The following is a 122,500-nucleotide window of genomic DNA, read 5'->3' as shown; positions in this document are numbered from 1 at the left end:
TAGACTAATATGTCTGTCTGGCAGATTCTGTGGATTTATGGCTCGGAGAAGTTCTCATAATGGTCCAGGACGGATGGAGAAGAAAATGAAAAGGAAACAACTCCGATCAGAGAAGACGTCCCCTGTGATTCCCTTAAAGGGAACCAATCAGCCCGTTTGAGCTGATATGGTTCCCTTGAGCATTGTATAAAGCACCCGGAGCGGCCCCGGCACGTACCGGCCATGGCCGCAGCAGGTGCTTTATAACAGAGAAAATGACTTTTATTCCCCGGCTCGTGACTAGATACGAGCGGGGAAGTAGTCATGGTGGGCGGCTCCCCGCTCGTATCTAGTCACTGCGCTCTGCCTGTCAGTGCACTCAGAGGGGATGATTGACAGGCAGAGAGATCCGTTACTGGCCTCTCTGCCTGTCAATCATTCCGCAGAGCACGCTCACAGGCAGAGCGCAGTGACTAGATACGAGCAGGGAGCCGCCCACCATGACTACTTCCCCGCTCGTACAGGACACTTTGGCTTTGATACAGAGGGGTGTGGCTTATTGTGGGTGGGGTTTGTGTGGTGGGGTGTGGAGTGTTATACTGGGGGGCCTGATAATAGGGTCTATAATATATTGTGAGTCTGATACTGCGAGCCAAATTCTGGGGTTTGAATTATGCAGGTCTAGTGTGGAGTAAAATGGTCTTCCCTGCTGTACTCAGAACCCCCTCCCCTCTATATTGTCCTTTTTTCAAAGTGCAGCCTTCTGTAGGTACAGTATGGTACATTGTAGATGTTTAAACCTATTGGGGGTGGCAAGAATGCACGCTAAATATGCTACTGGTACATGCATGCTGTGTTAAAGGGGTTTTCTGGCAAAAAAGACTGATGAGCCTTGCACAGAAAGCTCATCAGTCTCTGAATGGTAGGGTGCAAACACCCAGCACCCACTTATCAGTTGTTTAGCTTCAGCACTTCACAGTGAATGGGGCTGAAAGCAGTTTATCTCTGTTCAGTGTGCAGAGGTGGCAACCTATAACTGCAGCTCAGCTCCCATTTAAGAACCAACCACCCCTCTGCTCTAGTTTAAAGGTGGCGTAGGTTTTACTGTTAAATGCAGTGCATGCAGAGACCGCACCCCCTTTACTTTATTGTCAATGAGCTGTAAACAATGGGAGGAAAGTGCCGGCATATCAGGAGAAGAGGGCAAAAATAAATGTACAGTGGTGCCTTGGATTACGAGCATAATTCGTTCCGGGACCGTGCTTGTAATCCAAATCCACTGGCAAAGCAAACTGTGAGATCTTCTTGTAAAACGCTCTTAATCCAAGTTATACCTAAACTAAGGTACCAATGTATTTGCAAAAAAATATTTATCTTGACGATCCTTAGATGTTTACCATTGTAAGCTGAGTCTCACCCAGCATGTGAAGGATCTGATAGGGGGGAAGAGCTCCCTCTGTCACCACCAGCACACAGCTGCTACTGTTGGGAAGGAAGGTATACATGTTGCTGGCAGTTAACCCTTCTCATGCTGTGCGTTCACTTCCAACCTACTCTTTTCCCCATAAAAATAAAAGACATTTTAAATACTTTAGAAAAGCCATCCTACACAGTTTACCTATATAAGGTGACATGGGAATGCCCCTTTAACTGGCGATACCGAGACACAGATTTAATCACTTTGAGCGTCTGTTCACACGTACAGACTCGCTGCGTAAAACTCGCACAGAACTCGCATCAAACTCGCATGAAAGTAGCTGCGTTTTTTGTGGTGTTGAACTTGCCTGTGAAAATCATGTGAAATTCAAAACTCGCATGTAAAAATCGCACCAAACACATAGCGAGAATACACATACATTGACTTAATAGCAATCAGTATCGCTGTAGATTTATGTGCGAGAAACTCACAGCGATAAATACGCAGCGAGTCTGTACGTGTGAACAGACCCTTAGAGAGGTTTCTCAGCCACACAACGAAACACAGATTTCAGTCTTGAAAACAAACTCTGTAGTCTCATGGTGAAGATAGTTTTAAGGTTTATTTAAATGTGAGATTGTAGAAAAAAGGGGTTAACATAGAATTAAACAAAGACAAAGAGACTTGGCCATGGAGATTAGGATTCAGAAACATTGACCCAGATTAACTATTGCAAATGTGGGTAAAATTACTCTTTAATTTGCAGATGGGGGCAATACAATCTTATGAATCAGAAAAGGCTTACAATACACCGTGAAATAAGTTTACATCAGTTACTTCAGAACTGAAAATCTCTGAGCATTTCTTGGGTTTATTTACTGTACTGGTCACATGATCACGCAGCAGCAGCATTTTCTGGGGTAATTGTCGCAATACGTTTTGTTCTCCATTCCATAGACATAATATACACCCTGCTTCCCTTTCCAGGTATAATACACCTTGGAGAGAGGCAGCAACTCGATGTTTTGACGCTGTAGGAGAGAAAGTGAGTGTGAAATGGTGAAAAAGTGATTAAGGGATAGAAGTTGATAGAGTGAGAATTAAGAGAGTGAGTTTGGGAGAAAGCAATAATATAAGAGACAGTGTGAGGGAGAGAGAGAGAGAATGTGAGTGTGGAAGACTGAGAAGAAAGAGTATGAGATAGACAGTAGAGAATAAGAAGACTCTGACAGTTACTGACAGAAATTACTGGAATAAATTCTGATAATTTACCTTTAAGTCAAGTACCTTTAAATACCAGAATCTTGATAGACAGAATGAAAGAGTTAAGGTCTCTAGAGCGCTTAACTGCTTCTTTGAACAACAACCTGGATGCTTTTGATAAGATATGGTCGTCCTGGGATGCACTCTTCCCCCCTAATATTAGATGATCTGATGGACCACATAGCCCCCCCCCCCTCCTCACCCTCCCATCCTTCCTTTCTCTACCCTCTGTTTTCGTTTTCTATGTTTGTTCGCCAAGCTGTAGACTTGTTAAAACTACAGTATACCTCATCTTATTGTTCATATGAGTAGCGGACCAGTTGTTATGGTCCAGCTTCTTCCTCATCTTAGCGAGGCTAAGAATATATGGTTCATTTGTCTATGTATCACTATGGCTTGCAACACATATGTTTGTAATTTCTACAACATTGTTTGCTATTTCTGTTAAGGCTACGTTCACACAGAGCAAAAGGGGCGGATTACGCGAGGAAATATTTCCGCCTGAAATCAACTGATGCTGAATTCCGAGCAGAATATAAGCAGAATGTAAGCAGAATCCCTGCGTATTCCGCTAGGAAAGTGTTCAGCTCGTAATCAGCTCTTGACAAATTCAGCGCGGAATACTCGAGGAATCCGCGCTGAATCCGCATGCATTCAGCGCTGAAATTCAGCGAGTATTTGGCGAGTAAACTAGACTATACCAGAATATATACTAGAATCCTCCTCCCCCCTTTTTTCCCCATTTCCACGCTGATTCAGCGCGTAATTTCCGCTTGTACTCCGCCCTGAATATGCGCGTATTCCACGCTGTAAAAGAAAATCAGAGCCCCATTGGTTTGTATAGGCTTCCGCTAGCGGAAGAATGAACACGTTCTTTCTTCTGGCGGAAAGCGGATTAGTTCAGTGCGGAAATTCCACCGTGTGAACTGCAGAGCAGAATTTCCATTCAACACAATGGAAATAAGCTCTGCACCTATTTTAACGGCTGAAATTTCAGCACTGATTCAGCGCAGAAATTCAGCTGCTTTTGCTCTGTGTGAACGAGCCCTAAAAATGGAAAACTTCTAATAAAAACACATTTATAAAAAAAAATAAATACCAGAATCTAACTACCAGAATCTGGCTGGTTAGCAGCCAGATTCTTGCCAATGCAATATTAAAATCTTATTTTTTGCTAATGGAAAAGAACTGTTCTTATTTGCAGCAATTTTCCTATTTACCTGTCTCAGGATTTTATAATCATTAGAAAGCATGGCATGATCCTCAAGGATGTTCTGAGAAGCTTCAATAATGGATGGATCAGAGAATGTGGTGACTGGCTGGACCTACAAGCAAAAAATGTTTTTAACAAGTGTTGCCAAGAAATAGCAGAGCTAAAATTTCTATGTCTGTTAATATATAAATAATTAGGCAATTTTAAATTGAGTATTTAGCACTACAATTTAGACTTGAGGAGTATTTTATATTTGCCGAGGTAGCGGTAGAGCAAATGTCATAGAGACAACCCCTGCAGTTCCTCTAAAAAGAGCCCTAGTGTTCACATTTAAAGACATTTTCCTTAGGCTATGTTCACACAGCGCTAATTTTCAATAAATAACGGCCATTTAATTAAAATAACACCTCGGCCGGGATTCCGTGCGGCCCCACTTTACATGGTCTGCTATCGTGATTTGGAATGCGGGAACACCCGAATGTGCCCGAATTGCAAATCAAAAGAAGTGAAGCTCACTGCAGTACCGACTGGCATGAACGTCGCAGACAGCGGCTGTTCTGTGAACCCGGTCTTATTATTTAAATCAGGGAAGGGGGAACATTTAGCCCTACAGCTGTTTCAAAACTACAATTCCCATCATACTTAGGGCCCTATTCCACCGGACGATTATCGTTCAGATTATCGTTAAATCGTTCGAATCTAAACGATAATCGTTCAGTTGAAATGCAGTTAACGATTAACGACCGAACGAGAAATCGTTGATCGCTTTATAAGACCTGGACCTATTTTTATCGTTGCTCGTTCACAAAACGTTCGCAAATCGTTCGCATTGAATAAGACATCGTTCGGTCGTTCGCAATAGATACGAACGCAATAGCGAATAAATACGGAAGAAGAAACGATCGCAATTACGATCATAAGTAAGGATGATCGTTCCATGGAAATGAGTGAACGTTTTCAGGTCTTTCGCAATAGCGGTCGTTTGAGATCGTTAATCGTTAACGATTATGCTAACGATAATCGTCCGGTGGAATAGGGCCCTTAGACAGCCAAAGCTTTAGGTCTGGCTGTCCAAACATATTGGAAATTGCAGTTTTGCAACACTTGGAGGGCCAAAGGTTCCCCCTTGCCTGATTTAAAATGACAGGTGGGCAAAATAATAACAATGTCATCTCTAAATAGAACCACTACGTTTTTTAATTGAAAAGAACGGATGCTGATTGTCATGAAATCAGCATCTGTTCTTTTGTACAGGGGCAGCATTGCATTGAAGTCTATGCAATGCCATCCGCTGTGCTCACACTTTGTTATTTTAACGCCCATTCTTTAGAAAAAATGCAATTAAAAAAAAATTAATATGCCTATTATTTACAATAGCTGTTCACACAATGTAAATAGTTAATTGATTTGCGGACACACCCAACGATGCACGCAAGTCAATAGTAAAAAAATAATGTTTCTAAATCTGAAACTTCTGGCCTGGCGGCCGGCAGTTTGGCACTGTCCATTGCTATACACAGCCATATATTTTTACATTTTTACATTTGCTTTTACAATGATGCTACCCAATGCTCAAATAAACCTAATAAACAGTGTCCAAATAATATCATGTCTTAATCAAGTTGTCCCAAAATGAAGAGTTATCCCCTATCCACATACTCAGTAAACACTCTATTCTTTCTCCATATTGGAACTAACAGTATATCGGAATATTTTTTTACACCACTCTTTAAGTTGCATCCGAAGGCCCCATCCCTGGAACCTCTTGGAAAAAAGCTCTGAGTAACTGGCCAGTTTGCTACATCCTAAACCAACCCTGTCTATATGTGAGGCTTTCTATTATACGGGCTGATTATCTGCTGAATCAGGCAGATATTGCCCCATGTACTAAAGACAATGATCAGCCAAGGAGCTGAACATTGTTGTCTTTCAACATGTTATAAATTGTCTGTTGGCCATGCATTGCATTGTGTAATAGTGATGTGTCGCCGATATGAAAGTAATAATGATAAATAAATAATAATAAAATAATAAAGATGTCCACACTCCCCTGATGTCCTCCTGGCTTGTTTTTGGGATTCTCCACTGCAGCCGCCACGGATACTTTCGAACCCATCTCTGAAGTAACAGGCCGCTCAGCCAATGACTGAATGTGGTGCTGTCCCGTCTCAGACAGTAATTGTCTGAGCGGCCTGTCACTTCAGATATAGGACCAGAAGTGTAGACAGTGACTGCAGTGAGCGAGAGATCCCACAGACAAGGCTGGAGAGCGTGGACAGGAATTATATCTTTATTATTTTACACCTTTAAAGCAAGGGCTGCATGGACATTGCTAATGAGGTCTGTGCAGCCCTTGCTGCATGATAATGGAGCTATGTAATAGGTTCTATAAGCGAGCCCCGATTTAGCAGATTGGTGTTCACTTAACTCCACCATAGGGCTTGGTAAGTGGTTGAATAAAGATCGATTGAAGGTTGTCGGCAGAAAAAGACCACTTGGTCCATCTAGTCTGCCCTTTTAGTATTAACTCTCTTATTATGTTAGGATAGATATTTGTTTATCTTAGGAATATTTAAATTCATTTATTGTAGATTTACCAACCACATCTGCTGGAAGTTTGTTCCAAGCATCTACTACTCTTTCAGAAAAGTAATATTTTTTCATGTTGTTTCTGATCCTTTCCCAACTAACCTCTGACTGTGTCCCCTTGTTTCTCAGTTCAGTTTTTTTTTATATGAAAAACACTTCCCTCCTGAACCATAGTAAGTCTTTTTATATGTTTAAAGGTTTTGATCATGTCCCCCCATTTCTCTTCTTTCCTCCAGACTATTCAGATTCATATCTTCAGGGTCCTATTAGATTAATCGATTTTGCATGAACAATGTGTACATTTAGCGAATATTTAGCTAACATTTAGCAAACAACTATGATTTTCTGGCCAGCCTAAAAGAAGCGTTCAAGGACACACAAACGATTTTTTGATCGTTGCCTACATATACACAAAACGATTATTGTTTAAATTCAGATGATATAACAATTTTTCGCTTAATAATTGCCCCATGTAATAGGCCCTTAATGATACGGCCCTTAAACCATTTATCATCCTCACAGTATCTGCTTCTCTGCTGAGCAGAGAGGTGACCTTTCTCATAGCAAAGAAATATGAAAAACATCAGGAGGAAAAATATGTCTTACCGTTGTGTCCTCATCTATAAAGATGGTATTTCCAGACACTTTCTCAAATTTTTCAGACGGGAATTCTGAGTTATCATTGGCCACAAACTCAGAAGAGTGGTTTTCCCTACAGGTAAAAAACAGCAAAGGTTGGTTTGAACAAGAAACACCTTCTCTCCGCCTCCAAGCGCCAGGTGAAAAGCCTATAAACTGTTGTATCATGGCCAAAAGTTTTGAGAATGACACAAATATTATATTTTCACATGATCTGCTGCCCTCTGCTTTTTATGTGGGTTTGTCAGATGTTTTTATCACATACAGAAATATAATTGCAATCATATTATGAGTAACAAAAGCTTATATTGACAGTTAGAATGAGTTAATGCAGCAAGTCAATATTTGCAGTGTTGACCCTTCTTCTTCAGGACCTCTGCAATTCTCCCTGGCATGCTCTCAATCAACTTCTGGACCAAATCCTGACTGATAGCTGTCCATTCTTGCACAATGCTTGCATTTCGTCAGAATTTGTTGGTTTTTGTTTGTCCACCCGTCTCTTGATGATTGACCACAAGTTCTCAATGGGATTAAGATCTGGGGAGTTTCCAGGCCATGGACCCAAAATCTCTATGTTTTGTTCCCTGAGCCATTTAGTTATCACCTTTGCTTTATGACAAGGTGCTCCATCATGCTGGAAAAGGCATTGTTGATTGCCAAACTGCTACACATTATGCTCCACATGCTGATTGCTATACTGTACAGTAACTTTTATTCAGAATAAAAAAAATCATTATTTTTGGGCTGTGGAACCAATTGTCTGCATACCAGTGATTTCTTATTGGAAAAGTTGCTTTGGTTTAAGAGCAGATTTGGATTACAAGCACAGTCCCGGAACAAATTAAGTTGGTAATCCAAGGCACCACTGTATTTGTGAGACATGTAGCCAAACACACAAAATGACCTGGCCCTACCACATGTAGCAAGAAAATATTCTGTACAGTATATGGGATGCCACTTAAATTCACACTCCTGAGGGAACTGGATGACCAGCGGAATGCGTGGGATGCATGGGATGTCTGCATATACGTCATATTTTCTTGCTACATGTGGTAGGACCTGGTCATTTTGTTAACATATGGTGCCTTTTGCTTTATTGATAACAGGGCAAGGTAGCTTTTGCTTTTTAATTGTTTTTAATCTTGGCATGTATATGTTCATCTTGTTTTCATGTCTGTAAATATTGTTTGTTATAAGGGTTGTTACAGAATAAAGAAGCTTTTTGTTGTGTCACCTGGTTATATGCATGTTCCCTTCTTCTGGTCTGGTTTAGTGCATTGTTCACATGAATAGGTTTGCAGTCAGGCACTTGTGCCCACTTTTTTTTTATTGTTAGGTGTAAATATGGATGATGTGCTACGGAACGGAGTTCGGAGTTCCAGGCATCATGTATAATTATAATGCCGGGACACTGCTTAAATGTTTGCGCTACTGTACTTACACGCTGTCACGCTATAATCTGTTTAAAGTATTATTGTCACATTATGTATTTTTATTCACACTGAATAGTTATTCATCATGCATTGGCTTCATTTAACGGTGTTGGATATACTCTGGAAGGATATTGGTGATACATGGCAGTTTCATTATGTTCTCACCATTTTACTTTCATCTGTAAGAAGGTAAGCAGTCTCCCTTGGCCACTGCAATTAACACACATTATTTTTCCTCTGCCAACACATGTAAAGCACCTATAAAAAGATGAAACTGAGATGATCAATGATGGACTGTAAATATTACAAATGCCCATATGGAGTTTATTTAGCTGTTCCTGTGGCTTCTATATATACTCTCATGGGCCTCATTTACTAACAATCAGTGGCATAACTAGAAATGGCTGTGCCCCATAGCAAACTTTTGATCCCCCAACTGACCACTAAGCGATCAAGTCTAGTCATAATGCAGTGTCCCAGAACATGCAGACTACTACTCCTATTATGCTCATTTCTATTGCTGTGTCAATGCCTGTTCTGGTAATTGTTTGCAGTGCAACTGCTGCTAGTATTCCCCTGGTATTCTCTGGTTATGTGTATTCTCATGCATATTCTTATATATTCCTGTGTATTATTACATTGTACAGTGGTATGCAAGGCTGCTGATCACGTGACCATGCCAGTGCCCTGTAACCATGGTTCCTCCAATGGCCGACTAGCTCTGGCCAGGGGCAACCATGTGACCTCCCACTTCCTCCTAACAAGTGAGTCTTCCCCCTGCTTCCAAGCAAGGAGGATGTGTGTCGTCTCTCTCCTGCCTCACAGGAGTTGGACATGTCGCAGGTCCCACTTCACCACTAGAAGTGTGGATCAGGTGCTCTGCTGTATTCAAGTCTTCGGCTGTATCTGCCTGCTCAAGTGTCCAGAGTTCCTTCTCTCATCTGGGTGTCATTCCGTTATCTCTCTTCATCGTTTCAAGTATTCACAGCAAGTTTTATTCTCAAGCTAATCCACCCAGCAATGCTACTTTCTCTCATACTCCTACTCCCATCATCCAGCACGTGTTCTCCCAGCCTATGCAGCACCACTCCTGCCTTGTTTGTCAAAGCCTGCTATATACCCGGTTGCAACCGGACAGAACTGTTGCTACTAGTTACCTCATCTATAATAAAACTGCTGTTACTGAACCCTGGCATTGGTGTCCACTAACTGGTGCCCTGACTAAGTGCAGTGAAGAATCGCATGCCCATCATCACCCGCAGATTCCACAGACCGGCCCTACAGCTGTGCCGCCCTCAGGCCTATACCGTGACAAGTATACACCCTGCAGCTGCCCCGGTTATTGCCCGCTCATAACAACAGCACTGCGGAAGTGGCCCCCAGGGGCCAGGGCATCGCAATAACTGCAAGCGCTTGTCAGTAGTGCTTGCAGTTAAATAGACATTTGCAGAACCGAAGAGGCCTGCTCGCCCACATGGTGCTGCAAATGATGACTGCTCAGGGGGCTTAGTGTATTGCTTGTGTGGGCAATGGGGCCCCCCGATTCAGCGGGTCCCATAGCAGCCACTATGGCGGCTACAGTGGTAGTTACGCCCCTGGTTTTAGTGTTCACTGTTTTGACCAATCACAGGTGCAGGTGCTTCACACAGTCATCTACACTGTTTCCCTCTCTTTTCCTTCACACAGCCCCACCAATACGAAATAAGACCCGGTCATCCCTATTTCCCTATTTAACCCTTTAAGGACGGGGCCCATTTTCGTTTTTGCATTTTCGGTTTTTCCTCCTTGTGTTTAAAAGGCCATAGCACTAGAATTTTTGCACCTAGAAACCCACATGAGCCCTTATTTTTTGCGTCACTAATTGTACTTTGCAATGACAGGCTGAATTTTTGCATTTGGTACACTACGAAACCAGAAAAAAATTCAATGTGTGGTGTAATTGAAAAAAAAAATACACATTTCTTTTATTTGGGGAAACTGTGTTTTTACGCTAAATCGCCCTGGGGTAAAACTGACTTGTTATGCATGTTCCTCAAGTCGTTACAATTAAAACGATATATAACATGTATAACTTATATTGTATCTGATGGCCTATAAAAAATTCAAACCATTGTTAACAAATATACATTCCTTAAAATCGCTCCATTCCCAGGCTTATAACGCTTTTATTCTTGGGTCTATGGGGCTGTGTCAGGTGTCATTTTTTGCGCCATGATGTGTTCTTTCTATCGGTACCTTGATTGCGCATATCCAACTTTTTGATCGCTTTTTATTACATTTTTTCTGGATTTGATGCGACCAAAAATGCGCAATTTTGCACTTTGGGATTTTTTTGCGCTGATGCCGTTTACCCTGTGAGATCAGGAATGTGATTAATTAATAGTACGGGCGATTCCGCACGCGGCGATACCAAACATGTTTGTTTATTTATTTGTTTACTTCTATTTAAAACCTGGGAAAAGGGGGGTGATTCAGACTTTTATTAGGGGAGTTTTTTTTTTTTACTATAAACAACACTTTTTTTTTTTTTTTTTTTTACACATATACTAGAAGCCCCCCTAGGGGACTTCTATTATATATACTTTGATCTCTCATTGAGATCTTTGCTGTATAGATATACAGCAAAGATCAATGAGATAGGCACTCGTTTGCTTTCGGCTGCTGCAGCCGGAAAAAAAACGAGTGCCGAGTCGGGGACGGCGCCATCTTGGATGAGTCCCTGGCCGGCATCAGACAGGGAGATCGCTCCTCCGGGACAACGTCCGGGAGGAGCGATCTCCCTCACTAGACCCCAGGGAAAGGTTGCCTCCGGTAATTGGAGGCAGCTGTCAAAGTTGCCCGCTAATAGCGGCGGTCCCGGGCTAACCGCGGCACCCGGGACCGCGTCGCTTCAAAGCGGGGTCGCCGCGCGGCCCCGCTTTGAAGTGCTAATGAGGACAAATGACGTACGGGTACGTCATATGTCCTTAAGAGGTTAAGCTCAGCTAATTCTTGGTGGGAGGTCTCAGTTAGTTGGGCTTTTGTCAGTGGAGTTAAAGGGACTAAGGGACCTATTCCACGGGGCAAGGAGGGCCCGATCAATGATGTAAACGAGCGGTGATCTGCTAGATCGTCGCTCTTTTACTGGGCCTATACCACGGCCTGATGATCATTAAGCGAGGGCTGCAAGGACATCGTTACAGATGTCCTTGCAGCCCTTGCAGCATTATACATTACCTGTCCAGGCTTCTTCTCCGCGCTGTCTTCATCCCCGGGTCCCGCGCGCTCTATCTTCAGAATGGCTGGTCAGCTGACCACGGCGGTCCCGGCCTGTGATTGGCTAAGTGCTCCGTCAGCTGACCGGCCATTCTGAAGATAGAGCGTGCGGGACCTGGGGATGAAGACAGCGCGGAGAAGAAGCCTGGACAGGTAATGTCTGATGCTGCTGCTTGTCAAATCGTCGGTCGCCCGCTGCGCACCGCTATTCAACCGTAGCGATGCGCAGTGGGGGAACGATGATTTTAGGTCTGGCCTTAAATGAACGATCAGCCAATGACACGATCATCGGTTGATCATTCTCTCTATTTCACCGAACGATAATCGGCCCAAATGGGGCTGATCCGGCCGATTATCATTACTGTGGAATGGGGCCCTAAGACAGAGCCAGAGAGAGATTCTCTCCTAACAAAGAGATTAAAGATGCAGTGTTTGGGTCCTATTCCACGGGCTGACCAGGGCCCGATTAATGATGTAAATGAGGGCCGATCTGCCGATCGTTTACTGGGCCCGACAATCATTTAGCAAGGGCTGCTGGGACATTGTTACCGATGTCCTTGCAGCCCTTGTTTCATACTTTACCTCACCAGGCTGCAGGTCTTCTCCTTCTTCCGGTCCCACGCCACAGCAGCTTTGGAGCGGCCTGTCTGAACTTAATGGCCAATCACTGGCTGTTGCTACCGCGCAGGACCGGGAGAAGGAGAAGCCCTGCAGCCTGGTGAGGTAAAGTATGAACCTAAATGAACAATCAGCCGATGATCGTGTCTCGCTACGGATCGATAATCTGCCGAATCGGGCCGATTTGGCCGATTATCGCTCAGTGGAATAGGCCCCTTAAACCCACAGTTAGGGTAACCATGTTCTAGGGCAACCTTGTCTACGCCAGGGATTCTTTCCCCACTTTGTCAGTCTTTAAGAGTCAAGAGACTGATCTCCAGTAGGGCAAAGAGCCTAAGCTAAAGTATCCTGAGTGGTAGTAAGTTATAAAAAAGTAGACTGATGAGCGGATTTCAGAGAGAAAACAAAGCACTTTTCTTCGTTATTGCTGTGAATTTGCTCATCTCTAATTATAAGGTTATAACAGAAATTGAAGACTTACATTGTTTTTCCCACTCCAGAGCAAGTAAAACAAGAGCCTTGGAAGGTTTGGCCAGAACCGAAGCACACCATGCAGTCTTTCTGTGTGCAAAAACATGGAACAAAAGATTTGGGGTGAAAACTGTTTTATGGCTGATGGAATTTATGAAGTATGAACTAAAGGTAGAAATGCAATTGATATACATGTCTATAGGCCTGCTTTGTTCTAGAACTATTACATGAATTTAGTGCAGGTAGGCGTGCAGTGTCAGAGTGCCTAGGCAGACCACACCACACATAACAAACTACGGAAAAAAAAATCACCGGCAGGCAAAAGGGGGTTTTGGAAACATAATCAGTTAAGTATACTTACCTACCCAATGCTGCCTTACTGATCTCTGAAAGCCGCCAGCCTCCTGCAGATCCTGCAATGTCAAATACCTGGCTGATGGATTGCCCGCTAAGGCTAGGTTCACACTGCGTTTTCAGCATCCGTTTAACGCATCCGTTTTTTGCAAAAAACGCATGAAAAACGGATTGCAAAAAACGGATTCATTTGTGTGCATCCGTTTTTACATTGACTTCCATTATAAAAAAAAAACGGATCAGTTTTTTTTTGACGGACCAAAACGGACAAAAAAACGTTGCTGACCCTATTTTTCTGGACGTTAAAAAAAACGGATCCGTTAAACGGATGCTGAAAACGCAGTGTGAACCTAGCCTTAGCAAATTAGTGAGTGGGGCAGGGCACTGCTGCAGTCACTGACTGGCTGAGCGAGCAATCGATCAGCGGGACTGTGACGTTGCAGGAGCTGGGCCATGACATATCGGGAAACCGGCCTAAAATGACAAGCGGTGGCTGGCTGTGATTCTTTTGTTTTCGTGAAACTTCTCCTTCAAATACACTGGCTCAGCAGACAGTATAACATATCACATACAATGGGCTTAGGTACAATGGCTTGCCAGACAGTAGCATACCTGATTTGCTTAAAATGAATCTGTCGGATGCAATTCATGTTTCAAACTGCTGACACTTGGATAGGTGTTAGGTTAATGAGACACAATACCTTTACATATCCTATGTGCTTCCAAAATGCAGACAAATGCTATCATTCTCCAGTGAAAAGTGCCACAGAGGTTTCCCCAACCACCTGATCTGCTGCAATCTGGAACCCCCTTCACTCCCCTCCCATACTTGATCCTGCTTGATTGACAGTCAGCTGCAAGCTGAGCTCCAAGCAGGGCAACGGATGGGAGAGGAGGAGGTATTACAGCCATCAAGAGCTTAGGAGAGCCTTTCTGACACTTTTCAATGAAGAATAAAAGCATTTTGACATTCTGGCACTTGAAAAATGTATAGTATGGTACTGTGTTAGCCAGAAAAATCCATATTGTGGTAAATACTTGAAATCAAAGTATTTTAGGAGTGATACCTTTATTGGCCAACAAAAAACTGTTAGAGCTGTGAGCTTTCGGGATTCACAAGATCCCTTCGTCAGACAAGTTCACAAATGAAAAGAATGACATTCTGGCAAAAATACAAAAATAGATATATAAAAGGTACCTAGGGGGAGATTTATCAAACATGGGGTAAAGTGAAACTGGCTCAGTTGCCCCTAGCAACCAATCAGATTCCACTTTTCACTCCTCACAGACTTTTTGGAAAATGAAAGATGGAATCTGATTGGTTGCTAGGGGCAACTGAACCAGTTTCACTTTACACCATGTTTGATAAATCTCCCCCCATGTGTTTTCTTGACATTACAGCTATTTAACGGTCTCTGCAGTCTCAAACGAGAATTCAATTTGACATATTCACTTAATATACAGTGGCTGAGCACCAAAGTATCACACGCAACAGGCATACACACAGCAACTATGCAGCATAGTATCACACATAGTAGGATTAGATAAGGCAGTTCATTGGACATTACTTAAATATGATAAGCACAGATACTGTGAAAAAGAAACATGGAAACAGTCCCTGTTGTTCTTTTTCTTTTTATATTTAAAGGGGTTGGCCACTTTATAGTAAAATTGCTCAGTGTACAGTATTAGTAAGTGTACTCATTGTATATACAGGCAGCAGCTTCTTCTGTTCCTCATAGAGTTAAAATCAGACTCCCCTTCTCCAGGCTGTGCTGCCCTGCTCTGTGGCGAGACTGTCCATAAGAAGGCTGACATGGAGGAGCATATGACTATGCCCCGTGCCCCCCCCCCCCCCAGTGTCCATCATTGAGCCTGTATATGCCTATGGTGAACACTGGGGGGGTGGGGGATGATCACATGCTACTCCATCTCAGCCATCTTATGGACAGACTCACCAAGGCGCAGGGCAGCATAGCCTGTAGGACAGGAGTCTGATTTTAGCTCTATTTTAGCACAAGGAGCTGCTGTTAGTAAGTAATGTGAATACACTTACTAATAACTATACACAAAACTATTTTACTATAAAGTGGCCAACCCTTTTAATTAAAGGGGTATTCTAACCATTTTAAACTTTTGATATCTTGCTGCCCTGGTGCAGAACATAAAGATGCTATTCTTACCTTTCCGCACTTCCCGGTGTCCTCCTATGGAATCTCTGAGGCCCCGTCTGAACGATCCTTCCTCTACTTTTGAGAGGTTTGTTCACCCGAGATGGGTCAGCATCGGGGCCAGTAAGAGGGAGTTATGTTTTCTGCCAGGCATCAACGTATCAAAAGTTTAAAATTGCTGAAATACCCTTTTAAGATACCATATCATTTTCTTCTACTTACATTTCCCGCTCCAGTACATAATAGGCACTGAGTTGTGCCTTTTCCATTGCATAATGGGCATGCCTGCGGAAAAACAAACATTATTAATGAAAGTCATGTGATCCCTAAGCAGAATAAATAATGATGCACAGATGCCCCCCTCAATTTGTATGACTATAATACTGTAGGCAGGTTTATATATTGCTGAGTGCCCCTGCCTAGTCACAAAGAACTGATATTTATTGCTGCACTTCTGTACCACCAAATCCATAGGAGTTAAACACTGAATATAATGAACAAGGATTATATACTGTACATTAATGTAAAGTATGTATAACTAGGGCTATGGTTAAGAAGAAGAGAGGATTCTGGATTTGCTGCCACCCCTGGGCCGTTGTGGTCAGATGGGCACCCACTACATCTGTTTAGTTTGTACTGTTGTGCTTTTTCTTGTACCCCTAGGGCTAAGGATAAGGACATACAGTAGATCACAAAGACTTATTATATAACCATTTATTGGCTGTTGATATCATGTCATGTTCTGTAATATTCAGATATATGAAAATAGGGTATTTACATGCTGTGTTCTAACTTACATGGCCCAGTATTTCCCTCAAGTGAGACTTTTGCTTTGATATATTCAATGAAGGTCTATGAGCACTTAAAGGGAAACTAACAGTTGGTTAGAAGGAAGTTAGGTTACTGTTATGTTCTCATAAGGCAGGAGACGTTGAGGAAGAAGGTATTTTTTTACCTTCATCTTCAGCGCTATTTGCTGCAATTCCCTGGTTTATTAATGTGTTATTTAGATAGTTTGGTGCACTGGTTGCGGTACTACAGCCCTTGGTGCATAGATCCTTTCACCTTTCATGAATATTGATCTGGCGCTCTTCAGTGATGTCACTTTGGCCACTCCTTACTGGAGAGCGCCGGATAAATATTCATGAAGAGAGGTAGGCAGATTGGTGCACCAAGGGCTATAGTACTGCAACCAGTGCACCAAAACACCTAACTAACATAGGAATAAAACACAGATATTCAGGACAACAAAACAAGACTAAGGAAGGTAAAAAAATGACCTTCATTCTTAGTATCTTCTCCCCTATAGGAACACAACAGCAGGTTACATTTTTATAATCTGCTGTTGGTTTCCCTTTAAAGAATCATTCCACATATTTTTTTATCCCTTCCCCCGCTGCATACACTTAACAATGATGAGCGGTGTCCCACAATGCGACAATCCTGCCTTGGGTGACGTCACCCTCTTCTGTCTCTCCTGGGCTATTTAAGGCCAGAAGTCAGGGTCCATTCCGCATCTGACTGCTGAGGACCTGCACAAATACTGACTGACGTGTCATTTCTCACTGGTTTTTAATTGGGGGGCCAAAAGGATAATTTCCTTTGGTGGACTCCAGTCCTCAAAAGATGTTTTGCGGATATCCCATACAACGAACAGCTGTGGCAGTTACAACAAACAGCTGTGGTAGTTACTGGTGCAATGACTATAATTATATCACCTGTGAAATCCTCAAAACATGACCTGTTGGTGGGTCTTGATGACTGATCACCGGACTGAAGCAGCATCGTGGGACACCAATCATTGTTGGTGAGTATATGCCCCAGCATGCTGCGGGGGGGGAGGAATGTGGAATGCTTCTTTAAGCTCCTTAGGCTGCATTCACAGGGAGACCCGCTGTGGACCCCTGCCCTGTATACCCTACTCGCAGCAGGATGCACATCCCGCTGCGAGTATGTCAGCAGCCCGCCCTGTTAACCCCCCGGCCGCCGGAGCGTATGCTTCCCCTGGTCCCCGCTCCGGCTTGCTTTGGGGCTCCCAGTGTCCTGCTCAGCCAGTCCGTGCCGGGGAGCGCAATGATTGGCTGAGCCTGACGTGCCGGGAACCCCCGAAGCAAGCCGGACCATGGACCAGGTGAAGTATACGCTCCGGCGGCCAGGGGGTTAACAAATCCTGACAGTTTTTATTTATTCCCCAATATGCATATAACGTGGGATTTAAAGCTCTTTATTATTTCTTCACCTCCACCTCTGATGTATGAGGGACTTTCATTGTGTGCTTCCCTTCCACAAACCAATCCGGAAAGTTTACTTCTATCTTATTTGGATTAGGAGCAGGTCCATTAGAAGGGCCATCCACGTCTTCACCTAGGGTTAGAGCAAACAAAAATACACAGCTGATATACGTGTAGTGCATAAGGATGGTCATGCATATTGACTTAGCTTTTATGAAGAATCCCTATTTGCACACTAGTCTGGCCTGGTTTTTACTAATAATAAAAGGGATTGGAAGATCTCCTGGTCCAAAGGTCTGTGGAGTTAGCGCCCTGGTGTTGAATACTATAGGTTCTGGTTTTTATTGCTTGCATTTTCATTTTACTAGTCATGCAAATGTTGATGTATGTGTAAGTGAATGTAATTGCGGGTGGTTTATTTACTATACGTATGTTAAAGTATAACTCTGGTGCTTATAAACCATGTAATGCATTTATACATTCCAAGAGAAGGCATAAAAGAGATAAGAAAATATTTTGCCTATAATTCTTTTAGTACCGGTTATTTAGTAACTATGGGGGGTGAAGAGCTTGCAACCACCTTAGGCCCTGAAGCTCAAGGAGACCTAAAGGAACCCACTACACAGTATAAAGAGACCAATATTAAGAATGAGATATGGTAACACCACTGTCTGTCCACGAACCATAATAAGGTTTTCTTTTCCAAGTAGTCTTCCGCTTCTCAGTGAAAGTAAATATGGAGTACTGTAACATAAAAAGTATCAGAAATGAATACACTACTTGCAGATTTTCATCTAATTTTAATATGTAAATCAGTCACATTATAACTTTATGATGTTTAGTAACTTGGCAAATGCTTTACCCATCTTGAACTGAACCTGACTTAAATAGCATTATATTCTTCAGCCATACAGTATGTACAGTACAGAACTTAGCAAACAAAGGACCCCACCCTGTGCAGCTTCAATAACTGCCTGCCGCCCATTCCTGTATTCTCTATGGGGAAAGGTAAACCAAGGGAGCTCTGGCAGTGGCTTATCTCCAGAAACAAAAGGGCCAGACAGTGATTTTCTATCACAACAGGGCATCTTACCCTGAATCAGGAGACATACTTTGGGGAAAATCATCTTCTCATTTGCATCTCTTTGTATCTCGTCTCTGGAGTGATGCATTGAAAAAGGAGTTATAGATTGTACACTGACTTTACTTTAGTCAGCAAAAAGCCACTGACAAGTGTCTTTAAAGGGATTGTTTTTACCGGGATTGTTGCCAGTGCATCTATTCTATATCGGTATGACTGTAATGACATGGTCAGATAGCTTTTCCTCCAGATAGCATTTCCCAGGCCTGTATGTGGTGGCCAGCTGCAGCACTATGTTGCCAAAATACATTTACTAACTCTGGTGGCCTAGGGTAGGGGTTTATAACAACATCTCTGGTGTAGTGGTTAGTCCAAAAATAGAAAGGTTTCAATAAATGTACTTAATAGCTGCATCCCTGCTGGTCTGAGGTAGTAAAGGGCATCATTTTAACTTCTCTGGTTTAGGGTAATGAAAGGTTAAAATTAGGGATGAGCGAACCGAAACATAACGAATCAGATTCGTTACGAACTTTGCAAAAAGTGCACCGAAACCGAACTTTGAGAACGTTTGTAACAAATCTGGTTAAAATAACAATAACAAATAAAATCACAGAATAGACCAGAATACAAGGGATTATTACTCCTATAATCCCTTGTATCCTGGTTTTCTGTGAATATCAAGATGTGTGACGTGAGACCTTAAATTAGTCTCCTCAGAATAAAGGTTCAAAAAATAGGAGAACCCCATTTAGCCGCAAAAAAAAACAAAAAACAGTCCAAAAAAAGTCCCATCAGCTGTCCCATCACTGCACAGTTGTGTAGAAAAATGTTGGCGACTCATTGGGATTCTTGGTGTCCAAGACCGTGCACCCCAGTGCTGATGTTTAAGATCCTTTAATTATGGGCAAGGGCAGTACCTTTCTGTTACTGCCCATTGGGTCATCATTCCCCCAGAAGACCATCAGAAAGTTAGCCCATTCTTGCCACTGTCACCTCCCTGGGGCTTTAGGGGGCCAGTTCAGCACAAGTTCTGCCTCCACCAGCTTGCAACCATCCACCGCTTTGACTGCAATCCAACCTGCCCCAGTGTCTTACCAACGATGTTAGGCCCAGCGCTCTCAGGCTGTCTTCCATTTTGTGAGCCTGGGTGAACGGAGCCACAGTGGGCAGGTGCTCCTCCTGACCGTAAGGGAGGAGATATATGAATGGCTGACCCCACGTCAACTAACGGTGGGAAGTGTTGTAGCCCACAAAGGGAGGGACATTGTCTCTGCAGTGCAGCAGGGAGGGCTGAGTCATACACCTTGTATGGCACATGTGATAAACCTCATAGTGCACAGGTTTTTTCGAACATTTTTTTGCCAATTGTTGATCCCTTTTGAGGACGCGACACTGTTTGTGAGCAGGCATGACTATGGGATCAACGACATCATTCCACTCGTCCGTGTTCTGGAAAGTGCGCTGAACAATATCATCAGCGAGGATTCCTAGGCCTCCACTCCAAGGCTGAACATCCTCCTCCTCCTCCTACTTCTCCGTCAATTGTCTGTTCTCAACCATACTGGCCTGGGTGCAATCAGGTACTGCCGCCTCCTCCTCCTCCTCCTCCTCCTCCTCAAATAGTCTGTTCTCAACCATACTGGGCTGGGTGCAATCAAGTGGTGCCACCTCCTCCAATAGACTCTTCTCAACCATACTGGGCTGGGTGCAATCAAGTGCTGCTGCCTCCTCCTCCTCCGTACATTGTCTGTTCTCAACCATACTGGGTCCAATACAGTACTATTATTGGTGCTGGTTCCACTGTCAAATGTCTGTTTTCCACCCTACTGGGTCCAAGGAACTTTCTGTCCTATGAACTGTATAATCACTTACACCTTGGCTAATTTTTTTTCACTATTTTTGCACTTTGATTTTTTCCACTTTTTTCATTGTAATAGCAACTGCAACAAAACAAAACTATACCCTATTAGACTTTAACTATTGTAGCTGCAATTATTCAGCCGTTATAGCAAGGTTCGTTTTAGGTTCGGTTCGTACGAATCCAAATTTCACAAAAGTTTGCCGGATCGAACCAAACCGAACTTTTCAAAAGTTCGCTCATCCCTAGTTAAACTGTCACTGTCTTGCAGTGCAAATGGGATGGAACCCCCCCCCTTTTTTTTATTTTTCCTAGGATTATATATGAAATTACCTTCTAATTAATGTGGTAAGGTGGGAGGAAGGAAATGATTATTCAGCAGGGAAGGCAAAGGGCAGTAGTAATCTGCAGAGATCATAAACCATACCCTGAAAAAGTTCTTTTCTTATGGAATTTTTATATGGAGGCTTTCTCCCTTCTTTTTATAATTGGTGTTTTTGTAATATGACAGCAAGTAATAAAATAATAAAGATAAATTCAAAAAAGTGTTAGTGTCATGACTGTGGCAGCAACCCATGCTCCGGACTGCCGCCGCCGCACCTGTTCCTCATGGACCCCGCTGTCAGCAGACACTGGAACCCATGTGGTAGGGCCCGGAGCCACCCCCCCTTTGGCCCAGGCAGGACACCTTAGCTGTCCGCGCCCCTGCTCTGTCTCCTCCTTGCCGGTGTGCGTACCCCCGCCTCCATGTACACTGGTTCAATGAGATTTAAAGGGGCAATACACCCTTAATTGGTCATTGCACACAAACACTCCCCTCTTAAAGCCTGCCCTGACTTCCTTGTTGGATCCTCTGCATTGCTATCCCTAAGCAGTATGGTTTCTGCATGTGGTTTGAAGCGGTGAGTCCTGCTGTGTACCTGCCTGCAGTCCTGCCTACGCGTCTCTAGCTGCACCTAGTAAGCCGCAGCAAGTCCAACCCACCTTGTGGCGAGCTCTGGTAAAGACCAGCAGCTCTTTAGACTGCGCTGCCTGGTGCGGCTTACACATTGCTAGCAGCGGTTCAGTGGATCCACGACTCAATCATCATACACAGTGCTGCACAATAGCTGTTAAATACTACAGAAGAGATAGGAGTGATAGGATAGATGTCTTACCTTGTAGATGCTGAAAGCCTCAATACTTTCAATGCTCATTTCTTCTGCTGGGGTAGAACTATAACAACAATGATTCTCTGCAAATTCCAGGAAGGCTTGTCTTGCGTCATCTTCTGAAATGGCTTGATGTCTGGATGGAAAGTTCCAAATATAATAAATAGATCCCTATAGCAGTTCTATGACCTCTCTTCCTGTCAATCATCCCTGCAGAGTGCGCTGACAGGCATAGATCTGTGACTCGCTCTCTGCCCAGATGACTAGTTGCCACCCCTCTCCTGGCCTTGTGTACTGGAATAAAACACATTTCCCCCTGATATATAAGGATAACCAGGCTGGTATGGTAGGGGAGTTGCTATAGTAGGGGAGATCTATTGGGTGCAGCAGGGAGTTATATCAGCCAGCCTTTAGGCCTATAATGTGTAATGTTTGTAAGTGATTAGCAAAATATACTTCCACAAGGAGGACAGACAATACAAAGTTTCAAACCTAGTGTAAGAATGGGCTAGATATATCAGTTGTCTTTAGACACTTACACTTGACACCACCTATTAGTTTGCTTAAAGTGTCACTGTCGTTAAAACTTTAAAAATCTAAATAAACAGTAGATGTGATAGAAAGCAAGTTTGCAATTTACATTCATAATTTTTGTTGTTGTTGTTATCATGCTGTAAAACTGAACTAAAGCTGAACTTACCAGAAATCCAGGTTCAGTCTCCTAAAGGCAGATTTTTGGCTGGTTTAAAAAACAGACTAAACAGAGGAATTCCAGCCAGTACAGAGAGTCACGGCTTAATGTGTCCATCAATTACATGACTGCCTTCCTGTGAGCGTAGATGACCTGGGAAACACTGGACTTCCTGTTTTCTGACTCTTTGAGAAAAAAAAAAAAGAGTCAGAAAACAGGAAGTGGCGTGTTCTCTATGATAACTAAAAATAAATAAATAAAAATAATGAATGTAAATTGCAAACTTGCTTTATATCACAGCTACTTTTGGTTTAGATTTTGAAAGTTATAACGACAGGTACACTTTAACCCTTAGGGGACACAGCCAGTTTTCATTTTTGCGTTTTCGTTTTTCCCTCCTCGTGTATATAAGGCCATAGCGCCTGCATTTTTCCACCTAGAGACCCAAATGAGCCCTTATTTTTTGCGCAACTAATTGTACTTTGCTATGGCAGATGTAATTTTTGCCTAAAATGTGCCGGGAAACCAGAAAAAAATTATATGTGTGGTGAAATTGAAAAAAAAAAATGTTTTTTTTTTTATTTGGGGGGGGGGGGGGGGGGTTGTTTTTACTCCGTTCGCCCTGGGGTAAAACTGACTCGTTATATATGTTCCTTAAGTTGTTACGATTACAACGATATGTAACATGTATAACTTTTATTTGATTTGATGGCTTGTAAAAAATTAAAACCTTTTAAAGAAAATATATGTTCCTTAAAATCGCTCCATTCCCAGGCTTATAGCGCTTTTATCCTTTGGTCTATGGGTCTGTGTGAGGTGTCATTTTTTGCGCCATGATGTGATCTTTCTATTGGTACCTTGATTGCGCATATATGACTTTTTGATCGCTTTTTATTACAATTATTCTGGATTTGATGCGACCAAAAATGCGCAATTTTGCACTTTGGGATTTTTTTGCGCTGACGCCCTTTACCGTGTGAGATCAGGAATGTGATTAATTAATAGTTCGGGCTATTATGCACGTAGCGATAGCAAACATGTTTGTTTATTAATTTATTTATTTTTATTTATAAAATGGGGAAAGGGGGGTGATTCAGACTTTTATTAGGGGAGGGGGATTTTGTGTTATTAAAAATACATTTTTCTTTTACTTTACACATATACTAGAAGCCCCCCTGGGGGACTTCTAGTATATGCACTCTGATCTCTCATAGAGATCCATGAGTCCATGAGTCATGAGTCCATGAGTCATGAATCCATGAGATCGGTGTTCTATTGCTTTTGGCTGCTGCAGCCAAAAGCAATAGAATGCCGAGCCGGGATCAGCGCCATTACGGCGCAGACCCCGGCCAGGGATGGATGTGGGGATCGCCCCCCCGCAATCGCGCCGCAGGGGGGCGATCCCCCCACTAGACCACCAGGTATGGAGATTAGCAAGTATTTAGAAGCAGCTGTCAACTTTGACAGCTGCTTCTAAGTACTTAATTAGCGGGCACGGCGATCGGACCGTGCCCACTAATAGCCGCGATCCCGGGCTACATGCGGCACCCGGGATCGCGGCAGTTCAGAGGAACTCCCATAGCGGCACGAGGACGTTCAGTAACGTCCTGGTGCAGCTATGGGTTAAGGGGTTGACAAACAATTAATAGTCAAATCACATTAACATATGGCTCTATTGATGAAAAGTGTTATGGATCTTCGGTGGCGAGGAAGAAAAAACAAAACACAAAAATTAACATTTTCCTGGTCATTGAAGTGTACAGAGTCACCAGGTATGGACTACGCTTGGCTCCTGAGTCTCCTCCATACATCCTTAGACTACGTTCACACACAGTATTTTTGCTCAGTATTTTGGTCAGTATTTTGCAACCAAAACAAGGAGTGGACTACAAACACAGAAAGGCTATGTTCACACACTGTTGGAATTTAGTGGATGACCATCATTTAATGGCAAATAACAGCCATTATTTCAAAATAACGGCCTTTGTTTTAAAATAACTGTAATTATTTGTCATTAAATGATGGCCATCTACTAAAAAACAGTGTGTGAACAAAGCCTTTCTGTATTTTGAGTCCACTCCTGGTTTTGGTTGCAAAATACTGACCAAAATTCTGAGCAAAAATCCTGTGTGTGAACCTAGCCTTAAAGATGTATTCCCATATTAAAGGGATTATGCAGTGCTCCAAAAACATGGCCATTTTCTTTCAGAGACAACACGACTCTTGTCTCCAGTTCAGGTGCGGTTTCCAATTAAGCTCCATTCACTTCAATGGAACTGAGCAGCAAACCCTCACCCAAGTTGGAGACAAGAGTGGGGCTGTCTCTGGAAGAAAGTGGCCACGTTTTTGTAGCGGTGGATAACCCCTTTAAGTAAAATAGTTAAACTTTGTAGGGCTCGTCATGTTAAAACTTTTTGCAAATACATTAACTTAACTTCTCCTGACATGCCGCTGTTTTCTTCCCACAGTTGACAGCTCATTGTTTAGGTTACTGACAACCACTATGTTATAAAAGCAGTGGTTTAGCTGGTATATATATAGCTAAAGTCTGTATATATATATATACATATATATATATATATATACACACACACACACTATAGCTATATATATATATATATATATATATATATATATATATATATATATATATATATATATACACATATACACCAGCTAAAACACTGCATGCATATCTATCTATCTATCTATCTATCTATCTATCTATCTATCTATCTATCTATCAATCAATCTATCTATCTATATATATACAGTGTGTTTGTAGAAAGAAAGTGAGAGGGGTAGGGATGGAAAGATGCTGATGGTAGTTGTGATGGTTGTAGGGGCAGACTGCTCTCTGGCAGTTTCCTTCTTCTCTCTTATGGGGGCCACTGTAGAGGTTTTAGGGGGGCTGTACCTGTGACTTGATGGTCGTAGTGGTTGATAGTGTGGACCTTGGCTGGACCAGAAGCCAACTTAAATGGTTCCTAGAAATGTACAAGGGTCCTTGTACAACTTACCCCTCAAACACAGAAAGACGTGGTACAGAGGCCAAGTTATCTCTGATTCTGCCAAACATACTCAAGTCTATTTGCCCAGGTTCACAGATGGAGGGTTTCCCCCAACAGTTGTGCTGACCATTTACTAAGTATGGAAATTGCGCTTGACAAACTCTCTCTCCAGTCTCAATCCAGCTGTCTTCTGCTCTGAAGCTTGCCTCCTACTCAGTCTATATCCTGTCACAGCTGAGTTTTCATATGGAGCCTATTAGCATTTTTCCATCTACCTTCGCGAAAGTGCTACCATTGACTGAAGCAGTTCCCTCAAGAGACTGTGGATGGTACTGCTGCCTAACAGTTAAGTGTAAGTGTGTGATACAATGTGTAACCCATTCTCTGCCTGCCAGTAACACTGGCACAGAGAATACGTAGCATTACTTTTATACAAACATTTCTCTGCTTTGAATAAATAACATATGAGTTGTACACAGGTGCCATCCTTGGCCCAGCTGCGTAACTGCCCTCTTGGACACTACGAATATATATCAGCCTGGCCACTGTTTTTAGAGCAGAGTGGTGGTTAGTAACCTAGACAACGAGCTGTCAACAATTGGAATAAAAGACCAGACATATCAGAAGAAAGAGACAAATTTGCTAAATGATTGTATTTGTAAAAATATTTCACTTGACAAGCCCTACAAGTATAACTATATTAGTTGACATGGGATTACAGGTACGTCATTGTGCATTAAGGGATAAAAGAGTGTATAAACATTATACAGTATGGTATGCCTAGAGTAGTCTGTAGTCCCTCTGACATGACTGTTTTTCGATGCATAAACAATCAGGACACAGATAAATAAGCATGTCTTTGTCTATAAAATAGTGTTGCAGACGGCATACAACAACCCCAAGGACATTAGATTGTAAGACCCTGATCTTACAGAAAATGTAGAATATGTCTGAAAAGGTAGAAGGTGGTGCACTGGTTTCTTTATTCTGCATATCTAAGCCTTTAGTGTCACACAGAGCAGTTAATCTCTATCATTTTTTATTCATTTTCATTAATCTGCACATAATAATAGTGTTACACCAGGAATTTGTTCGCTGGTTATATATTAAATAATAAACTGTTGTTTTTTTGCCCTGTAGTAAAGAAGTACACAAAAAGTTTAACTTTTTAAAAATTAATAATTGATGATGAGTAAAGCTTGAGATGTCCTATGACCAGGAACTAGAAGAAAATATTCTGAAGGAACTTACGGGGCATCGTTGTTTTCTTCAGCAGGAGACTCAAAGGTTTCATCTGTGGAAAGCAACAAAATCAGGGCATAGACCAGGCAGATAGACAGATAAATAGATAGATTGATGCGATATACAGATAGATGAGATAGATAGACAGATAGATAGATAGATAGAGATGATTAATCGATATATATATAGATATGATAAATAGATATGATTGATAGATATGATTGATAAATAGATATGACTGATAGATAATGAAGGATACTTTGCAGCACTCAAAAATGGTAAAAAAAAACCTTCAATAATGCTTTATTCTATGCAGTAAAAAAAATAACGGTGTGGTAACAAGCAGTACACAACATTTCAGTGATCACTTAACCATTTCCAAGTGTATGTATATATATATATATATATATATATATATATATATATATATATATATATATGTTAGATGGATATGCAATAGACAGATGCATATGTATGATACATATGTAGTAAAGAAATTTAAAGTAGATAAACAGATGATAGCTACATATATATTACATATAAGGTAAATAAATATTAGATGGAAAGATATGAGGTAGATAAATTGATGTAAGATAGCTATGTATGAGATAGATAGATAAATAGATAGATATGTAATAAATAGATATGAAGTAGATGTGAAAATAAATAGAATTATTATGGGAAAAGTAATTTTCTTGTTCATTAGAAATCTAACTCTAAAGGCCCTATTAAACCAAACGATTATTGGTCGTACTTGGCTGATATACTGGCCATTTCAGACGATAATTGTTTAGTGTAATAGGTCATGTTAATAGACCCCGATCAGTCGATTGTGGTCTTTTAACATGTTGAAACTCAACGATCAGTGCAGTAATGTTCTGGGGCTTATCGCTCTGCAAAATAAGAGTGGCGGCAGCAGACCGCCACTGACTTCAATGGGCAGCCTGAGTGATCTAGGGATCGATCATCCGGGTAGTCCCACCAACTGCTCCACGTGGCCCCTCCCGCTGTTCCTCGTTTGCTATATGTGCTTGTAATAGCACAGGCAGCAAGTAGACAACAAGGGGCAAGCGTCTGCTAACCAGACAGGTCGGCCATTGCTTCTCCCTTATATAGTGCCATGTAATATGACCTTAAAGGGGTAGTCCACCAAAAAAAAATTTCTTTCAAATCAACTGGTGCCATAAAGTGCCAGAGATTTGTAATTCACTTCTATTAAAAAATCTTAAGTCTTCCAGTACTTATTAGCTGCTGTGTGTCCAGCAGAAAGTGGTGTTTTCTTTCCTGTCTGACCCCGTGCTCTCTGTTGCCTCCTCTGTCCATGTCAGGAACTGTCCAAAGCAGGAGCAAATCCCCATAGAAAACCTCTCCTGCTCTCCAGACTGGAAATAATACAACTTCCTGTTGGGCATACAGCAGCTGATAAGTACTGGAAGGCTTGAGATTTTTTAATAGAAGTAAATTACAAATCTCTGGCACTTCATGGTAGCAGTTGATATGAAAGAAAAATTTTTTTGGTGGACTACCCCTTTAAGGTTAGTCATCCCTATCTTGTTAAATTAATGAAGAATCCAAGATGTTGTCACCTATCTTGGACAAATTTTCCATATTACAGGGTATCTCAACCTATTCAAGCCAAGTATCCTAGTGATAAGAAGTTCTAACTGATTACCCCCAAGAAAGTGATCAGTTATAGGTATTGACAAGCTAAGGCTATGCCCATGCTGCTACCAGGCTATTTACAGACTTCATAAACAGATCCTTTATATGTGTTGAGAAGAATAGTGCATCATGTAGCACTATTCTTCCTGTAAAAACCATGTACACTGCAATGGAACCTCAAGGACCCCAAATGATGGCATACATATGACCCCCTTTAGCAGAACCCAGAATACAGTAGATACAGACCACACAACAGACAGACTCTCGACTGACCCTATATAAAGAGCCCACGCCAAAGTTTCCTATATACAGACTCCATACATGACCACCCCCAGATACATACACCAGCCCTACCCCTTGTATACAGTATAAAGACCCCCATATACAGTATATAGACACCCTAATAAGTACAGACCACAGATCAGATGCCTTATAACAATGTGACTGACCTGTATATGAGGAGGATCATAAAAATGGCTGCTGTAGGATACCCACAGCAGAGGCAGTGATGGAACACTCATAGGAGAGGCAGCAGCAGGCAGGACAAAGAGCAGGTTTTTATTAAGAACATAGGCTGACCCTTTAAGTATGTTGACTTTAAAATCAGTGCACTAGAAATCTGCATTAAAACATTGCTGGATGCTAGGTCAATTTTATTTATTTTTATTTACTCTTTGGCCAGCATGTGTAACCCCGAGCTTGCATTGCATAACCTCCTAGGGTACATGTACCGCTGGTAAGGAAACACTGCAATATTAGACAGGTGTAAATACTGGAAAACGCTTGTGTATAAATTAGTAGCAATATATATATATATATATATATATATATATATATATATATATATATATATATCCTAGGACATTTTAGGGACTACTTTTTTCACTATATATAGAATATCATAGAAATGTCTGGTACTATTGTGGACTTGGTTAAAAAGGAGCTAATAGTTACAGTTGTCCCCAGAGGATACATCTTCGTGGTTGGTTTGCTGGTCCATGGAGGAGTTAGTTCTGGCAGATATGACTGGACTACAGACTGGGGGGAAGTTGGACAAAAAGAAAGAAATTTGTAATTGTGACATTACAAAATATTACACAAAATTAAAATATATGGCAATGACGCGTTGGTGGACATAAAACCACCAACACAGTCAAAGTGAGATATAATGCATCCAATTCATGTAGCAATAAACTATATGTACTCACCCGCTGGTCCTAGTGAAGTGGATTAGGTGGAGTGTAGTCTCTATGACTCTCACACAGTATGTATTGTATAGAACCACGATAAGCGACTTATCAGCAACTTCAGTTTATTGCATGCTATTCAAAAGCTGAAAGTGAAAGTGACTAAAAACCTAATGTCATCATCCATAGGGAACTATACGAAAGCAAATCACAGTATAGTTACAGAATTTCCTTATCAAACAACTGGTTCAATTAACAAAAAAAAAAAAAAACACATATCCTAATCCAAAAGTGACTTATTCCTCCTTATTCAGTGACTAAGAAGACATCATTGTCTATTAGCCAGCAAGGATACATGGTGAGGTGCTCAGACACAGTGAAGAGGAATAGTTTGGCTTATAAACTGAGTCACACAGCTCAGTCCGGGCAGAAGAATGGATCCCCCCCCCCCACGATCGCATTGCGGGGGCAGGGGGGGTACATGTTTGACAGCTGCATTGAAATGCTTCATTAGCCAGCGTGGTCCAATCAGTGTTGTTCAGAGCGGGGTCCCAGCGCAACCCTTTTCTGAACCCCCCCCTTGCTTCGCCATGAGGTGGGAGATACGTCACGGGATGCAAAGGAGTTAAAACACCTGGAGCACTGTTACAAACTATTCTTTTATGTTGAAAGGATTTACATTTCCTGCAGATCTCCTGGAGCCTCTGTATGGTGGGGCTATGATGAGGAGTTTAGGAGGTGTTTGGCTCTTCAGCCCAATATGATGCTGTGGAATCTGAATAAACATAAAATGGCCAATATACACTTACAGTATTATGGGAAATGCCCATAAAGTGCTTCTTTTCCCCTCCACTTACTACTGCATCAAGTATTTAAGTCCTCGATAAAATGGTGGAGTTTTGGGGTCTTTAAGGGGGGGACAGATGTTTCCACTGGGGGCTCCTGTGCCATGGACGGGGCTGCTGGCACTTGTGATGTGGGGGGGGGAGGGGAGGGTTACACTACAGGGCTCCTTTCTGAGCGGGTGGAGGTTAGGGAAAGAGGGAGAGCCACTTTAGGTGAATTTTGTGAGTAAAGCATAGGAAAGGCCCTAGTTATTTTTACAATGTAATTTCTACATATACTGAGCCCCCTGCTGGACACTTCATGTGAACTACACCCCATTCGTGATGTCACATTTTTTTTTTAGAGAAATTGAAGCCTGTATAAATGACTAAATTGAAAGAAATAGCACTGTATGTGCATTTTCCATAATTAGTGTATATTATAAATTTGGCTAACTTTACTTATGTAGTAATAACATATTAAAAAATACACTTTGTCCAGAGTTTTCCTTTGAGGGTTTCGTTGGTTCCAGGTCCTGACTGCTATGAATATTAGTACAGCCTTACACTCCCACAGTATAAGTCATTCACGCAGGTAGCAATGAGTTTACTTATGTTATGTTTCTTGTTGCTTCCTGAGGTTACTTCTTCCATCTCTATTAGTCTAATCAGAGTTTTTTCCAGGTGTATGGTGAACTCCTGTATGTCAAGGTTTTTTCAGTTTTGGTCTGGAAGGGTGGTGAATTATAGGCAGTTTGGGGGGTTAATAAGATGGGTAATGCATTTGACAGATATTGGCCTCAAGATTTTCTTGTTGGGGGTCCCAAAATTGCATTGAGATAAACTTCTTTTTGTTTGCGGGAGGTCCAGTGTAGAGCTACTTGGGATCATCCATGTCTTGAGAGATGTGGACAGTGTTAGCTGTAGCTCATCCCAATAAAAAAGTGTTTTTGTTCCTTTAAGTTTAAAGGGGTACTCCAGTGGGGGGGCACTTTTTGGCTGGGACCGGGGAGGAGGCGGCCGAGGGAAAAGATGTCCACTCACCTCCCCGGTTCAAGCGGCGGATCCTGCATCGCGGCGCTCCGGTGCCCGTCCGCTTCCGGGTGTCTGACACGGGCCCGAGACGATACGTCTCAGGTCGGCTCAGCCACTCAGTGACAATGTTTGATATGATCATGTGGAATAGTTGTTTCAAGGTTTACAAACAGTTTATGGGTCTCGGCATTTGGGGTGAGGGTAGCTTCTTGACCGTGTCAGAACAAACATGGACGTGGATTTCAGAACTGTGATATCGACGTAGTATTTAGAAGTACACTATATTTGCAAGCTTTATTATTTTACATTTAGGTAACAAAAACCATTTCACATCTGCAAAAATCCCAGAGCAAATTATTACAGAGGAAGGAAGGTTAAAGAACTTTCAGGTATAGAAGCTGCAAAAACAGGGTCCATGGAGCCTCAGTTACGAGTCTCAAAACACGAGAATAGCCAGACATCCCTCCCGGGAAGGAAACCTGGGAAGGTTTTCCTTCCGGTGGGGGAGATAACACATGGCTTTGGTTTTCCCGTGTCATGTCACAATACTCGCAACTGAGTTAGACTTTGACGGTTAAGGGGCCACCCTGGTAGTTCCCTATTTGTACCCTAATACTTGCAACTAAGTGGGACTTAAGGGGTTACGCATCAGGGTGGTTTGGTTCTCTCCCCACTGGGAGGCACCCCTTTCTTTCCTTGGAGGGAAATCTGGCTATTCCCATGTTTTAAGACCCGTAACTGAGGCTCCACTGACCCTGTTTTTGGATATTCAGATTTCACAGGGGGCAATGTATTAATGGAGACTCTTGATTAAGTACTTCATTGGATATTTTGCTGATCTCCTTGAGCTCAGTGATTACTGTGTTTTGCAAGTATAAAAGCAATATATGGGTGTTTTGATAAAGGTCTGTTTGTCTGGTATTCTGTCTGATATTCTACATGTGTTCATATGATAGTGCAGCAGCATTTTATGGGATATTTTGTGGCATAAGCTTTGTTCTCTTTTCCATAGACAAAGTAATAATATTCTGCGCCATTCCAGGTAAAATTTACTTTGGTAAGTGGCAGCCATTCAATGCTATGTCTCTGTGGGAAGAGGGAGGAAATATATTATGTCAGACATTAGTATAGCCCATGGGTCTCCAAACTGCGGCCCTCCAGCTGTTGCAAAACTACAACTCCCATCATGCCTGGACAGCTAAAGCTTTGGATTTGGCTGTCCAGGCATGATGGGAAATGTAGTTTTGCAACAGCTGGAGGGCCGCAGTTTGGAGACCCATGGTATAGCCATACATTGCCCCAGCTCTCCTGATGATATCACACACCTGTCTCAGTATTTTACTGAGTGCAAATTCACTGCGATGCTTGGAAATCACATTTTCAGATGCTTCATTGATAGATGGTTCAGGAGAATTGACGATGGGTGAAACCTGCAGATATATAATGTCATGTTCCGATGGTGAGGATGTGGAGAGTTTACATAATCTTAGCAAGATGGTGAATTTATATGGTAAAACGAAGTGCTGGTCCAACTGGTCAGAGTTCCTTTCTCAGATGGTTACCCCCATCCCCTTAAAGAACCAAACCTCTATATCTTACCATTTGCTGCTCATCAGAGAAGATGATGTCTCCCGTCACCTTCTTAAAACGTTTTGTTGGGAAATCTGATTTGTGGTCAGCAATAAACTCAAAATTATGGTTTTTCCTGTATAAAAACAAACAAACAAAACTTTGTATGCTTATAAGGGCATTGTTTAGTAGGCTTTTAGTTGACAAATCATAGCAGTGTGATGAAGATACAAACAGGGATGCCAACAGAATATTGGCAGGAAGGGAATCAAAGGCATGGCAAGTGGCTGTATTATAAAGGGACTAAATATAATCAAGAGACTATATATCATCAAGCCACCATAGAGTTCATGTATATAGTGCTGCCATATAGTGCACATGAATACCAGTATACATCAATAACACTACCACACTGTACAAATAATGTCACTATATACAGTACACAAATAACATGCTCTATACTCATTAGCAACAGTCCCCATTGACAGCAACATCAGAATGCCTACATAGTTCCATCATAACCAGAAGACATTATACTTGTGGTGGTGTAGGGCACAAGGAGATTTATTAGATACTGTATATGGCATTCTAGGCTAGTAAATGGAATTACTAATAGTTCCAAAAGTATGTGAAGATCGTTTTTATTCTTTATCTTCATTTAAAAATTCCATCCATAGAGATATAGCATTAGCATTGGTAATATCCCTGCTGCTGCCACCAGGGGGAGATCATAGCTCCTATTAAAAGTAATCTTGGTTTAGCTCTTTAAACTGCCTGTAAAATACAACCTGATTAAATTTTCAAATGTGCCCCTGTGTGATTTTTCAGATGCCGCAAGATTAATAAAAATATCTTCTGAAATGGGACACACTGTATGGCAAATACCAGGGAAGAGTAAAGGAAGGGAGGTCTGTAATTTAGCAATGGTTACACTGACTTCATCATATGCCAAGGAGAACAAACTATGGTACATGCAAGAAATTTAGGGGAGGAGAAATGTGAAGAGACCAGAAGGTGTCACTCAAGTCTAGAGAGGAGATTAGATTGCATTACTTCATTTTATATGCAAAAATGACTTGACAGGTTCCTTTAAAGGGGTATTTCTACTTTTCTAATTACTTTTCTACACATTTCTAATTAAGACATACTTAAAGTGTCACTGCTGTTATAACATTCAAAACCTTAATCAACAGTAGATGTGATATAAAGCAAGTTTGCAATTTACAATTATTATTTTTTTAGTTATCATGGAAAACACATAGCTTCCTGTTTTCTGACTTTTTTTCCCCCAAAGATGGTTCTGAACAGTTTTGTGTTTCCCAGGTCATCTGTGTGCTTCCCAGAGAGAAGGCAGTCATGACACTGATGGACACATTGAGCCGTGACTCTCTGTACTGGCCAGGACTTTACGTGTTTAGTCTCTTTTTTTTCCAACCAGCACAGGACTAAAAAGCTGCCTTCTGGAATTCTGAAATATAGCTTTGTTTTATTGCATGATAAAAAAAAATGAATGAATGTAAATTGCAAACTTGCTTTATATCACATCTACTGTTGAATTAGATTTTGAAAGATGTAATGACAGGTACACTTTAACCCCTTGATGACTTCCCTCCCCAGGACTGAAAAAGTAAAAAAATGTTTTTTGAAATATTTAAAAAAAAATGTTTCTTTTTTGAAGAGAAAACTTTATCTACAAAAAAGTTAAACACAATTGGTGTTGCTGCTATGAGAATGTCTAAACTATTTAAAGTGTGCCTGTAAAGGTTTATGTACAATGACTATGGGGAAGCAGTGTGGTCATTTTCTATATTACTTCCATTTTGAATTTGACACCTAAATACCTTAAAAGAGATGGTGTTGTCCCTACTTCCCACTTCTCGTATATGTGTATTAAGAGATGGAGTCTTATACTGTACCTTATATAGAGACTTTTAGGCTATGTTCTCACTATGGGAACATAGGAAAGAAAGGTGGGCATCTTGCTGTGATCACGGCTGTGATTAAAGATCATGATCATTATATGGAATCTGTGACCGAATTACTATCATCCATTCCAAGGGCTGCGACTTCCCTACCCTGAGCTGTATGAGAAGTCATTGCCTGGATTTCTGCAGAAAGTTAACCCCTGTTTGCAAGTTGTATCTGTGTCTCGACTGCTTAATCACCCCCCAACACCATAAACCAGTGTACGCTAGGGTCAAAGACCTTGTGTGGACCTCCATTGACAAAAGCCAGGGGGTAACACAGTAGGGATCTAGAAGGCCAGCAAGCCACAAAATCACACATAGTTTCCCAGTTCACTTAGCCTGAGGGAGTATTATCCCTGGCTGCCCTGACTACTCTACTTATCATCCCCCTGGGCACCACATTCACTTGTGGGGGAAACTTAAACTTTATTGAGACCATAAGGGAAGAATGAGATGTGTTTATGGCATTCTTCCTTGTGATGAATGATGCCACAGGCAGAGGGGCAACTAGGGAATGAATACAGCAACTGCTGTCTGACTATGTAATGGCCCACATACTGTATACACTGTATACACTATATGCTGTTTTCATTTCTTTATTTATATTGATTCACAACTGCAGCACATAATCTGTAGTATAAAATCTGCATTGTTTACAGTGCAGTGAACACAAGGACTGACCTTGTGACTGTTCCTTGCATACGTCTTATTATGCAATATCAGCAGTATTATAGAATACCTTTGTACTTAAAAATAAAGTATTAGCTCTGGCTTTGAAACAACAGACAATGGTAATATCATTATTATAGTTATACCATTTCACTGTCAGTTGAATGTACTTAAGAAGTCTTCCTTTGGCACTGCATGTTATACAGCGTTGGTAACCAGAACCACTACATCCCATACACCTGTATACAGAGAATGGTAAGCACAGTTATATCATCTGCAGTATATGTATTGGCGCACATGTATTATACCATAACATAGTTATCAGTGTAAGTCATTTGTTCCTGTGGAACAGTTTAGAAAATACATTTCAGGACTATGGGGGATATTTATGAAACTAATTGCGCCTGTTTTTAGTCTAATATATCTAGTTTGCGCTCAAAATAAATCTAATGAAATGAATTTATGAAGCTTTTATGAAGACTATCCAAATTAGATGCGACTTTTTGAATTAGATTTTTTGTTGTTAATTAGCTCGAAAGTTCGCCAGAATTCTGTTTTAGCTAAATTTATTAACTGTGCAATTTTTTTAAAAGTCGCATATATTGGCGCATCGCTACGTCTGCTCTGAACCAGGTGAATTTATTAGACTAATTAAAAGACCATTACTTTTAAGACACATTTACTATGCTATTAGACAATTTACATAAATTTGACTAAACACATTAGATTGGAAATTATGCCAAAACGCCTTTGACAAAATCGTGTTTTTAGATTTGTTAGTAAATATCCCCCCATGTTCCCACACAGTAATTTGCTCAGTGTTTTGGTCAGTATTTTGCAACCAATAGCAGGAGTGGATTGAAAACATAGAAAGGTTATGTCCCACACTGTTTAAATTGAGTGGATGTCAGCCACTTAATGACAAATAAATACTGTTATTTTAAAAGAACGGCCGTTGTTTTGAAATAATGGTAGTTATTTGCCATTAAATGGCAGCCATCCACTCAATTGTAACAGTGTGTGACATAACCTTTCTGTGTTTTCAATCCACTCCTGGTTTTGGTTGCAAAATACTGAGCAAAAATACTGTGTGGGAACATACCAATAATTTTATTTATGAATTTGTATTTCCCTGAAATGGTGCAGTGTATATGTGGAGTGTGCATGTATCTACTTATGTCTCAAAGCAGAGCTATATCCATTATGTCCAACTAGTTTGGTCTTTTACAGCATTATATGCTTAGCGGATATATCTCACCATTGACGTCCCATTCCACCGCAAGAGAAGCACCTCTGGTTCCCACTCCAGCCAGCTCCACCACAGTACATGCATCTGCTCTGTGTAGTAAACAAGGCAATTTTAGTACATTATGGTTACCAGGCTTAAATAGGCACTGTCAATGCTGTGCTGTACAGCTGCTACTGGGTCATCCTTTCTACCACATGCTAAAGAAAAGCATATAAACAGAGTGCAGACTGCCTTCTAAAAAGAAAGTGGTAAGTTTAATAAAATATATTCATAAACATAAAATTCTAAGTGTTTAGAATGTACCCGATTCGCTCTTGCTGTTTTTTCTGGGGTGAATAGTCTTAAAGGGCTACTCCGAGCTTGGGGGCTTTTTTTTTCTATGGCCAGGAAGGAGGTAGATAAGGCCAATGATGTCCTCTTACCTCCCTGGTTCCAGCGCCGTGTCCCGGATCGTGCCGCTCCTGCTCCGCGCTGCCTGGTCTCGTCCTGGTCTCGGCAGAGGCTTGAGACCTGACATTTCAAGTTCGCTCAGCCAGTCAGTAGCAGAGGTGGGATCCCGCATCTGCCACTGATTGGCTGAGCGGACTTGAAACGTCACGTCTCAAGCCCGCTGCAACGTGTGCTGATATACACACCACCTGGGAGTAAATCTGATTTTGTGTATTACGTTTAATCTACATAAAAGCAAAAGTTCCATCAGGTACATTGCTTTGGGTTTTTTACCTAAACGGATCGACTCCAGTGTGCGGTCCTTTTTTTGACCTTCTGCCCGGTTCCCACACATGGCGCTCGTCTATACCCTAGCACAGGCCAGGCATGGAACACTTGGAATAGACCCGCTGGTCCCCATTGTGACAATCAATGGAGCCGCATCACAGAGGGAAGGGGTTTTCGTCGCACCGGGGTCCGGCGGGCCCCATCATCATTAGCTTCATGCTGGCCAGTGCTCGGTAATAGATCGGCGTCGTGTGTGGGAAGTGGGTGACAGTTAAAAAAAAAACAGTGCCACCAGCATCCCTTTGCCGCCCTGATCCATTAAGGTAAAAAGTGATGTACAGTACATGATGGTCCATTCACTTTAAAATTACACAGGTATGCTTTAAAACTGTTCAAACAGTAGGAACACAACTCTCACTTCTGCACATAGCACTGGCTAAGCCCCGCCCCCACTTTCTGTGTTTGGTCTTAGTGTCTCTGCTGCCAGAGTTGGAATTCTCCTAACAGGCAGTGAACAGCAGTTTACATGGAAGAAAGACATCTTGAAGCCTTGACATTAGAGCTATTTTTTGGGGGGTAAATTGTCATTTTTGGGAAATATGTGACTTACATATATGTTAGGAATCCCATCGCTATCAAAACAGGGGAAGTTGTTTGAAATGGCTGTTTAAGTGGTCCTGAATACAGTTTATAAATCTCATTGGTTGATTTGTTTCTCACCTAATGAGAAGCTGTTTTTCCAGATTCACTTACCCGTCCAGTTCCAAAGCAGCTTATACATATGTTTCTGCCAAGACCGCCACATTGTGAACAGATCTGTGGAAATGAAAAGCTACAGGAGTTATGTTTGTTAATCAATCATGAGTTTGTGGATGGGATAAGAAACTGTGGGTGTTCCTTAACATCATCATTGTCATCCAAATACCTATTATTCACATTACTTTTAAGGAAGAAGAAATCAACTGAAAACAATCTTGCATGTTCTGATTACTGAGACATTCTTGTCCTATCCCTGAAAGGGATTTTCTGTCAGTCTTTAGTTAGTGTGTATGAAACACAGACCAGAGTTCCTGCTGCAGGAACTATACAGGCCTGGTATACAACTTTCTATTAAGAAACTGATGCCAGCAGACATGCTCTGCTAGAACGTGACTAAGGGGTAACTGGGCAATAGGGCAACCCTTGCCCACGCCAAGGATCTTAACCTCTGGACAGTTACCGCCTAGAAGCACAGGAAAAGAGAATGATCCACAGTAGAGCACAGATGCAAGTCAGCCGCTCTCTACTGACAATGCTCGACTATGTGGGAAAGGTTTCACTAGTTAACTTCACCCAAAGACTGGGACTCGTACTATCTCAAAGGGTGGTCTCCAAGACTGTGTAGGCAGAAGGCGGTCAGATAACAGATTTATCTTAACGTGAGTACGAGGATTATTCAATAGACAAGTATATTCTAAGCACATCCCGGCAGAGTACTATACTAATTGGGTGAGGGCTCCTATCTGGCCCCTGTCTACTATTCTACTCAACTTATACTTCTCATGTTATCTCTAGTCTCCTATTTGATATTTTTGTACTAAGTACTTAAAGCACTGTTGTATTTTAGTATTGCATTGAAGTATTTGTTTAAGTGGGACTCTGCTTCTCCCTGTCACCGAACCACTGTATCTGCACATTACACTAGTCCTAACCAAAGGTCCGGTGCCCTTGTGTCCAGGGGTGGGTATTACCACTTCTGGCCACCGTGACAAGTCTTCCCAAAACACTAGAGCCCACCAGCTGGTGCGATACCAGTCTCCAGTGCCCAGGGCCATGGCCCATGCTGTTTTATTATTGAGTTCAATGTGCAATGAGTGTACAGAAGGTCCTAGGCTCCAAAAAGTTCTTCAGAAAACAGGCAGGCTGCAGGCGAATATGCTACTACAATACCTACTTATGTTACAAATAAATAATTTCTAGTGCTATAAATAGTCTGACACTGCTCACTAGGATACCTTATGGTACATTTGCACGTATTCGTAGCATGTTTGATGCCTCGTGTTTTTAGTTGGCTTTACTCATGCATGTTTTTGTACTTCAAAAGACAAAACATGCAGTGAAAACACTGTAGGTGTGAATGAACCCGTGTGAGTGTACCCGTGTGAGTGTACCAGTGTGAGTGTACCCTTATGGTGAATGCTGCAGTTTAATTCTCTGAGGGTTTTGTATTTGTTTACAAATAAATTAGATTATTTATTAAGCCTCTTTACTAAGGAATGAAACACCTGACTTAGTGACTTTGAATTATTATTATTATTATTATTGTTTTACCTCAACTGAGGATGTGTGAGGTAGTGGTATGTAATACTCCGCTTTTTGAAACAGATTTGGAGGATTTGCTTGAAGATCCCAAGGGTTGGGAGGTGGACCATTGTCAGGACCATCCACTTCTTCACCTGTCCACAAACATGGAAAAATAGACGGAGAAGCTTTTTGTACACATTACAGTACAAATCTTTAGCTCACCTATACATAGTGCATTGTAACTCACCTTTATATAGCTAAATAGTACAATGTATGGGTATAAAAGCTCCATCCATTATTAACATTGGCTCTGTAGTCAGTACTCTACTATTTATGTAACATTTGGTGGAGCTTGTATAATATCTCAGGGGATCTTACATGACATAAATAAAAGCTTGTACAGTACTGGATATAAACGTATCAATGTGCCAGGCTACAAGGGGTATTTGTGAGCCAATCAGAAGCAAATCCAGGACTGTAATGCAATCAAAAAACTAAATATACATTTTATTATGAGGAAAACAAGTCTGTCAACAACATGATGGTGTCAACAACATTTTTGGGTTTACACTTTTTGCTTTTGGGGGTGAAATTACCAATTACCATTTTTAATGCTAAAACGTAGCTATATTGTATATATCTAAGTGAATGTCTACTAACATGGTTATATAATAGTTTTTAAAGGGAACCTGTCACTATAACAGACTTTTTAAGATAGGTCATCAGTGTAATCCCATACTACACCACGAATAAATGATCCCCCAAATGGCAAAAAATGGCTTTTCGGTGTATCACACGATCCCTTTCAAACTGTTCATAGTCTACCCAACCACCAATCCATAATATCTTCTTTCCACCGTCCTACCATGAATACATGAAGACATGAAACCAATAAACTTTTATGCTGGGTGGTGTTGGCCATAGTTTAAATAACTTTATCTTTAAATATGCAAAATATCCGATACATTGTGGCACAAACTTGTGGGTGGGGTCAGACAGTGTTATGCTGCGACTTCTGGAGTGCAATCTCCCTAACAACCCCCCTGCTTACCAGGCATTCTCACCGCCAAGCTGTTACTTTAAACAACACACAACTGAAGCAAAACCTCAATCTAAATGAGGGGGGGCAGGCAAACCGTCTGACCGATATCTGAGGAGACTGAGGTCTGAAGGAAAAGGCAGGCTGAACCTTACAAATGGTGTCATCAGTACACAAAACAGGCAGGAAGCCTGAACAGTAAGGCTTCATTCACACATCTATTGTTCTGTCCGCAATTACAGGCACACAATCGTGGACAGAACATAGGACCAATGGTATTCAATGGGTCACGATACGTACCACACAAAAAAAGGACCTGCTGTAATGTGGACCGCATTTTGAGTCCCGGATCTCTATGGTAATGAAGTGGGAATGTAGTGCTCCGTGCTTCACGAAGCACTACAGATGGACATTCATGGTGCGGGTCGCTGTCGTGGGCTGTACTAGGGGTGTGTGGATATAGCCTTACATGTCCAGTCAGTGGGCACTTTTCTTATGCAGTCAGGTGCCCTCTAGACGATAAGTTGCGTATACACCGCACAATCCTAGCTGGCTGAGCAGTATATTACATGCACTTTATTTCAGCCTCTAACTTTTGCACTTTTGAGAAACTGATGTGTAATACAAGCATGGTCTTGAGCATCACTCACCATAATATGGGTCAGATACCCATTTACATATCCTGATCTCTGTGAACGTGTCCAGACGATACTAGATATCAGACAGAAAAGACTGGTTAAGTCACAATTCTCAAGAAACCCTTTACTCTTGTGACAGAATGTATACCCTAAAAGTGCTGAATGGCTGGAGATCCTGGAGGAGCATCTGCTGGGCGGGTCCAGTGCTGTAATAACATTTCTTCCTGGCATATTCCAGCAGAGCTTGCCTTGCAACATCTTCTGAGATGAGGGATGTTCTGCAGAAAAGACATGTTACAATGCAGCAATGGGGACTCATCTTATCCAGTGCTTGCTATATAAACTAGACATTCTTCCAACATTATGACATCAGAATTTATTTTTGTAGAAACCATAGCAACCAATCACAGCTCAGCCTTTATATCTCATATTTCGCTGGTAAAATGAAAGCTGAGTTGTGATTGGTTACTATGGGCAACAAAGAGAATTATATTATAAGACAGCACAATATATCTCCTTCATTATGTGTGTGAGCCCTCCCTTTTTTAGATATATTTACACAGACACACATAGATATAAAGCTTCTGCAAATGTGAAATGGAGGAGAGTTATCAAGCCTTGTGCTAAGGAACAGCTGAGATGTTTACAATAGGAACCAATCAGATTGCTTCTTTCATTTTTGAAAAGTCTTTTGCTGAAAAAAATCTTACTATTTCCACAACTAGAGACCCTAGCAAAAGGTTCGTTAGGAATCATAGATTAATTAAACAGGATAAAAATACACCAGCATCTTACGGTATGGTGACTTCAACAGGAGCTGAAGGGAAATAAGGGAGGGGGCTCAAATTTGCCATCTGTAAATGAAAGATTTAGATCTTAAGCACAAAATATTAAATAATGCTTCACATTAAGGCTGCGTTCACACTACGTATATTTCAGTCAGTATATGTATATTTCAGTCAGTATTGCAAATAAAACCAAGAGTGGATTAAAAACACAGAAAGGATCTGTTCACATAATGTTGAAATTGAGTGGATTAAATGGCAAATATTTGCTGTTATTTTAGAACAACGGCTGTTATATTGAAATAACAGCAAATATTTGCCATTAAATGGCGGCCATCCACTCAATTACAACATTGTGTGAACAGATCCTTTCTGTGTTTTTAATCCACTCCTGGTTTTGGTTGCAATATGAGGACCACAATACTGACTGAAATATACGTAGTGTGAACCCAGCCTAAGGGTAATCTCATACTTTGCTATCAAATATGAAAAACAGTTTAACCACATTTGCAAAATTGTGACAAAGATTGAATGATCACAAGATGAGCAAATTTTCAATTACGGGTTTGCAGAATCCCAAATGCTTGCCATTTGACTCCCAGTGGCTGGAGAAGATTAATCCAGCCGTGGGCCACATCCGGCCCTTTATCTAGCTCTGACTGGCCTGCGTGAGATTGATAAGCCCAGAGTGTCAGCAGCACTATGAACATTACGTTTTGGGGCCCCATGAATCCTGTACGCCATACAGAGTGCTGCTGACACATTGTATGGTGTACGGGCGACTGCTCTCCCTGCCTGCCTGGCATGGACCTCCGGCGTTTGTACTCTCAGCTCACCGGTGCATGAGTGACGCCAAACCAGTTGAACATAAGGACAGCAGGCACCACTGGGTCACAGATGAAGGATGCTTGGAGCTCTGCTTACCGGGGGTGGGGCAGTGCTATTGTAGTGGCTGCAAGAGCCACCCTGAGAACTTAGTTAAGTATACAGTATTACTCTGACCATCTAAAACCATTTCACTCTCTCATGTGGGCACCATGGGAAAATGAATTGCCGGCCCCTGATCTACAGGGATTGAGACTACGGTTTATGGTCGTGTGACCCCTAATATGGCCAGAATTTCCATGTAACTCCAAACCCAAGAGTGAAAACTCATGAGCTTTTGGCTGCTACTGTTCTAGAACAGGCTTTTTGCAAATTCAACTGCATTTTCAACCAGGCAGGTTCCCAGGGAGTATCTCTTTTTTTCATAAATCATAATTACCTTGCATTAAGTCTTCATATTTGGGGCGGTCAGTTCCCTGAGATTCATCATCCTTGAACGTGATGTCCACAGCATGGACTGAGGGAAACAAAATGGTGGAAACTATTGATGACAGCGGCAATTAACAGCATGGAGACACAGCCCCTCCAAGGCTCTACAGAATTGCCCAGGTCTGCCAAACCACCACTGAAGGATTACACCATCCAATTATATAAGTGCCAGTAACTGATTTACACTTTCATTGTAAGAGTGCCAGTAACTGAGTGGGTTACATCGTTCGAAGCCAGTGATGAGAAACTATATAGAAACCTCATTGTACTATAGGACCCTTTGGCTTCAGGCCTGGCTTAGTCAATCCAGTAGCTAAGAGGGCTACTCTAGAATTGCCAGGAAAGCTATCAGGAGTCAAGCAGTGTAAAGTAACTCTTTATAGTGTGGTAGAGTGAATGAAGTGAATGCCTAGCTTTAAAAAGCAGTACATTTTAGTTAAAAGTTAATTCTGCAAATGCACGCTGTTCGCTAAGGTTCACCAACTTGGTGAGCATGAAGTAAACTTGTAAATTTTGCAAAATTTTGTGCAAAAACTTATGCCAAAACAAAGGCATACAGTATAAATTCACCTCTATTTTGCACCATGGTGTAGTAATATTCATAATTACCATGTGTTAAGTCTTCATATTTGAGATACTCATTCACCTGACAGTCCTCATCCGTGAGGGTTATTACACTGACTGGAACACCTAGAGCATAGGACTCTGCAGAACCTAAAAAGAAAGTACATTTATTGTGATTGACATTATTGCCTCAGGTCAATATCGGTAAGAACAGCCCCCATCCCCCATTTGGAGCTCTAGGCTGTGTTCACACAAATTATTTCCATCAGTATTTTGGTCAGTCTTTTTTCAACCAGGAGTGGACTAAAAACACAATAAACAATGCAAATATTTCCATTATAATTTTGCCCTGTTAGTTCCACTTCTAATTTTGGTTGAAGAAGACTAACGGAAATGCTGTGTGAACATAGCCTCAATCAGCAGTCAACACCACATATTAGACCATATCATCATTGAGCAGCAACCCAGCTTTCTCAGTCTCAGCAGCAGTCTTGGATTATATTTGCATTGATCTGTAACCAAGCTTTTCTAGTTGCAGCATCTCTCATATACAGCATCCCAGGGGAAGGAAGTAACAGTCATCACTGATTATAACATTCTTCTTTTCTTCTCAGCACATCCAGTATTGTATTTTCACTTGGTGGTCAGTGGGAAGCAGATCCTGACAATCATTTAACCATCAGGTACATTGCTTTTTAGCAATCTTTTTAAACCGCGCCCCCTTCCTGTGCACTGTGCTGGTCTATTCCAGGGCACTGGCCCGGCCTGAAGCACTGGAAGAGGGCCCACCCGCCCCTAGTGTGACAAAAGCCCCTCCCCTCTGTGACGCGGCTTGATTCTAATGAGGCCGCGTCAAAAAGATGAAAGGGTTTTGTCACACTGGGGGTGGACAGACCCGCCTCCATTGCTTTAGGTTGGTACCGGGCCGCAGTTCAAAAAAAGGAGATGTACCTGATGGTATATGTATTAGCCAGCTGCCTTTGAGCCCAGAGCCACGCTGCTTTGGGTGCCAGGAAAAGCTGGATGCAGTCCTGGGAAATTGCGAGAAGTTTCCCAGGAATGAATCAAGCTTTTCCAGGCACCCAGAGCGGGGCAGCACAGAATTTAAAGGCAGCAGGCTGACAAGCCGATGGCCAAGCCTAGCGAAGCGCTTCGATAATACTGTAAATTTGCTCATCCCTATTAATGAGGCTATTCGGTGCATCAAGCACAGTAATCTGCTCCTCAATGCACCAATATGGTCGCCTGCCTGCTCTTCCAGCAACACTGCCTTATGAATACTGAATAATAATTAATAATAATAATAATAATAATAATAATAATAATAATAATAATAATGATAATAATGAACTTATCAATAAGGAAAACACGCTGCAACTGCAATACAGGGAGAACAGGACTCCAGGGATACAAGGCAACAGTGCTAATCACTGAGCAAAAAGTACAATGCACACATATCACTTCTGCGTACTTCAAATACCTGGGAGATGCTAATAGGTCTTGTTAAGGAAACTAAAATCATATTAATATCAGTTACAATATAACATAAAAACATAAAAAAATACATTATACTCACCTACCCCAATTACAGCAGCTGCTGTTTGGCCGTCATATAGTTTGTGTTGTCATTGTTTTTTTCTGGCTGTGAGACTAGTTTTCTTAGCAGCAACTCCTGCTTAGCCTATCACTGGCTGCAGCAATGTTCTCCATGAGTCAGTGTAGTTCTTGCTGAGACAACTTGATACAGAACCAGGAAGAAGTGGTGACTAGTGAAGATGGTGGAATGGCAGCTGTGGGGATTGGGGTAGGTGAGTAAACGTGCTTCAAGCTGTATATAAAAGAATGCATGGGACAAAAATGCAAGGGAAATTTCTTTAAGGCATCCCTTTCTTTAAGTCATTACTCATAATTACCATGTGTGAAGTCTTCACATTTTGGACAATCATTCCCCTCAGGGTTTTCATCCTTGAAGGTTATGTCACTTATTGAAGCAGGGGATCCTGCAGGGTGGAGCTCAGAACCTAAAGAAGAAGTGATATAAACCAACATTGTGGATTTATAAGAAAGAATCTTTAAAATAAAGTATTGTTATTAATAAGTAAAGGCCCTACTCCACGGAATGATTATCCGTATTCGGCCAATATCGGCTGCTACGGACGATAATTGTCCCGTGGAATAGAGTGCAACGATCAGCCGACATCATTCATATTGGCTGATCGTTGCAGTCGCTTGTTTTTCAACATGTTGAAAAACAAGCGACTGATACAGCAACAATCTGCTGCCGTCGCTCCGTTGAATAGGAACATCGGCAGCAGACGCTGCTATATCCTATGGGCTGCCCGGGCAGCCCCCCCCCCCCCCCCCCCGCAGGTCCCCGACGCCCCTCCCGCACTCACCCGCTTGCTGCTGCCGCGTTGAATAGCGGCTACAGCGAGCGGGGAACGAGGAGCAAACGAGCGCCGAGAGCGCTTGTTTGCTCCTCAAAACGACCCGTGAAATAGGGCTTTTAGTCTCCTACTTTTCTAGTGTCTCAAAGGTATGCTGAGAAACATGGCCAGGCTCACCATCAGTCCTGTGGGCATGGGTAGGTGATGCCGGAAACTGTTTCAAGTTAAACAAATCTCTTCTAGTTTGTTACAATGTATCAATATAGGTAAAATGAATCAGTCTGAAGTCTAGGCTGTTTAGGTTTGTATATCTTGCCTATATTTCTAACATACCCACAATTTTGAGAAATATAAGGTTAGTATGGATTTGTGCTTATATGGTTCCCTGCAGCACAGTATAGAGCCACCATGCAGCTCCCCGAGGCCAGCAGCTGCGGCTACGGCGGTAGCTTTATAAAGGTGAAAAAGAAGTTTTATTATACTGCCCAAGGCGAGAAGAGGGTAGGCAACTGGGTGGGGAACAGCTCTCTACCTGTCAGCGTGCAGTATAGGGATGATTGACAAACAGACAGGCCACTAACGGGTGGTACAGCAGGTAGCCCTGGGGAGCTGCACAGTAGCTCTATACTGTGATGCAGGGAGCCACAATTGTGCTTGTTCTTTTTAAATGACTATGCATAAATAAGAATTTCCCTTCTCATTGACAGCAAGTAGAGATCTTGGGAATGATGGTAGGTACCATATATTACTATAACTGGACTTCATGTACATCAAATAGGATAGCAATGCTGCATTCACACAAAGTAGTTTTGTATTTGGTCCTTACATTGGTCAGTATTTTTGTCAGTATTTTTAACAAACATCAGGAAAAATTATAGCAAAAAGGGTTTGTTTGCTTTTTTACCCTATTTTGGGTATTTTACCCACTCCTGGTTTTGGTAAAAAATTTAACACAAAATGAGGAATAAAAATGAGTTCCAAATAGTGAAAAAAATACTGTGTATGCCCAGCCTTAAAAACTGTTCTACCATCTTCCATGGAATTGCTTAATCATTTGGGATCAATTGCTCTTGGTCACCCATTCTCCAGGGGAGACAGACATTTCTGATGATATCTATTTACCCTTTGAGGTACAGTACCGAATATATACCCTATCTGCATTTTTGTTAAATACAGGTGTCCAAAATATATGGGTGATGATTTTGGGGCTCTACACAGCAGCATGTGTCTCATTCATGAAGGTTTGAGAGCAAATACCTCAATGTGGTTTTGCTCTCTGCCTGTCAGTGTGATCGGTGATCGACACGAAAAGCAACTCCTAACAGGCTGCTTTTCCTATTAATCACCCCCACAGAGCGCGCTGACAGGTAGAGAGACGTGACTAGTCACAGCCCAGATAACTAGTTCCAGGCTCCCCCCCTGTCATACGCACCCTAATAAAAGATTGAGTTCCTACAGCTAAAGGTACCACAGACCGCATAGAACACATGGTAAGGCAACGGTTTACCCCATCTATAGAACACGACATGGAGAGAGAGGAGCGGCCGCACACCCCACATATGGCTGACACTAGTGCTGCTAGGCCTATTTTAAAAACCGTCAGAGTGTCAGTATATAATTTGATCAAACCATAATAGCCCTATGTACCACGTGCAGGTCCCCTGGTTTACACGGGTCCCTACGCTAACTCCACACCGTGTCGGTCAGTGACCGCCATCCCCACAAAGCATGCACGTGCAAGGAAGGGAGGCGATGGAATGGCCCTGCAACCCCAATATCACAGGACCAAACCCAAAGTGCCCCCCCAAAACCCGTCCAGCACCACTGGCGGGGAAGGCTGCCCCCAAACAACACAAGTATGAATGTGGTATTGCACTCACCAAATGCTGCTGCAAACAGAATGGGAAAGACATAAGGTACTGACATGTGAGCACAGGCATATCTTGCCAATTTGGGTCATGTGGGTCTTAAGGGGGAGTGCCAGCTGCTCAGAGAAGGGAGAACTGTAAAACACGACATGGAGACAGAGGAGCGGCTGCACATCCCACATATGGCTGACACTAGTGCTGCTAGGCCTATTTTAAAAACAGTCCGGGTGTCGGTATATATTTTGATCAAACCATAATAGCCCCATGTACCACGAGCAGGTCCCCTGGTTCACACGGGTCTCTACGCTTACTCCACACCATGTCGGTCAGCGACCGCCATCCCCGCAAAGCGTGCACGTGCAGGGAAGGGAGGCCATGGAATGGCCTGGAACCCCAATGTCACAGGACCAAACCCAAAGTGCCCCCCCAAAACCCGATCTACCCCATCTATAGGCCGCTGTGAGTAGCTTTAGAAGGAAATTCCTAGTGATTGTTTCACTTAATGAATAAAGAAACATTCCCTAAAATACATACATTATATAATAATTATCATCAATAACAACAACAATAATAATAATAATAATAATAGTAGTAGTAGTAGAAGTGATACAAAACCTATTTCATCCATGAATACAGCATCTATTCCAAGATCCGCAGGTTGCAGACTATAATATCCTGATATATATGGTATGGTATATGGTATATTGGGAGTTGCAGACTCTTAGTTCTGGCTTCAGCTCCAGTGCATGTGACCAGTTTATGTTACCTCCTTTTGTGGAATGGACTTAGATAGATGCAATGTAACACTGTGTAGTCTGACGGTTGCACCACTCATATGCAATAATGGTAGTGGTAGGAAGTGAAAAAACTCTAGAGTAACATATTAAGGGAACAGAATTAGTTTGTTATGCCATAAGTATTGAGTAGTCTTTCCAAAGAAAGTGGGGACCCAGATCTTGATTATGTATATGGAGGCCAAGTTCACATGGCGTATGAGACTGGTCGTTCTGTGACTGCAGTATCGGCCGAATGCTCTTCATTTCTATTGAATTGGGATGCAGTTGCACCCATGTGCACCCACATGCCAACTCACTGTTGCACGTAATGGAGCGTGCGGCCGGTGCCACATTCTCCATTGTGTAAACTGACATGTCTGTGTGGCCACTATTTAATGACATGTTAGTTTTTTTGTGTGGCCGGATAGAATCCTGGCTTGAGCGTATATTATGTGTATACGCTCCAGCTGGGATTCCATTCATTCGATTACAACATATGTTTTGCATAAATCACAGCCGTTGTTGCAAATTGCAACAACGGCTGTGATTTATGAAAACATACGTTGTGTAAACATGGCCGGATAGTGTATATAAGATGGCGGTAAGGAGACTACTACTTCTTATAAAGGGGTTAACAGAACTCTATAACATGTATTAGCACAAGCATTTAATACCAGAAAGAATCATACCATTGCAGATACTGGATGCATTTTTTTTTTTACCAAAACATACATCAGGGTGCAGAGATCCAGCTCACGTTAAGGGTAAGCTAGCAATCTGCTTGTGTAATATAAATATATGGTTTCTTGCTCTGTAGTAATTGTAGCCTCATACTTGTAGGTTATTTGCTCTATGTAGTAGCAAATGTATATACTTTTGAGTGATGACAGACGCATATGATGTTTTGGGGAGATTAATAGCTGTCTTCACGCATGTAGAGGGCAGTTATTTGTTATCATGTTAGTATTTGCTTGCTTACCTGCTTTTGAGCATCCCTGTAGTTGTGGGATTGACCTTAAAAAATTCATAAAGTGAATACTGTATATTTAATTGTTATCATGCATTAATACAATATATTATTTTTTGTGGTATTAGGACTCTAGATTATGGATTAATAACATTGTGTTATGTACAGTTATGTTAGAAATATCCACTTCTCTGATTTACATACCTAATACACGTTTCAGTGCATGTGTTCAAATGTGTTCATAAATATGTTAGTGGTTCTATGGTTTCTGATTCGGTTGTGTCATTTAGGATATTGACATAAGTGCTTGTGTAACGCAGGATATCAGGATTGTGCTTCGGGCTGATGGTATGTCACAAGCAGAAACAGGAACATTGAACTGTATCAGTTACACAGGAGGTCATGGAAGAAGAGATGATATGGTTACTAGAGATGAGCGAATAGTGAAATATTCGATTCAAATAGCCCCCGATATTCGACTATTCAATCGAATATCAAATCCCATTATAGTCTATGGGAGAAAAATCCTTGGGACCTGGAAGTCAAGATTCAACAAATTGGGGTTCATTAAGTCCAAGACATCTTTAGAAGGTGATGCAAACACTTCTGGAATGCATCTGGGAAAGCAGGGAAGCAGTATTACAGGAATCGTTATTACCGGGGTTAGCGATCCCCGGCAATAATGCCGATTCCTGTAATAGTTAATATTTAATTAATAAAACAAAGTTTCGTTGTAAAAATGTTATTTTCGTTGTTCAATAGCTTAATTAAAACAAATCCATGCTTTTGCAATTAAATATACTGTTAATAAAAAAATAAATATATAAATAAAAATGTATATTTATTTACAGTATATTTAATTGCAAAAGTATGTATTCGTTTTAATTAAGCTATTGAACAACGAAAATAACTTTATTAGAACAGAAATGTGTTTTATTAATTAAATATTAATTACTACAGGAAGCTCTATTGCTGGCAATACCTATTGCCGGTAATACAGCTAAATGTACTAATTAATACTTTAATTAAAACAGCAAATGTTTCTTCTAATGATGCTATTTTTTTTTATCACAATAGCAACATTAGAAGAAACATTTAGATTCATATGTCTGCTCAGCCAATCAGCTGAACAGACATATAAATCTAAATGTTTCTTCTAATGTTGCAATTGCATCCCCCTTAACCGTTTGGGTGCCATACTGAACAATCTGGCCCCCAGGGGGTTAAGTAAGGTTCCCCTGCACTACACCCATCCCTTGCTGGGATGGGTGTAGTGCAGGGGGGGGGAGAGTTTCTACTCACCCTCTGATGTCTTCTATCATCTATGTTCTCTTTTCTATCTTCTCTCATCGCCGGTCCCTGAACAACGCAAATAACTTTTTTAGAACGAAACTTTGTTTTATTAATTAAATATTAATCATTACAGGAATTGACATTATTGCCCGGGATCGCTAACCCCGGTAATACCGTGCCCTGTAATACTGATTCCCTGCTTTCCCAGGGAACAGTAAACTTTATTTAAAAAGGCAAAATAATTGTTTAGCTGTTTTGGTAAAGGTAATTTAGATTCAAATATTCAATCACATATTCGATCGAACTCGAATCTTTCGAATACTGCAGTATTTGATTGAATATCTATTTGATCGAATACTATTCGCTCATCTCGAATGGTTACATGGCACATTATAGTAATTGATAAAATGAATCCTAAACCAGAAAGCCACAGCTTACAGACCACTGCTCTAGGGTTTGCTTGGAGTTGTAGTTCCACCAAATATGAGAATAGCAGCTTCCTTATCATTACAGCCTGAGTGACTACATTAACTATATAGATACACTCAGTGACATAGATGACACAGAGGCTTCACATGACTGCTGTGGATCCTCAATGTTTTTTTCCTACTTATTGTGATAGTGTCACAATAGATACCAATAGGGGGAGCTCAATACATAGAGATTCTCACATCTCTTACTGAATTCATTACTAGCTCTTCAAATTTAACAAACAAAAAAAGGAGGTCATTTGTCCTTCCAAGTAAATAACGGGAATGTCTATATGCTTCATAACAACTATTCCCCATACCCGCCAGGAATTTAAACACACACACACAGTGAGTAACTTTAATGCTGGATACTGGTGGGCCACAGCAATTTATTTTAATTTAACTATAACGTTAACACCAACTGGCACATTGTACCCAAGAAATCAGAAGGTTGGATAGCAAGGGGTATGCCACACCCGACTCCGACCTTGCAAGTCCGCCTGCTACCCCACACTTCTTCACATAACATTTTCCGCCTGCTGTGACTTCACATAACAAGGGAGGGAAGGCGGGCAAAACGGTCCGGTGCTGCTCTGTGGACTTAAGGCTGATGACGCAGCAGCGCCAGTTTTCACAAAGGGGAGGGCTCACAATCTGCCTTCTTATTGGCTATAATGCCTGGGAAGCCTCCACATAGGCTAAAACAGAAACAGAAAAAAATGGGGGTGGGGGTGGGAGAGAGGATGCACAAGCAAGGACATAACAACAAACATTAACCCTTTCCTGGCTTAATACTGTATTCTATATATAAGGAGGTACCACATATACAGTCTCTGCGCACCCTCCATACTCAGTGGATGTGGATCCCACAGTGAGTTACAGGATTTTTTTTGTCCTGATATACAATTCACTAAAGACAGATTTGAACACCTTGGTGTACAGAGGAGAACAACATTTCTGCACCATCATCAAATTTCTCCACAAGAGCCCATTTATTCGCATAGCGGAAGATGGTTAGAGAGTGAAACCTGAGGTCTATTTCTCAGAAAGCAGAACAATTCCATGAGAGGGGTTTTCTTAGTTGATTACTTAAAAATACAGAGGAAGTTCAGGACTTCAACCGAGAAGATCTATTAAAAGAAAATATAGAAGAATATTAGTACAAAGAACCCATTTGTGTCCCAATATAATGGCCTGGATAAACAGTGAGAATTATACATCAACATTGACGTATTTTAGAGAAAGGGTTCCCTGATATTAAAGAATTTAAAGACAGACCTCAGTTATTATATAGGAGGGCTAAGAATTTGAAAGACTTCTTTCAAATACAAACAAAAAAACACCCTATGTGAGGATTGTGCAGTAGCCTGGTGTGAACTGGGCCTGGTGTTTGCTTTTGTGTGCCACACCTGATTGCTTCTTAGCTTCCGGCAATGCAGGAGTTAAGCTGAGAAGCTTTTGGACTTGATATTGCACCTGTGTTGTCTCTGTGATTGACGGGTTTTTCTGCCTGTCTGTAACCTGGAAGATTAGAGCGCCGGTCCAATGGGGATCTGGACCGGGCTCTTGGTCAGCATAAAACAAAGCTGAGTCCCAGCGCTGGCTATTAGGTTAATAACCTGGTCCTAGCTCCCCCCTGTCTATTCCTGTGTTTTCCATCCTGACTCCCTTTGCTTGCTTGTCGGTTACCTGACCTCTGGCTTTGACTGTACACTATCCGATACTTGTTTTTGTACTGCCCTCCGTGTAGGGAATGTCATCGTGGTTGTCCGCGGCTGCCTAGGGCCCTGTGAGGCAAGTACTGTAGGTATGGACAGTTGGTGGGTTCAGTTTCAGGGCTCACTGTCGTGTAATGTCCCTACCTACCCCGTCCTGACACCCTATTTAATAAATACTGGGATCCAGTGTCGGACTGGAGTGCCTTGGGCCCACCAGGGGAAATCATTCTTGGGGCCACCCTTCAGCCACCGCACTTATCTATGGTAACATTAATAAGGGTCCAGTAACACGGCGTGATATGGGGCAGTGTAGGGCTGCAAACGATTGCTAATCAGCAGGGCAGAAATATATAGAGATGTGCGGCCTACAGCAATGATTTTCATAGCCACACAAAAGATCAAATCAGCTGACTATCGGGCATTTGCTCACTTGTCAGCTGATCTCTTACACTTTTACATGGGGCTTCCTAGGAGCGCTTGTTACTGATAATTGGCCTGTGTAATTGGGCTATAAGACAATTTTTTTTGCATGATAACACTGTATACTTAGATACAAAAGTCATACAGCTACCAATGACACCAGTATATAAAGAGCAAATATCCCCACACATATTACCGCCATACTTTTACTGACCAGATCTTGTATACTGAGACTGATATTACCAATAATACCACTATATAGGAGGGAAATATTATCACCATACATATTACCGCCATACTGTTACTGACCAAATCCTGTATACCAATATTACCAATAATACCAGTATATAGTACAAGGGGGAAATTGTAACGCCACACCACAACCAATACCATCACTATATTGTTACTGACCAAATCCAGTATACTAAGACCAATAAAGCACAGTACAGGATTACAAGCAACAAATACCACCACATACTGACTAACACCACCACATACTGACTAATACCATCAGATACTGACTAACACCACCACTGCTACTGACTAATACCACCACATACGAACACCATCACATACTGACTAACACCACCACATACTGACTAACACCACTGCTGCTATTGAATAAGATTCACTGTACACAGATCATTATCCCCTCATCCAGTCATATAGAGGTGGACACAGCTCTACACAGGTTCTGTACACCATATACATTACAGTGCAAATATATCAGGTGACTCACAGGGGACGTCTTTTCTGATCAGAGTTCTTCCCTTTTCATGTTCTCCTTCTGCTCTGGGCCGTTATGAGAACTTCTATGAGCCAGGAATCCACTGAATCTGCCAAAGAGACTCCTCACTCTGTCACCATCCTCATCTCTCTACACATTGCACATCTGTATTGGCCCCTGTACACCCTCATTTAGTAGGTAGCCCTGACTCTCTCTCTCTTTCTCTCTCTTTATATATATATATATATATATATATATATATATATATATATATATCCCTTATAGTATATGGTCCCCTCTGTGTAGACACCTTATAGATGGTCTTTTGTTCAGTCCTCCATATAGATAGCCCCATGTGCATCTCCTATAGTAGACAGACCCCCACTGTGTAGTCCCTTTACAGTAGATGACAACCTCTGTGCATCCCCTATACAAGGGGTAGGGAACCTCCAGCTGTTGCAAAACTATAACTCCCATTGTGTCTGGACAGCCAAAGCTAAAGCTGTAGTTTTGCAACAGCTGGAAAGCCAAGGTTCGCTATCCCTGCCCTATAGTATATTGCCCCCTCTGTGTAGTCCCCTTATAGATGACCCCTCTATGTAGTCCACTATAGTAGATCCCCCCTCTGTGCATGCCCTATTGTATACACCCCATCCATGTGTAGTGCCCCTTATAGATGACCCCTCTATGTAGTCCCTTATAGTAGATGCGCCCTCCTCTGTGCATGTCCTATTGTACAGTATACGCCTCTCCATGTAGTGCCCCTCATAGATGGCCTCCCCTGTGTTGTCCCCATTATAGATGCAAAAGAACACTGCAGAGACACCATCACGTGTCTCGAGGTCAGTGAACTAGCCAGACCTTCCTCCGGGAAGGAACAACCAAGCCAAGGAATGTCCCCAATCAAGGAAACCACCTCAGCAAGGTATCTATCCACAGACAGCTGTTTGAGGGTTTTTGCCCCTCATCAGTGTGGAGTAGGTGTCTGGCTAGTGGAAGCAATGACTAGTAAGTGCATGCAAAAGGATGCTGGTTGACCTCAGGGAGATCAACCAAAACATCGCAGAGACACCATGACATGTCTCAATGTCAGTGTATTCTAGAACATTGCCCCCTGGGAAATCAAATATGCAAAAGAAAACTGCAGAGACACCATCACGTGTCTCGACGTAAGTGAACTAGCCAGACCTTCCTCCGGGAAGGAACAACCAAGCCAAGGAATGTCTCCAATCAAGGAAACCACCAAAGCAAGGTATCCATCCACAGACAGCTGTTGCGGGGTTTTGACCGGAGGAAGGTCTGGCTAGTTCACTGACGTCGAGACACGTGATGGTGTCTCTGCAGTGTTCTTTTGCATATTTGATTTCCCAGGGGGCAATGTTCTAGAATACACTGACGTTGAGACATGTGATGGTGTCTCTGCGGTGTTTTGGTTGATCTCCCTGAGGTCAACCGCGTCCTTTTGTCCCCATTATAGATGGCCTCCCCTGTGTTGTCCTCATTATAGATGGCCTCCCCTGAGTTGTCCCAATTATAGATGGCCTCCCCTGTGTTGTTCCCAATATAGATGGCCTCCCCTGTGTTATCCCCCTTATAAATGGCACCCCGTATTGTCCATTCACCATATGTATAGCCCCCTCATGTTGTCCTTCTTCAATATATATCTCCCCCTTATGTTGTCCATCCCCCCATATAGCTCCCTCATGTTGTCCATTCCCCCCATATAGCCCCCTTATGCTGTCCATCCCCCTATAGCCCCCTCATGTTGTCCATCCCGCCCCTTATCTTGTCCATCCCCCCATATAGCTCCCTCATGTTGTCCATTCCCCCCATATAGCCCCCTTATGCTGTCCATCCCCCTATAGCCCCCTCATGTTGTCCATCCCGCCCCTTATCTTGTCCATCCCCCTATATAGCTCCCTCATGTTGTCCATTCCCCCATATAGCCCCCTTATGTTGTCCATCCCTCCATATAGCCCCCTTATGTTGTCCATTCCCCCGATATAGCCCCCTCAAGTTGTTCATTCCCCCCATATAGCCCCCACATGTTGTCCATTCCCCCATATAGCTTCCTCATGTTGTCCATTCCCCCATATAGCTCCCTCATGTTGTCCATCCCCCCATGTTGTTTATCCCCCCTATAGCCCCCCTTATGTTGTCCATCCCCCATATAGCCCCCCTATGTTGTCCATCCCCCCTATAGCCCCCCTTATGTTGTCCATCCCCCTCTAGCCCCCTCATGTTGTCCATTCCCCCATATAGCCCCCTTATTTTGTCCATTCCCCCCATATAGCTCGCCTATGTGGTCCATCCCGCCATATAGCCCCCTCATGTTGTCCATTCCCCCCATATAGCTCCCTCATGTTGTCCATTCCCCCATATAGCCCCCTCATGTTGTCCATCCCCCCTATGTTGTCCATCCCCCTTATGTTGTCCATCCCCCTATAGCCCCCTCATGTTGTCCATTCCCCCTATAGCCCCCTCATGTTGTCCATTCCCCCATATAGCCCCCTCATGTTGTCCATTCCCCCATATAGCCCCCTCATGTTGTCCATTCCCCCTATAGCCCCCTCATGTTGTCCATTCCCCCATATAGCCCCCTCATGTTGTCCATTCCCCCATATAGCCCCCTCATGTTGTCCATCCCCCCCATATAGCTCCCTCATGTTGTCCATTCTCCCTATAGCCCCCTCATGTTGTCCATCCCCCTATAGCCCTCAGTGCTGTCCCCCTATGATAAAAAAAACAAAACCAAAACACAACTCACCTGTCAACACGCTCCCCGTCATGGGTCTCTTCTCCCCTCTTCCCTAACAGATGAGCAGCTCCTGGTCCCGGTCAGCGCCATCACCACTGAGCTCTGTGCACGCTGCAGCGGCTGGGACTTCCGGTATGCGTTCCGTGTGCCGGAAGTCCCAGCTGCCGCACCACGCACAGAGCTCAGTGGTGATGGCGCTGGCCGGGACCAGGAGCTCCCCTTCTGTCGGGGTGGCGGTGGCATGCTTGTGATTGCAAGCATGACGCTGCTTGCGGTCACAAGAGTGATTGACAAGGCGGGAAGCCTAAGGCTTCTCGCGCTGTCAATGGGAACACTGCTACATTTAACTGGAAGCGATCGTTGCAATCGCTTGCAGTTAAAAGGGAAGGTGCGGCAATCGGCAGCTGAGTGGGCCCCCCAAGTACACGGGGGGCCCCGCTGGGCTTACTGGGTGGAGACCGTGTTCCCTGACTGGGGGGAGGGGCCTACTCCTGCTCGGGGCCCACCAGGGATTTCCCAGGTCCCCCGGTGGCCCAGTCCGACCCTGCTGGGATCCCTAAAGACAGGCCGCTATCCCTGTAGAAAATGTCCATGCAAATGTTTGATTGGTCCCCCCATGGTGGACATTTTCCATAGTGTCCCCCAAAATAGGCATCTCCCCTAGTATCCTACCCTCCCCTGTACTTAGTGTCCCCCCTGGTAAACATCTTCCTTGGTAGTATAATGACAGCTCAAGAGGTCCAGTGTATTTCAGGGATGGGCCCTTTGATACAGTGGGCCACGTAGCAGCCGGCTACTACAGTGGTAGGTGCGCCCCTTCTTAGTGGGACTTTACTGATACAGCCAAGCAGCTGTGTTAGTACATTCCCACAAAGATTTAAACACTTCCAGCTCTCCCGGCATCATATTGATACATGACGCAGAGAGAGCTGTGAGTCCAAGTCATAGCTTCACACTCCGTAACCGTGGATTACACGCAGGTTACGCGCAGGTAATACTAGCCACACGGCAAAGCCCAGACAGCCATTTTGACAAAACTGCAGAAAACGCAGAATAAATGAGGCTCTAATCACATACACAGATACACAACCACTTTATGAATGTGAGAACACAGCCACATGTATTGTCACTGGCTTTTTAGTTTTCTAATAAAATACCTATGATTTGCTGAGGCTCGTATTTTGCTGAACTACGACAAGTCTTGAATCGGGCAAAATATATTGCTTGTCTCTGGTAAGTTACACGTATTATTCTATGAATATCCTTGAGATTTCCTAGAAAGATTTATTCACATCTACTACTTAGCACAATCAGCCACCACTTTGTTCATTGCGTGCTATATACATTGACACAGCCTGCATACTGTGCTGACGTATATTTCCAGTCAGTCTTTAACTGCTATCCAGGAAGGATCAGATTACTGCAATACATTATGTATGGATGGTGTGCTCAGAAATGGATGTGGGAGAAGCTATTCATAGTTTCCTGCTGCTGGTGTTATTGCCTTTCACACTATAGTTTACATTAAGCTTATCCATAGGCCCCCATTCACTCATTAGAGGGATATTACTATATATTTCTGTGCTGTATAGAGCACACAGTTTACTACTCTATTGCATATTGTAAAGAAGTAAATTCCCCTAATGTATACCTCTGACGCACAGTAATCTTAATGTGAAATGCCTAACCATACAGGTTTAGACAAATCAAGCATAGACCTCCATTGCTCATCTGACATGATGTTATTTGAGGTTTATTGTGGCTGCTATACTGTATTTCCAGGGGTCTTTTTAATTCAAGGGAATTATGTTGCGGGTGTATTTAGGGTGTGATATAGAGGCATGGACTTCATAAAGGGGTGGTATATGACTACAAAAGATGTTGGAAAGTTTGTAAATTTTAATTCACTTGTCTCGAAAAAATTGTTGAGCATGCACTAATCCTTCAGTAGTGTGAGGAAGGAAGCCTCACACCTAAAGAACCAAGTTAGTTGGTCATCAGGTATAAGGCTGGGTTCACACACAGTATATTTCAGGCATTATTTGGTCCTCATGTCAGGTCTTTATGGCAACCAAAACCAGGAGTGGATTGAAAACACAGAAAGGCTCTGTCCACACAATGTTGAAATTGAGTGGATGGCCGCCATATAACAGTAAATAACTGCCATTATTTCAATATAACAGCCGTTGTTTTAAAAAAACAGCAAATATTTGCCATTAAATGGCAGCCATCCACTCAATTTCACCATTGTGTGAACAGATCCTTTCTGTGTTTTTTATCCACTCCTGGTTTTGGTTGCAATATGAGGACCACAATACTGACTGAAATATACGTAGTGTGAACATAGCCTTAGAGTGGATATAAGATAAAGTGACGCCAATTGTCTGTCTATGTCCTTCAGTTGGGAAATGTAGAGAAGTTGAAGAAATACAAATAATTATGGGATAAGGAGCATCCTCGTGCCAGCGATGTATGACAAGGCTGTGGAACTTCATTGCGCAGTGTACGCTTTATATGCAAGTGGCATCCCATCAGGCTGTCCTGTCCAACATCGCACTGGTATTTGTCACTGTATGATAGTCATACACTATGTAACACTGTATGCGTCGCATAGCAGTAGGATTGGTCTATAACCCTTATCATGCCTGGGGCCCTCGTGTTGTTCTGTCCCGTTTACGTAGCTGAGCGAACACTGCGAGGAACATATCCGCAACAACTGTTTGTTTCCTGCATCCAGCGCCCCCTCCAGCTATGTCTAGATCTAATCACCTTGTTCCCCAATCACGTTACAAAACAAAGAGGTTTTATAGATTCCTAACCAGACTGCATTCTGTGCTTTGTGCAGCGTCTCTGTGACTGCATCAAATTACATGCACCCATCCCCCTTCTACCAAGGTCAGATATTTTCTGTCACACAATGAGTTAACTGGGTGGGTCTCTTTAGCACTATACCATTCACAAGAAAAACAAGTATAGCAGAGCAGGATATAGGATCACAGTATCATATCCTGGAAGCTGCTGAGTAATATACTGTACCATGGTAGACAAGTACATCATCTGATGGTGGCAGATCTCTATTTGTATATTATAGTTTATATATTAACACATAAGGCTAAGATCACATGAAGTATTTTGGACAGTATTTGATCACTATTTTGGTCTGTACTGTAGCCGAACGGAGACAGAGAAAAACTGTATGAAAAACTATGGGGGACATTTATTAAGTCCGGCGTTTTCTGCGCCGGACTTAAAAATGTCCCCGCTGCTCCGGCGCTGCGGAGATTTATGTACTGCATTCCCTAACCCTCTGTGTTGATCTATTGCACTATAAGGGCCCCTGGGCTTATGCATTTGTATGGTTTATGCTTTTAATGTGTCTGAGTATTTTATCCTGGAAAAGACGGAAAGACACCTCAGGTGTAAGATTATTCTCTATTACATTTTTATCACATTTTATTACAATAAATTGACATATATTATCAGATTTTGCTTCGAGGACTGGTATGTTTAGAATGAATAGGATGCTATCTAGATAAAATTGCTTTTGTGTAACGGAAATGTTCTTATCATTGCTCAGCAACTCAGCAACACACTTAAAGAGGAAGTTCAGTAAATTTTGTTTTTAATATACGGCAGGAGGAAAAGGGAACAAGTACTTATCTCTCCCCATGCCCATGAATTGCCGTGCCAGAAGGTCCAGGACCCCTGCTGGAAGCCGTTTATTCCAGAGTTGCGATGACATCAAGACCTGGAAAATGCCCGACTCGGCTGATGGACACCCCGCTTAGCCAACCAGTGAGTAGAGCAGTGTACTGCCAGCCGAGTCATATCATCGACAGCAGAGGTGATCCTGGAGCCACCATGGCTGGTCGGTCAAATGGCAGATTGCCAGCACAGGGTAAGGTAAGTTAGTGCCGTTTGTTGTTCTCCCGCCTCCCCCTCATGCCCTGCCTTTTCCAATCCCCCCCCCCCCGCACACACTTCACTTCAGCAATTGAAGCCATACAGTCTTTCTAGTAGGATATCCAATTAACTAGATATTTTTGTAAGATAAAATCTATATACTGAGATAAGTTGTTAGTAACAGCTATTCTGAGGAACCTAAACTGTCGGTATATGATAGAAAATAGTTAATAACGTTTCACTGACAATAATAAACCTTCTTTCTTTTTCAGATAGAGCACCAGTATACCAAGCCTGATCTAAGGTCCTTGGATTAGGTAAAGGCCCTTTGCATGGACCGATTATCGTTAAAGTGACTGTACCACCAGGCCCAGGCTGGAGCACTGGAGGCGGTCTGACCCACCCTTAGTGGGAAGAAACTCCAGCCCCTCCATGACGTGACTCCATTAGAATCAATGGAACCCTATCATAGAGGGGCTAGGGTTTCCTCCCACTAAGGATGGGTCGGCCCACAACCAGTGCTTCTGCCTGGGCCTGGTGGTACAGTCACTTTAATGAGTGTTCCAAGGATTTTAGAGATCAGCAAACGAGTGTGCAAATGCTCACTTGTTGGCTGTTTTGCTCTTTTGTGCAACCGGTAAAATCATTGTTATTGATTGCACATCTCTCTGTCTCTGTCTAAACATAAGATATGCAGTCGATATTCATAATAGTTATTGTCACATACAATATGTAGTGCCTCTGATATAGCCATGGCAATCTTGGATAACAGTGCAGCCCCCTTATCAGCATTCCTATTGACAATGTTTGGATTAATGGCTAAAGATGGTGGAGTTTTCCATTCTGGTAAAGTTGGGACAGTGAATGTTTTCTGAATTACAAGGGCATTCCAGGAAAAATTTACTTTTCCCCTATTCATAGGATAGGGAAAAAGTAGTAGAAGGCAGAGGTCCAACCTCTGTACGCCCAGCCGATCTTCATTTTGGCCCACCGTCTCTATTATGACCTGCGGCTCAATTTATTCCCATGGAGCGATGAAAAAAGCTGAGTACGCCGGAAGAGCGATGTATAGAGGTTGCATCCTCTCCTACTTTTCCCCTATCCTGTGGATGGCTGTTCATAAAAGAGCCAGATAGAAAAACAAATAAATTACAAAATGGCCAGTGGGTCAAGTGTATGACAGCGGATAGCAGGTCCTAATAGAGCAAAGTTTTGTGTGCTTGCTTCGGTGTGTATGTCTGGCAGCGGCCGGTGGGCCATGTCTATGACAGCGATTGGTGGGGCTACACACAGCAAAGTTTCGTGTTTGTGTTAGTCAGCAAACAGGGAGTGTTTGTGGCAAAGTGGGTGTCTGGGCGTACTGAAGGTGTCAGTTGTCGAGGAAAGGTATGAGCATGAGATTGAGGGTGTGACTAGTCCCGTAACGGCCAGGAACAACTGGTAGCAAGTATAGCGTCCGTTTACTACATGAGAACAGAGTAAGTTACAAAGATGTTTAGGACCACATGCCCTATTGATTATTGGTAGGTTATATGTAGCGAGAGTGCCCATTTAAAAAAAAAAAAGAAAGAAAAAGTAGTGAATAACCCCAGTACTGAATAACCCCAGAACTGAATAACCCCAGACTCCCCTGAAAAAACACTGCAGCAATAAATGTCCTGTGGCTATTGTGTTTAATTTTTTCACATTGACTGTCCGCTAATTTCTGGCTGCAGCATTTTTTACCCCAAAATACCATGCTCTAAATTTGGTGATTTTAGTAGTGTTTTGTCAGAAAAACGTCTAGTCTGAATCCAGTCTAATGTTTGCAGGAGACATCTAGGTGAGAAACATCATAGAATGATTGTGTAACAACTTGAGAAATTTTGTTTGCATTATATTTTCTGTACATTCATGTATTTACAGGGAAAGCGGAAACACTTATCCATTGCAACAATCACATGTTTAGCACTCCGACCCACCCCAATCCAGATAATGTATTTACTTACTGCTTGTCCATCCCATCCCCCAGCTCAGACCCCACCTCACATTCCTGCTCATAAAGAACAGCCAGACAACTCCATTCTCCCCTAGCAGAGGGATCTCGCAGGGAAGTCTCTCCTATTACAGAAGATTTGTAACCCCCTGGCTGGCCGCCACTTACAAGGTACTGTTTATATAGATGCAACAGAGCTCAGGGTTGTCGTTTGGCAAATCTCAGGGTGGTTTACTCTGTATTATCAGTGGTTTTACATGGGACTGCAGCCAAGACCTTTTGCATTATCTTAATTAAGAGAGTTATTACTTTGCAGAAAAGTGATACTTCAGCTCTGCTATGTCTAGTGCTTAGTTAAACTATGACAAAGTAAAACTTGTGGTGTTCTTTGGTGCTTCTTCAGAGTGTTAGATTTTCCTTTCAATATCCGGCTCTGTGGAGAGTGGGGCCTCGCCCACTGGTGCAGAATTACAAGATCCCTGCATCGCATACATCCTCCGTATCTGGTTATTGTCCAGCATGGGAGAGCAATGTATTTGTGCATATCTTGGTGTTGGGATATTCTACAGATTGTTTTCCCAACTGACATGTTCTGCATGATGTCCCCTTGTAAATGTTGGGTGTGTGCTTGATAGGGGGCACTGCAGTTGTCACACTGGGAGAGGAAACCTCATGGTGTGGTGCACACCGGACAGCAATCGTCTTTGAAGCAGAAAGAGAGGATACTGAGCAACCTATAATGTATATAGTAGCATTATGAGTGGGCTGATATTGAAGACCAGTGATGAGCAAACTTGCCAAAAGTTTGGGTTTGTTAGCATTTGCTTGAAAACATGGATACAGCCTATAGCTTCAGGACTCCCAAGGGCGTACCCAACATCTCCAGAGGCTGGCAGTCAAATATCAAGCTTTTGGTTCCAGACGAATGTTGCTGAGCCCAAACTTTTGGCAAGTTTGCTCATCACTATGCTGCTAGAGCAGGTTTACAGGTAGTAGTTTTACCTCAAAGACAAAGAAGTTACTGATAAAGAGCACACTCCAGCCCATCCTTGCCTTCCCAGATTCATGGATAAAATGGGAACCAATACTGCCTATGCAAAGTCCAAGAGACGTTGATGCAGCAGTAGAATATATTTAGTTAAAAGGCAGTGTTCTTTATTAATCCATGTTAAAAATCCAGAAGGAACCATGTGTGTTCCATTTAGGTATCTTAAGTGAATGTAACACTCCGCTTACTTAAAGTGACTGTACCACCAGGCCCAGGCTGAAGCACTGGAGGCAGGCCAACCCACCCTTAGTGGGAGGAAACCCCGCCCCTCTGATAGGGTTCCATTGATTCTAATGGAGTCACGTCATGGAGGGGTTGGAGTTTTTTCCCACTGGGGGTGGGTCTGCCCGCCTCCAGTGCTTCATCCTGGGCCTGGTGGTACAGTGAATGTACCATTAGGCCCGGGCTGAAGCACTGGAGGCGGACCGGCCCACCCCCCCAGTGGGAGAAAACCCCGGCCCCTCTATGACGCAGCTCCAATAGACTCAATGGAGCCGTATCATAGAGGGGCAGGGCTTTTTTCCCACTGGGGATGGCCCAGCCTGCCTCCAGTGCTTAAGCCCGGGCCTGATTGTACATTCACTTTAACATTTTTTTATTTTTATAATACCTAGTCGGCGTCTGTTCCCATGATCTATGCCAGTTTTTTTATAAGGACTTCGGCCCTGCCCCCAGTGTACCAATATCTGATTCCCTCAGTGACGCGGCTCCAACAGAATCAAGTCTGGCCGCGTTACAGAGGATAGGGAATATCGGCACACTGGGTGGCGCTGGGCCCACCTTCAATGCATAGAGCGGGCCGAAGTGCACAAGAAAAAGGCTCACATCATGGGGTTTTAAAAGATGGACCGTGCCACCGTAATGTACATGCCAACCAAGTAGTATCAAAATATTTAGTGGTACATTTGCTTTAATGATACTGCTGGATCATTTTACCTGGCTAAAGGTGCCCAGAAGCTTGTAAAATCCCCCTGCCCCCCCCATTTCCACCAAGTATTATGAAATATAGTTAAAATAAAAAAAAATCTATCTGTATCTCCCACTCATCTTGGATTTGAGCGTTTTTCTGCCCCTTATTACCCTTAGGCTTCTATCAGACTCACGTTTGCACAGCGTGTTTTGAAGGCAGAAAAAACTGCCACATTCGCTCAAAAAACTGGCAGCTTTTTGCTGACCCTTCTGCCATTTTCTCATTTTAGTGTAAATTAGTTTGGGTGTTTTTATCATTGGCATTTAATCCAATGTTTTTTTTCTTTCATGAGATTCCAAAATTTCTTTTAAAGAATTGGTGAAAAAAAGCCAATATGCTTATAGACATTGGGGGAATTTATCAAGGGCTTTGCACCTATTTTTAGGTGAATAATAGGATTTTTAACCCCTTTTTTGTCTGTTCTATTTATGAACCAGTATTTGAGGGTGAATATTTTTTAGATGCAACTTTTTTTTAATCTGCCTGTTTGAGTATTCATGCAAAAGTTCACATTATCTGGGATTAGCGTCTAATTGGTCATTTGCAACTTTTTTAAAAATTGCACAAACTGGTGCAGGCCTACGTCTGGTCAGTATCAGGTGAATATGCTTGTAAAAGTTTTGTATTTTTGCGTCTTTTTCTGTGATTTTTTTTTTTTTTTTTACTTAGATAAATTCACTATGGCAGTGCTACATTTTAATAAATCAGTGAGAAGATATTGGAACAAAATATACACCAATCCCCATTAGAAGAGTCATACAGATTAGACTGCTTAGTAAATGTCCCCCATTTACCTATTAGGGTATATGCATGTGGAGTAATTCTCGCGGAAAACTCAGTCCCCCGCGCTCCCACTTGAACTTCGCCTGTCACATAGACTCCATTATATGCTTGGGTGGATTCCATCGTCCGCCCAAAGAAATGACATGTCAATACTTTGGGTGGACAGTGGAATCTGCCTGACCATAATTTTCCATGAGAACTACTCTGTGTGCATATACCCTAAAAGTCTATGGTGGTAAAAATGCCAATGTTTCTTGAAAAAAAAAAAAATAACCTGCCCAAATGCATAGCCTGCTGAGATTTTTTTAAAATGCAAATGCACTGAAAAAGCCCAAATTGTCAAAAAAAAAAAGACAGACAAAATTTTTTTTTAGGTTACATATAGTTAATACGGTTGAAAAAAGACACATGTCCATCAAGTTCAACCAAGGAGGGGATGGATACAGGGAAGGGGGAGGGGCGATAGGTTCTATACATATGCATTTATATTATTTCGCTCTAAGAACTTGTCTAGGCCGGTTTTGAAGCCCTCTACTGTTTTTGCTGTGACCAGATCCTGTGGTAGACTGTTCCACAGATTCACAGTTCTCATGGTAAAGAAGACTTGTCGCCTCCGGAGGTTGAACCTTTTTTTCTCGAGGCGGAGGCAGTGGCCTCTTGTCCTTTAAAGGGGGTTTTACCTGGAACATCTTTTCCCCATATCTCTTGTAGGGGCCATTTATATATTTAAATAAGTTAATCATATCTCCCCTTAAACGTCTCTTCTCCAGACTAAACAAATGTAATTCTTTTAATCTCTCCTCATAACTAAGATGCTCCATTCCCCTTATTAGTTTAGTTGCCCGTCTTTGTACCCTCTCCAGCTCTAGAACATCCTTTTTATGAATCGGGTTCCAAAACTGGACGGCATACTCCAGATGGGGCCGCACCAAAGCTTTATAAAGCGGTAATATTATATCCCTGTCCCATGAGTCCATGCCTGTTTTAATGCATGACAATATCCTGCTGGCCTTAGAAGCAGCTGCCTGACATTGTGTGCTGTTCTGCAGTCTATTATCTACAAGTATACCCAGATCCTTCTCTATCAGTGACTCTCCCAGAGTAACTCCACCCAGGACATATGATGCATGTGGGTTATTAGTACCCAGGTGCATAACTTTACATTTATCCACATTGAACCTCATTTGCCAAGTGGACGCCCAAACACTCAGTGTGTCTAAGTCAACCTGTAACATCTGCACATCCTCCATAGACTGTACTGTACTACAAAGCTTGGTGTCATCTGCAAAGATAGAAACATTGCTGTTAATTCCATTCTCAATATCATTAATAAACAAGTTAAACAGAAGAGAGCCCAGTACTGACCCTTGGGGTACACCACTTATTACCGGGGACCATTCGGAGTAGGAATCATTGACCACCACTCTCTGGGTACGATTATTAAGCCAGTTTTCAATCCAGTACACATTAAATTTTCCAAACCGATAGACTTTAACTTACCCATCAGACGTCCATGAGGAACTGTGTCAAACGCTTTTGCAAAATCCAGGTACACTATATCCACAGCCGCGCCGCCATCCAGGCTTCTACTTACCTCTTCATAGAAACATATTAGGTTGGTTTGACAGCTTCTGTCCTTAGTAAAACCATGCTGGTTATCACTTATAATACTATTAGCCACTACATATTCCTGGATGTAGTCCCTTATAAGCCCCTCAAATAGTTTCCCCACAATGGACGTTAAGCTTACGGGTCTATAGTTACCTGGGGAAGTTCGAGAGCCCTTTTTGAAGATCGGTATTACATTTGCCTTACGCCAGTCCCTCGGCACAATACCAGTAAGCAAAGAATCACGGAATATTTCATACAAGGGTAGAAAAATTACAGAACTGAGTTCCCTAAGAACTCTGGGGTGCAATCCATCAGGCCCTGGAGCTTTGGTTACATTGAGTTTGTTTAATTTATCTTGGACCATATCTATAGTAAACCAGTTCAGTACATTACATGTGTTAGCAGCACTGGCCCCACCCACCTCAGTACTGGCCCCACCCACCACAGCTCCATCCTCTTTTGTATATACAGAACTGAAGAAGCCATTAAGTAACTCAGCTTTCTCCTGATCCCCAGTTATTAATTCCCCGTCGCCATTATTTAGGGGTCCTACATGCTCTGACCTTGGTTTTTTTGCATTAATATATTTGAAGAATTTTTTGGGGTTTCTTTTGCTTTCTATAGCTACCTGCCTTTCATTGTGAATTTTTGCTGCTTTTATTACATTTTTACAGGTTTTGTTGACTTCTTTGTAATGTTTAAATGCTACAGCTGACCCCTCTGATTTATATTTTTTGAATGCCCCTTTTTTCTCATTTATAGCCCCTCTAACCTCGGTTGTAAGCCATGTGGGATTGGATTTTAACCGTTTATATTTGTTACCCATAGGAATATATTTGGCAGTACAGTTATTTAATGTGGATTTGAAGATTTCCTATTTATTAGCTGTATCAGTATGTGACAGCAGCCGCTCCCAGTCTATGCCCTGAAGTTCTGCCCTTAACCCAGGAAAATTGGCCCTTTTAAAATTAAGAGTTTTTGCCCTCCCAACATGTTTTTCTTTTCTACACTATATTGTGGTCACTATTACCCAGGTGTTCATGGACGGTGACATCCCCAACCAGCTCAGCGTTGTTAGAAATAACCAGATCCAACAAGGCATCACTTCTAGTTGGCTCCTCCACAAACTGGCCCAGAAAATTATCCTGCAGGAGGTTAAGAAATTCCCTCCCCTTTGTGGTTTTAGCTGAACCGTGACCCCAATCTATATCTGGGTAGTTGAGGTCCCCCATTGGGTGTTGGGTTTCATTTTTTTCCCACTGAAGCCAACATGGCCGCAGCATGCAATAAAATAAAGTGTCCCATTAAAGTAAATAGAAAACTGGACGACACACCATATAGAATAACCTCCATCATTGATTGTGACCTTCCAAATGATGAATATGCTCATTAGTTAAAGGGGTACTCCAGGCTAGGGGGCTTTTTTTCCTTTGGCCGGGGAGGAGGTGGATGAGGGCAATGACGTCCCCTTACCTCCCCGGTTGCAGCACCGCGTCTGGTCCGCGCTGCCCGGCCGCTTCGTGATCTCTGCAGGGGCTTGAGACGTGATGTTTCAAGTCCGCTCAGCAAGTCGGTGGCAGGGGCAGGATGTCATTGCCCTCATCCACTTCCTCCCCGGCCATAGGCAAAAAAGCTCCCCGGCCCAGAGTAGCCCTTTAATTCCTGATTTTGCAAAATACGACTGTCTTAACGTATTTTGTTTTCGCTCACAATTATGCTTGTATTTAGTTTTTATTTAGCTTTGTGTGAACCTAGCCTAAAGGAGTTATCCAGGAACAATAAAGGAAAATGTATCTGAGGGTGGAGTAAAACAAAAAACCTGCCCCCATCCCCTTCAGTCAATTCTCCCAGACTTCTCGGCAACCTCCCTAATTGCTGTTGAACATCTCGGCAGGAAGTGGCCCACTCGGCATCCAACCCCAGTCAAGAATTCAAGAATGTCAGCAACTAGGAAGTACAGTGGTTTGCAATATTTTTCAGTTATCAATTCAAAAAGTGACCTCATATATTCTATAGTCATTACATACAGAATTAACTTTTTCAAGTGTTTATTTCTGTTAAAGTTAATGATTATGGATTACAGCCAAGAAAAACCCAAAAGTCAGTATTTCAGAAAATCAGGATATTATATAAAACTTAACTAAAAAGAAAAATGTTTGACACAAAAGTCTGTACAGTAAATGCCCTCAATACTTGGTCGGGGCACCTTTTGCATGAATGACTGCATAAATGCAGCAATGTGGCATGGAGGCGATCAGCTGATGACACTGCAGAGGTTATTGAAGCACAGGTTGTTTTGATAGCGGCCTTCAGCTCATCTGCATTGTTAGGTCTGGTGTCTTTCATCTTCCTCTTGACAATACCCTATAAGTTCTCTATGGGGTTAAAGTGACTCTGTACCCACAATCTGACCCCCCCCCCCACCAAACCGCTTGTACCTTCAGATAGATGCTTTTATTCCAAGATCTGTCCTGGGGTCTGTTCGGCAGGTGATGCAGTTATTGTCCTAATAAAACAACTTTTAAACTTGCAGCCCTGTGTCAAATGTGGTGCAGATGTCTGGATGTGGTGGCTTTTGAAGCACTGACTCCAGCAGCAGGCCACTCTTGTGAATCTCTCCCAAATTTTTTAATGGCATTTTCGTTACAATCCTGTTAGGACTGTGGTTCTCCCGGTTGCTTGTGCACCTTTTTCTATCACACTTTTTCCTTCCACTCAACTTTCCATTAATATGCTTTGATACAGTACTCTCAGAACAGCCAGCTTCTTTAGCAATAAACTTTTGTGGCTTACCCTCCTTGTGGAGTGTGTGAATGACTGCCTTCTGGACATCTGTCAAGTCAGCAGTCTTCCCCATGATTGTGTTGCATACTGAACCAGACTAAGGTACACGGAACGATAATCGGCCCTATCTGGACGATTATCGTTCCGTGTAATAGACAGCGATTGATTGTTGATATAGGTTCTGACCTATAATCGCCGAGCGCCAACCGCGAACCACTACGTGTAATAGCGGTGCGCGGCCGACGCTGACGAATACATACCTATCCAGGTTGCAGGGCTCCTCTTCCTCTGTGCTTCTCACCGGGTACCGCGCGCACCAACTTCACAGCGGCCTGTCTCAGCTGACAGGCTGCTCGGCCAATCACAGACCGGGACCGCCGCGGCCAGTGATTGGATGAGTGGCCTGTCAGCTGAGACAAGCCGCAGTGAAGCTGGAGTGTGCGGGACCTGGGGAGAAGCACAGAGGAAGAGGAGCACTGCAACCTGGATAGGTATGTATACAGTTTAAACAAAGGCTGCAAGTCCCTGCAGCCCTTGTTAAACGATTATAGGCCTGTGTAATAGGCTCAGTAAACAAGCGCCGATCTAGCAGAGGTATTATCTGGCCCCCATCGGCCCGTGTAATACCACCCTAAGGGACCTTTTATAACACTTAGGAAGCCACTGCAGGTGTTTTGGGTTAATTATTCTAATTTTCTGAAATACTGACTTTTGGGTTTTTCTTGGCTGTAATCCAGAATCATCAACTTTAACAGGAATAAACTAAACAAGAAGAACACTGGGAGTGTGGACAGATTATATGTATAAAGTTTCATTTTACATTTAAGGCAAGGTGTGTGTAACATTCATATATATATATATATATATATATATATATATATATATATATATATATATATATATAAATATATATATATGAGCAACTATCGAGCCGTGTAATAGGCTCAGTAAGCGACCAGATTGGCACGTTCTTAAAGCGACTCTGTATCCACAACCTGACCCCCCCCCCCCCCCCCAAACAGCTTGTACCTTTGGATAGCTGCTTTTAATCCAAGATCTGTCCTGGGGTCTGTTCGGCAGGTGATGAAGTTATTGTCCTAAAAATCAACTTTTAAACTTGGAGCCCTGTGTCAAATTGAGTGTCTGTGACCAAGCCTTGCACCACCTCTCCGTCCCTCCTCCCCACCCTCCTCATTATTAGGAATGTCCTGGGCACGATTTTTCCTATTCATCACTTGTGTGAACACTGCACATGGGCCTTAACGATCCAGCCCATGTGCAGTGTTTACACATGTGGTGAATAGGAAAAATCCTGCCCAGGGCATTCCTAATGAGGAGGGCAGCGAGGAGGGACGGGAGGCGGGGCAAGGCTTGGGCAAAGACACTCTACGCTACGCCACTTTGACACAGGGCTGCAAGTTTAAAATTTAGGTTGTGGGTACAGAGTTGCTTTAAACTAGGCATTGGACCATGTAATACTGCCCTTATTGTACACTGCCTTTACTTTAGGCAGCAGAAATCTTTAAATGTAGTATATATGGCAATTCCTTAGGCCTGAACAAGTTTTCATTCTCTGGACTGTACTACACACATGGTTTGGCTCCATTTTGTGAAATCCATGGCACTTCATTGTTATATGCAGAAAATACCTCACCGATTCTCAGGACAGAAGGGCAGCTAGCTGAGTCATGTGATAGCTGAAGACCGCACTATTAGGCCTGGGGTAATCTGATCAGCTCCTATGCAAAGGTTATGTATTTATAGCTGCGTCTCAAGCATATAACCACTGAAGTCTTCAGGAGTACTTGTCATCAGCACAGATGGCACGGTATACTAGACTATATCTAGGCACCTTTGTGCACAAGACGCAACAACTGGTAATAGCTGGTTTGTGAGAATCTGTTGTGTGTGTGTTTTTTTTTTTGCGCACACAGTCAGGAGCACAGGTGTCAAATCTGTGCCCTGGATACCCAGGCATGCTGGGAATTGTAGTTTTGCTACAGCTGATGGGTTGCAGGTTGGACACCTTTGCTTTGAAGAATCCTCAAAGTTTAGATGTACTACAGAATAAACGGTAGTTTGTCTAGCATATAACATACAATTTAAAACCCCGCTAACTACAAGTCATGTGATTCTTTAATCATGCATTTTAAGGATTCCAATAGGAACAATGTTCCTATTGATTTTTCTTTTCTTTGTTTAAAGCAGTATAGAAAGCCATAAAGTGTGTGTGAAATGCCAGTTACAGCATGCTGTGTATGTGGGGGGAAAAGAATGCCACTAACCCAAAAGCCACTTGAAGGAGAAAAGGGTATTGTATAGCATTGGGTGTAGTACCACCCATAGGCTATGTTCACACAATGTTTTTTTTCCTATGTTTAAAATGACGTCCGTCATTTGGCTGTTTGGCCGCCCGACAGTGCAGGGATGTGAAGAGTACAGTGCACAATAGGCAGGTACAATGGAATTGATAATGCTGCAAATATAATTGTGAGCATTATCAGGGATATGACTACAGACACAGTATCCAAAGGTCACGGATACTTATACCGTACATGCAACGGCATATGACCTGTCATAAACGCCTACAGAGTAAGTTTTCTACTAAAAATAGGTGTAAGGCTTGGATCATTCCTATAGAATAAGCATTGGATGAAACGTGCTGGGGTGCGGCCCATATGGCCGGTATCGGCATTTATGTGTTTATGGCTTTCACAAGGTTAGTTAGTGTTTATTCCATTATGTGAGGGCTTTCTGCCTTGTGTATGAGCTATTTAGTAGAGTGGGGGAGCGGAAATGACACTGGGCATCTGTGTAGGTGTCTATCATGTACCGCTCACATTTATGGTATACCTGTGATACTGTGGCCATATGCTGAGATATGCGCAATATTATAGATGCCTATCTTTATACTAATACATGGTTACTGTGTGCTTTAATCGATGGCTTTTCACGTTTGTGATATTGAATGAAAGAAGCTTGGCTATATTTGCTGTGGTGAGTCATTATCTATATAGGGATACACAGAGGTTTTCTTATTATACTTGAACACAAGGTCCAGTTATGGCCAGTTGTAAATGCCTGATGGTTGATTTATGACTTAACTTCAAAGACAGTGAATGAAGTTGCAGAATAGCTGTCCATAGCTGCTGATCACACGGCTGGTGGACTATATTGATATAGTAACAACTGTGCAGGGTGTTGTCCTACTGGCTGAAGACCCTGTAGTATCGGAGGTGTATGTCAGAGTTGGCACATGTACACGCTAAGATGTATAAGTAGTTGTGGGAAAATGTTGCATGTATCACAATGATTGTAAGGAAGTAACATTTTAAAGCAAGTCTTGATGTGTTCATCAATGAAATGACTGCTTTCTCTGTAGGTGTGTAGGTGACCTGGACATCCTATGTTTAGTTTTTTTAGTGTTAAGTTTTTTTTATTTTTCCAACCAGCACAATACGGGTCTTCACAATAGCTGATCCTCAGCCTCACCTCCCTGTGGAATGACAGGGTCACAGAGCATGTCTAGAAACTGCTCCCATTCATATAATAGGGTCTAAGCCACACTAGTGTGCCTGAGTCCATTGGCCTTACGATAAAAAAAAAAACAAAAAACTCTAAAGGCTGTTATAAATGGCTTGGGGATGATGGCTGCTCCTATAAGGTACAAAAATAACTAAATTTACACAGCATAATAGATTGATAATATATATTTTTTTAAATTGTGTGTGTGTGTGAGAATATATCTGCGTTACATACACCTAAACTGATACAATAGGCATGTTATATTTCAAAAGTACTGTTTGAGAGAGTTTATTTACTTATTCATCCACCAAGTGTTTGATACATTTTTGCTCTTGGTTATGACCAGGGCTGGAGAAAGGCATATTGTTCTCCTAGGCAGATAATGCAGAAACCTTAAGGTCGCTCCTATCTGTATGGACTGTAAGCAGGGTGGAGATAATTTGACATTCGGATAAAGGTGGAGTTAGGGGTGGTGACTCAATAAGTCACCCCTGAGGAGTGGGGGCATAGTTAGGATTCACAGGGCCCTATAGCAAAAAATGTTAAGGGCTCCCCCTCCCCTACGCACAACACAAAGCACTGCGCATGTGTATATATACATACAGTATATGCTCTGTCATGTGGCCAAAAAACAAAACCTCCTCCCCGCCCTCCTCCTCATTAGGAATGCTCCAGGCAGATATCCTAGTCTCCTATTCCCCACCTGTGTCAGCCTGACACATGGGCTGGATCGTTGAGGCCCTGTGCAATGTTCAGCATGGAGAAAATGTTTCAGTGGCATTCCTAATGCTGAAGAGGGTGGGGAGGAGGGACAGGGGGGGGGGGGGTTGCAAAGTTAGGACACAGATACTCCCGTTTGGCACGAGCTTCAAATTTAAAAGTATTTTTTTAGGACAATAACTGCATCACCTGCCAAATGGACCCTAGGACAGATCTTTGATTAAAAACAGCTATCCGAAGGTACAAGGGGTTTGGGGAGTCAGATTGTGGGAACAGAGTTGGTTTAAAATACATAGGTGCAGGAGCGGACTACCTTCTGCTTAACCCCTACCAGTGTCGGACTTTGGTATCTGGGGCCCACCAGAGGAAATGATTCTGGGGGCCCACCAATGAAGGACCAGTGAGAAACAACATGTCGTTCAGTGTTTGTACAGGTTCTAAAGCTGGGGGCCCACCGGAGGATCAGACACTGACCCCTACTATTGTACTGTAGTGTTTAAGTGACCCAAAGTCAAGGAGATATCTACTTTACTGCTGGTGCATAGATAACCCCTGACCTCTGCAGCAAGCTCTGCACATTTTCCTACTTGATTGCGGAGCTAAAAAACAGAGGCCGGGGGTTATCAGTGCAGTGAAGCAGAGATCTGTCTTCTGCTTGTTAACCCTTTTTTTGTGTTGCAGTATGTAAGTAAACATTGGGTCACTTAAACACTGCAGTACATAAGGGGTTAAGCAGAAGGACACCTGCTCTTACCTTCTCCCCTGGCTCCCCTCCTGCTTGGGCCTCATAGCAACTGCCTACCCTGCCTCTATGGTCGTTGCACCACTGCTGAGGAGACTGGGCAATCTCCTATACATTTAGGGCTGTTAAACTTCCTGATTAGTGCAGTAAGCAGTGCCAAACCGCTCAATCATCATGCAATAAGTTAAGTAATACAGTGTATACATTTCTTTCCACACCATCTGGTGTCCTCCTGGCTTTTCCCCACTCACAGCAGCCACCTTGAAGCTTCTGAACTCATCTGTGCAGAAACAGGCAGCTCAGCTTTTCACTGGCCCGAGATGAGAGAGCACATCAGGCAGTGATTGGTTAAGCAGTCTGTCATTTCAGAGATTGCTTCTGCGGCGGCTGCTGCAGTGAGTGAGAAAATGCAACAGGACAGAGAGGGAGTCTGGACAGGTAAGTAGGTTTGTTTATTATTAGTTTCTCAACACAGTCATCAGCTATTGGCCGCACATTGTTTATAAACCTAGCAATACAGTTTTTTTTTTTTTTTGTTTTGTTTCACAAATTGGCCTGATCTGGCCCTGATAGGGCCCTTATACTGTACATTCAAAGACTGGGAAGCTCAGTTGTAGGAAGCTCAGTTGTAAAATGTGATACTTTTAGAGATGTGCTTATCTAGACAGCCTATCAAGAGAGCAATAGAGCTATATTTTTTAGCTCCCCAATCCACCTAGTTAACTGCTTAAAAGGGTTATCCAGCGCTACAAAAACATGGCCACTTTTGCCTCCAGTACAGGTGTGGTTTGCAATTAAGCTCTATTTACAATGGAACTAACTTTCAAACTCCACCCAATCCGGAGACAAGAGTGGGGCAAAAGTGACCATGTTTTTGTAGCGCTGGATAACCCCTATAATAAAGTACAATATTTGGCGTTTAGTATATATTGCAATACAAAAGTTTCCCATGAATATGGAGTTAAATAAAAATACCCCTTTAACTATTTTGCTCCATTATTCTGCCCTGGAATGTGTGTGGGAGCACATCTAAGAGCAATTCAAGGGTGACAGAATAATTTCTTTGTACATGTTGCACAAATGTTGCGTGTGTCAGCCTAAGGCAAGTTCTGATCATGTGTCGAGGAGCAGTTTAAAGTTGAACCATGACAATGGAAGAAGGAATGTGGGAACAGCAAATACATGCGAATTTAACCGTTGGTAATTTGGATAGTTAGGATCACAATCTTACACTCTTATATACGACTGGAATAAAAGTTATTTTTACTTCAAATATTGTCCCCAAGGGACAGGCAAACCTCTGGACCAGACATGACTTGATGAGGACATCAAAATGGCACCGGCAATTTGAGGGGCGGTCCGGGTGGTACAGATTCACTTTAATACACATGCAATTTTCCAAGCTATTTATCTGTATAGTTGTGCAGCCATGGGGTCTTTTTGTTTATAGCTTTACAATATTGCAGGTAAATGGCAATTTTACTCCCCTAACAGTCAATTACAAAACCATACCAAAGGTGCCTGCCATCTGGTACATTCAACCCTAACCCTTTGTTTTTTCCCTGTGGAGGTTCCATACCTGGTTTAGGTCTACAAATGCTGAACTTTAATTCTACCATGTAAAATTGTCTTTAGTGAAGCTGATGTATAGTCAGGCCTCACAAGTCTGAGCACATCCTCCAAGCCAATGCTTTTGCAGTTAGGCAGTTTGTGGAATGTGATGTGCAATAAGAGTCCCTGGGGGTAATCTTAATTGAACCATAATAGAACACTTAGATTGTGTAATCTTCCCCTGATCTGCTCTACAGATTGAGGGCAGCCAAATTCCACTGCTTTCTAGGGAAATTAATACGACAATAGGGGGTGTATTTACATAGGTTCCCCCAGTGCACAGGGGTGATTCTAGCCTCTCTGCTGCCCGAGGCGAACTATAGAATGACGCCCCCCCCGTCAATCCGCCCACATTACAATCCACTACTACCCCCCCCCCCCCCCCCACTGCTGTCCCCAATAAACATAATGTTTGGTCCCTTGCTGCACAGAGGATGTCAGGAGAGAAGGGTGCTAATCCTATAGGAGAGGTCCCAGCAGCACAGAGGATGTCAGGAGAGGAGGGGGCTAATCCTATAGGAGAGGTCCCAGCAGCACAGAGGATGTCAGGAGAGGAGGGGGCTAATCCTATAGGAGAGGTCCCAGCAGCACAGAGGATGTCAGGAGAGGAGGGTGCTAATCTTATAGGAGAGGTTCCAGCAGCACAGAGGATGTCAGGAGAGGAGGGTGCTAATCCTATAGGAGAAGTCCCAGCAGCACAGAGGATGTCAGGAGAGGAGGGTGCTGATCTTTTAGGAGAGGTCACAGCAGCACAGAGGATGTCAGGAGAGGAGGGTGCTGATCTTTTAGGAGATGGTCCCCCTCTTCCCCCCCTTATAGATGGCCCCCCTCTCCCCCCCCCTTATAGATGGCCCCCCTCTCCCCCCTCCCTTATAGATGGCCCCCCTCTCCCCCCCCCTTATAGATGGCCCCCCTCTCCCCCCTCCCTTATAGATGGCCCCCCTCTCCCCCCTCCCTTATAGATGGCCCCCCTCTCCCCCCTCCCTTATAGATGGTCCCCCTCTCCCCCCTCCCTTATAGATGGTCCCCCTCTCCCCCCTCCCTTATAGATGGTCCCCCTCTCCCCCCTCCCTTATAGATGGTCCCCCTCTCCCCCCTCCCTTATAGATGGTCCCCCTCTCTCCCCCCTCCCTTATAGATGGTCCCCCTCTTTCCCCCCTCCCTTATAGATGGTCCCCCTCTTTCCCCCCTTATAGATGGTCCCCCTCTCCCCTTATAGATGGTCCCCCTCTCCCCTATAGATGGTCCCCCTCTCCCCATCCCTTATAGATGGTCCCCCTCTCCCCTATAGATGGTCCCCCTCTCCCCCCCCCTTATAGATGGTCCCCCTCTCTCCCCCCCCCCTTATAGATGGTCCCCCTCTTTCCCCTCCCTTATAGATGGTCCCCCTCTTTCCCCTCCCTTATAGATGGTCCCCCTCTTTCCCCTCCCTTATAGATGGTCCCCCTCTTTCCCCTCCCTTATAGATGGTCCCCCTCTTTCCCCTCCCTTATAGATGGTCCCCCCCCCCCCCTGCACAGCAGATAAAACAAAAACAGCGCACAACTCACCTGCCCTCCGTTCCCCCGTCGAGCCTCTCTGGTCCGGTCCCCGGCTGATGTGCGGCTGCCCGGGGTGTCCCGTCCTGTCCCCGGCAGCGCGCGCATCAGAGAGCTCCCCGTGCGCCTGTGACTTCCGGCGCACGGGGAGCTCTCTGATGCGCGCGCTGCCGGGGACAGGACGGGACACCCCCCGGCAGCCGCACATCACATCAGGGGAACTAAGGCTGCATTCCCACGTTCCGTGATCCTGACTGATCACGGACGTGGAATGCATGTACTGGAGCCCCCCCCCGCGCCCGGACAGCATCTGTAATTAGATGCTGGGAGCAGGGGAGACTGTATTCATAAGCGCCACGCTGTAGTATCAGCACGGCGCGGCTGATTCAGTACAGTGCGGCGCTTATGGTACCGCGGGGGGGCTCCGGTACATGGTACAGGCAGTGGCGGATTATAATGTGGGCGGCCGCCCTAACCGCCCATATTATAATCTGCCACTGAATGCCGCCCCCATGAAGATAGCTGGTGGCAGTGCAGAATAGGGGTTAAGGCTGGGTTATTGTTTGTCCTTAACCCGCACCTATATCTAGCTATAGGCAAAAATGTCAAACTGAAAAAAGAAAGATATCTGTTAAAAAATATCTGTAGGGCGAACAAACCTGTTTCCTAACCGCAGCGGATTAGTCATGGCTTTCTCAATCACATCAGTGCAAACCTTCAGGTTTTTTTTTCTTTTTTTTTCACTAGAATTCTTTTTACAATTCTAGGGCTTTTTTTTGTAAGAGGATATTATCTGCAATAAGCTTTTATTTTATTTTCATTATTAGGACCATGGAAATGCCAAATTATGGACAACCTGCCCAACCTTTCCATCAAGGATACCCCGTGAACCCAGGTAAGGCTTTCACTTGACTTTACATACCGCAGATGACTGTTTGGAGATCTTCAGCAATGCTGATAGAAATTTTTGTCCCATCTATAGGAATATAGCAAGAACTTAAAAAGCCTTTTACAGGGACTGATTGTAGGGAAGGGGCGTTGCAAAAAACTCTGCTTTGGCCGATAAACAACCCGTGTAAAAGTGACAGGAATTGGCTAAGAACAGGCGAAAAACCTGATCCTCAGCTGATTGTGCCGTATGCTGGGGTAGATATGTGGTGTAGTTGGTGTAGGGTCACTTGTAACGGTGGCCAGGAGTGGTGTTTGAACCCACCCCCGACAAAAGGGCTCTCAGCTTGAGGTTTTGGATAACCCAAGTGTGAACGGGTATATAGGTGCAGGTGCGACAGTAACAGACATTTGGTTTACTTGTAGAAACTTCAATGCAATACTGTACAGATAAAGTACACTTTGGAATGCAGGTGCAGGCGAGAGGTAGTAGAAGAGAGTTGTACAAGCAGTGTAAAGTAGAAGAACGTCTTGAGGGCCCTGTCCAAGTAGAAGTGTACTCTGCCAGGATAGTGTAGAGGAGAACAGAAGAAGATACTCGTACTCTCATATAGACTCTGTGATCTGACCACCTTTTGCCCTTAAGTGTCGGATTCCTGTCCTAGTAGGGTAGTATAAGGTCCCAAGACTTTGAAACTGGATTGAGCAGACTTTCTGAGCCTTCCCAGAATAGTCGTGCTTTGTACACACCATTTGTCCTACTGGGGTCGATACCTAAACCTTGGGTTACTGCCCTGTGTCTTTAAGATGGTATCCCAGGCGTGAACAAGGGTTTCCTCAGGGGATGGCTCTCCCTTCTAAGTTTCTAGCACTGCTAGCTGTAGTCACTGACATAGAAAGAATTAGTCTCTTTGTGTCCCTGAAAAGGGTCCTGGCCTTAGCCAGCCACTGCTTCACTGCAGCAGGAACTGTGCTCTCTGTTTCCCGACTTCTACTGAAACCAAAAAACCCTCCCACCAAGAACAAGCTCCTTTTTATAGAGGAACCTTAGCTAGCATGTGATTGGTGGGGCTGTGTGTAAGTAAGAAAGAAGAGTAGATAAGAAAGAGAGAGTAGGAGAAAAGTGAGGGAAAAGAGCCAGCACCTGTAACAGGACAAAACATAACATGTGACAAAAGCAGTTTAACCCATTTATTCCTTCAGCTGTGCTTGGTACAGTACATAATAAATAATACAGCAACACATGGTGGGGAAAACACTTAGCACACTTTTCTTCATCCCCTTATGTGTGAACCTGAGAGTTACTTTGCCCAGGTGTATAGAAACTTAGTGGCACACCTAGTGTGCTGGGACACTACAATTGTCTGTTTAAAGCAGGCTTTAAAATTTATTCTCCTTAGTCACACATCTCCTACTGTAAAAGGGATGTGAAGCCAATGACTGTAAAGGGAAACTGACCGCATGGATATACATATATTTGTGCTGTTAGTTACCATATCACAGAGCAGTACATACTTACTGCTGCTGCAATCTGACATCCTATTCTAAGGCTCTCCTATCCAACTGCTGTCTACAGGATCTGCCTCCTCTGGCTGCCAGTCATTCTGGAGGAGGCGGGGCTTGAAGACACAGCAGCTGGAGGAGAGGGCCAGAGGAACAGGATCTAAGATTACATCAGCAGTGGTAAATATGCAATGCTGCGTGATATGGAAACTGACAGCACAGATATATGTATATCTGTGCTGTCAGTTTCTATGGCTGCACGAACAATACATGGATTGTTCGTGCAGTCCGGCCACTAGATTTGTCATGCCATGTAAAGGCACTGCAAACGAGTACTGATCTTGCTGATCGTTGCTCATTTGTGGTCCTAATGGCCGAGAAAGCTACTCATCCAAAAGGACCCTTAGAATACATAGGTCATACATAGGCTATATTCCTGTTTTCCAGGACTCCCTAGGGCTGCATCTAACTCCTCCTAGTCAGTAGCTAAACAGGGAAAAAATTAAGACAATGGTTAGGTGAGGTGGCTCATCCGGATTCTAGGCATAAAATGTAGAGTAGAGCTAACCTGTATACTGCAGAAAAAGAGGTGGCAGTAACATGAGTTCTGGAGCAAACTACGCAGGGTGTGCTTGTAGCCTGCCACCATGACAGGATCAATCCTGTATCCGCTACCTATTTTCCCTAGACCTATTTCTATTGACCTGACTTCAAAGTCTTAAGGAAATTGTGAGTTTAATAACAATAACGTAACAGGCAACCTCTTTCAATGTCCTATACATGCATTTAAACAAGTAACATATAAATATAATAACCTAATACTATCTACTCTACTTAACTTATTGCCGATATGGCCCTGTGTATATATATATGAGGTACTATCCAAATTTCACCCGTAATTCCACTCAGTTAATATCTGGCCTTCTTTACAAATGTCCATCCAATCAGAGTTCTGGTAACATGATATGGGTCATTTCACCAGTTCTTAGCAATATTCCTCAATCTCCTGTGGGGTGGCGTATTTGCATTATGGTTAACCCACTGGGCCTCAGGCAGCCTCCGTTCAGGGCCCTATTACACCAAAAGATGTCTGACAGATTATCTGCCAGATTTTTTTCAGCCAAGGTCAGGAACAGACTGTAAACAGAGAATAGGTCATAAAGATAAGACTGATATTTATCCTCTTTTCAAATCCATTCCTGCCTTTGGCTGACAAATCTGTAAAAATAATCTGTCAGACATCTTTTAGTGTAATAGGGCCTTAACACAGGGTACATATTTGGCCACGCCAATTGCCCTCCACACAGATAAGAGGACAATACACTCCTGGGTCTTCTGAAGTGCACAGCAGGGGCTGAGTTTATGGTCCAAATCAAAGGCAAACAATCTGGCCCCACATACCCCTTGTTGATTATCCATTGTAAGTCAACTAGCATGCGCTTGCTGATGATAACATACACTTGGGCGATCCTGCATAAATGCCCATTGTCCATTGTATTGATATTCAATGTCCCAGCCAGATTTTGTCCAGCCTGTGACCTTTCTTGATATTAGGTCTTATTTATATAAATATCCCTAAAATCGCTCATGTTGATCTCTAACATAGTGTTTTGTTGTTTTTTTTTTTCATCTAAACTATAGAAACTTAGGTAGCAGCCTATGTACAATGACTCCCAGATGTGAACATGATGCATATATTTTTTTCATATTATCCCAGAAATGCCTTCTGGACCTCCTTACCCATCTCCTATGAACCCTGCTGTGGCTCCAGGCTACTACCCCTCTGTAAACACGAATGCCCCTCAAGTAGCGCCTTATCCCCAGTTTACTGGCATTCCTGGCTATGAAGGAATGGCTGGTGGTGGCAATGGTGAGTAATTTGATTCACATTTGACTTTTTTTTTCATTGAGCACATGTCCTTAGAGAGTCTGAGGTTTTATGTATCTAAAGCTTGATCACAAAAATGTATGCACCTCGATAATATTTGTCTGTTTTTAACCTTTTGCTATGTATAAAATTAAACTCTGCTGTCATTATGAGTGGGGTCATTCTGGATGCTCAGACTAAAAACTCAAATAGACCCAATACATTTCATAGCTGAGGGTCTGCTTACAATTGTATCCAGCAAGTGGGCACTAATCTGCTGGAGAGGTCGCCATGATGTATGTCATAGCTGAACTACATGTGGGTGTGGTACTCCCTAAACATGCTTAGACAGGTCAGTGCGGCATAAGAGGATCTCCCCAGTATTAGGAAGGTGGTTTTATTGTACATAACAAATTTATCTACCTAAAACCTACACTCTAGTTTGTCCCACAGCAACCTATCACAGCTCAGGTTTTATATAAAACACAAGCTGTGATTGGTTACTGTGGGGGAGACTTATCAAACTGGTGTAAAGGAGATCTGTCTTAGTTGCCCCTAGCAATCAGATTCCACTTTTCATTCCACAGATTCTTTGAAAAATTAAAGGTGGAATCTGGCCTAAGGGCCAGTTCACACGGAGTAAAACCGCCAGCCTCCGTGTCATACTGACAGTCTATGGGAGGCTCGAGCACCTCTTCTCCCCGTGAAGAAGAATTGACATGTCCATTCTTCTGAGTGGAGAGGTGCGGAGAGAGGAATTCCACCACTTTTATTCTGTGTCAACTGGCTCTTAGAGTCCTATTATATAAAAGAAATTTTTCATTTCCTCAGAATAATAGAATAATGATAAACAATTGCAAATGAGAGCTTTTGGGAACAACCTGAGACCATTCACCATCACCATAAAACATGGAACGATAGCCGTTGGTTAAGATCGTTTGTACACTCTAGAATACGAACAGTTGTAAAAACATACAATGTGTACATACACCGAAAGATTTGTGAATGATTATGATAATTTTATTGTCAGATCAAAAGATGCGATCAACAGCATACAAACAAATTTTCGTTTCATCGTTGTTTGCATACACACAAAGATTATTTCTTAAATTCAACTATTTAGCCATATACATATATTTAAAGGCTGTGGACCCCTTTAGAGTAGAAATATCTCATATATAAAGTTTAAAGCAGGGGTGGGGAACCATGGCATGTGATCCTTTTAACAACAATAGCAGATATTAAAGAGACTCTGTCAGCAGGTTTAAGCTTTCCTAGCTAAGGGCAGCATAAACTAGTGACAGAGAAGCTGAACAGAATGCTTTATTACTTACATTGTTCTGTGTGGCTGATCCAGAGATCCTTCTGAATAACATGGACAATAAGTAGTCCTCTTCATTTTGTGCATGAGCCCAGTAGTCCTGGATATTCATGAGAAGCAGAAAACTCTGCCCACCAGCTACTGATTGGCAGTTTTCTATGCATGCTGTGTAGAGGCAGTCAACTGTCAGTCAGCAGCTGGGGACAGGGGTAGGGGTGTGACAAGAATCCTATTCTCCTGCATATTAGGAGAACGGTTAAACAGAATGATGTAAGGTATACACTGATCTGTTCAGCATTTCCCTCAATAGTTTATGCGCCCCCCCCCCCCCCCCCGCTGAAGTAACAAAGGTTATGGATACCTTTACACAGTCCATGATGTTTTGCTCAGAGCATTGTCTAGCCTGAATGCAGTTGTACTTATTTGTGGATAAAGTCTACATGCAGAAAATGAAACCTTTACAGATCTAATACAAGTGTTCCCATTCATTGTATTCTTCAAAATGGTCATAAACTAACAAATGAAGGAAGTATCTAATAATGACCCTTGTATATTCTGTTTAACTACTGTACATTCACTGACTTCTGCAGCTTTGCTAAGCAATAGTTTTAAATCCTATGGCTATGTACACACACCGTCAAAATGACCATTTTTATTGGACGGCCGCCATTTAACGCTAAATAACAATCAATATTATATAATAACAGCTGTGATTATACAAATAATGGCGGCATTATAAAATATAGGCTGTTTTTTTGGTGTTAAATGACGGCTATCCAATAAAAACTGATGTCATTTTGACAGTGTCTGAACCTAGCCACCTAGCCTATAAGTGTTTCCATTGTCTGAGATGTACAGTCTTCACATAATCCTGTGTTTTATTTCCAGATGGTAAATTTCTGCCACCTCCACCATCTTTTGGACCAGAACCTGGCCATGTACCTGTTCCTACAAGCAATGACTGGACGTAAGTGGCTGCCTAACTTATATTGCATTAGCCCAATGCAGAATGTTTTCATGAAGGGGTCCACTGACACTGGTCGCTATCTGTGGGCTGTGTAATTGAATAGATGAACCCCATGGAAATGCCCTTGTACTGTTGTGCTGACAACCTTATCTGTCTGCAGGATTCCATCCATCGATCAGGAGACTGCAAAGCATGCCTTGTTGGAGTATGCCAATGGTCAGTGTTGTTATGGGTCAGGCCCAGCAGAGGAGATGCAAATTACTCAGCTCAGTCCGCACAACACTTATCGGGTCAGTGCTACCTCTTGTGGTGTGTGTGTGTGTGTGTGTGTGTGTGTTTTTTTTTTTTTTTAATGCATAGTTTAACATTTAATTTAACCTCCATTTTAGTATCGCCTGGAAACCTTCACAGAGTCACGGTCATGTGAATGGGTGACAAAGCCTCTCACTGGTAAGTTTTGCATTGTATATGTTACACATTTGTCTATGTGGATTATCACCCGGCTTTATAATATGCAATACGTCACCCCTATCGAAAGGAAGAAAGAATGGTGGCCATATCTGTCACTCAGTTCGGTCTGTTGAAACCTATGGCCAGAGGCGTAGCTAGGCTTTCTTGCACCCGGGGCAAACATTCAGTTTTTGTCTGCATGGTACAGTCTTCTGTCTGTCATGTGTGACAGGGACTGCAATCTGGAGCAATGACTCCACATCAACATCCCTCCACCCCCACTTTCCCCAAGTGCTCCTGACTTACCTGTAACACCAGCACTATTTGATGAACAGGCAGAGAGGACGGGTGTGTGTGCCCACCGCCCCTGCCTATGGCCTTGCTGTACGTTAAATAACCTTTTTAAAGCTACTCCTATACCCGTGTCATATAACCAAAATGGAAGGTGAACAGCTCCTTTTATTGTGCTAATCTTTCATTGCAGAGGGTTCCCTTGACTCTCCTGAGAGAGGTCCTGCCCCTCAGCCCTGGGAAATCCCAGTGAAAACTCCATCTCTCTTCCATGATGAAATTCAAGAAGTGCCTGTTCCTCATACAACTTCCAAGAAGGTTATTACTTTATTATTCCAGCACAGAAACAAATATAGCAATGAAATGGAGCCATTCCAGTAAAAAGCAACAAGTCTTTTCTTGTCTTGTCTTATAGGCCTGCCAAGAGTGCAATGGAAAAGGAAAGATCATCTGTCAGACATGTAATGGGAATGGCCATGTGAGTGTGTATTGTAGTAGCAAAAAGTACCAGCAGGCAGGTGTGGTTAAAGGGTTTATCCAGAGACAAGAGTGGTGCTGTCTCTGGAAGAAAGTGGCCATGTTTTTTCAGTGCTGGAACCCCTTTAAGGTGCCTGCAAAATGGGGGAGGGGGGGCACAAAGTTTTTCTTATAGGTTGACCACCACCATCCTATATTATGTAGGAATGTGTCCAGCTTGTATGGAATTGTATTGACATGATGAGGTAAATAACAATTTAAAGAAGACTGCTATATCTCTTATTGTAGGTGAAATGCGGGGACTGTAATGGATCTGGACAGCGAATGTCAGAACAATGTGAACAGTGCCATGGGAGTGGAAATATGGGGTATGTTGTATGTAGGAAGACTCTCGGGGAAATGGGATCAGAATGGGCTACATGATGCCAATGATGCCACCCCATTTTCTAAGGACCTCTTTGACTGTGTAGGTGATCTTGGAAATTTATGGGATTTCAGTGTCCATAGAAATTCTCCATGGCTGTCTTCACCCCCATGAAGCCTAATTCCTGGCGCTGTATTTGTTAAAACGTTGCTGTCACTTTAAAACTTTTGACACATCAGGAGTCTAACAGTCAGGTCAATCGTTACAATGAGCAAGGAAAAGTGTTTGTCTTTGTGTTGCATAAAGGTCCTAGACAAATTAGATTTTTAACTATTATCTATAAACTATTGCAAATGAGAGCTTTTGGAAATGACCTGAAATAGTTCACCATGACACACCAAACAGTCGTTGGTTACAATTGTTACTACGATCATTTACGCCTTCTGATCCAAGTGAATGATTAACAAGGATTTCATGGTCCGCCTAAAAGACGCAGTCAATGACACATTAAAAATTTTTTTATCGTTGCCTGCATACACACAAGTGATTATCGTTTAAATTCGAACAGTATAATGATTTTTCACACAATAATCATCCCGTGTAATAGGGCCCGAACACCTGCTCCTCTTTAGAGACAGTCTTATCTCAGTCCTTTGCTACTAAAGGGACTATTTTCCCATCACACTTTATGGCTATATTCACAATTCCTCAAAATGTCAACAGTTTTTATTGGATGGCCATCACTTAACAACAAATATTTTATAATAAAATAACCGCTGTTCTTTGTCACATGATGGCCGTAACATTTAGAATGACGTTCACTTGTTGTTGCTCCAACCTAGAGTGTTTGTTCAGTCTGCTATACTTGTGCCATTACCAACCACTACCTATGCCAGTCTATGGAGATCATGTGACTGCATGCTTAAGCTTATGGAGGAAGAATACACGTTGTTTGGACACAGAAGGAATGTATCATTGCTTTGCATGTGTGTGTTTACAACCCCCCATTTTGGCATACTACGAAGTTGTACCACTTTTGAGTACATTTACACCAGTTTTGCTTTCTGGCAATGATGAGGGGAATAGCTTGGCTTGTAAAACATGTAACTTCTTACAATTCCACTCCACTTAATGGATGGTGTAGAAATTCACGAGGCAAGTAATCTGAAAAAAATCATCATGCAATATGTCACAATATGATAAATTTGGTGCATTTTATATTGACAGAAGTTAGAAAAACATAGCCCCCACCAGCTCTAACATTTAACTTTACCACTTTTACAGGTGCAAAACCTGCCACCAGACCAATGTCCAGACGTGCCCAGGCTGCAAAGGAAAGGGCCAAGTGATGACTTACATCGAGATGACTGTAACATGGTAAGGATTTGGGGAATGGAAAGAATAAAGTGCCACTTTGTCTAAAATGGGTGGCAACAGTATGGTTAAATGTATTTTTATTGGAGCTTCTGATAACAAATCCTAATGGTCCTCTCGATGTGGGAAGGCTGATTAGTGATACAACAATCGGCCTCTTCCCAGGCTGATAACCCAGAACATTAGACTCCCTTCAGATATACAGCAAATAGAGATGTGGCACACTAACATTTGGATCACAATGGATTTCCATTACATTTGCAGGAAGAACAATATTTTCGAGTACATTCCTGATCACCACACAACTTTCTCAACTGACCTCTTCAAGAAAGTGACTGGAGAAAAGATGTATGCAGATGAGCAGCTACTGGTGAGAACTGAATTTTGAGCGGTTTCATTGACCTTGCTAATTTTTTTGAAGTAAGGCAACATTCATCTAAGAGTTTGTCTCTATCTAGGTGCCTCCTATCATTAATTTTCCTGAGCCGTCCATAAACCAGACCTCTCAAAATGCGGTTCAGCAGCATTACTCCCAGTTCATGTCCACGTGTCGTATCCTAAAGCAGGTTAGTACTGAGCAATAAGGCATGGGATCAATCCAGGAAGCTCGATAGTTTACAGGTCCTATTAGACAAAGCAATTTTTAACGATTGCAAATGGGATTGTTTATTGATAACCTGAAATAGTTCTCCATATTACACAGAATGATAGACTTTTGTTACAATCGTTTCTATGATTGTATACTCAAATCTCCTCCAAGCAAATGAAAGAACGATGTGGAATTGCACTGAGCGATTAGCAGAATTACAGTGAACGATTAACAATGATTTTGGTGTCTGCACCAAAGGAACAGCGAACGATTTCTCGTTGCTCGTTTGATCACATTTACACAAAAATTGTTTAAATTCAAACAATATAGCAATTAATTCACACGGTAATTGTCCCGTGTAATAGGGCCCTTAGATCATTCACTATGGTTTTTTGGCATGTAATTCTATATCCCTACAGCACCTTTTTTAACCATAGCTTTTTTTTTTTGTAGCTTTTGCAGCTAAAGAGAATATAGCTACAATAAGACTATGTTCACACAACGTACTAACAATGGACGTTGTTTGACACTCAAAACAATGCCCATTGTTTTAAGTGCCAAACAGCTGTTTAGCTTGTTCCTACAGCTGACACTGTCAGTCGTAGAAACATTATTTTAGTTCAACATTGACTGCTACCCCTTTTGAGTGTTTCTTGAAATAAAAAATTTATTGACTTTAATGCAAAGGACAGTTGGGGGGGAAAAAAGTGCAGCGTGTTTAAAATATCATCAATATCTGAAAAGAATTGAAATGAGCATTATTAGATGCCCTTCGCTCCATTATGTGTTCAATTGGCTGTTTGCATAGACTTTCTATGGAAAAAAGTCCGCCTTCCAAAAAAGTACATTGTGGGAACATAGCCTAATATTTCCTTCTATGTAAAGGAATAAAACTATGCTGATTCCTGCTGTGTTGTGTTATTAATTCTTTGAATATTCTCTCCTCAGAGACAAACCATTGAGATGCTACCACTCACTAAGGTTGAGTACAGCTGGAAGGGTAAAAACTGCAGTTATTTTGTGTATGGACGGGAGAACAAAGTGGAGACTAAGGATTACCCATCTACTTGCTGCTGTGTCATCCTTTAATCAGGAACTTCCAGTTTACATTGTTTAGTCTCCTGAAGAATACAGAATTTTATTCAGTCACCAGGTTATTGGCTCTGTTAGTGGATGCTGCTCAATGTTGTATACTGTATGGTAGCAGCAATGCTTTACATTTTAGATCTGTATTGTATGTTAGCATATATTGTGCAGTGTTATACTTGCTGTTTTTTTTTTTTATTTTGATGTAGTCTTTTTATTACAGGGAAGCAAATATTAATATTTTGCCACCTTATGTAGAGCTGTTAAAGTATGCCAAATTACTTGAAGATCAGTGATCACCAACATGGCTGCTGATATACCTCATTGGTTGTCACTCATTGTTAATCTTCCCATTGAGGAGGTGGTATATAAACTTATAATGCATTACTGTTTAGCTAGTCAGCTTTGACAAATTGTCACGGCCGCGGCGGCTTCCCGCGTTCCGGGTTGCCGCCGCGACCGCCTCCTGTCCCGTGCAGCCGCCGGGGTCCTTGTGTAGGGACCCGGCGCTGCTGCTGCTTCGGCCCCTGGGGCGCCTCACCTCTCCTCCGTGCATGTCGCGGTCTGTGCCGGCCGGCGCGCGCGTCCCCGCCTCCTAGGGCGCGCGCGCGCCGGCTGTCTCAGATTTAAAGGGGCAGTGCGCTCCTAATTGGTAGTTGCACCCAATCACTCCCCTATAAATCCCAGCATGCCCTGTCCCCTGTGTTGGAGCCTCTACATGCTTCCCATAGCGTTTGGCCCAGCTCCCTGTTGTTCCTGTGTCCTGTCCGTTACCTGGTCCCTAGTCCCTGTTCCTGAGTCCTGTCCGTTACCTGGTCCCTAGTCCCTGTTCCTGGTTCCTGTTCCCCTGTCACTCCACCTGTTCCTGTGTCCAGCTTGTCACGTGCTCTCTCATCTGCAGACTATTGCCTGTGCCATCTCCAGCCACGCCTCGCCTGCCGACACCAGCAACCAAGCCAGGGGTAGCGACCTGGGGGTCGCCTGCCGCAGCAAGTCCATCCCGCCTTGCGGCGGGCTCTGGTGAAAACCAGCGGCCCCTTAGACTCCGCTCCCTGGTGAGGTTTGTGCCATCGCTGGTGCCGGTCCAGTGGATCCACTACTCCGGGCGTTACAGAAGGCTCCAACCATGGATCCCGGCGAGGTGCCTGATCTCCGTGACGTCGCCAGAGTGGTCGCGCAACAGGCTCAACAAATCCAGAAACAGTCACAGCAGATCCAGCAACTCACTGCCGCCTTACAGCAGCAGACTACTGCCCAGCGCACACCATCTCCTGACGCTGCTTCTTCACTCCGACTGGCCCTCCCAAGCAAGTACTCTGGGGACTCTAAGTTGTGCAGAGGATTCCTGACTCAGTGCACCATGCACATTGAACTTTTGAGTAGTCAGTTTTCCACCGAGCGCTCTAAAGTGGCTTTCATCATCAGCCTATTAGAAGGTAGAGCCCTGGCCTGGGCCACGCCACTGTGGGACCGTGATGATCCTGTTGCTGCCAATCTCCGGGCCTTCCTATTCGAGTTTCGCTCCGTCTTTGAGGAACCTGCCCGTGCTTCTTCAGCCGAGACTGCTCTCCTCAACCTCTCTCAAGGCAGCTCCTCTGTTGGTGACTACGCCATCCAGTTCCGCACCCTGGCAGCTGAATTGGACTGGAACGAGGCCGCCCTATTGGCCACCTTCAAGAAGGGCCTGTCTAGTCGTGTGAGAGACGTGCTCGCTGCCCGAGACCTGCCTACCTCCCTGAACGAACTCATTCTACTGGCCACCCGAGTTGATACTCGTTTTTCGGAGAGGGAGGAGGAGGTTCGGCATGAACATTTACTAACCCATTCCCGTCGCCATCCCCAGCTGGCGCCGGTTTTCCAGAATCCTGACCTTTCGATGTCCCAACCCTCTCCTGAGATTCCTATGCAGGTGGAACGGGCTCACCTGACGCCTGATGAAAGAATCCGGCGCCTGGAGCAGAATCTCTGTCTCTATTGCGGTGGTTCCGATCACTTCCGGCTGGGATGTCCCCTACGTCCCCAAACATCCGGAGGACGCTCGCACCTAGGTCCGGTGGGACAGGTGTCCCTAGGTGCGAATGCCACCATTCCAAGTCTGTCTATGCCAGTTTCCATCCGGACTCCCTCAGGACAAAATCATCAGACTACTGCCTTCCTCGATTCTGGCTCAGCAGGCAGTTTTATTGCGGCAACATTGGTCCAAAGATGGCGGCTACCCGTGACCCGACTAGCCAGGCCCCTGACTATCTCCTCGGTCACGGGCGAAATTCTTACCGACCGTGTGTACTACCAGACCGCATCTTTAGTCCTCCAGGTGGGTCCTTCACATCAAGAAGAGATATCCTTCTACGTCCTGCCCCATTCTTCCCCCGCGGTCCTCCTGGGACTCCCGTGGCTACAAGAACATGCCCCTCAGCTGGACTGGAGAACCGGGGAGATTCTCAGTTGGGGTCAGGACTGTTCCCACCAGTGTCTCAAGTCACCTCAGACCAAGTGTATTATGTCATTTCCTGTCCCGGCCAAGCCTCTATCCGGCCTACCGGCAGAAGACCAAGACTCGGCGGATGCCTTCTCTGCCGAGGTGTACCCTCTCCCCGTACCCAAGACTAAGGTCGTGTCCTCTCACCACCGGAAGAACTTACAGAAGGTCCTCGTCCACAGACCCACAGTCCCTTGCCACGTTATACCGCCTGATCGCCTAGTACCAGTCGTCACCTCCACTCTTCAGAGAGTACCCCCCGGAAAGACTCATGTTCACCCTGCGCTTCGAAGAGGTATTTTGAAGTGGGGACATTCCTCGTTGGAGGCCGGGCACCCTGGAGTCCGTAAGACCGGCCAACGGATCTCTCGCCACTACTGGTGGCCCAGCCTATCCCAAGATGTCAAAGACTTTGTGGCTTCCTGTGCCATTTGCAGGCAAGAAAGAGGGGGAGGCCAAAGGGGGGGGGTACTGTCACGGCCGCGGCGGCTTCCCGCGTTCCGGGTTGCCGCCGCGACCGCCTCCTGTCCCGTGCAGCCGCCGGGGTCCTTGTGTAGGGACCCGGCGCTGCTGCTGCTTCGGCCCCTGGGGCGCCTCACCTCTCCTCCGTGCATGTCGCGGTCTGTGCCGGCCGGCGCGCGCGTCCCCGCCTCCTTGGGCGCGCGCGCGCCGGCTGTCTCAGATTTAAAGGGGCAGTGCGCTCCTAATTGGTAGTTGCACCCAATCACTCCCCTATAAATCCCAGCATGCCCTGTCCCCTGTGTTGGAGCCTCTACATGCTTCCCATAGCGTTTGGCCCAGCTCCCTGTTGTTCCTGTGTCCTGTCCGTTACCTGGTCCCTAGTCCCTGTTCCTGAGTCCTGTCCGTTACCTGGTCCCTAGTCCCTGTTCCTGGTTCCTGTTCCCCTGTCACTCCACCTGTTCCTGTGTCCAGCTTGTCACGTGCTCTCTCATCTGCAGACTATTGCCTGTGCCATCTCCAGCCACGCCTCGCCTGCCGACACCAGCAACCAAGCCAGGGGTAGCGACCTGGGGGTCGCCTGCCGCAGCAAGTCCATCCCGCCTTGCGGCGGGCTCTGGTGAAAACCAGCGGCCCCTTAGACTCCGCTCCCTGGTGAGGTTTGTGCCATCGCTGGTGCCGGTCCAGTGGATCCACTACTCCGGGCGTTACACAAATAACCTGGCAATTCTGTATGAGAACTCATGGACCTTACTAAATTGAGCAGAAGAGCTGATCAAAGCTCTAGTTGCATATTGGTTGTCATACAGCTTTCCCAGAAACAGCCATTTCTATGTTACAGCTGACTATAGGTTCTAACAATATCATAAGGAAACTCAAGGATTTATAGTTACTGTACTTATAGTTAGTTTTTCTTTTAAGCGTGGGGTGGGGGGTTGATGTTGCTTTTTAAATTTAAAGGGATTGTCCACATTGATCCCTTGTGAATGTCTATGTATACAGAATGTGTATTATAACTGTATTAACTGACTTATCTGATAGAATATATAGGATTATAGCTACCATTTTTAGTCTTTTTAGTTGTTTATCTTCATTTTATTTGTACAATGGTGCTATTGAAGGCATCACTACTTTGAACACTGTTAACATCACTGCCGTATAAGACAAAATTCTTTTTTCTCTTTTGTTTTTCAAAGAAATAATAATAATAAAAAAAAAAACATTGTATCAAGATATTATGTTTGGGGGGGGGGGGGGGGGGGTGCTGTATTTATTCTTGCTGATGTAGCTGCTGCCAATATGATTAATGGTCTGGGATACTTTTCCATATCATATACATACAGGAGAGGAGACTCTAGTTCAGGGGTACTCAACATCATTTAGTGAAGGTCCACTTAGCGGGGTCTATTGTCAGGTGAAGGTCTGAGCTGAACATCAGTAGGAAATGTGTTTTGTTACTTTTCACAAACGTTGTAGAACTATTTACATACAGAATTGCTGCTGCTTAGCGGGAAAACTGGCATTTTTTCTCTTTCACCGGCCCTTTGAAATTAGGTATAAAGGGGGTGACTGCTCCAGTAGTAGATAGCCTTCCTGTGCGCTCTCCCCCAGTAGTATATAGCCTTCCTGTGCGCTCTCTCCCAGTAGTATATAGCCCCCCTGTTGCTCTCCCCCTCCCATACAGCATGTAACATAAAAATAAACACTTTTATACTCACCTGGGTCCCGCGTTTCCTCTTCTCTTCCCTCTTTTGGCCGCACTGCAGCGGTCACTAGAGGGTGCTCTCCCCTGTCCTGGTGCCGGCGCAGTGACGTCACTTAAGCGCCGACACCAGAAGGGGTGTGCGGCCTCTTGTGACTGCTGCGGCCACAAGAGTGACTGACAGGGAGGAAGCCAATGGCTCTCTGTCAGTCCTGACTCCACACGGTAAATATGAGCGCTCGTTATGAGCGCTCATAATTATTGTGCAGGGAGCAGCGCCACAGCAGGGGTCCGGACAGTTGGCAGTCCGCCAGTTGAGGACCACTGCTCTAGTTGAAGATCAGACTCCCTGCTCCTGTACACAAAGAAGTAAAAAAAGCATACAACACTGTATGCCTTACCATTCACTTAAAGGACACCTGTCACCCCCCGTGCTGGGGTGACAGGCTCCCGACCCCCTGTTAGATCCCCCTATACTTACGTGATCCCGCCGGGTCCAGCTTCCTGAGCCGGCCGGGTCCCAGAGATATCAGCTCCCGAAGCCTGGCGCACGCACTGACAGGAAAGTCAGACGCCCATAGAGAATGAATAAGGGAGTCCGATGCTCTGTCATTCTCTATGGGCATCGGACTCATCTCTCAGCGCACGCGCTGGGCTTCGGGAGCTGATATCTCCGGGACCCGGCCGGCTCAGGAAGCGGGATCACGTAAGTATAGGGGGATCTAACAGGGGGTCGGGAGCCTGTCACCCCGGCATGGGGGTGACAGGTCCTCTTTAACATTCAGTTTCAAGCTAGCATAGATTTTAGTAATGGCTCACAGGAAGCTCAGACACATCTGGATAAATGCAGAGGTATGCATGTAGCAGGGGAAGTGTATCAACGGAAGTGTATCAACAAGATGCGTGTTAAGGGGGTGCCTAAAAAAAAAAAAAAAATTATATAAATATATATAATCTTTTACCCCAGAAGAGAGAGAAGGCCCAAGAGTGATAAGCTATCAAAAGCCCCTCTAACAGGAATGCCATATCCCTGGGGGGGTTAGAAGACAAAAAAGTAGGGGGTTGGTAAAAGACAATACAGTGGTATCTCTCTGATATCACAGGTATGTCTACTCCAGGAGCTAGCTGGTAAATCTTAGCCTAGTGGGCAAGCACACAGCACTGGCCCATGAGTAGAGGGCTAGCGGCTCATCCTTCAAGGACCACTCTGAAATGAAGTGTACCAAGGTCTTGCTGCTTGTGTAAGTAAAAAAAAATGTGTAAAGTGGAAGTGTAAAGATAAAGATGCCATCTTTAAAGTGCCAGAAAATGTGCAAAATGCAGCAAGACACAGAAATGCATCACCCATGTAGGGTGAATACCGCAGTAGGGTGAATACTTCATCAGAAAGTCACCCTGAGTGATGGAACAGGTGGGATTCAGGGATAGGTATTCACCCTATTTTACACATTTTCTAGCACAGAGAACCAATTCCAGTCCCCACCAGTTTCCAGGGACACTTAGGCTTTGCCAAATAGAGGTGTGGCCTATTGTGGGTAGTATATGGCCTATTATGTCAGTGGTTTGTAGGGGTGTGGCTTGTCATCTTGATTTTATTTAAAAATTTTCCCAAGATTGTCTTCATTGTATGGACCTTACACATTAGAACAAGATGCTTAAGAAGCTGGGTGACCTCCATCATACTATCTTCAAGATGCTGGAAAGCTGGGTGATCCCCATCATACTGAGAACAAGCTGCTGGGTGACCACATCATACTGAGTATAAGATGGCGGGAAAGCTGGGTGACCTCTATCATACTGACTACAATACAAGATGCTGGAAAACTGGGGTTTATGTATTTTCACCAATAGTACAAATAATAAACAAAACCACAAATACACATACTTATATTAATCCTCTATGTAATATGTACTCATGTGTATCTGTCTCTTCCTGTATGTCAGCTCCTGTGCATATCTCCTCCTGTATATATGTATCCTCTATGTACCTCTGTATATGTCTGCTCCTGCATATATGTACCCTCTATTTACTCCTGTATATCTGTATCCTCTATGTACTCCTGTGTACTGTAGCTCTCCTCCTGTATATGTCTCCTCGTGTGTGTGTGTGTGTATATATATACACATGTCTTCTATGTACTCTTGTGCATGTCTTCTCTGTAGGTCTCCTCCTGTATATATGCATCCTTTATGTACTGCTGTGTACTATAGGTCTCCTTCTGTATAATTATTACCTGGCTTTATGCAGAACATTATCTTCTGTCTTTAGGCAAGATAAAGGAGGGACAGCTGGGAGGAGAGAGCGGCGTTTAAAAATTATTCACTAAATAACACACATTACAAAGTTATACAACTTTGTAAGGTGTGTTATGTAAGTAAATGGCCCCCTTCCCCGTGTCCCCCCACCCCCGGAAGTATGGCGCAGTATACTCACCAGATTACTGTCGACCCCGGCCGCCATCTTGGGACAATGACAATGAAGTTAAAAGTATACAGGCCGGCACGGGGGGCAGGACTTCAGCAGCCGCCCGCAGCACAGACCAGCCCAGCAGTCCTCTTTATGTGGCATAGACTGAAGAGGGCTGGTGCGTAAGTGGCTGCAGCACGGCCCTGAGGCCTTCAACCAGCTTTCAGAGGTGCCGGCTTGACCCTATAATGTACTGGGGGAAGACGCTATCAATAGGACCATCTCTCTTTCTGGAAACATTGGTCTGGAGACTGTCTTTGTTGTTCCATTCTGTAATATAGGAGACAGGGATCTTTTATCCTTTATCTACTTAACAGCTGAATTCCTTCAGGAGGCCCGGATCCTATCCCAACCCCCTTGGCAAGTCCACAGGGGCACAAATGCCTGTACGTGCATGAGTATGGTGACATGGTGACAGCATCTCTCTGTGTTGATGTTCGTGCACGTAGAATTGGGTACACCCGCCCCCCCCCCCCCCGGTAAGTTTAAATAGGCTTCCTGAGGTAGGCAGCATTGGGAGTTCAATCTTGCCCACTGAGACCAACAAGACTATCTGCACCACAGTCCCAACAAGGATTATCCCTGCACATCAAGCGGTCTAATTGTCAATCCTGCTCTCTCCCCTACCTGATCCAATAACAACCCCCCCCCCCCCCCCCCAATTCCCTCTTTCCTGCCATCTTGATTGTGCAGCCGGCTTCTGCTCCACGTTGCCATTTGGTGGACGGTTTGCTTACTACCCCATTTAGGGAAAGCTAGTAATAGGCTGGGCAGGCTGTTAATAATATGTGTGTGTGTATTAGACACATGGGTGGAAATATAATTTGGTGGTGGGCAATATTATTATTATATGTAACTCATGTATAACTGTTTAGAGTAGGTTGAGTGTGTAATAAATATTTCATTATTGTTAACACGGTTTTGTCTCAATCTGTTATGCAAGCACAAGAAAAGTAGTTATTATATAGGTATAGGAAAACATTTGGTAGTGTTAAGGGCCAGGTCAATACCTTACCGCTTAGCGTAAATGTGGTGAGACTGTACTGTGTTGTTACTGATCAGATTAATAGTCGGTATTGAACCTTAACTGATATAGGGATCTATATTGATAATACCGTACTTGTAATCACGTGAGTGATTGTCAGTGTGGCAGTTCAACCATCTTGGTGCACACAAAAACGCCTAAATCACAAAAAAGATTATTCACACATAAAGTAAAAAAAACACCAGAAAAAATGCAAACAGATGGAAAAGTGTAATGTTGCATTGGTGTTTTTTTAATAGAAAAAAGGACGATTTTAATATTTAAAATAACGTCCGTTTTTGACGCGATTTAACTGACTGCAATAGCAATGCATTGAAGTCAATGGGAAGACGTCCAATGCACACAATGTATTGAATAACGTTTTTACCGCGGACGGCAAAATATTGAACATGATCATTATTTTAGACGTCTTTTTGCAAACGGCTGACGTTTTTTATTAGTTCACACGCAGTTTTTTTTTCCACCGTTCTTTCTCCGTTTTTACTATTAAATTCAACAGACTTTTCAATTAAGACATTGGTAATCCCAAACTAGAATAATGTACCAACAGCCATCATTTCACTAAGGGAAGCCTAGGCAGCTAAATGACGTCCGCTATTTTAGACTCAAAATAACGGACACCCTTTTAAGCAGAGCTCAAAAGACGGTGTGAACATAGCCTAAAAAGGTTATCCGGGATTAGAAAGAAAAATGATTTCTTGCAAAAATAGCCACCCACACACACACCCGGGGTTGTCTGTGGCATAACAATTCAGCCCCATATACTGAGCTGCAAAAACCCACCCAAAAGGACAAAAGGGGTGCTGTTCCTGGAGGAAAGTGGCTATGTTTTTCTAATTCCAGGTGAATTTCTGTGGTCAAAAGGGTGGTGCAAAAGCAAACACCTTTTTGGTTTAAAGGAATATTCTGGGGCTTTTTTTTTTTTTAATTTTTCATAAAGTTATATACATTCATAATTTGACTTTATTAAAGAAAATGGGATTTTTATTTTTTTGTACATTGGCAGCTGTAAGGGGTGACACAGCCTCTCTGCTGCCTCCAATGGCTGTGTCGGGAACTAGACATATGTAACTGAGATATTGTGCAGCCCTGGGGGCAGCAGAAAGTTATAAAACTTTATAAAAGAAATATAAAAGACAACTTTTTTTTTAGCTGGAATACCCGTTTATAGGTTGTACAGTAAATATTATGTATGCTTATCACCAGTCTATTATACAATATATGAAGCATAGGAGTCAGTTCCTACAATCAGTCCTCTGTTAGTGGAACAATCTGCACTCACTCCAGACTTCTATAGTCTCCTAATCTGATCCTTAGTAAAGAAATAATAAAAACAATGACTGTAATCCATTGCAGGAAGGGTAACCTCTCTGTAGAAAGGAAACAGAAAGTGTTCATGTGCCTGCACATAGTGGTGGGAGGGGAGTCATCTGCCCTCTGTGTAATATTCACATGTCTGCACTCCCACAAGGAAGAGGAAGTTAGCAGTGAAGTTATTTACTTATTTCAGTCACATTTGGCCATCATGGAGGAACGCAGGGGGATCAGGTCAGTGACAAAGAGATTTTATGTTGTTTCTTTGTTACGTGTTACTTTATGTTGTTACTTTTGTTACACACACTTCCTTCACACTCGTATTTTATAGGTTGTTTCCCCTCTTTTCTACAAGTATTTTGGTGGCATTTGTCTATTCATTACATGTGTTACCTGCATTTCTTAAATCCTATAGAGAAGTCTATGGGAAACATACAAGAAAAAAAACTAAATATGGGTATTCCACAGCCTCTAAAAATGCATCAAAACACCAGAAAAACTACACAACAAAAAATGCTTTGTATTGAGTAATATTTGATATAGACTATAATGTAACATCTGGCTGTGGCGTCTTTAGCCTCTCCACCACAACTACAAAGGAAGCGCAAAACTCATAGAAATCATTTTTCCACTACATACAGAACTAGAGAACTACAACTCTCAGCATGCACTATGACTTATTCCCCACTATAAATTAGGAGGGGACTAAACCTAGAGCCTATTTTTTCTCTGTTGTGTAGAATGTAGTGTTATACTTCAATATGGGGAGAGACAAGTTAATGGAATCTGTTGCTCATTGTTGTCAGCCATTTCAGATTGGAAAGAGACTGAATGTAGGATAAATAAATGGATTGTATTTTATTATCTCCTCCTTCATGATCTAGTAATGAATTAGACAATGGAGGTGCCCATATAGACATATGATAACATAAATCTGGTATAATCCTGGGTGGTGCTGGTGGGGAATCTCCCAGTCATATGATGTTCTGAACTAACCTCATTACAACAGGAAATTCTCTTATTGCTGTTATTCATTAAGTCAGAAGACCGGAAAGGAGAAGCTCAGCTACAGGATGCATCCACCATAGATTAACATGAACTCCGCACCTTGGTACCCCCTGCTTGTTCCGCTACTGCAAGGGGTCCAATGGTGGCTGCCATTCCTGCACCACTGCCAATAGTTTTATATGCTTCTGGGGAATCTGGCCACCATTGACTCTCACATGGGATGTCATCTAGCTTTTGTAGAGTTCTGAATGGCAAAAAATTATGCAACAAGTTGAAAAAGTGTTATCTGCTTAATAAGACAGAATAGCCATTCGGGAGTCTGGGAAAGATGGGTTACTGTATTTAAAGGGGTAGTGCGGCGCTAAACATTTATTCACAAAATAACACACATTACAAAGTTATACAACTTTGTAATGTATGTTATGTATGTGAATGGCCCCCTTCCCCGTGTTTCCCCACCCCACCTCGGAAGTGTGGTGCATTATACTCACCGCATAACTGTGCTCAGCCAATCGTGGCTGAGAAGCTGATGATGCGGCAGAGGGGGGGCGGCATGAGGGACTGGAGCGGAGCGGTTCGGCCAGCCTCCCGAAGATGTCGTCATTGTTGTCACAAGATGGCGTCCGTCGGTCGACACGAATGCGGTGAGTATAATGCACCACACTTCCGGGTCGGGGGGGGGGTTAACATGGGGAAGGGGGCCATTCACATACATTACAAAGTTGTGAAACTTTGTAATGTGTGTTGTTTTGTAAATAATTGTTTAGCTCCGCACTACCCCTTTAAGAAGACTGTAGTGGTGTCCCCTAGCTTTCCCAGATACAGTTAAAGGAGACCTGTCACCCCCCGTGCCGGGGTGACAGGCTCCCGACCCCCCGTTACAGCCCCCTATACTCACCTGATCCCGCCGAGTCCCGCTTCCTGATCCGGTCGGGTCATGGAGATATGAGCGCCCGAAGCCTGGCGCGCGCTCACAGGAGAGTCCGACGCTCATAGAGAATGAATGGGGAGTCCGATGCTCCGTCATCCTCTATGGGCATCGGACTCTCCTGTGAGCGCGCACGCCGGGCTTCGGGCGCTCATATCTCCGTGACCCGACCGGATCAGGAAGCGGGACCCGGTGGGATCAGGTGAGTATAGGGGGCTGTAACGGGGGGGGGGGGGGGGGGGGGGGGGGTGACGGGTCCTCTTTAAGAAGAAGGGGATATAGACTATTGTAAATTTTTTTAAATACACCACCCACAGAAAGTTGCAGGTGAAATTTATGGAAACTGTAAAAAGTTTACGCTACAGATATTATTAAACGAAAGTAGAGCATGTAGGTAAAAGCATGCAATGGTGGTTCCCTCATCTCAAACAATTGAAACACCACTATAACACCACCAAAGGCAACAGGGCCGGCTCCAGGTTTTTGTGGGCCCTTGGGCGACAGAACCTCAGCGGGCCCCTTTGTATAGCAAATCATGTGGCATCATTGTTAGAGGGTCTCCATCTCTCCATTCTGTATAGGTGATCAGCAGTGTATTATATACTTATTATAATACACTGCTGATCACCTACACAGAATGCCCTGGCACTAAAACCCAACCAGCCCACATACCATATAATTTCATATCTATCTAGCACAACTTGCCACTTCTGTTGGGTGTAGAAGTCAGATGCTACCCTATGGAGTTTTCGAAAACATTTTGACAGGTTCACCCAACACTAAACACCTGCTGAGTAAAGTGTGCAGATCTATTTTTTATATCTATTTGTAATGAGATTCCTCCACATCCTTTATTTTCTGAATATGATGCATGTGACCCAAAATAAACTATTCTTGCACTTTACAGCAAGCACAATGAATAATATATACTTTTTAATAGTTCAGACAGTTTTGCGAAATCCAACCAATATCAGCACTTGTAGATTAGTCTGCAGGGATCAACAACAGAAAAATTTGCAATATAACAGTGCATTTATTGCATATTGTGACTCCCCCATGGAAAGTAAAGGGGAAAATCTACAATAAATCCACTGCAGCACATATGCCTCTGGTCACCCTACCCTAAAACACACCTTCCTACTCCCAGCACACATAGACAGATACAAACACTTGCATACAGACACACATACAAACACTTTCATACAGACACACATATGCATGTATACCCAGTCACACCATACACTCACCTCTGTCTTGATCTGTCAGGCAGCAGTCCTGTCACCTGTCACATCTCCCTCTGCCCTGGGCCGCTGTGGAGGTCAGGAGACCCAGGAATACAGCTGGAGGAGGGGGCAGGCAGCACAGGCAGCTGGGTCCTGACCTGCTGTTTGGCCTCTACAGGCTGCCGTGCAGTGAGCCCCGCCCCCCTCTCCTCTGGCCCGACCTGAAGCAGGAAAGGCTGGAGGAAAAAGCATCAGGATGTCAGACATCAGGCCGTTTGGGGTCCCGGTGGAGGGGTCACAGTAAGAGGTCCTGACATCACTCAGGGGGCCCCCGCTGTCACCAATGCCAGTCCCAGGGAGGGGGAAAGGGATGTGACAGGCGGCATCACTCTGCTGCAGGTGAATGGTGACTGTGCATTCCGGGTGTGGGCAAGTGCCAGGGGGCCCCTTGAGGCGCTGTGGGCCCCGGCACTTGCCCGAGTATGCCTGGTGCTGACTCCGGCCCTGAAAGGCAACAGTGGCTGATGCATAGCGCTCTCCTTGACGCTTCCAACATCCTTTCAGCTCAGCGTAAATCGACTTTCATTAGTGAACTGCACTGAGGCCCACTGGTTCCTTGTCCCGCATAGAAGGGCAGCGCCATGCATCAGCCATTGTTGCCTTTGGTGGTGGTGGTATTACAGTGTGAGCAGGTGTCTCTAGTCAATACAGAACTGCTGTACACTTTGTGAATGATGCAGTGACAAGTCCATACTACTTGGATAACATCATTAATCCTGTCATTGTGCCTTTACATAAGCAACACAGAATGACAATGCTCAAACTCATCGAGGTCTCATTATTAGGGAATGGCTGCTGGAGACTTTTTTCAGACTTGAATCCCATAGAAAGCTATGTGATCAGCTGAGTTGCCTTTCAGAGGCTCCTAACTGTACCCCAGAACCTTGCTAATCTGAGGGCCGCCCTTCAAAGAACAGTGGGATGCCATGCTTCAGCAGACAATAAGTCGACTTGTGAACGGCAAGAGACATTGTTGTCAGGCTTTAGTTAATGCTCAGGAGCACATGACAGGGTATTAAGACGCTGACATTTTTGTTGGAGTATACCCCCACTTTTGTTGCAATACATTTTTTGAGGTGAGGAAATCACCATTGCATACTCTTACTTACATGCCCTACTTTCATAATATAAGATCATTATAGTGTGAACTTTTATGTTTTCCCTAACTTTTTGTGAGTAGTGTATCCTGGTGATCTTTTACTGTATGTCTGGAGAAGGTTTGGAATTGTTTTAATTGTTTGTATTTTAAACCAGAGCTCAACACCCGACAAACTATGGAGCGATGGGGCAGCCGTTCGAGCCCAATTACCCAATACCTCAAGGTATATCTTACATAACTCCAACCTACTGGAAAGTTGCATTTTCTAATATAGTTTGTGTTTCAACTTTTGTTTGTATACAAAATTTCTGATTGCTGTCATGGTCGGCATTTCATGAAATTCCAAAAAAATTCCTAAAATCTTACTCACCTGCTTCCCTCCTCTGGCTTCTTTCTCTCCCCCTGCTTTACGTGCACAGCCACAGTGATGAGGGGGAGAGACCGGTCTCTTGTTGCCGGAGGCATATGCAGCCTTCTGCCAGAAGAGTGATTGCCAGGACCAGAAGCCAAGCACAGCACCACATTTAAATATATATGCTTCTTATTAGGAGCGCATACAATTAAAGCACCAGGCCCAGGACTCGATGGCACTTGCTCAGGTGCTGATGCTGTGCATCCAGTTTTCGAAAGCGCACCTGAAGCTGTCAAGAATTTCGGGTGCTCCTATAGGGTTTTATTGAGTTGAAATTCTGGACAAATCTAAGACCTTACCTGAAGGGCTTCCTTGGCCAATAGAGCTATATAGATATTCTTATGAGAAATCCGGATAGATTTTCCTGACGTTCTCATACCCCCCCCCCCCCTCCCAGTGTTGCGGCTCATGAGTGACTTCACTTGTGCACTTGTAAAGTGGAAGACTTTGAAGCCAGAGGGGAGCACTGCTGATGGTTTCCTGAAGCCTCCTGAAAGGCTTCCTGATCATTGTTTCCTGACCATAAAAATGGGGTGCTTGGCTCGCAACGTCTCCAGTTCTGCTGCATGCAATGGGAATTTGAGAGGGATAACTGTTGGCCGAATAAATGACATGTATGACAGCTTTTAGAACCATCAGACCTGCCAAGATGATTTTTTGATCAGTTAGGGAATGGATCGATGGACCTGATGAAAGCATAAGTTGACCCCTATAGCCTCCATAATAGTGTGCCCCATTCACAATATAATGTAGTGATCATACACCTTCCTCCTCCTCATAAAGGACACAATAATGTAGATAAAGCAACACCATGTACAGTCAATCAGACTTTCACAATAGTGGTGAACATCGCAGTGAAACACTGATGCAGTCACGTTTGTGTAATAGATTTCCCAATTCTTCGGTTATGTCACCACAAAGCGTAGTTCTGCAGCAGATCTTTCCCACAAAATCATCTGTAGAGTTAGTGACTGGACTCCTTCATTGATTTCCACCTAAACTTGGCTCTTTTCTTGGTTGTCACAGATCCTCAGTGGGCACCTCCACCCCCTGGATTCTCAAACTATCCAGATAAAGCAATGACTTCAGCACAAATGAGTCCGGCTATGGTTCCAACCGTCATGTCAGAAGGCGCTTTTCTTAATAATCCAGCGGTAGTCATTGATGGTCCAACAGCGCCACCCTCTGACTGGGAGACTATTCCAGGTTATGAAGGAATGGGTAGCAATGATGGAGGTAAGTGAACTACAAGCATTTACTTTCTTTTACTCCATAGTCAACTGTGTCAGAAGAATATGGCTAGGGCAATGTGATGATCTTGGCAGCGACACTGGCCAAAGATTGCAGTGTCTCCTGCCTGCCTGACAATTAATGAAAATGAGCGTGGTTACCTTGTGGCATGCATCAATTTGCAGGTTGCAAATGACCACATTCACTTTCATTAGATGTAATGCAGTCACGTGACACTGGGACCTTTGGCAGTGTGACCTGTTGTTGTGTAGCCAAAACAGTAATGGAAGGGGTAGGAAATCTTGGCTCTCCAGCTGTTGCAAAACCATAACTTCCATCATGTCCAGGCAGTAGGTTCCCTACTACTGGTAAAGCGATTATCCAGGATTAGAAAAAAACACAGCTATAAAACCCAGGTTGTGGGTGATCTTACAGTTAGTCTCCATTCACTTCAATGGAACTGAGACAGAGGACAAGTGTGGTGCCATTCCTGGTTACCCCTTTAAGCCACTTTGAGTCAGGAGCTGCAATCATCAAATCAGGGATAAGCATGAACAGAGAAAGATTTCTATACAATTCAATTAAAATAAAACTGAAGGAATATTAGACCAGGGAATCTTATAGGGAATCTTATGGGTATTCTTATACAGGTTCCTAAGTGGTAACACTATAAGGGTACAAACACACACGGCATATACGCTGCGTATTTACTGCTGTGATACGCAGCAAATACGTAGCAGATACGCAGCAGATTATATCTAAATAACTGAACACAGCATCTAATCTGCTGCGTATACGCTGTGTGTGTTTGTACCCTTATGGTAATCTGGTGAATGAATCATTGAATGACTGGATAGAATTATCTTTCCAGAAGCCAGCAAGGCTAAGTGACAGCCCGAGTCATGGGTTATTCTTTATGAATGTTGCCTTTTCAAAAGTTTCTTGAAATTAGAAGCTATATGCTACAAATTAGGGATTCTGGGAAATTCTTTTCCTATAAGGCAAGCTGTTTGCACAGTCTTAGCTTAGTAGTATTAGGCTATGGAAATGCAATCTATAATGGCTGTTTTACAGCTCACAAAATGCCTTTTGGACTATGTTTCCACACAGTATTGTGGTCAGTATTTTGCAATCACAACCAGGAGTGGATTGAAAACACAGAAAGGCTCTGTTCACACACTGTTGAAAGTTAGTGGATGGCCGCCATTTAATGGAAAATAATTGCCGCTATTGTAAAAACAACAGCTGTCATTAAATGGCCATCCCCTCAATTTCAACAGTGTGTGAAAATAGCCTTTCTGTGTTTTCAGTCAACACATATGATTTTTGTCAAATTTGAATCATATGTATTGCACTTATATTAGTCTAGAACCATGTATAAGGAAAAGTATAACTATATATAATAAAATAATTGGGGGGGTGGGGGTGGTAAGGTAATTTATCATCATGTATTTTATATGTACTCTTTGTTTTTAGTAGCTATATTGGATTATCTTTGCAAAATTTCAGTAAATTCTTACCCTTATTCCTCTTATTCAGTGAATAGCGGCCGCAAAAAACTGACATGTCAGTTGTTTGCGGCGCCGCTAGGGGTTTCGGCCGAAGTGTATACTATGTGTATATGCTCTGGCCAGGACCCCATTGACAGCAAGCCAACATATTTTTTCATATTAATCACAGCCGTTGTTGCAATCGTCAACAACGACCGTAGAAATACAAAAAATATGTTGTGTGAACATAGCCTAACAAACTATCAGGTAGGAAGAGGGATTTGTGCCACTGATGTTCGGCCCACAGAGGATTGTCTGGATTTGGCTGTGAGGTTTAATAGGTCTGTATAGGTTTTCAGCTTCTGAAAGTAAATAGGAATGTTCTCAATTGCTCACAGCAAGCCATGATATTGAAAATTCCAATGTCTAATATAGTTTCTTACTGTTCACAGGTAAATGTCTGCCTCCCCCACAACCGGGACCCTTCCCTGACACTGTGCCGACACCTGCAAATACCAACTGGACGTAAGAGAACTTCTGGTATCATAAACAAAATAGCGGCCAATAAAAGAGGCCAATGTTTCACCATATACCCCAGAAAAGAGTCTGTAGCTTTGGGATATGACTAATATTCATTTAATCCATCCTTTGAGGCAATGATCTCCAACCTGTGGCAAAACTGCAACTACCATCATGCCATCATGCCCTGACAGCCTAGTTCTTACTACCACACCCAGGGATGTAGATATAAGGGGTGCACAGGTAGCAGGCACACACAGGCCCTGGTGCCTAATAGTCCTTTTACACACACAGATATCTGACAGATTATTGAAGCCAAAGCCAGGAATGGTTTTGAAAAGAGGAGAAATCTCAGTCTTTTCTTTATGACCTGTTCTCTGATTATATTCTGTTCCTGGCTTTGGCTTGTGTGTAAAAGGACCCTTAGGGGGCCCACAAGTCCTTGTATCATTTAAGAAGACACTAGTATTATAAATGCCATATGGTAGGAGGGGGTCCTGTTAGATATTTCGCACTGAGGCCCTGACCACACTCTTAAAGTGAATGTGTCTTCAGAAATTACTTATTGTTTAAACCTATCTACATTATAATAAAACAAGAAATCGGACACTTCCTGTTCTGTACAGATCATTTCCCAGCAGTCTTATCCAGGGCCGTTTCTGGGGTCTCTGCTGCCTAAGGCAAACCTCAGGCAGCCGCCCCTCAGGATACACCTACGAATACACAGTGTGAACATGACTTAACCATTGGGCCTAGATTTATCAAATGTAATGTGTAAAATAGAAACTGGTGTAAACTATCCATGGAAACCTATCACAGCTCAGTTCTCAAGAGATGATAAAAGTGTATGAGTTCTGTGGTAAATGTCCCTTTATTGAATTCTATATGTGCATTCAGACCGCTGGTTAATGTGGTGTCTCCATATTCACAGAATCCCATCTATCTCAGAATATGATGCTAGAAAAGCACTGATGGACTATGCCAACAATAAATGCTGCTACCGCTCTACCCCCGCAGAGGAGATGGACTTCAATGAACTTCGACCTTTTAATACATACAGAGTATGTAGACTCTGCACACATCCTAACTCCTTATCTTGAAGAGAAATCGTCATATTTCATACACTTTACCATGCTTTACGGTGTGGATTGTTTAAATTGCCCAGTACCTCTTCTGTTGTTGTTATTGGTATAAATACTACTACTATACTATTATAACTACTATATATTGTTTCTAGTAAACTTGTATTTTACAATATTTGCTGCTACATCATTGACTTGTAACACTAATATTTGTCTTATTCCTAGTATCGACTTGAAACGTTCACAGAGTCAAGAACATGTAAATGGGTGACTAAACCTTATACTGGTCAGTAGTTAGCATTATCGCTTGTCCTTGTGTACTGGGGCATGGGTTGCAGCTTGACAAGGGTTTGCATGTCCTCTGATGTTTGCATGGATGTTGTAAGCTTTCTTACTGTTTGCATGGGTTTCCTCCTACTCTTTATAAATATACCAATCTAAACAAAATCTACCATGTCAACCACTTTATGACCCCAGATGGTTTTATTTTAGTGCATCGCACCTTAGTAGCTGATTTGTAAAGTGCTATTTGTTTCATACAGTGTACTGAAAAGGTTTTAGTATTAAATGCCAACTACACTTGTCACCCAGGAGAAGACCCCCACCCATTGAGAAATTGAAGGGAATAGAGCTGAGGCACTGCCCCTCCTGGTGGTGGTGGTGGGCCATTGTGCAGGGGAAACTAAAAGGTTTTCATATTTGGTGGGATATCACAGAGGTCGGACCCCTGCTGCTTATAAAGTGATGGCAAAGGTGGAAAAACACCTTTATAGTCTGCACAAATACAATTATAAGTCAGGTGAAAAATTACAATAAACTATTATTAATTATATTTTATAACTATTCTCTATTTTCTCATTACTAACAGGTCAGGCTATAGATTCACTCATATCTGGGATTCCTCCTCAGCCGTGGGATATACCCATCCAGATCCCAGCTATGTTCAAAGATGAAGAAAAAAAAATGCCCATTCCTCATACATCTTCCTTAAAGGTAAAAATATTAACTTTAGAAGTACCAATTTATGCTTCTCCCCCATATTCCAAGATAGGCAGATCCCTCTTCCTCCTTACCACTTGTATAAGAGACATGGGCAGTGTAAGGGCCCTAGTACATGAAGTGATTCGCCCTATGTAATAGTACCAGAGATCAGCTGACAAATACTTCTCAGGTAATCGCATGGTTTTACCATGTCAGAAAATCCTTGTTCATCAGTCTCACATTGTCCTTTGTAGTAAGTAATGTCCAGGTGACAAATAATAGAAATAAAGGGCTGTGTGAATGATCCAGCTAGATGAGGCTAGTCTTACCGGGACCACTAAATTACTGCAAGCCTATTAGACCCTTCCTGTTTTCAACATGTTTTTTTCACAGATAAACTAGAGTGGTCTCCATTTTGGTAATGCTATGTGAATGATACATCTTACCTGCACTGATACATGGGAAGGGTCTTTTTAACAGTTCTTTAACATTTTGCTTCTCTTTCTTTGCGGTATCTTTCTACACTGTAAAATAATGTCAAACTCTGTTATTTCAGGCTTGCCCTCAGTGTCTAGGGATCTGCCGAACAGTGTGCAAGAAATGTCATGGAACAGGTCGGGTAAGTGCTAAATATGTAAACCACTTGGGTGTAATAGAGGGGTGAGGGGTAGGATTCAAAAGTTCCCTAGTTTCCCTATTGCTATAACAAATATTTTTAATGTGAAACAATAGTTTTCTGCTTGACCTGAACAATGGTAACTATAAACTGGGAGTTGTTATACACACTGGATCGCTGTGTACTTTAGAAGTAAATGCATTACTGATGCGACGCAGTGGGCTTCCCCTAAAACATATTTGGCTGATATGTTAGATCTTCAGCCTCAGCCAAGCTTCTTATGATACTACATAGGGTGTCCCTACAACAAAAGCTTCAATACTGTGCCTTCTGAAAATGAAAGTTACACACACACTGTCACCTGAAAAAAGTAAGCTCAATGAAAAACAATACATATTGTATCTCATGAAATGGATTATAATACACACCATCCCCCTGATATTAATTACAATACACACTGTGGGGGGAGACTTATCAAACATGGTGTAAAGTGAAACTGGCTCAGTTGCCCCTAGAAACCAATCAGATTCCACTTTTCATTCCTCACAGTCTCTTTGGAAAATGAAAGGTGGAATCTGATTGGTTGCTAGGGGCAACTGAGCCAGTTCCACTTTACACCATGTTTGATAAATCTCCTCCTGTGTCCCTAGAAATGCATTATAATACACACCATCACCCTGATATTAATTGCAATATACACTGTGGGGGAGATTTATGAAAGGGTGTAAATATGCACCTGGTGTAAACTGCCCCCAGCATCCAATCACAGCTCCTCTTTTATTTTACCAGAGCTGAAAGCTGAGCTGTGATTGGCTGCTGTGGGCAGTTTACACCAAGTGTATATTTACACCCTTTTATAAATCTCCCCCTGTGCCCCTAGAAGTGGATTATAATACACACCATTCCCCTGATCTTCCTTACTATACACGGTGTGCCCCAAGAAGTGGATTATAATATACCCCATCACCCTGATATTAATTTCAGTACACACTGTGAAATTAATTATAACATACACTTTTACTCTTATATTAATTATAATACACACCTCAGAAATGATAATATACATTGTGACCTATAAAATGAACTGGGTGGGTGATCTAGTAACATTATCAGTGTCCCATTGTGTATTTGTCTTGCACTTTCTGCTCTCATACAGGTGAGGTGCTGGGTTTGCAATGGGACTGGGCGCCAGTTCAGTGATTCATGTCACCACTGCGGGGGACAAGGAACGGAAAGGTAGTAAGGAACTTTTCAGTCCATAGTAGTAGTGTCTATTTTTTAGTTGAAGGTAAAGAAAATAATGAGAGATGTAGTAATACAGTTTGTCTGTACTCATAAACATCATATTGTCAGTGAATCCCACAGAAGTTTTGGTATTTACCGACAAACATGAGTGTTTGTTCTGCCATTTCCTAACTCCCCTAGGCTGGAGTAACCCCTGGCCAGCTCTCTTCTTTGCGTCCTACTATATATGATTTTCTGGCCATGTTTGATTGGCAAAAAGATCAGCAAACACCAAATTACTTTGATACCATGGCAGGACCTCCCTCTATAAGCCTGAATGGAGAGCGGCTCTATCCGGCCTGTGTACCTGACGTTGCCCCTGCCTGACCCTTTTGTACTGTGTTGACCCTTGTGTATGATCTGGATGGTTGACATTGAACTTCTGCTGGCAGCCACCACTCATCTGCCAGAACCCTCATGCTTAACCTGTGCCACCCGTCATGACTCTTCTGGCTGAACCTACTCCACTGTCTGGCTCCATGCCTACCACCTTAGAAGTAACTAGACTTAAGGTTCCCATACAATTTAGACTATTGTCGGCCAATCCGTCGCTTGTGGCAGTTTGTCCGTCACACTAGTGTGTATGGAACCCCCAACCACTGACAGGGGTAGCCCCCTTTGTTCAGAGATAGGATATTCCGCAGTGAGACTGTTCTTGCTGTTGCTTACCCCTCCCCATAGGCAACACAAGAATGCTTGGCCTTGGCGAACATTCCTGTGAATAGGGAAGACAGGCGGCGGGTAGGAAAGATAACTGGCAGCCGTCAGTTATTGAAGGTGTATGGGGACCTTAAGCATAACTTAATTTATATAACTTAGAAAACCCATTTAAGTAATAACATAGAGACTCTAAAAGAATATAGTTGTTAGCTAAGTGAGTGTCCAAACACAATAAAAAAGGATACATGCACATACATTTTTAAATATTTTATTATAAAGATTTTTTTTTTCCTTTTCATTTTTGATACATTGGTTAACAAAAAGTACATTCCCCTTAAGATATTGACAGTTCTTGCAAGTAAGTTCTTGCCCCCTAGTATTTACCCATCCTTTTATCATTCATAGCTGCAAGACTTGTAACAGTACCAGATATGAGAGGTGTGTGGGATGCTCTGGACGTGGACAGATCCTGAACTACATTGAACTGACTGTTATATGGTAAGGAGAAAGAAGAGGTAATAACCTGGAAGGGGTTACCTTTGAAAAAAAAACAGAAAAGTATATTAGCAGTAGCTTAACTGTTATGGAAACCCCTGGGCACCAGTCTGTCTTTATTGAAGAGGGTATTTTCTATACATCTACACCCTTTCCTACTTCCCCTCTAAGCCTCCAAATTCCAGGGTGACCAAAACCAGCTACGGAAGTTTAGAAAAAAGTCTCCCTCTGTGTCCCTCCCTGTGTTGGTCACTGATTATTATATCATCTGTACGCTTTCCAGGAAGAATAATATTTATGAGTTTGTAGCGGATCATAATTCAGAGTTTCCTACAGAACTTTTTAAAAAGGTCAATGGGGAGAAGATCTTCATGGATGAACAATTGCTGGTAAGATGACTTTGGTTATAGATAAATAGTGAGATAACAGACTGTTCCTTTGCACAGGGTTTGATACCCCCCCATAGATAATATAGATAGATAGCAATGTGGTAACCAAGGGGGGCTACTAATGGCATGTTGCTGGTTAGCTGAGTTTTGTAGTTCCTGTATTTGGTCACAGTTCCCTACAGCACTTACTCTTTGAGCAGTTTTACTAGTATACAGTCTCTAAATGCTTTGGAGAACCAGGGCCGTTTTTAGTTTTTCTGCTGCCTGAGGCAAAATCTGAAATGGACACCACGCCCCCCTTAGTGCCCACACCCCTCTGTCACTCCCCCCCCCCTCAAGCCTATTAAAAATCATAAATTAGTAAGGCGTGTGTGCAGAAAACCTGCTGATTATAATAAGTGCACACACACAATCCAGCTCTAGCATAAATCACCCTGCTCAGGCACTACCTTCCTTCTTTGGTGAGGACAAGACAGAAAAAGTTCCCAATTCCTTGGGTGTGTAAACACTTCTTTCATCTTTATTGCTTCTCCAAGAATAAAAGCACCTGACATATACAAGAGTTAAAAGAGAAGAACGGCAAAAATTTTTATTACAGTATTGTATTGCCCCCCAAAAGTTATACAAATTACCAAGATACACTTATTACGGGAAATGCTTATAAAGTGATTTTTTTCCCTGCACTTACTACTGCATCAAGGCTTCACTTCCTGGATAACATGGTGATGTCACTTCCTGGATAAAATGATGATGTCATGAGCCGACTCCCAGAGCTGTGCGGGCTGTGGCTGCTGGGGAGGATTATGGCAGGGGGACACTGAGGGACACAGGGCACTGGAGGGACACTGAGCATCCCCCTGCCATCATCCTCTCCAGCAGCCACAGCCCGCACTGCTCTGGGAGTCGGGTTGTGACATCACCATGTTATCCAGGAAGTGAAGCCTTAATGCGGTAGTAAGTGCAGGGAAAAAAGCACTTTATAAGCATTTCCGGTAATAAGTGTATATTGATGATTTGTATAACTTTTGGAGGGGGCAATACAATCCTTTAGTAAAATGTTCACCAGACTTCTCCTTTAACCCCTTAGCGACCCATGACGTATCTGATACGTCATGGTGCCGCTCGGGGTGTTCAAAACGGGGTCCCGCCGGGACCCCGCTCTGAACGGCGCTGATCCCGGCTGACTCGTGCAGCCGGGCAGTGCCTCTATTAGCCGGCGCGGGTCCCGTTGCCGCGCCGGCTAATTAAGCCTCTAAGTGCAGCTGTCAAACCTGACAGCTGCACTTAGAGGCTTCAGACCTCACGTCCCTGGTGTCTAGTGGGACGTATCTCCCCCCCGCGATGCGATCGCGGGGGGGAGATCCGTTCTTCTGCCCGTGCCGGGCCTCAGCGTCGGAATGACGCTGATCCCGGCTCGGCAATAGATTGCTATGGCCTGCAGCAGGCCATAGTAATCTATGACCGATCTAATCGATCTTTGCTGTGTATATACACAGCATTGATCTCTATGAGAGATCAGTGCTGTCTATATACAAGTCCCCCAGGGGGGCTTCTAGATACAGTAAAAAAAAAAGTAAAAAAGTGTTTATTAATAAAAAATCCCCTCCCCTAATAAAAGTCCAAATCACCCCCCTTTTCCCATTTTATAAATATAAATTAATAAATAAATAAATAAACATATTTAGTATCGCCGCGCGCGTAATCGCCCGAACTATTAATTAATCACATTCCTGATCTCGCACGGTAAACGGCGTCAGCGCAAAAAAATTCCAAAGTGCAAAATTGCGCATTTTTGGTCGCATCAAATCCAGAAAAAATGTAATAAAAAACTATCAAAAAGTTGTATATGCGCAATCAAGGTACCAATAGAAAGAACACATCATGGCGCAAAAACTGACACCTCACACAGCCCCATAGACCAAAGGATAAAAGCGCTATAAGCCTGGGAATGGAGCGATTTTAAGGAACGTATATTTGTTAACAATGGTTTGAATTTTTTACAGGCCATCAGATACAATATAAGTTATACATGTTATATATCATAGTAATCGTAACGACTTGAAGAACATGCATAACAAGTCAGTTTTACCATAGGACGGACGGCGTAAATGCAAAACTCCCCGAAATCAAAACAGCATATGTTATGGAAAAATAATGCCTGTCATTGCAAAGTACAATTGGTTTCGCAAAAAATAAGCGCTCATATACGTCTCTAGATGAAAAAATACAAGCGCTATGGACTTTTAAAATGGAATAAGCAAAAGCGCAAAAACGAAAATAGGCTTTGACCTTAAGGGGTTAATGCCTTGTGACTACTCATGGTAATCATGATCATACCACCATTACATCTTGTGCTTCATACAAAGGGGTAGTGACCACTTGTAGTGTAGTGATGTGTGAAACATATAACAATACCTGCAGAGTGTTTTCAGTCCTGACTTCCTTGCATTCTGTGTCCAGCTATCATGTGCAGCTCATGGGGTCAATGAAGTCAGTGATGTGTAGAAGACAGTATAATTTATGGCCACTCCCTGCAAATCTGCCACCTAAGCAATAAACTCATTTCGCCTCAAGGCAGAAACGGCCCTGTGGAGAACTTAGTGTTGCTAGTGGAGATGTTTCTATAAAGTTCTATTAAGGATTTCCACAGAATCAGAGAACTTTTGTGTTGTGTAATGAAGTAGACTTTTATTCACTGTTAGGTGTGACAAGTATAGATAATAGCAGTACAGTCATAAATATAATAGCAGTATAATTGTAAAACTTGATATTCCCATACCGTACGCAAATGTTGGGCTTAAAGTAGCTGGGATAGAGGTGCCAGGACACTGCAGATCGATCTATCTATCTATCTATCTCTTGATGCCTTTTTTTTTTTAATATTCATTGTTGCAGTTGTTGCCACTGGTTAATTTCCCAGCTCAAGCCATAAATCAGGCTTCCCAGAATGCCTTGCAGCAGCATCATGCCCAGTTTTCTTCTACAACAAGGATGCTTAGACAGGTGAGTTGCAACATCAGGAAAATGCTAACAAAAATGAATAATTGTTAGACGCAATAGAATGGCATAAAAAGGTCTCGGTGGTGTCCAAGGATGGAGGCTTGCAGCTGCATTCCCTTAACAATGGGCCAGGAAACCCCATACAAGCTTCAGTAACTATTTTCCCTCTTCCTGCAGAGACACTGCATTGAGTGGCTGCCTCTCACCAAGGTGGAGTACATCTGGAGGGGGAATCGCTATGATTACTTCGTATACGGAAGGGAGAATGAAGTGTACACTGACAACTATCCACAGAAGTGCTGCTGCGTTGTCATGTGACGCTATCGAGTCTCTGTATCCCATACCGACAATAAAGCAGATTATCCAGTGTATTAGACTGTAACATTGCTGCAGATGATAACTGGACATCATTACTTCATAGTTTGATTATCATTGTGTTACTTAGGATATGTTCTCATATGGTTGCACTATGGCAAAACTGCATGTAAATAAAAGTTGCTTATGTGGCTGTTTTAATGTAATTGTGGTAAAACGTGTATATTTACATGTATACATATTGTCAATTGTTTAATGACAACATTCTAAAAGTTTAACACAATGGAACATAAATATATGGTTACAAAGAACACCGTCTGCTGCTTTATGAGGCTCAAAACCACAGGGATAGAATGGGTCTACTCTCCAACTACTCCTGAGCACTATTGTCTCCTTCATAGGCAGCACGACTTCTTGTCGGTCCAGTCAGTACTTCTCACTGTACCCATCCTGTCTGTGCTGATAAGGAGGGCACTGCTGGGAAATGATCCGTACAGAACTGGACGTATCACCTTAGTTTGATCCTAGTAGTCAATATAAAAAAGAAAGATTTTAGGATTATTTTCTAATATAAATAGTAAAATGTACTTTTTTTGTAAAAAAAACCCCAAAACAGATAAAGGCTGGTTGACATCCCAGGGTATGTACAGAGATAGTACAGATACCCTCACCTGTCACATCTGTCATTTAATTACCTGCCCCTGGTTACTGAGGGCTTATTCCCATGTTCTGTGAAACACAGACAGCACAGACAGGGAAGCCCTGGAGTGTAGTTTTCCCCCAAGTATCATGATGTATCAATATGATGCCGAGAGTGAGGAAGATGTTTGAATATTCATGGCACTGTAATGACACAGCTGCCAGTAGTCCGGGCATCGCATACTACCTGCACACACGTTCAATGTTTTTTTTTGTTTTTTTTTTATAAATAAAAGTGAAACAATGTAGATGGTTAGAGACATAATTGGGGGGCACTGGTGTGATATTCAACCACCCACTTTCTTTTGGATGAGCTGTCTCCTACTCATTTTTTGCATAGATGCATTGAGACATGAATAGGGGGCACAGTCTACATGGATAGGGACATGAATTGGGGGCAGTGTAAATGGATAGAGACATGAATAGGGGGCACAGTCTACATGGATAGGGACATGAATTGGGGGCAGTGTAAATGGATAGGGACATGCATTGGGGGCAGTGTAGATGGATAGGGACATGAATTGGGGGCAGTGTAGATGGATAGAGACATGAATGGAGGGGGGGCACAGTGTAGATGGATAGGGACATGAATTGGGGGCAGTGTAAATGGATAGGGACATGCATTGGGGGCAGTGTAGATGGATAGGGACATGAATTGGGGGCAGTGTAGATGGATAGAGACATGAATGGAGGGGGGCACAGTGTAGATGGATAGGGACATGAATTGGGGGCAGTGTAAATGGATAGGGACATGAATAGGGGGCACAGTCTACATGGATAGGGACATGAATTGGGGGCAGTGTAGATGGATAGGGACATGCATTGGGGGCAGTGTAGATGGATAGGGACATGAATTGGGGGCAGTGTAGATGGATAGAGACATGAATGGAGGGGGGCACAGTGTAGATGGATAGGGACATGAATAGGGGGGTACAGTCTACATGGATAGGGGCATGAATAGGGGGCACAATGTAGATGGATAGGGACATGAACAGGGGGCACAGTCTACATGGATAGGGACATGAATAGGGGGCACAGTCTACATGGATAGGGACATGAATTGGGGGCAGTGTAGATGGATAGGGACATGAATGGGGGGCACAGTCTACATGGATAGGGACATGAATGGGGGGACAGTGTAGATGGATAGGGACATGAATGGGGGGACAGCAGTAGTGAATTATAATAGGGGCATTCCGGGCGGCAGCCCGGGGCCCTGAGCTCCTGGGGGGCCCATGACCACCCAAAAAGACTTTTAGTGGTGTACTGTCTCCTGGCTACACTTCCGCCATGATTTGCAAAAAATTTTTATGGCAATTTTGCACAAATCAGGACATCATGACATTATCTGTCCTGTACTATGAACGCCAGGCTAGTTCCGCCATAGTTACAGTGGGGTGGGGGGGCCCAGGATTGGTGAACAGCCCGGGGCCTATGGTAAAGTTAATCATAGATCATGGACCGCAGCCACTCCCGAAGGAAAGAACAGACAGAAACACCTCCAACACCAAACTACACGGTTCATGGGGCGCAGGTCCAACTTGAGATCAAGGCAGGATAAGGAATAAAAATGTTTTATTACAGAGACTCAATGTGTTTCGGAACCACACCGGTTCCTTTCTCAAGAGTCAACTCATGACTCTTGAGAAAGGAACCGGTGCGGTTCCGAAACGCGTTGAGTCTCTGTAATAAAACATTTTTTATTCCTTATCCTGCCTTGATCTCAAGTTGGACCTGCGCCCCATGATCCGTGTAGTTTGATGTTGGAGGTGTTTCTGCCATGGCTTCTAGAAGGCAGGGAGCTAAAATCGAAAAAATATACAAAAATGAAAATTAGGGGTTAAAGTCAGTAGGGGAAATGCAAGTTGCCTGAAGCTTCCAGATCCCGAGCTTCATACAAGCAGGCTAAATGTTCCTAAATAAAAATTACCCTTTATATTATATAGCCTTAGCGAATGGTAGTTGTCTGCCTCCCAGTGGCCAGTAGCAAGTATTACATATTGTTTCATTCATATAAGTTACATTCAAATAAGTGATACTATCTTTTCATATAAAAAAAAACTTGCAGTGACAAGTCCTCACTAACAATGTGTAACTGAAGTGCACTGGTTACAGATAAATAGAGTGTGTTTTATTCACCTCCCCTGCAGCATATTTCGACTATGGAAGAGGCAGGAAGCCGAATGTTTACCCCCTTACAATCCTCATATTTTAATAATCTATCCATTCATGCAGTACTATGGATCACCCAGGTGCAACTGCTATCCCCGCACCCACCTTTATTTAGTCAAATGACAATATCTTTTAACTGGACAATAGTGGCGATGGATTGCATACTGTATATCATTTAATATATTATTGATATTTATAAATTGTTAGCTGATATATGGAAAGACAAGGTGTAGCCATTGTATCTGTATCCAGAAGATATAAGACTAGGTCCACTTTCTGAGCCTCTATCACATAGTCCCATTCATTTTTTATTTATTTATTTTTTACCTTGAACACAAATAGAAAACCAGATAAACCTCATTAAAGTTTTTTTTTTTTTTTACCTTGAACACAAGGTACTGACTGGACTCTGCTACAGAAGCAGTGTGGACCTAGCCAATGGTTTGGGATAAAATAATTCATAACTTAGCGACTGGATAAACTATCAATAGCTGATGGACAGGGTGCCTACATGTGGCATCCCCATCAATTGGCTGTTTAGCACTGGCACTACAATGAGAAAGAGCTAGAAGCACCTGGCTCTGCTGTCTGTGTAGTGGCAGTGCCAGTGTACTGCAGCCTTGACCTCTATTCACTTCAATGGGAGCTGAGGCTGCAGTACACCTCAGTACACTGATTTGTCCCAGCAGTGGAAGGGTTAAAGCTCTCTCCACTTTCAGCATCAGGTGTGGACATTCTCTTCCTCAGGTCATGTGATGGGAGCACCTCTCACCCAGGACTCAGGTTTGGACATTGGCTGTGGACTTTCCCTGTACACCAAAAAGCAACATATTTCCAATGTAGGTGAAATTTAGTCAAGGATATCAGATGTAAGAGTGAGTGAACCTGTTGTTATCTTGCATGTCCTGGGCTCCAGGCTAATAACTCTTTCACTGTCCCATTGTAGCAAACAAGCTGTTGGATATACAGCCTAGTATTGTGAGCAGTGAATGTTTTTATTTCTCAGCAAGCAGAAATCATAAAAACTGAAAATTTCAGTAAGTCAAAGTAAATTTGAAGTCAAAAACTTTCTGCCCTGTAAGTGTCTGTATATATCTGATTGCTAAACTTTGTATAGCTGATAACTGAGCATTACAAGTCTATATGTAAGTCCACTGCAGTAAAGAGGAGAGGCGCAGCCTGTGTGACAAACTGGTTCTCTTTCTTATGGATTATTGGCTTAATTGAAATGGGATGACATCTGCTGTCAGTAAATTATTTCATGTCAGTTCTTCCATGCTGCTTATGTGTTCAGCTCAAAGAAGAAAATTGTACCAAACCCTCAGCTGTGAGATTGAATATACTTTTGTCATTTTATTGTTGGATTGTGGTAGATGCAGTCTATGGGTGCCTTCACACCTAGCGACTCGCAGCGTAAATTACGCTGCGGGTCAGGTAGGTCCTGGCAGATCACTTTCACTACATACACGCATCGGTCGTGTATGTAATTCTGCCGGCCCCTTAACACATTCAGCTCCCGCCCGGACCCTGCTCCCACTCCGCTGTATACATAACCTGTCCTTGCTGCGGCAGGGCAACACACTGATTGGCCGGGCGGGAGAGCAGTACGCCGGGACCCATACAGCGAGGAGAGGTAATGTATACAGCGGAGTGGGAGCGGGGTCCGGGCGGGAGCTGAATGGGTTAAGGGGCCGGCAGAATTACATACACGCAGCGGTTCGTTCAGACCGATGCGTGTATGTAGTGAAAGTGATCTGCCAGGACCTAGACGACTCGCAGCGTAATTTATGCTGAGAGTCGCTAGGTGTGAAGGCACCCTGTCAGTGGTTTTTCTTTGCTGCCAGATTTATTGACACCCCAGACTGGTCACCCTGCATCCCTCTGCCCCTACTCCAGACTGGTCACCCTGCATCCCTCTGCCCCCACTCCAGACTGGTCACCCTGCATCCCTCTGCCCCCACTCCAGACTGGTCACCCTGCATTCCTCTGCTCCCACTCCAGACTGGTCACCCTGTATCTCTCTCTTCACTGATTGTCCTCCCTGTCTCTTTTTGTCACTGTAAAAAACAGTGATATTTTGAAAATCACAGCAAAACTGTAGCCAGGAAACAATACACCACTGAAAGTATGAGTCTGTTTGGGCGGCCATGGACCCCCCAGGAGCTCAGGGCCCCGGGCTGACATTATAGTCCGCTATTGGATCTCTTTCTTGCGGCAGGACATGGCTTCCATATGCAACCCTGCAATGCTGCTGAGAGGTTAGAATTTAAACATGAGCTAAGAACTTTGTGTAAGTAAGGAAGACAGTTCTATACACAAAACTGAGAAGCCTATTCGTGAAGCTCAATCACATGGAAAGCTGCCTCTTGACTCCATATCCAGTTCCTGGCTCAGTGTCGCATGGACATAAGGTCGCCTTATGTTCACATCCATATTTCCATCACAAGACCCTTGCAGCTGTATTATGCCCATGTGAAAATGGCTGTATAGAAAAATAATTCTTTAACAGTTCTAAAGTGAATTACTATTTAGTTTTACTATAGGATCTCTCAGAAGCACAACTTAAAGCTGGTGGGCCCCAGTACAAAATACGTCACCAGGCCCCTCAACTTTATAGTACTGGCTACTGTAAGTAATAAGTACTTCCCCTTATTTAGGGAAGAGAGACTTTATAGTCTGGGCCTAGGTGAAAATGCAGTCTCTGTACCCTCACAGCTACTCCCCGCGGATATCTCCTGCCTGGGAATAAGTATAACATATAAGGGCCATGGATTCCAATTCTTAGTGCCCCAGCTGTTGGGACACTCCCAGCATGCTCTCACAGCAGCAGTTGAGAGTTGTATTTCCCTAATGGCTGGGGCCACAGGTTTAACTGCCACTGAACTATGAAGTATGATATATCCAATATAACTGTACTCACAATGCTAGATTAAATTATGGGGTGTTCTTCACTTTCTAGACCCAGTAAAGATGTCCCTGACTCCATCTCGCACCAAGTCAGGTTTCGTTGACATTGATCTGAGCACTCCTAAATCCTCCTCAGAGATTGTACTGGTTCATCAAGCCATGGGCACGCCTGTTGGTTTGTCGTCTTCAAACGCCCCACCTGGAAGCCAGGGCTGCACTGTGCCCACTCTGGTGCTCACATCTTCGAGTGGCAAAGAGCAGCTTCATCTTTCCAGTTCAAGGGGAACCAACTCGACTGTGATCAATGGAAACCCAAGCACTGTACCGTCATTCCACCAACCAGTTGTTAGGAACTCCAGCCTTAATCCACAAGTTCCAACCATATCTGATACAACTTTAACCACCCAGCATCGCTCTACAGTGGACGTGCAAGTAGTGGTTACGCAGAACTGCAGTGGTGCTTCTAGTCCTGGGAATGTGGCTGCTGCTGATGGTAAGTACATGTATTGGGGGGGTCATATAGTG

The 122,500-nt window shown here is 43.2% G+C and overlaps 4 protein-coding genes across 9 annotated transcripts in view; 2 read left to right on the top strand and 2 right to left on the bottom strand.

Annotated features, from left to right (window-relative positions):
* Nucleotides 1–2,051: 2,051 nt before the first annotated feature.
* LOC138789860 (protein SSUH2 homolog) lies at nt 2,052–15,026 on the bottom strand. Of its 4 annotated transcripts, none has more exons than XM_069968709.1 (6): nt 14,946–15,026; nt 12,888–12,967; nt 8,699–8,791; nt 7,068–7,173; nt 3,880–3,984; nt 2,052–2,427 (listed from the first exon to the last, which is right to left on the bottom strand). In XM_069968709.1, exons 2-6 carry the CDS (start codon nt 12,956–12,958, stop codon nt 2,284–2,286), a joined length of 519 nt encoding a protein of 172 aa, XP_069824810.1. In that variant the 5' UTR covers nt 12,959–12,967; nt 14,946–15,026; the 3' UTR covers nt 2,052–2,283. The 4 variants fall into 4 exon arrangements, with proteins under 4 accessions (XP_069824810.1, XP_069824811.1, XP_069824812.1 ...); XM_069968710.1 differs by lacking the exon at nt 14,946–15,026 and adding an exon at nt 14,430–14,515; XM_069968711.1 differs by lacking the exon at nt 12,888–12,967 and having other exon boundaries at nt 14,946–14,986.
* A 17,294-nt stretch (nt 15,027–32,320) lies between these two features.
* LOC138789315 (protein SSUH2 homolog) lies at nt 32,321–57,584 on the bottom strand. The gene is made up of 14 exons (XM_069967917.1): nt 57,563–57,584; nt 46,083–46,190; nt 44,215–44,319; nt 43,556–43,633; nt 42,302–42,323; nt 41,655–41,784; nt 41,519–41,579; nt 39,857–39,981; nt 38,300–38,362; nt 36,839–36,918; nt 35,727–35,819; nt 32,975–33,080; nt 32,701–32,805; nt 32,321–32,461 (listed from the first exon to the last, which is right to left on the bottom strand). Exons 1-14 carry the CDS (start codon nt 57,582–57,584, stop codon nt 32,321–32,323), a joined length of 1,239 nt encoding a protein of 412 aa, XP_069824018.1.
* Nucleotides 57,585–63,419: 5,835 nt separating this feature from the next.
* LOC138789314 (uncharacterized) lies at nt 63,420–116,403 on the top strand. Its single transcript, XM_069967916.1, has 27 exons — nt 63,420–63,602; nt 79,591–79,658; nt 82,872–83,024; nt 85,231–85,309; nt 85,470–85,599; nt 85,699–85,759; nt 86,244–86,368; nt 86,466–86,528; nt 86,816–86,895; nt 88,176–88,268; nt 88,530–88,635; nt 88,724–88,831; nt 89,803–89,931; nt 90,150–90,208; nt 99,449–99,640; nt 103,880–103,947; nt 105,163–105,372; nt 107,309–107,381; nt 108,307–108,436; nt 108,683–108,743; nt 109,326–109,450; nt 109,995–110,057; nt 111,211–111,290; nt 112,404–112,496; nt 112,777–112,882; nt 115,778–115,885; nt 116,060–116,403. The coding sequence occupies exons 2-27, from the start codon at nt 79,595–79,597 to the stop codon at nt 116,198–116,200; spliced, it is 2,700 nt and encodes an 899-aa protein (XP_069824017.1). The 5' UTR covers nt 63,420–63,602; nt 79,591–79,594; the 3' UTR covers nt 116,201–116,403.
* Nucleotides 116,404–120,031: 3,628 nt separating this feature from the next.
* The window catches only part of LOC138788607 (protein SSUH2 homolog), a 12,903-nt gene continuing 10,434 nt past the window's right edge, over nt 120,032–122,500 (top strand). For 2 of the 3 annotated variants that reach the window (XM_069966645.1, XM_069966648.1), the window contains exons 1-2: nt 120,032–120,105; nt 122,028–122,468. In XM_069966645.1, coding sequence (XP_069822746.1) covers nt 122,039–122,468 — 430 coding nt within the window. In that variant the 5' untranslated portion in view covers nt 120,032–120,105; nt 122,028–122,038. Of the gene's footprint in view, nt 120,146–122,027; nt 122,469–122,500 lie in introns of all 3 variants that reach the window. The other variant, XM_069966646.1, reaches the window with a different exon arrangement.

The sequence above is a fragment of the Dendropsophus ebraccatus genome, chromosome 4 (genome assembly GCF_027789765.1).
Source record: "Dendropsophus ebraccatus isolate aDenEbr1 chromosome 4, aDenEbr1.pat, whole genome shotgun sequence".
NCBI classification, from domain to species: domain Eukaryota; kingdom Metazoa; phylum Chordata; class Amphibia; order Anura; family Hylidae; genus Dendropsophus; species Dendropsophus ebraccatus.
Note: the sequence above shows the minus strand (reverse complement) of the source record. Positions and strands in the feature narration are given on the sequence as shown.

What these genes read in the sequence shown, in the direction of transcription:
- LOC138789860 (XM_069968709.1), bottom strand. Translation starts at nt 12,958, where the DNA reads ATGGTGTGCTTCGGTTCTGGCCAAACCTTCCAAGGCTCTTGTTTTACT. An exon ending in TTATAGATGAGGACACAACG is followed by an intron (nt 3,985 to 7,067) that starts GTAAGACATATT and finishes TTTTGCTTGTAG; the next exon opens with GTCCAGCCAGTCACCACATT. An exon ending in ATTATAAAATCCTGAGACAG is followed by an intron (nt 2,428 to 3,879) that starts GTAAATAGGAAA and finishes TCTCTCCTACAG; the next exon opens with CGTCAAAACATCGAGTTGCT.
- LOC138789315 (XM_069967917.1), bottom strand. Translation starts at nt 57,584, where the DNA reads ATGACGGGGAGCGTGTTGACAG. An exon ending in ATTCAACTGACAGTGAAATG is followed by an intron (nt 33,081 to 35,726) that starts GTATAACTATAA and finishes GTTTTTATACAG; the next exon opens with GAAAAACCATAATTTTGAGT. An exon ending in TCAGTAAAATACTGAGACAG is followed by an intron (nt 32,462 to 32,700) that starts GTGTGTGATATC and finishes CTCTTCCCACAG; the next exon opens with AGACATAGCATTGAATGGCT.
- LOC138789314 (XM_069967916.1), top strand. Translation starts at nt 79,595, where the DNA reads ATGGAAATGCCAAATTATGGACAACCTGCCCAACCTTTCCATCAAGGA. An exon ending in CAATTACCCAATACCTCAAG is followed by an intron (nt 103,948 to 105,162) that starts GTATATCTTACA and finishes TGGTTGTCACAG; the next exon opens with ATCCTCAGTGGGCACCTCCA. An exon ending in GGTGACTAAACCTTATACTG is followed by an intron (nt 108,744 to 109,325) that starts GTCAGTAGTTAG and finishes CATTACTAACAG; the next exon opens with GTCAGGCTATAGATTCACTC.